General features: G+C 45.3%; 6 protein-coding genes and 3 long non-coding RNA genes across 9 annotated transcripts; 5 read left to right on the top strand and 4 right to left on the bottom strand.

Annotated features, from left to right (window-relative positions):
* Nucleotides 1-11,163: 11,163 nt before the first annotated feature.
* LOC128730179 (uncharacterized) lies at nt 11,164-17,625 on the bottom strand. The gene is made up of 7 exons (XM_053823211.1): nt 17,325-17,625; nt 15,958-17,252; nt 15,103-15,894; nt 14,565-14,992; nt 14,196-14,474; nt 13,335-13,997; nt 11,164-12,895 (listed from the first exon to the last, which is right to left on the bottom strand). Exons 1-7 carry the CDS (start codon nt 17,623-17,625, stop codon nt 12,787-12,789), a joined length of 3,867 nt encoding a protein of 1,288 aa, XP_053679186.1. The 3' UTR covers nt 11,164-12,786.
* Nucleotides 17,626-18,613: 988 nt separating this feature from the next.
* On the top strand, nt 18,614-21,654 carry LOC128722075 (possible lysine-specific histone demethylase 1). The gene has a single exon (XM_053815894.1). The coding sequence runs from the start codon at nt 18,614-18,616 to the stop codon at nt 21,239-21,241; it is 2,628 nt and encodes an 875-aa protein (XP_053671869.1). The 3' UTR covers nt 21,242-21,654.
* A 96-nt stretch (nt 21,655-21,750) lies between these two features.
* On the bottom strand, nt 21,751-27,669 carry LOC128722054 (sarcolemmal membrane-associated protein). The gene is made up of 9 exons (XM_053815873.1): nt 27,292-27,669; nt 27,061-27,216; nt 26,648-26,997; nt 26,263-26,575; nt 26,056-26,193; nt 25,855-25,989; nt 25,639-25,756; nt 25,078-25,568; nt 21,751-25,001 (listed from the first exon to the last, which is right to left on the bottom strand). Exons 1-9 carry the CDS (start codon nt 27,667-27,669, stop codon nt 23,889-23,891), a joined length of 3,192 nt encoding a protein of 1,063 aa, XP_053671848.1. The 3' UTR covers nt 21,751-23,888.
* A 16,510-nt stretch (nt 27,670-44,179) lies between these two features.
* On the top strand, nt 44,180-44,782 carry LOC128721151 (uncharacterized). Its single transcript, XR_008410774.1, has 3 exons — nt 44,180-44,240; nt 44,467-44,514; nt 44,702-44,782. It is a non-coding gene; the product is annotated as an uncharacterized LOC128721151 (long non-coding RNA).
* Nucleotides 44,783-45,037: 255 nt separating this feature from the next.
* On the top strand, nt 45,038-46,162 carry LOC128720981 (uncharacterized). The gene is made up of 5 exons (XR_008410769.1): nt 45,038-45,065; nt 45,254-45,343; nt 45,570-45,617; nt 45,805-45,894; nt 46,121-46,162. It is a non-coding gene; the product is annotated as an uncharacterized LOC128720981 (long non-coding RNA).
* A 206-nt stretch (nt 46,163-46,368) lies between these two features.
* LOC128720980 (uncharacterized) lies at nt 46,369-47,856 on the top strand. Its single transcript, XR_008410768.1, has 6 exons — nt 46,369-46,446; nt 46,673-46,720; nt 46,908-46,997; nt 47,224-47,271; nt 47,465-47,524; nt 47,712-47,856. It is a non-coding gene; the product is annotated as an uncharacterized LOC128720980 (long non-coding RNA).
* A 37-nt stretch (nt 47,857-47,893) lies between these two features.
* LOC128730180 (ATPase WRNIP1-like) lies at nt 47,894-49,818 on the bottom strand. Its single transcript, XM_053823212.1, has 2 exons — nt 48,779-49,818; nt 47,894-48,718 (listed from the first exon to the last, which is right to left on the bottom strand). The coding sequence occupies exons 1-2, from the start codon at nt 49,816-49,818 to the stop codon at nt 48,022-48,024; spliced, it is 1,737 nt and encodes a 578-aa protein (XP_053679187.1). The 3' UTR covers nt 47,894-48,021.
* Nucleotides 49,819-51,315: 1,497 nt separating this feature from the next.
* LOC128730181 (uncharacterized) lies at nt 51,316-52,170 on the top strand. The gene is made up of 2 exons (XM_053823213.1): nt 51,316-51,525; nt 51,589-52,170. The coding sequence occupies exons 1-2, from the start codon at nt 51,316-51,318 to the stop codon at nt 52,168-52,170; spliced, it is 792 nt and encodes a 263-aa protein (XP_053679188.1).
* A 6,659-nt stretch (nt 52,171-58,829) lies between these two features.
* LOC128730727 (uncharacterized) lies at nt 58,830-93,651 on the bottom strand. Its single transcript, XM_053823805.1, has 6 exons — nt 93,526-93,651; nt 87,210-87,345; nt 70,280-70,422; nt 63,739-64,063; nt 61,933-62,047; nt 58,830-60,341 (listed from the first exon to the last, which is right to left on the bottom strand). Exons 1-6 carry the CDS (start codon nt 93,593-93,595, stop codon nt 60,174-60,176), a joined length of 957 nt encoding a protein of 318 aa, XP_053679780.1. The 5' UTR covers nt 93,596-93,651; the 3' UTR covers nt 58,830-60,173.
* Nucleotides 93,652-117,056: the final 23,405 nt, after the last annotated feature.

Below are 117,056 nucleotides of genomic sequence, written 5' to 3' on the forward strand. Positions count from 1 at the left end.
CGTGAAAATGAAGAGTTTTTTGAGCGGTAGTAAAATATAAGCTCAACTGGGGAGAAACCTGCAGCTAGCCATTTGGCAATTGTGCTCCGAGTGAAGGCTTAAAAAGTAGACTTTAAAGGACCTTTTAATACGAGGAACAAGGAACATCGACATCTGTAAACTTCATGCAGCTACTTGAAGCAATAGTAAGTGAATCATTTTCGAATAGTACCTAAAATATGACCGTCTATTTTACTGGCGACCCATTAAAAGTTGAACCTTAAAGGGTAATTATGAAGCATACAAAAGTACCTCACTTTTCGATTCAACCTCCACCCGGTCCACCCGCTTAGTGAAAGCGCCAAATGGCAATTGCCTCAAAGTAAAGGACTCGCTTGAAAGGCGTGGAACGAAAGAAAACGCGCGCTTTCCTCGCGATTTCACCGGAGATGAGCGCACCGAGCGGGCACGCAGATGTCGAAGGACGTTAGAAAGAGGAGGAGGATGAAGAAAAAGAAGGAGCCGGGAAAATCATCTTTCCAGAAAATATAACGAACCATCGGGTGAGAGATGGCGGTAAGTGTGATAGAAAGAAAGGACCAAGCACCGGCTGATGAGATAGAACAAGCCCTCCGGAAAAAGGGCTGGAACACAGGAGAACCTCAAATGCAACGAAAGGGGGGAAACGAGAGAAAAAGAAAGAAAGAGAGAGAGAGAAAGAGAGAGAGAGAGAGAGAGAGAGAGAGAGAGAGAGAGAGAGAGGGAGAAGCAGAATAAAACGAACCCAACAGAACAGAAGCAACGAGCAAACGACGATAAAATTAAAACGCAAAGTACACAACTTTTTCTCATTCTCATTCTCCCGGGCGGATTTCAGCGTCAATGTTTTTTTCGTCCTCTTTTTTAGTGTTTGTTTTCACCGAGCATCGCCCCCCATCTTGGTTCGCGAAATGACGAGGTTCCATGGGGGTGTACGAGGCAAAGCTGCGTTACTGCGTGCTCTCGCGCCTTGCGAACCCTACTCGGTGAGAAGGCGACGTACCGGCCGGAACAACCCTCATTGGCGACCCCCAGCACTGGGAAAACTCGTGGACCCAAGGGGGTAAAAGGAACACGCGGGAAGGAACGGCAAGAGCACCGCCTTTCCGCCAATTTGGCGCGAACGCGAAATTCCTGCTTAATTCTTATCAGTTTCCGCGGGCGATGTAGAGAAAAGAAAATTCAACCCACTCACCACCCCGGCCATGGCTTGGTTCGCCAGTTCCGATGGTTCGATGCTACCAGGGAATGGAAAGAAAGGACCAGAAACAAGAGGAGTGTTTGCTTAATGTGCGCCGTGTTGGCGGCATCCGTACGAGCGAACGAATGCCTCTCCTTCTCATCTCGCGCTCGACGCTTCGTCCTTCGAAGGTAGCCATGTTTTTAACCCTCTGAGCATGCCATTTTCCCCACGACTCGTTGGTGGCCCCCTGGTTTTTTAGGTAATCTCCTGCACGAGCCTTGAGAGTGGGGGTGCCATCGCCACAAGGACACGGGACGCCCATCCGTCGGGACTGACCAGCTGTGAGAGAACAGCACGGACCAACCGAGCACGGCAGAGCGAAAAGCCTCGTCGATAGCGTCCCGAAGTATAAAGCGCGCGCGTTTCACTTTCACCGGCCGAAAGGATGCCCGAAACGGCAGAGACAGACGTCCTGCTGAAGCCGCGAGCGGAGTAGCGATTTTCACGCGCGACGACTCCCCAGCACGATGGTCTTCGGGAAAAGTTTTCATTTTACGGCACCACGGTCGGTCGGTGGGCGAGCGATTCGCACTTAAATGAAGTGCGCCCTGGGAAGGAAGTGCTTTCGGGCGGAAACTCTTACTTTCCATCCGTCGCCGTCAGCATACCACCACCACCATTGCCATCTACGTTAACGCAAACTAATAATGGCCTTCGAAGCGCTGGTCGCTTGCGGAGGCTCCTTTTTTTCTTTTGCCTAAAGCGTTTTTTCCCTTTCCGACGCGGCTCGACAGGACGGCCGAACTAAACGCTTGGTGCTGGCGCTTGGTGGTAGACGGATAATAAAAAGGATGATTTTAAGCGCACGCGAAAGCTGCAAAGCGAAACGCCAAATTCATCAACCCGTGGGCGGAACCGGATGTGTGCTTCCGGGCGGAATAAGACAGATATCGCGTGATGGAGGAGCCTAAAAGTCGGCACGTATAGTAAACCGCATTTACGACGCTGACATGTACTCAAACTAATCAGTAACGGGTGTAGAGACCAGAATGAATCTTCTTACAAGGATCTTAATCCATGATCCAGATGACATTTTGAAGTTAATTTTCACAAACAAATTATATGACACATCTTTAATGACATCTTCCACGTGCTTATCAAGCGCAATTGCTGCAAACGGATCGGTTACATCCATTCCCATCGCCTTCTGCAAATTAGAATTCATAATTCCCTTGCACATAAATCATCGGAGCAGATATCATTTGGCCAGAGCGCCACTTTTCCTCCCCCTTTCGGTGGAAAATCTTCCAAACGCGCAAAGAAAAGAATTATTCAAAAGTTAATTACAATCAATTAAAACAAGTGGCAATAAACATTCCAACATTAATTAAAGACATTTCCATCTGCAGTATTTTTACTTCGGGTGAATGTTGGTTGGTCGTTTTTTTTTGCGTTCTTTTTTTCACTAGGTTTTTTTAAGCCATCAGTTGACTTTGCCAAGCGAGGGATAAGGTTTTTTTGCGCTTCACCCAGAGCGCCTGCCTACTTTGATTGTCATTCTGTTCGGTGTTTTCGGTGTTATTATTTTCCCCTTCTTGGCCGACTAATTCCCCCTTTTCCAGGGTTTCCGGGGGTTTTCTTTTTAATTTTGTTCTTTCCTCCTTTGTTCGGCACTGAGTGTTTCATTTTTTTTCGTGTGCTCCTCCCGGGTTCGTTCTGCTTCCACACACCACCCGCGCCAAGCTTGGCCCTAGAATCCTTCCAAACAAACTACCGTCATTAAAAATGAACGTAAATTTATGCTATCTTAGCGGCGACTCTTCGACCTTCCCCGGGAGCTGGAGCGGCTCGGCAAATACTCAAAACTTTCCTTTAAAATGCAAATTTCATTCCACCGCCACTGCGCGGTTCGGCCGACCGGTGGCCAAAAAATCCTGTTGCCGGATTGGAGTTTTTTTCTTCTCTCCTTCAGCTGGCCGAACGGCACACTCAAGAAGATAACGGGGAGTAAAGCGAGAGCCAGCGAACACACACACACACAAAAAAACCCACTCGCCGAAGAGTCCTAAAAGCGAATGGGTGGATGGGTGAGTGGGAGGAATACGGAGCAAACAACGGAGTGGGACTGGTACGCACTTCCTGGTGGTGAGAGCAGGAAAGAAAACCGCTCACGGATCAGGAAAGGACTCGCAAAACGCAAAACAAGCAACCCGGGGGTGGCAAAAGAAACAACCGCGTGGGCGGATTGGTGAGGGAGTGGGTGGGGGAGGGAGAAAGGCGAAGGGAAAAAAAGCTGAAGGGAAAGAAAGAAATGCGTGGGGGTTAAAAAACAGTACAAGGCGTAAAGTACAAAAAATCAACCCCCTCACGGTTAAATATTCTGGAAATTATTTTTCACGTCCCCGTCGCGCGTCCTTCCGGCCACCTCGCCTCCGATATCGCGGCTACAGCATCTTCCCTTGCCCGGGTCTTTTTCCTTTCACCATCTCGCTGCTCCAATTTTCCGCTTGCCCCACTGCTCCAGGAGCTGGTTTGCCATTTAATCGCCGACACACGCACCAACACAAGGGCAACACTTTTCCGAAACGAACGCAGTGTCCTCTTACCGTTCCCGCACCGTTTCCCTAAGCATCGTTTGTTTCTGTGTCCTTATATTTTTTCTACCATCGCTGCTTTTTCCCCCCAATCTCTGCTGGTTCCACGCTCCCCGCGGGCGCGTCAGCATTTGGCGGCTACGGTTTTAATGTCCCCTCGGCCGGCAAGCGGGAGCCGAAGATTTTTAAGTGAGAGTGCTCAACCGAAGCCATCGCACCCGAAGGGGGTGGCGTTATGCGGGACACGGATCGGATGGGTGGGAGGGCCCCTGGGGGAGGGAATGGGCCTAAAAATGAAAGCCTAAAAATGGCTGAAAGGCTTCGCCGCTTCGTTCGTTGTTTCGTTGCCACAGGAGAATAACGGGTGGACGGGATGGTGCGGACCGGAGGGCAGGGAAAATCTACCCCTAATTTATCAGCCACCCCTTGGTGGATCCGGGCGGCATGCGGGGACGGTACTGGCCGCGCACTCACACACTGCAACCGGCTTGCGGGCGGCTCGCCGAGAGATAGCAATTTGGTATTAAAATGAAATGAAAATCGCTCCCTTTCGGTGGGGCTTTTTCTTGCTCTTTTGTCTGTCTCACTCTCTCTCTCTCTCTCTGTCTTTTTATTTATCTCACTTACTCTCAAACACACACCGACTCATTTCACTTTATCTTCCTCTCTGTCTTTCGCATACATTTCCTCGTTCATCAACGGTCAGAAAGGATGCTTAGAGGCTTTGAGGAAGCGCAAGGCATCAGCGAAAGACACGGAAGAAGTGTTGCCTTCAATGAGTTCCCCATTCAAAGGACCAAAAGCCACCTGAGCGTATCTTTCACGGCTAATGGTTAAATTTGGACCCGCTCGGAAGGCCGTAAAGAGATTTGCATGACGGATTGTGTGCCACGGGCGCAGGCGGGCAATTTAATTAATCATTTGACTTGCGGAAAATAATCGCCTACCGTACATAAATTAACCAGGAACAAGTGCGCAAGTAGAGTTTGTATTCTAAACAACAGGGACTAAAAAGAATTATAGTATTCATATGTTTTGTTTATTTTGCATAAAATAACTTATCAGCATCTTCTCGTTTCTTTCGCTGCAATCAACAGAAGCTGTTCAATGTTTCAATTCAATTTTACGGTTTTTATCATTAAATTTTATTTTTTCTTCGCAAAAATGAGTGTTAAGGGTGATCATTGTTCTATATTTTTTATAATTCACATGATCATTGTAAAAAATGATGTTTTCTCAACATTATTGAGTGGATTTTGTCATAAAAATAAATTTTTGGAAGACAAAACTTATATATTTGAAGCTTCTTTATGTACTTGAGATACCTTGCTGTATGAAAAAAGAATCCCTGATTCTTTCAAGCCTCTACCGAAGAGGCAGCATCTACTATCTTTACCTCAAATGTGGCGTGAAATTAAACACTGACCTCCATTGGCCACCTTGCCCGTAGCCCAAGAGACGACCGATCGGTTAAACCAATCCACATCGAAACAAGCAGTCCATTTTATTATTTCGCGCGATCGAAACCGACCGCGATTCGGACACCGGGACCCACGTTCCGTTGGTGGACATTTTTTAACCACTTGGACCCTGTCCCCCCATAGAGTAGCAAGGACCAAAAGGCTGGAAAACAGCCGCGTTAACCACGGGGCTGCGGCGGCGAAGCCATTTAATGAATCGCGAATGGCAAATGTGCCGTAACGGCAAGCAGGGGGCGGCTGGACTGAGGGGCTGTAATAAATTTGAAGATTTTTCATCAGTCGCCGGAAGCGCCCCGGCTGGTGCCCTTTGATTGCGGAGGCCCCCGAAATGAAGCCCTACGCGAGAGGCCTTTCTCCCTTTGACGCGTGGTGCGGTGCCGTGGAATCGGAAAAGATTCGCGATGGCGGAGCCTTTGGCATTAGCAGAGATGACATAAATTATTGAATCCTCCTGCGCCACCAGGACTCCTCCCAGCGAGAGAAGGAAGCAGAAGGACTGAAACACACACACGCGTGGACGCAATTGCCGAGGGTTTCGTTATCACTGTGACCATGTCGTTTACTTTCATTTCTTCGCAAAAGTTGCGCGACCAGCTGACTGGTAAGGGGAAAGAAAAGGTCAACCCCGTTCCGGTGCGTGAGCGACCAGGCAGACGCTAGGGGACGAAGGATGCTTTGCGTAATTTTATAATTTTTTAATCCCAAAGTAAATAAAACCGTGGGGGTTGAGGAGGGTTGAAAAAATGGGATTTTTATTCATTCGCTGAGTTTCGGACCGAAGATTTCCCTTTCATGGCCCACTCGGATGGTTGGTGCGTGCAAGGGAAAAGGATAAATACATAATGCGACAACGTCAGTGGACGCTAGTAGGCGTATGTACGCGAGTAGCCCGAAGGAGAAGGACTCTAAGAAAACGAACCGAATAAAATGGAAGCTGGATCCACCCCGGATTGAGGTGAATGTGTTTCTGAATTCGGTTCAATTTACTGCGTAGTATTTACGCTAAGATTTGCCCTCGTTCACCATTGTCATTGTCCTGTTTTCCTCAACGCAGCGCCCTAAAACGTTTGGTAATTCGTTCGTCCACCTGCCAGAGATATACTTGGACTTGCGGTGTACCGCGGCTCCTAAAAGCGCTGAATCGGTGCGCTTTTAATGGTTATGAATCCATTTTTAAAAGGATGTTTTTATTACTTAAATTTTCCGGACCCTTCGCATTGCTCGTGCTACTTCGGATGCGATGCACACTTTCCCGCTAATGACTTTTGTTATGTCGTTTTCGGAGGAGGACTACAAAAAACCTTTCGCCGAACTCCTTCCCTCGGCGCAAGTAGTTCCTGAGATCATCTGCTTCGACCGAGGGTGGTGGGAGAAATTACTCCCAAACGCAAGAATCCACAACTTCGAACTGCACGGGAAGGGCGAGTTAAAACGATAATGGAACCGAAACGACACCGGCCCGCCAGCTGAGACCCGGGTGGATGGCTTTCGGTACATCGCCTCTTGGTGAAGGACTAATTTTTGGCTAAATTTTCCTATCGCAGCCGGTCATATGATGCCGCTTTTAATGTTCCATCTGCTTTTATGTTCGCATTTGTCTCGTTTTTTTTGTTTCGGTGCGATGCTCTTTTCCGTGGCGTTTCATTTTTTTGTCTTCTCCTTTCTTCACAAGGCGTAAGCTCGTCCAGCGTTTTCTGGTGACAAAGAAATGATAAGCAAAGAAGAAAAAATCGACAAACAAATAATGCCATCATTATTATCCTGGCTCGGGAGTGAATTGCTGACCGTTGCCGGTCAGAGGATAATGCCCGTGAAGAACTCAAAGCGACCCGGAAGTTGCATTTCAGCACACCCGCAGGTGCAGATAGCTACGCCCTCTCTCCGAGCTTCAAATCCCCACTCGGCAAATACTGCCGTTTTGGGAAAATATTTACTTAGTTGAATTAAACTCACCGTGCCGAGTGGTGCGTTAGATTTTGGATGGAATGATGAATCAATTCCTCTGGGGAAATTAGACTGACCTGCCGAGGCAGGATCCTGCCGAGTTGCCATAGAAACAAACGATTAATGGGTGTGCATTTGAATAAAGACCCCAACTTCCTTCTAGATATGGTTTTTTTTATTAGAAAGCACCCTAACAAAATGTTAATCGATACTGCAACTGACATCAATTTGAAATGTTACATTAGATCCACTTTGAAAAACTGCTGCCAGCCAATAGGAAGTTCAGAATCTCGCTGACCCAAAAGACACCAGTCATAAGGGCCAAGAGGACCCGTTGCTCCTGGCAGCAATCGAAGGACCATGGCGTTCAATGGGGATAGAATGGTGGAAGATAGGAAAAGAAGAAAAAAAAGATAAAAACGGTTTTTCAAGATTTATTCCTCCCTCTCCTCCCTGCTTCACCATCTCACTCCCATACACACTCCGGTTCGGTGAGAGGATAATTTGCATTTAAGATTTTTGATTTGTTTATTTCATTATTATCTCGAGAGCCGCTAGACGCTCAGGCAGGTGCATTGGGTGTCCTTTGCTGGCGATAGGAGTGCGGGGGAATGTTTTTCTTTGCTGAAGGAGCTGGGCATCGAAAGTCGAAAAGATAAGCTGAGCAAATTAACGGTTCTTTTTTTCGTATCGTGACTTTCCTCTCGCTTGTGCGCGTTCAGTCTTTTGGTGAAAAAATAGCGATGGCAGAACCTTGCAAACCGCGATCAAGGAATACGTGGGCACATCGGTATTGTTGGGCTCTTAACAGCGCGATTGGAATGGTTCACCAAGCCAGGCAGCTAACTCGGAACGAATTTTCGAAGCATTTCACTGATTGGGCAGCGCCTTGTCATGGCCCCACCCAAGGGATGGTAGTTGCACCCTCGGTCAACCCCCAGTTGGTGGCGACTCGGACCGGTGATGGAGACATTTTAATTTTTGATTACAATCAAAACAGCGACCGTGAAATCATGCGTTACGAGTGGTGAAGAAATCGCGATCGACCGCATTCGAGCCTGAGTGTGGCATGGAATTATTCAAATCACGGAGATGATGCTGCCGCTGCCCAGAGAATTAAGTGATCGACAAACAGCGCAGATGGTCGCATTCGGGGAGGAAATTGTTCGGTTTCCGCCGCAGGAAAGTTTTTCTAGAACAGAAGAATATGCTGCACCAGAAAAAAGAAAGCCCACGTGACGCCGCTAGATATAGTGCCTCATAGCTGATCGATACTCTTGAAACTTGAATTGATTAACAATCTTTATTTCATTATGATATTACGATGAATATCTGAAAGAAAAAAATGTTCCTACCAACTCCCTACTGAATCCTCTGGCTACTTTAAAACTCACGATCCTAAGAGTGCTTTACAAAATGTCCGGCTAAGACCACCTGCCCATGAAAAACGAACTATTTGCTGTGCCAATCCTCGTAAGAACCCTCCTAACGGCACAAACGATTAGTCCTGCCCACCCTACGAGCCACCAACTAAGTGTAACCCCAAAGCCTCGACCCGCCGGGAAACAATGACCCAACAAATAGCTTAATTTGTCCTGCGCACGGCCCTTCACTAGGGGCGTTGCACGTTCCCGTCCCAGGAAGGACAGGAGTATCCTTCTACTTTGCATATCAATCACGGCGTATTTCCCGCGAAACCCGGTAAACAATGCGCTTCACGCTTCGAAACACTTCAATGAAGAAACTCAACTCCTGGAGCTGATTTCTCGAAACTCAAACTTTTCCGTCCGCCCTTTGCCATGCTCCGATGATTAGGAAGGGGACGACCGCTGCTGCTGGGGTGGCTCGCGTTCATTACAGGCCACGTGGAAGGAAAAGTTTAAAGCTTGTCGTCCGCACTTTGCTGTACTGCCGAAAACCGAAACCGTCACGAGCAGAATCTTTAGCTGAAGGAGCAGTAACAGAAGGACGTGGATGGTAGGACGAAAAAAAACGAATCAAATGATCTTTGCATGCGCGCGCCATACTCACGGCCAATGCCGTTTCCGCTCGGATGCACCCATCAAAACTTCCCACTTGCTGACCCCAGTGCGGCAGCCTAACCTCGTTTTCTTTACCGTCGTTGACAGCACCGAATTTAGGCGCTCCATACCTTCTACCGTTTGGATCGCAGCAACCCACCGAACTAAGGCACCGATCCCAGCAACCATTGCTAGGCGCCTCCATCGATGACGGAAAAACATGGCGGACGGGAGAGCTCTGCCGCATTTTCTTTTCCTCACAAATGCACCCTCGTACGCCTCTTGCCGGTACGGCTACCGGTGTAAATAAATTTGTTGTTTACCGAAATCAATTCAAACAGAAATTTTTCGACGGCCAAGGCAAAACTTTTGCACCCGAAGCTCTTTTAATTTTCTTCGCCCTCCACCCCAACCACGCGTGGTTGCTGTGGAGGTTCGGGTCCGACGGATGAGTCCACTTTCCAACGCACCGGGGCGAGTTTCATTTTTTCCACTGTTTTCTTTCTGCCAGCCTCCCCTGTTATCACGCCGGCGTGAGAAGAAAACCCGCCACAAAAAATGGACGCGAAAGCAATCTTCGGTGCTGCTAGCCAGTCTCGGTAGGCAGGCCCGGTACCGAGATCTGACGATGGATCCGGGCGATCCTAGGCTGTGTCGTTGTTGCCCAGTGGCCAGTGGCAACAGTGGAAAACTTTTCCATTTTCCACCCGCCATTTTCACAAACAGCACGCCCGTCGCCGACCGGTGGTCGATCCGCTTCAACGGGGCCAATCATTGCTACGCGCGCGTTCAACACACATTTCGGGGTGGTAGCTACCGAGTATGTGTCTGTGTGTTTACGTCCTTTTTCGCGAGGCCAATGTTTCGTGCGTTGTTTTCTTTGCCCGTTTGCTTTCGTTTAATTTCTCCTTCAACTTTCCATTTTCCGTGTGCTTTTTTCTTTGTCCTGCTTGCCTTCTTTTGCGCCTTCGGTTCGCTCGGATGCTGTTCGACTGGTCCAGCTCGCGGGCACCGTCAATCTTGCGCTTGAAGATCACTTTACTCATTCATTCATTCGCTTTATCTCTCGCTTCAGTTCATAAATCAAATATTTTGATAAGAACTCATTAATTTCTGCCAGTGCAAACTTTCAAGTTTGCTCCTTCAATTACCAACTCTTGATGGTGCTGTGCTAGAGTAGCCGTCGCTGTTCTATTCGGACAGGAAAAGCTTTTCTTTCCCGCATATGGCGGTAGAAAAGTTGAGGTTTTTTTTCGTCGTTGCATTGTTATTGTGAAAGATGCAGTGATGGACTTGTAAAAAAAACATGCTAGAACCTCGTACTTACTTATTCAGCGCTACAACCGGTCTTGAGGTTAGTCATTTTATCATATCACTTATCCTGGATTAGTATATTAGTAGCACGTAATAGTAACATTTCGTAGTAGCGATAAGCGAACTTCGACTTCGAATATCTGCTGAACACGAATGTCGAATGTATTGAGCTTGCATTTTTTTTACTCATTTCTACATTCCTCCGCACGTGATCCATCTGGACGGAGTTAGCTCCATCTTAAGATGTCCCTAGATGCCAACTACTGCTCACAAACAGTTTAATTGCAGCTATAAACTGAACCAACATGCTACCTTCATCATGACTATACTCATGCAGTCCATAACTACCATTTTACTGGAGGTACATTGGTTCCCTACCGAATTTTGCATTGAAGTCTTCCAAAGTGATACACGTGTCATGTTTGGGGTAGTGGTCAATGATATTTGCGAGGTGGAAGTAAAGTATCTCTTTCTTTCACGCGCTTTCTCATTCATTTCTTTCGCATACAAAACACAATCAATTGAAAAACAACACATTAATCTTCTGTTTACTACATATTTTATTTTTTCCTATTTCAGTCTTAAAAAAATATATCTACCAACATTCGATTCGCATAACTTTTGTTCGCTTTTTTACTATTATCACTTTTACTATCCCAACAAAACATCGGATAGGAAAGGAAACCATAAATCAAAAAGGATACTACCGTAATGGAGTAATTTTCGAAAAAATAAACATTTTAAAACATAATTTAAATAAGAAAACAAGCAAAATCGTCTGCACTAGCGCCGCTTGACTATGTACACACACTATAAGCTCTGTGGTGTGAAGACGATCCGTACTGATAAATAAACGCAATAGTGTAGGGAATAAACTAAACCAAACAGTACAGAAAGTGGATTTTTGTGATCCTAGAAGGCTTGGAGAAGTAGTGATGGAATCCCAGCCCATGAACACATCGTGGTCAAAACGCAATGAGCACAATAGGCGGAAAAAAGAGTAGGAAATCAAAATTATAAATAAAAATCTCTCCCACACACGCTGTGATTCGTGATTTTCCGAGCATTTGGTGGAAAATGCACTCGCACATGTACACACGACTATGCACACGCATTCAGTTGCAGGGTGAGTACGGAACCAGTGTGGTCGGCCGTTCAATATATATTACAAAACATGAATGGCATTCAACAATTCGATTTTTAAAACGACTACTTCGGCTCGTGTGCAATAAATAATTCGATAGCACGATACGCGCTTCTGCTAGGGCTCCTTCAAAGCAGAGGTATGATCGATAAGTTTGTTTGATAACGATATGATCGATAAGTTTGTGACGATCGTTCGAAAGATGGTCTAAATTACAAGTTAAGAACATGATTCATCCGATGAAATGCAAGAAAGGCATTCGATAGGTTAGTGGCATTTTGTACTCTTTCTGTTTCTACGAAGATTGTTCCACCAAATTTCTCCAGGTGCATGGGAGAGCAATCAACTTCGTTGGAAGCCGGTTACAAAGATGGAACCGATCACAGTTCTGGCGGTTGATTCCGGATCGATTTTTGGCTTGCTTCTCGAGAGCGAACTCATTTGATGAACTCACTTGATGAACTTTTTCGTTTTGGTGTCAGATTCAGCTTACTAGCATCACTAAACTAAACTTCTAAGCTTACTACGGCACGCGTATGGGTTTCGATAACGATTCACGGTCCGGTCCAGAACCATATAATGCAGGGTCGTCTATTCGCGATCGTACTTATCGCGTATTACTTTTCGTACGGCGGTTGGATCCTTGTCTTATGTTTTTTGTTCCACGCACTTTTGAACGCTTATTGATCTTCTGACTTGCACTTGCACAGGAGCTCAGCTTCGGCACGGTGTAAACCACACAGCGATTTGACGATGGCGACAACAAAAACAGTACGGAATATCGAATGGCACAACTGGTGTTAACTTACCCAAAGAACGAGCTGCCCAACACACGTGGTCCAGTCCTCGAATCCGTGATCCAACTTGATCCTGCCGACGTCACACTAAACGCCGATAACGAAGATAAAACTTGCGCACTCTTAAAAAAGGTAAAAAGATTGCGTGGTCCTACGAATCAGTCCGGGGCAACGGTGATCCGTTAAATTGACCATAGTTAGCATGGACGAAGGAAGAAAAGCTAAAACATGGCACACATTTAACGAATCCGCATACAGACCGACAAGTGACAACGCGGGAAAGACAGGATTTATGGTGTCCGATGGCTGGTGCCGAAGTGTTCGAACTTGCAGTCCCGATCGACGCACTGGCCTCCTAGCTCGTACGGGCAGATGATACCGGTAGGAATGTTTTGTGCACTGAAAAGTAGAAATGAACCAAAAGACAAAAGTGCGAGGAGGGAAAACGGCGCACGAAATGCAACGGGATGAATACGATGGTTATATGAGAAAGGAACGTGATGAAAATAGACAGGAATAATCATGGTAATGCGATCATAGACATTCACGATCAAATCGTGAATAAGCCAATCACATGGTTCGGAGGAAAAGATAAGGATAGAAAGGAAACCCAACCCAAACCAAATTCTCATCGAATTTGCCAACGGATGATTTGCAGAACAGTCGCATATGATCGAATGTCCAGTCATAGTGTGAAATGGAATACAAACATGGAAAATAAGGTCGGAAGGATGGAAAAAGGAAAAGGAAGGAAAGGGAAAGGAAGATGATAATTTCATTTTAACGAAACTGTGCAGTTGGTTCGGTAAGAATATTCCTGGATCGAACATCAACTTACCCTTGCTTCAGTGCCACCAGTGGTGACGAGTACTTTCCAAAGCGAAAAACTTCACCAGCTTCCGATACAGCATCGCTTTTCACGAGCATGATGTCACCAAGATCTGCTGTAGGGTTTGTGGGAGCTGAAGGGATGGTCTGTTCCTGCAGCAGTATCACATTCTGCTGCACCAGCGAAGCTATCTGCACCTTCTCTTCGATCGGTTCATGATCCTCTGCCTTAAGAATCTCAATCGATTCCGTATCCATCACGTTAATCGCCTGTTTCGACACAACTTTACCAGTTTCCGCAGTTGGCATATCGCTCTCTAACGTATCTAACGATGGCTGGTCTTCCTCAGGATTGTCTATTATCGCACTATCTGCGGAAACCGGTTTGGGTTGAGAGTCGAAACATTCGCCCGGAGATTGCTCCTCATCCATCTTGTTAACTGGCTCGCTCTCAATACATGAAACATCTTCCGACTGGTCATCTAGAGCTCTCTGCTCATCGTTTTCCCTCCAGGTTTCTTCGCAGGTTTGCAGCTTTCGTTTCTGGTTCGCTACCATTTCGTTTTTGAATTCCTCAAGCGTAGGTTTTCGGATGTTTTTCAGTTTCTGCGTTTCTGCTATCAAAACACGCAACTGCTGCTGCACTATATCTCCCTGCGATGACGATGGCAATCTGTAAGGGCGTAAGCGTATCGAAGCATCAAAAGTCTACCCCTCCGATAGTCCCAGACAATAAGTTTAAGGCGTGCAGATAAGCCGTATCGGCTGACGCAGAAACATAACGATCATGCAACAAGATAGACAAATTTCACATGGTCGGCCAGCTAGTCGGAATTGAGGCTAGAGCAAAACCCGTTGGTTATTCACTTACTGATACGAGTTCCCCACGATGGCATATCCGATTTGGCAACACATTCGTTTGAGATCGCTTGAGCGCTTTCGGCTGGTCAAAATTTTTCTACGCATCCTCTCCAAGCTCGTGAATGTTTCGACAGAACGATGGCGCTGACGCTCGCGGACTCGTTCGAGGATGTTCAGCTTTTCTCGCAACAGATCGATTCGATTGTCGATCTGATACAGATCCCGTCGTTCTTGCTGTGCCTCCCGGATGGTAGCATTTTGTTTCTCGAGTTCATTCAAGAATACACCGCTAGTATTTAGGGCAAACGATCATTAAAAAAATCAATAGAAAAACAATTGTATAAAATCGTTGTCTTGCGGTTGGAGACTCAACCATTACCTGTGTTTTTCAAAGTGCTTTTCGATAGTAGCCAGCAATCGATTGCGAGATGCCTCAGATAAGTTCGGTATACTACTTCGTAATTGGTGCAGTTTTCTCTCCACCGGGTCCTGGCTGAGGCCAGTTTCCCCTGTTGCCGTAACACTGCTGGGAAATTGCTTTCGACGGCCAGGGCTCTTGCCAGATTTTGAATCGCTTCGCGGTACTGAACTCGCTTCATCGTTGACCGTAGGGCTTACGTTAGGTGGCACATCACCACCCATAGGAACTGCAACCTTTTGAATGCCGGCATCGGCTGTAGGTACAGGCGGTAGGTACATCGCAACGCGCTGACTTTGTCGTGATAGCTTGTGCTGTTCCAGCTGTGCCATTCGGGCGACCAACCGCGAGTACTCCATCTGGGCCGATTTTGGTAGATGTTTCACAGCCTGTAAATCGACGAATATGTTAAACGCAATAGAGACGAATAAGATTCAAAATTCTTAAATGACTCCAACGTGCCGAATGATAATATGGTAACAAAAAGTCATCATCTCACCGTCGAAGTTTCCACATTCATAGTGATCGCTGTGGACTGAATTTTCTTAGCCAGGCTCTTCACTGCCAACGGCTTTTGGGAAACGGGAACCCTTATGCTATCGGTGCCATGTTCTGGATGTGAATTCTTTTCAGCACTGGCTAGATTTGTGGAAGAAGTTGTGCTTTTACTGCGTACACTTTTTAAAAATCTCTCCAGCTGCTCCTCAAACTGCACATTGGACGGAGGCGTAGTGGTCGACTCATTGGCTTGGTCGGCTTTGCTGGGCGATAGCGCATCGAAATCGACATCCGAATCCGAATCGGATTCGCCTAGCTGAATCACAAGCTTTGGTACAGGCCGCGAAACGAACGTATCCACCGGTATCAGTTCTTTTGGTGATTCCGTCCGTACCGGCAACAATGTGGGAGAAGACGACGCGAAGTTGTGGTTAAGATTAATCAATTTGTTCGGGTTATTGACAAGCTTTTGTGTTCGAACCACGGAAGCTGACACTTTAGATGGGTCCGATTGTTGTTCGAGTACCTGACTATTGATGATTTTTGGTTTCTTAACAGTGACATCCGTTGTCAAGGCGCTGCTGTTCGAAAGTGACTTTTTTCGTCGCTTTCTTTGCACCTTACGGTCCACCAGAGTTATTAAATTGGGATTCACCGCTTGAGCGGAGTTGAGAGTCTTGACCGGTTCCCCTTCTAAAGATGGTAACTTGTTCAATTGCATTTGTTGCTCTTCTACAGGATCGACATGCGCAGAAATGGGTTCTTCCAATGCGGCGGTTTGAACATCTTCTATCTCATCACCCGTTTTGGATGGATTTTTATTCTGCTGCTGTACCAGTCCATCAATTCCAAGCACCGGTGCTTTATCTAAACTGCTAGATAAGTTTTTCTTATTTTGTTTTTGCCGCATTTTGGTCAGCAAGAGATGCCGTAAAGCATCAGCCTCCGCTTCCTCCATGGAGTCAGGAGGGCTTTCAGTGACCATTTTGTCTCGTCGCTGGAACAAAGACGAATCACAGGAATCAGGATCGCCGAGTAGCATGCTCGTTTCCAGCTCACTCCGCGCTCCTGCCGGAGACGGTTGACTGCTATCTTCGCTGCTGACCAGCTCCATATCGATGGGTTGCTGCGAATCTTCCGTTGTACCTTGTATGACTTCTGGCGCTCCCAATGGACTTTCTACAGGGCTGATCTCCATATCGTGTCCACCGTCATCAGTATCCTCCAGCTCGATATGGTCGCACTGAGGTTCGATAATCTCTACATCGGAATCAATGTCGTCCGAGCAACGACCATTGCTATATACGTCATTTTCAAACACAGGAACCACTTCTCGGACCGGTGACAGTGCAATATCGTCACTTGGTGAGTATGGTTGTTCTAATTCCTTGCGCTTCTGTCGCGTGGCGTGCTTTTTTAGCATAGCTGTCTTAAGTGCAAATATACGAAGCTGATTTTCCTCCGCCGACATTCCGTCCGACGTATTCCCATCGTCTATATCCATAGACGGTGGAGGCGGCGGCGACGGTATCTGGAAGTCCGAAATGATCTCATTGAGTCCCGTTTCGCGTACGATTGGTTTTGTGCTCAATGCTAACAAACGCAATTGCAATTCTTCATCTTCCTCTTCTTCTCCGTGCTCACTTGAAGACAATTCGACAACTATACTCGGCACATCGGTGGCTTTGGTGGGACTAGTCTGGCCTTGCGAAAGAACTGATGATTCTTTCACCCGTATAGGCGATTGTTGAATGAAAAGTTTTTTCTTTAGTGGATTTTTTCCACTCTGCGACCGCCGTTGACTCTTCCCGCTTTCAATTCCGCAAGCGATCTTTAAAATCTCCCGATCGACAACCGCTTCTGGTTCGGAATCGGATGAAATCGTACGACGCGGTTCCTCGGGCGATCGGCTGACATATTTCCGCCGTTTGCGTCGTTTATGCGCGGATCGCTTCGATTGCTTTTCCTTCACTTTTTCGACGTGCCGTTTGCTAATGGATCGTCCGTGTCTAGCAACGTGCCGTTGGTCCACTTCGTTCGTTATTACCGCCGTAGTTTGATGCGATTTGTGACTTCGATACGGTTGCTTATGGGGATAGTAACAATAAAAATTCTCCTTGCCATTCATCACATCCTCTACATCTAGATAGTCTGCAATAAAGCAACAAGTTGAATTAGTTTCCAAAACATCGTAGTTGTAAAATCCTTTTCAACCATACTTACCGTACTTGTGCCGACAAGCGGCTTTTTGCATCAACCCAAACTTTTTGTCCATCGCTTCCAACGCGGCCATTCGCTCGCGGATATTCGACTCTTCCTCTGAGCTGATGTCCTCGAGCACAAGCTTGTGTTTTGGTGCAAACGCTATCTCTTCTTCATCCTCGTCCTGTATCTCGCCCTCCTCATGATCTTCGTCTAATACCTCATTCTCGCTGCCGCTGCTGACCAGAATCAGACCATCTGGAAGGTCACCGCCGCTCTTCGGCGATGACTGTTGCTTCTCGAGGTCAGTGTGCTCCTCCATCATGCACAGGAAACGCATGCACCCCAACACTGACGACGACGTAATCAGGACTGGAGGGCATCCGGTTGTGAAATGGTAAGTCTAATCTAAATTTATTAAACACTATGTTTACGTTACGCTATAGCGTGCAATGTTTTGCTACACAAACGCTGAAACTTATTCCGTAAAACTTGTTATCTTCGTAACTAGCTGTTCATTTTACGAAATCTACGCCAAGTTTTCACTGCACACGAAAAATGAGGTTAGTTCATACATGGTAGCAAGAAATGTCGAATCAATGTTTGACATCTTGCTCCTAAACAGTTTCAATGAAAAAACAGAACCCATGAATTCTTACGAGCATTATATAGACTTAATACAAACATTTAAAAGACTTGATTTATGAATTAAATTAAATTGAATGGAAAATAATAGAAGCTAGGTGTGCCTGGGCATACCGAGTAACAAAATCACTTTTTAGCTAAGAACGTTTCGGAGATAAAACCGCATATTTTTTAATAAATAAACTACTCGTCATTATTGTAAAATATGAATTATAGAACCTCAAGGATAGGAATAGGGTAAGAATATCATATTTATCTGAGATAATAATTCACAACTGACAATCCGACAAGAATGTCAGAAATATGCGCTGAGCTTACCTCGCCAATTACATCGTCTAAACGGATCCGTCGAATCGAATCGTATCGAATTTTCCCAAACAAATCGGCTTCTGTGTGTGTGCATCTGTCAAATACGTAAAGAAAGCAGGAAAGGACCGTTTTTGCTCCTCAAACAAATTCTTCGCTCAATGACCCTTTGGTGACCTGCTGCTGGACGCTGCCGCTTGTTTTGTTGTTACTTAAGCGGCGCAACTCCTCCACGGAAAGCCTGAAGTGTCCGATAATTCGGCCAGCTTATCCGTAAAAGAGAATGGTGCCATAAGGAGACTGCAGGTGAGGAAGCGCTCTGAAGTCGAAACGCGGCGAACGGTGGGCGCCAAAGCAGCATGAACGGATCATCGACGGAACCGGCAGTGGCGGCCCGGTCACGGGAGGACGGCCCCGCAACGATGGAAACGGTCGAAACGGTAACGCTGATAAGCGACGATTCGGACGTCGAGATGACGGACGTCTCCATGAAGCGACCGGTAAATCCGACGGAATCTGATGAAGGAAGACGCACGAGCCGCCGCAAAAAGGTGAAGGTCGGGTACGGTGATAATGGGGCGAAAGTGACCGGTACGACACCGGGAGGCGGTGGTGGCAGCGAAGCAGGAGTGGACGAAAAAAGTACACAGCCCTCCGGCGAGCGTAAAGGTGAAGCAACGCCCGGCTCGAAGACGAAGCGTCGTGACACAGAGGAAAAACCGGCTGGAACGGTGCCAGACACAAACCCGTATCAGGAACTCATGACGGGGCTGGAAGGGGCCGCCTTCCAGTCGCGACTGCCCGTGGAGAAAATGACAGCCGCTGAGGCGGTCTGCTTCCCAGAGATCATCAAGCACGGGCTGGTGGCGCAACGGGTGTTCTTGAACGTGCGCAATCGCATCCTGCAGATGTGGATCGAGGATCCGACGGTACAGCTGACCGTAGAGAACGCTCTCAAGAAGATGGAATCGCCGTTTGACAGTGATCCGGCGCTGGTGCGCAAAATACACGCGTTCCTCGAGCGGCACGGGTTCGTCAACTTCGGGATTTTCAAGCGGTTGAAGCCACTGCCGACAAAGAAGCACGCTAAGGTGATCGTGATTGGAGCGGGCATTTCAGGTTTGGCCGCAGCCCAGCAGCTTCAACAGTTTGGCTTCGACGTGATCGTGCTGGAGGCACGTGATCGCGTCGGCGGACGCATCGCTACCTTCCGCAAGAACGCGTACACGGCTGACCTGGGGGCGATGGTGGTGACCGGCATCTGGGGCAACCCGCTCACCATCCTCAGCAAGCAGACCGGCATGGAAATGTGTCCGATTAAGAGTACCTGTCCGCTGTACGGCGCCGGCGGCAAGCCGGTGCCCAAACATAAGGACGACATGGTGGAACGTGAATTCAACCGGTTGCTCGAGGCCACCAGTTATCTGTCCCACCAGCTCGACTTTAATTACGCCGGCAACCATCCGGTCTCGCTTGGACAGGCTCTCGAGTGGATTATCAAGCTGCAGGAGAAGCACGTCAAGGAGAAACAGGTACAACATCTAGCGGGAATCATTACGCTGCAGGAGCAGCTTCTCGAGAACCAGAACAAACTTGAGGAGATGCTCACCCGCATAGAGGAGCTGAAGGCGAGAGCGCAACAACTAGTTGATTCGAAGCCCCCGAAACCAGCCCCATCGACAAAGGAGACCCCCGCGGGGCACGAGACCAGCTCCGGAGGGGATGCGACGGCAACGAAGTACTTCGAGCAGGAGTTCCAGCTGCGTGTGACAATGCGCGAGGAGCAACATGCGTGGAAGGAAGTGGAGCGACTCCGGGCCAGCCAGGCTGAGATCGAGGCGAAGGTGCGCGATCTGGAGATCGAGCAAGTATCCGAGGTGTACCTGTCGTCAAAGGATCGTCAGATACTAGACTGGCACTTTGCAAATCTGGAGTTTGCGAACGCGACCCCGCTCAGCAACCTGTCACTGAAACACTGGGATCAGGACGACGATTTTGAGTTCATTGGTAGCCACACGACGGTCAAGAACGGTTACTCATGCGTGCCGATCGCGCTCACCGACAACCTAGATGTGCGAGTGAACACAGCCGTCACGTGCATCCGGTATCGGCCGGGCGGTGTCGAGGTGACCGCCGATCTCAAGTCGAACAACTCGTCCGTGTGCTACCGGGCCGATCTGGTGCTGTGCACGCTCACCCTTGGAGTGCTGAAGGTGGCCATCGCGGAGGAGTCGAAGCAGCTTAACACGGTGCGCTTTGATCCACCCCTGCCTGAGTGGAAGCAGTCCGCCATCCGGCGCCTCGGGTTCGGTAACCTCAACAAGGTTGTGCTTTGCTTCGACCGCATCTTTTGGGATCCGAACACAAACCTCTTCGGGCACGTTGGTAGTACAACGGCAAGCCGGGGAGAGCTGTTTCTTTTTTGGAACATCTCGCAATCACCGGTTCTGCTCGCGCTAGTCGCCGGACAGTCGGCCGCCATCATGGAGAACGTGTCTGACGATGTGATCGTCGGACGGTGCATCGCCGTGCTGAAAGGCATCTTTGGCAACTCAGCCGTACCGCAACCGAAGGAAACTGTCGTCACCCGGTGGCGAGCGGATCCATGGGCTCGCGGTTCCTACAGCTTCGTGTCGGTCGGATCGTCCGGCAGCGATTACGATCTCCTTGCCGCTCCAGTTACTCCGAAAGCTCCGGACGGAGACGCTCCCACTGGATCGACCACCAAGCAGCAATCGCAGCAACAAACACAGCAGCATCGCCATGACAACAACGGAGGAAATGATGACGACGGCGACGACAGCGACAGCAATCCGATTGACATTCCGCGACTATTTTTCGCTGGGGAGCACACTATACGCAATTACCCGGCCACGGTGCACGGGGCATTGCTGAGCGGACTACGGGAAGCCGGTCGCATCGCCGACTACTTCCTGGGCTTTCCTAATACCTACCCCGAAGCGCCGAAGGAGGAATCGAAGAAGTAAACCCACAAGGTGTGTCCCTGATATTTCTCTTTCTCGTCGAGTTATATCGCAAACGCACACACACAAGTAGCATGATGCGAGGAATGGATGGATCAAACAAATGTTACTTTCTCCGCACAACATCACCATGCCAGGTCCCATTGCAAAACTGCCGCGATGCCCCCTCCCTTCCCAGTTCATGTAGAATCATTTTTTCTCCTGCCACACCATTGCATTATGTGCGGCGAACCTATGTTGTTCACGTCCTCCTAGTGGTGTTATCCCTTTGTGCTCTGCACCCGGCAACGTATCCTTTACGAATGGTAGCAATCACTTATTGTGTGTTTTGTGTGCGCGCGTTGTTCAGCACCCCGGTGTACTTCGGTATTACTACATTCATTATTTCCGTCTGCCATGTTCAATATTGTAGATAATTAATTACAAAAAATAAACTTAATGCAAAACCCTTACAGAAACCTAGAGATAATTTCGACAGCATGAAAGAAAGTAAGTCACTTTTTTCTGTGTATTATAGTTTTTGTCGCTTTTTCCTCTTTTTTATTACTTAATTTGTTCTTCGTCGTCAGTTTTTGTTGCATTTTTTTCTCCTTCCTTGCCTCAACTGTAGTTTATTTTCGAGTTCCGATGGTTCCGCAGACTTGCGACTAACTTCCGTTTTCGTACCATTTATAATACATATTAACTCAAGCGTTCGAAAATGCCAACCATATGCGTATTGCCTCCTTGCGAAAGATTCCATCCGAAATCCCTCCTGCGCGTTATTGTGTGATCTATGTATATCTCTATATGTATATATTTTTCCTACTCCACTATATCCTAGTGCAATCGTACTCATTTTTCCTCCGAAGCTAAGATGCTCGAACCTTCTCTGATCAGTTCTCGATCTACACTATGCACGCTTTGACTGTTTCATTCGGAATTTCTTTGAACAATTGTACAACACCGTACGCGACTGTTCAGTATGCTTCGATCATGACTCTTCTAATCAAATACATTTCGATATCGTTTCTACTCAATGCTTCCAATCATGTTTCCAGCGCTAACGTTCATATTTGCTTACCGTATACAGGCTCGCCAGTTTTCATTCTCAATTGCAGTACGCGAACGATCAACATGCATGTCCTTCGAGTGCTTTCTTCGCTTGTTTTTACTATCTCTTTTGTACTCTGCATTCTCAATGGCCACACAGCGGGAAAAAACAAACGTCTCGTATTTTCGTTCCTCACTTGTTCGTGAACCTGAATGCGAAAAATGGTAGCTGATCCTCGTTTGCAAAAAGTTTTATCCTGGACACCATAGCTGGCGATCTGATGTTCTCTTAGGACTATTAGTAGTGGCCTTTAAATATACTGTTAGGTCTATATAGATTCTTATAAAAGCTAGCCTAGCCGGTCGGTCGTGCATTAGAGAAGACAAAAAGATATTCTATTCTCAGATAAAGAAGAAGCCGTACGGAAACCTTCCTCCATCAACTCACACTTGTATCAGCAAATCCTTTTAGTCACGATTTACCATTTTTTATCGAATACACCATGAACATGGAAGGTAAATTTGGCTTTGAAAAGCTCACATACAACAGGAATAACGTAAAAAAAGCCCTCAAGCATCAAGCAAGTGACGTTACTTAGCGCATTCTAGTTCGTTAACACCATACTTTAGCCATCCATCTAAGACGTTCTTCGTTCGGGTAATCAGTAACACACTGTAATCACGCATGCAACCGAAAGCAACACTGTACTCACCTTCGCGTCAACATCCAGGTTGCCATCATATTGCTCATATCGTGTCACTGGTACAACGGATTCGGACTCCTTTCGATGAACGTGACGGCTACGCGATTCTCCCTTATGTATAATGCTACTGATATTCTATCGCACTACGGGCCTCCTCTGGGCAGTTCTTATTATTGATTCCCGCTTCTGCTAACGGCATCTCGCCATATTACTGATTAATAAATACACTCCTGACTATCATCAATGTACAGGGGAAGGTATGTGGATGAGATTTTGCCAACGAATCTATTCCAAACTGCAGCATTTAACTTCGAATGAATTGGAGATGAACACACGGAGGGAAGTTGGTCGATTTATCAGCTACTTTTCAAAATCGTTTCCATTTGTCTGATTTTCTTTCTGCTATCGAGTATTTATTTTTCTCCTTCTTCATCTACCTGGTTCTACGTTCCTCTCCTGTTCATTAAAGCTACGCGCCTTGCGATGATGCCTATAGCATTAACCGATTTTTGCACAGATTGTTGTGTTTCTGTGCTGCAAATGGATGCAAAGCACATTCGGCGAACACCAAAGCCGAACTGATACAAGGAAGCAAGTAATAATAAATAATATCTATTAATAACAAAAAATTAGTAAAACAATGCGCCTTTCGTGCGGCATAAGATAACGAGATAATTTTTTGTCTCCTTTCGCTTGGCTTTCTATCAGACGGGTTGCACATCAACTAAACGAATACACAAAATATAACAGTATTAAACAAGTTTTCTAATATGCTTCCTTCCATCTTGTCCTACGATTACGTCAGGGCTTACGTGGCAAGATAGTGCGAAGCCGCACCAATCAAGATACCACCGAAAACGAGCCTGTAGTTCTATATACCAAGCCTATGGCCGGTTCAAACGCTGTCGTTTCGATTACGTCCGATTTAGCAACAGATAGCCAAAGATGGCGACAATAGGTGCGATGTACGCCATCAATTGCAGGGCAGACCAGTGCCGGGATTGGCTCAGCTCATGGTTCATCCGCTGCAACTGCTGATTCAGCCGAACGTTTTCCTCGCTTAAATGCGAATATTTCTCCTTGAAGGCAACCAGTTCTTCTTCGCGCTGCACATCCGGATGGTTGATTAACTCCAGCTCGTAATCGATCGTGATCGTATCCGAGAAAGGCTTAGTATCGCCGCCATGGGCATCACCGGAACCTTTCAATTGCGGCCCAGTGCCTCTAATAGCGTAGTCGTGTGTGCTGCTCTCGCTATCCATTAGCTTCGTATTGTCATTCTCTTCGGGGGACTTCAATGTCTCCATCGGTGGCACATTGTAGAACGCGGTAGTGGCATCGATGGTTTCGGTTTTTTCGTCATCGTCCTCTTCCAGGTCGTCGAGGTTGGAGCAGATCGAAGCATCACCCCCGTCGCTCATGTCTGCTGCGCTCTGCTCAACCGTCGTTAGAGGTAGAACTGGTACTGACATTCTTGGGGAAACCGGTGCAGTCTCAGCCGCATCGGTTTGCGTTTCCACATCGATCATCGGCACCGAGTGTATTGTCACCGGGGACGGCATTTCCGCTACCGGCGCGTTTTGCGTCACAACCAGCAAAGTTCGCGGTATCATCAGCAACTCCTGTCCTACCTCTTGAGCAGCCTCCTCGCCCTTTGAGGACGATACCATAGACAACGAGGACTTCTCCATTGGCTCCTCTTTTTCGATATCGACTTCATCACCATCCTGCCGAGTAATTTCTTTGCTGACTACCACCGAAACGGAAGCAGCAGAGTCCTGTTGTTCTGCTACAGTGGCGGCCGCCGCCATTGCGCTAATCTTTTCGTTTTCGATATTTTTCTGCTTCATCAGTTCTTCTTCCATACGCTCCATTTCATGCTGACAGTGGTTGTTCAACATACGCAGTTCTTCAACTTCTTCCCTCAGAGCTGAAAGATTCTCTGTTAGGTTATCGCACACCTGTTGCTTCTGATCGAGGTCATCCTGCTTTGGTCGGCTCTCCAGTTCCGCCTTGAAAGCCAACAGCTGTAAGGATTGAACATGCATCAGTTGACCATACTAAACTCGTTCGTCAGCGGTGCTGTTTAATACACAAACTTACCTCCGTCTCCAGCTCGTCGTACTTGGCCTTTTGAATGATTTGTTCCGATTGCTTCTGAGCTATCGTGCGTTCCACTTGTCTCAACAGCGTCATGCAGTCATTCTTGATTACACGGATGTTACGTTTCAGCACGTTTTGATTGATTTGATCTGCCGGTCCATTGGCAGGCACTGCTGCGCTGCATACAAGATGCTCTTGCTTCTCCAGCTCAGATCCAACACGTGCCTGGTCCGATTGAATAGAATGCGTAATATCACTGTTGTCTCCAATACCATTGCTGCCGGCGGTCGTGGTTGTGCTATTCACATCGTTCTGATTGCCATCGCACTCTGCTTGGAGTGTTGGCGGTCCGTTTTCATCCACGTGCTCTGCAGATACGTCGCACAGACCGTCTTCTATCTTTACTCCGGCGGCCGATGCCGATGTTACATGCGTTGTCCCCGTTACTGTACATGGATCTGTTACATCGCTATCCATATCGTTTGATTCGCCTGCGTCTGTAAATTGATATTGTTTAATGAATTGGCAGATTGAAGAAAACTGATGAAGTAAAATACCTACCGTTTTCTGTCTGTGCGCCATTTCCAAACAGCAACGTGAAATTTTTCTCAAGCGTATTAATGCGTCGTTGAAGTTTTGTCAATCCTTCTGTGTAATCATTGTTTGTAATCTCGTTTTCCTGCAACGAAAAAAATGATAACGTTTGTATTAAAATACAAACCAACCAATTGAACGATCGAATATAAGATTTCGATGATAAAAAAAAACTTTACTTACAGTATCGTTACAAATTGCCTTAATTATATCTTCAGATCCTTCTAATTTTTTAATATCCGAGTTCTTTAACCAGTTTGACATAGCTGATCTATTCACTTGCGCCTGCTGCTGCTGTTCGTCATCCGATGAAGCAATCTGCAAAAAAAAATCGGTAGCAATTAGCGTAAAGTTCAAAAAATAATTGTCATAGTTGCAACTTGCCGCATAAACGTCAACGAAATGGTCCAGCTTATGCGTAAGACTCGTGATTTCGGACTCTTTAGCCTTAAGCTGTTCCTCGCTGGAAGCAACCTTTTCATCGTACTGGCTCTTCAGTGCGTCCATGCAGACGGTTATTTCCTGCCACATGAAAATTTAAAGTTTACACTCCGATTTCAAACCTACACAACGCATATTCTTCGCGCCTACCTGCAGCTGATGCTTGGTTTTGTTGAGCTGCTCGCGCAGCAGCGAGCACTCATCTTCGCTGGTGCATAGTGCTTTCCCGAGCGAAATCTGCTTGTGAACGGCCTCGTGGCGCTCCTGGTGCAGTTTGTACATAGCCTCTTTGGCCGCTTTCTGATATTCCTCCTTCTCATCCACAAGCTTCAGCAGCTCCTCCCGCAGCTTATCCTCAGCGATGTTTTTCTGGCAGAACTGCAACTTTTTCTCCAGCATGTCGATCCGGCTTAGCAACCGATCCTCGTCGATCATCGCCTGCCACCCAAGAAAGGAATTTTGCCTAAAAGGATAGCAACCGTTTACGAGGATTGTTCAAAGGTGTACTGTACCTGACTCGGCGCTTAATACTCACTTTGTGGATTCGACCATTTTCTGCAGACTGATCAGCTTCGTTTCGAGAATCTGTTCCCGCTGGTTTGCCTCCTGAATGTACTGGTTCAAACGATACAGATCGACCGGTGGGATGATGGCGCTCTGACCGCCGATTCCCACCTTCTGGCTTGCCTTCGTTTCACGGCCATCCGGCAGGAAGAGCTTAAGCGTGGCCGTAATGCAACCGTGTGTTTCGCGGCGCGTGTTCTCCATGACGTCCACTCCGAACTGCACAATATCCCCCGAGCTGATCTCGTACGGTTCCGATTCTGTACATGTTTGGCTGAGGCGAAGATTGTTGATGAACGTACCATTGCTGCTGGCCGTATCCTACGGGAAATGAAACAAATGTGGCTTAAACAACTCGCGGAGCCAAAATTATAACTGCCGTACCTTGATGAAGAAACGGCCATCCTTATACCACAGCACGGCATGATTCCGCGACAGCACCTTGCAGTCGAAGATTGCATTGTTCTCCGAAACGCGAATCCTCGCAACCGATCGGCCTACCTTTGCTTGGGCCCCAGGCTCAAGATAAAGTGTTCGATTCTGCAATAGTTGAGTGAGAGGTGATTTTTTGCCTATCATAAACGAAACAAAAACAGACTAAGCTTTCTTACTTACATTAAAGGGATGCGAGTTCGGCCGACAAATGAGCAGCGCCCTGGCAACCTGGGGCTGTCCATTGTTGTTTATGCTGTTCGTGGTGTTGTTGTTGATATTATTGCTCACGTTTAGTGCCGCGCAAGTGTTGCTGATGCTATTGTTGTTGATGAGAGTATTGGTGTTATTGTTATTGTTCGTCTGATTGTTGTTCCCAAGCTGTTGTTGCTGCTGCTGTAATTGTTGCTGTTGCTGCTGCTGTTGTTGCACCTGTGATGCAACGTCGCGATTCAGTGTTGATGTGGTCGTCGTCACGCTGTTCACTAGAGGAGTTTGCATTCTTACTCCTGGCGCTTTCAGGAATGGTAAATATTCATCTCTGTTATTTAGAAAAACCATGACCTGAGGATGGTAACACACAATGAAAAAAGGATAATTTCTCGATTAGTTACGTTGATTTGAAGCAAAAGAAATATGTCACGAAGGTTTTTTTTCATCCTTTTTATGTGGATTCGTTAATCCTGATTTAAGTATCATCATTACTATTCGTGCAAAATATTATAAAATGGGAGGATAGCTACGTTTTATACCAATAAAGCATATTATACGTGATGTAGTGAATCATAGCAAAACAATTAAAATTGTAGACAAACTCTCAACGAGCTAAAAGAATGAGATATCCTAAGGAATTTAAATATATGACCAACCAACCAACATCTTTGCATAAGAATAACAATAAAAAATCGAGGGTCTACATACAAATATAACTCATTAGTCGGAAGAACAGTTCTCCCCACTCAATCTGAAAATAACGGAACCATGGCGTTTTTCGTAGAATGAACGAATAATGAACATATAGATTCTAACGTGTAATGTGCGTCGAATACGAATATGAAATGTTCCACGCACTACCGCCGTTCGAGAGTGCCGTTACTGGAAACCGCGCCCTAATCATTGGCGGTCTAGGTTCTTTAGTAACATCTTGCATTTGATCGATCGAGCTCAAACACTGTAAAAATTAGTTGTTCGTACTCTTCTTCGAGCATACATGACTAAACACGATCCATTTCATCGACTCTTTGGTAATGTCCCATGGAACGATGCACCCAACAAGAAAACTTAAAGTTGATTGCTTTTTGATTAATATTTTTCACACACATTCCAGCACTACAGTCACCGTTTTCCAAGAAGCAAAACAGAGATACACCAAAGCCACAAACAATTGTCGGATTATACCGTAATAAAATGGTATAGTACGGCCCATCAAACGGCAAACAATCAAAGATGCGTGGCACAGATTGCCCCAAAGAAGAAACTTTGTTTCGCATAGGAGTATATCTTTAAACGGTTCCGGAAGATCACCCGACGCTACTAAAAATTGGCTGATTTCAATTCGATGTCATACATTTTTTTTATCACGCGCTAGAGGTTGGGGAAAAGAGATGAACAATATACCGATATGAAATATTATTCATGCATATTGCTACTTCCCTAACACACACCGGGTTTTTTTATCGTTGTCCTCAGCCCATACACTCAGATAAATTCCGCTCCAAGGAGCATACACTACCACGAAATAAACGACCAAAGCTAAAACCAATGACTTCAACAAGACAAACCAGAAATACGAGCTTCTTATTGAATGCGTCAAAATTTCCACTACTTTTCGCCATCCCAAATGCCCAATGATGGTGTAACAGGGAAATTATCGAACCAATACGCCGCATCTAAGTTCTCACCCGACGCAACAAGGATGAATTGTAGCAACCGATCCAATTTTGGGAGGCATCGAACAACAGCCGCGTTTAACGACGCATTCTAAAGACCATTCAGCATGTTTCATAAACGAACGAACACAACACACCTAATGAGCGGGTTGATTTGGAAAAGCAAGGCAGATTAATTCCGTACTGCGTACTTACGTTCCAAAACAGTGTTATCAGGGGAACCAATTAAAAACGTTACGGTGAACGATTTTCTTCTTACGAATTGTGAAGAACACATCATACTAGGGAGCAGTAATTACAACTAAGCCTGGAAATACACAACCACTGGCCATGCATTCGAAACATGTGCGTTTAGATTTAGAATAATTTAACAACCACCGCAAACGCTCTATGCAGGCAGCACTAGTACCTCGTAGTGGTTCGCCAAAATTCTTTGGCATCATGCGCGTATGCCGCATTAACGGTGGACTCAGTCACATGTTGTGCCAGAGGGCGACAAGAGCACACACGGAGACTTACAAGAGACATATTCTACAGCATACTGCAGTGTCATAATTTTATGACTTTTCGGAGAACCCCAAAAACGCCTTAGTTGAGGTTAACGTACGCGCCTTCATCGCTCCTACCGCGTGTTGTTTCCTCGTTAAACTTCTCCATGCAGGGTCGTTCAAAAACAAACTCTATAGTCAGCTGAGAATGCTTATGTCGTTTGGTATTAGCCCAAATCACAAGCAAACCGACCGCCAATGCTGCTCTAAATGGGTTTTTAGTTAACCAAATAAAGCACAACACTGCAAACGGTCGCCACTTCCAGTAACCGACATTTCGCTCGTCAACTCAAAACAGTAGCACGGAATCGATAACGTCAACCCGACGAGTGCGCTCTTTATTAGCTTACCGCCGTTACTAGTGGATTTTGTTGCCTTCATCAGAATTCATCTTGACACGGTTCGAGAAGCAGACAAACACACCTCGAAACCCCACAATACAGAACGATACATAAATAGAGGACAAGGATCCTGAGAAAAAAGAAATACAAATTCGAAATTCGATATGCTGGAGCTGTATCGTGTGAGATGTGACAAAATAAAAGTTCCAAAGAGTGATAGTAGCCAGGCTTTTCAAGGAGAACTTCCGCAAATGGGCTGAGAGAAGAGTTGCAAGGCGTACCATAGTGCCAAGTCAACAACATTTCTCAACATGTTCCAGGTGCTCTGGAGCTACACGCGCCGCATCTTTTGCTATTATTAGCCACACCACGGGCTGTTTGAGTGCGATGCAAAACTCGTAATCGTAAATTTTTTTGATTGATAAATCCGCACCACAACGCTCGAAACGGAAAAACGGATCCATTAAGAGCTCAGCCGAACGAAAGACGCGCCGTATTCACTCTCTAGTGGCAAGCAAATACGATTCCCTCCATCGGAAAACACACAACTCGGTTACCCGGTTAAGAAACGTTGCGAGGTGGTAGAGAGTTTGCTTGTTAAAGCGATGGAAGGACGAACCAAGAGACTGCTGGCCGACTGACGGACGGACGGGACTGAATATGGCCATGAACAGCTGAGCGCGTCATGCGTCGTATTTGCGCTCTGGTGTGCTGTTCGCGCGTTATGTGGCGGCCACAGTCGTTGAGTTTACAGCATACTAGTGCCCAAAGAAAAACTGGACCACGTCTGCATTACACGCCCCGGTTTGGTAGACCAAACGCCCTGCTTTATTGCCTCGACACCGTAGCGAACTGTGGTTTTATGTCAGACAAGCACTGTAAAATCTGCTCTGATCTTCATCGGTTCATTTTGACAACATCGATCATTTCGATGATGAACCAAGACGTGGCCCAACATCAGCAAAAACGGAAATACGGGATTATGCGATCAAGCGCGTGGAAAGATGTAAATACTAACGCCAGCACAGCAGTATTATGTCATCTTTGATTTCTTAAAATAATTTCGGAGCAAACCAAGACACGAAGGCAACTTAAAGAGAACCGCACGGTGGCAATTAAGGATGCACACCTCAGCTGGATATATGGAACGATCGTTCGATCAATAAATACGATACAAATTGCAATTCAAAATCATACGTTAAAATGTTCGTGCTTTCATTTGTTTCCCATGCCATGTAATAATTCCAACTTTGCAATAAACACTGCTTGCTTTGTACTGGTCGTGACACACTCCACCATCAGACCATAATAACTACGACAGCACCCACCTGCGGGCGAAGGAAATCCCTTCCTTCATCAAGTATTCTTTTTCTATTATCGTCTGTTCTGCCACTTACGTGTTTAATTATATGGAGATGAGCAGAAAACGCAACGTCTCTAAACAGCGCACACCCTGGTTAGCGAGTGTGTGTGTGTAACTGAAGGGTTTTTTTCTTTATCAACTGCAGTTGCGCATCTCCTCGCATTCCACCGTCGAACACGAAACACTTCGCTCAGCGCGCACGTTTCTAGGCGCGATATCGCGGCTTTCGAGCGTCGGGAATAGAATGGAACATTGTCGGGAACGGTTGTCTACTGACCGAGGAAAGGGGAAACAAGACAAGAAAACACACACCGGCCAAAAGAAATCCCCACCCAACGATGCCCTTTCTTCGTCTGCATGCAAACGCACGATCGAGGTACTCGATATGCCGACTCATCAGTTTGTCGCGAGGGCAAATATCGTTCGGTGCAATGAAGTGGCAGGTGCAGGAGCCTTATTTTATTTGCAAACCATACAAAACTTTGTCGTTTTTCGAGTTTGAAACGAAAAAAACCTACGAAAAATCTCATTTTTAGTAGCAAATACCAGGAAACCCAATATGAAACAACAACATAGGCTTCATCGAGTGAGAGAGAAATTGAAATATTGCCCCAAGAATGCTTAGATCAATTTATGCAAATTGTACGATTACAACTGTGGCCAATTACTGCCGATTGCGCAGCTCCATCGACCGACGTCTCGGCGGAAAAGTGCAACACCGTGCGGTGCTGCGCAAGACTGCAACTGCACCACGAGTCTGGCTCGTGAATCATGACACTAGCTGTTTGCCTGCCCTTTCGCGAGCTCTATTCCGGCTCCATTCGAGCGTGACACAGCGGTAGTAGACCCGTACTTGGTTGCAGCGTTGTTCCGCGTCTTCTACGTTCTGGTATTTGATTATTAGTGCTCATCGGAGATGGATTCGGAGCTGGAAGATGGAGAAAAAAAGGCCAACCAAGGGCCACGTATTCGGCGGTTGATCAATCCTGCTGCTGCACGCATAATCACGAACCACGACGAGTTGATGGCGGAGAGACGCGAGATCAGGAGATACTCTGCTAGAGCCATTTAGACCATTTTTCTAAATAAAGTTGCTACTTCGCTACCGCAACACGTCCCGCAACGAGAGAACCTTTAACAACGGCTTGATTTACTAACGATCATTAAATCGTACGATCGCGCGATCGCCGAACGGCGCAAGGGGAGCGAGATATAACACAATCAGCTTGTTGCTGGTGTGTGCGTTTTTTCTCCCTTTCCCTTCCTTGTTACAGCTGCAATCGCACTAATGAATCTAGCAAATACCAGACACAGCTGTGCTTTGGATTCACGCGAGCGCGGTTGCTTGGTAAATCCATGTTTGCCGATGGAGCGAAGTTTGCAGACATGGCGTCACCTTGGGGAGCAGATGAATTCTCACAAGCAAAAAGTCCTCCGGCTGACCAATTTTGTAATCGCATGAATGTGATCTAAATCAATGACATACGCACTGCACCAGGGAGAGAAAAATTAAGAGCAAAAGCCAAGTATGGATGCCATCCAGCAACATTCGCCTTCCAAGGATGTTAAAACAACGAAGAGCTTCTTTACTCAGCTATCGGTAGCAGCAATAAATTAGTTAGTTTACAGCAGCGACAAAGGCAGGCAGTGCGAGAGAAAGGTTGATGGGTTTGGATAAAAACAAGTAACAAAAAGTAAATAGCGTTTTCCATTCGGATAATCAAGGGGTTTTTTTATCTTAAAATGAATTATGCTTTTTGTTTAGTTCCACACAACTTCCATTCATCTTCCGCCTGTCCCCATTAAGATGATTTTCCACGATTTGTGTTTACGGCAAGCTCACAAGATAAGAAAGATGGAAATCGCAAACCGAGCCCCAGGGGACAAATCAACCCACCCTCTCCATACTTCACCTTAACAGTGCTAGTTTTCAGAGCATGAAAAATTTGGAAACAAATTGTCGTTCGAAGGAATGCCCGTCAAATGGATCCAACTCCAGCCCCGGGGGGGGTGGTCACTTTCACTCGGTGTTTTCAACTCTCCACGAAACCGAAGACCGCAACCGGCGATCTTGAGGCTGGTTTTGAGCATCGTGAGGTTTTTTGTTCACTCGGAAGCCGGTTGTTGGCTCGCCAATGAAACGTTCAGCCGAATAATAATGCAACGCAAGCCCCCATCGACCGGCAAAACAACTGCATCCATCTCTTAGACCCACCCCAAAAGCCCCGTGTGCCTAATTTAATCCACAATTAACATCGTTCGCTTCGGATAATTCTTTTTTTTTTCGATAGGAAGAAGAAGCGATCGGCGTAAAATGAGAGAGGAAGTAAAGAAAAAAACGAATCCAATCCCAATTCATTAGACACACCCCAAACAACACGACCACGCACAATCACTGGGTACTCTGCTACCGGTATCGCTTCGGGCGTATCTTTTCCCTCGATTTTCCCCCAGCTGGGGCCGGGAAAGCGGGCCAAAACTTTCCTTCCAACAGTGACATCATCGCCGCTGGAAGTAATTACACACTCGCGCACCCGGTCGGCTTCGAGACGAACTAGCATGGCCGGGGAAGATTTCTGATTCTTCCCAAGCACCAATCAAAGTTCCTTACCCTCGCGATCGTTTGGAAATAACCCAACCTTTCGACGCGGCGCGTAAGAACCGGTGGATCACGGGAAGAAGCTTCCGAGAGCGAATGGTCGAAAAATCCTACAGAAAATGCTCGTGGAAATTCGACCACTGGCGTCAATGTCAGGAAAAACGGGAAAATGAAATAGTGCCCAAGCACGAGTCGACGCCGCTGCGGGTAATTTGGCTTTTTGTTGTTGAAAAACTCGGTAATGGAAGCGGATAATTTTAGGCACGGTGGTCCTTCGTCCACCCATCACTTCACACGTACAGGAAGCCGCAGCAGCTGTCTACCGGGCAAGCGAGACGGTGAAACCTGGCGGTTGCTGACGCCGGTGTCTAGGACTTGGTGTGGCCATCGTCGCCGCTGCTCTGCGATAAATTTAGAATCCGTACGATTTTGCCTTCCTGTTGCCGCGGATTGGCCACGTGTGTGCGTGTGCGAGAGAACGCCCGTTTGTGCGAGACGAAACCCCCCTCCTCTATGCTCTGGTATGCCTACGATGGTATTTATTTTTTTTATTTTCCCATTTACTGAACTCTCTCTGCTCAGTCCTGTGCTCTACACTTCGTGCGTCTGTTTTTCTTCCGTCTCGTAAATTTTAGGAGGTAAACGATTTTCAATTGCCCCAACTCGATTCTCGGTTTTTCTATCCCAACCACGCTGCCGAACGCGGAAAGCCGTCACACACGTGCTCAATATTTGCTTCCCTTTCCGATAGTTTCATCTGACCCTGCTTTTTTATGGTACAACTATTTTCAGCGTTCGTCAAGCAAACTTGTTCCTTCTTTCACGATCGGATCCCCCTACAACATAAGCTGACTAATTGTGAGCCTTGGCCGCGAGGAACTCCATGCACTAGTAATACTCCTTCCTGCACTAGCACGTGCGGTTTTGTACTGCAGATGCAGAAGCGCCAAGCACTTTACATCTATTCACAGCGCAACCTGATAACGTTATCCCGTCGAGTGGGAGCTTTCTGGGATTGCGTTGGCGCATGATCTTCAAATGCGGTTCATAATACGACTCGTAACGGTCAAGAGCAGTAAGCGAGCAAACTATAGCAGACCAGCAAATAACGTATGGCATGTGCCGTTGCTACCATTTCTCAACCCAAACTGAGGCAAACGATAAGGCAAACGCAGGGAAAACAACGTGACATTAATTGATGCATAATTATACACAAACCAGGCGGTGATAAAACAAACGCCTCGAGCCATGAGGCACATCAGGAAGGCGGCCTTTCCGCTCGTAATAATAACGCATGAGGCGTTGCTTACTGTTAGGGATTTTACAACAGCCAACGCTCTTCATCCCACACACAAATTACAGGTGTTTTCGGTTTCAAATTAATCACACCTTCTTCGGGCCATTACATTGAGCGTGCGCGTGTTACATATACAGCTTCGAGTAGAGATAAATATGGCTGAGATGAACTGGTGTTCTATGAACCTCGGGAACTCGAGCTGCCAGCGTTAAGAGAGAAATTATGCACGAACAACAGCTGCTGCTTTTGCTGCTCAAACGCGATTGATAATGATAGTAATGTTTCGTATAATTGCTACCCACTCATCGCTTCCGAGTGATGCCATTCCAATTAACCATCCATTAAAGTAATGATTTTAGTGACTAATGCGAATCATTTCAAAATCGATCCCTTCCGCTGAACAGAGAAAGCAAACCATTAGCGATCGAAGCTTGGAACTGTTTAGTTCGCAATGGACGAAAAAGGTGCATTGTTCCAATTAGCAGCCAATATTTTAAACATCAATTCAAAATGACATTAAAATTTACATATGCAATAAGCACTAACAAATATTTTGCACAATTAAAAAAATGCAACTACTAATTTGCGAAGGAATCAAATGATTTGAAATAACTGCTTTATTCATAGCCAAATTGAGCACCTATAAATTATATTTACACTACTATATATATATATATATATATATATATATATATATATATATATATATATATATATATATATATATATATATATATATATATATATATATATATATATATCTATATATATATATATATATATATATATATATATATATATATATATATATATATATATATATATATATATATATATATATATATATATATATATATTCATACTGATATTGATTTAGCAATAGCTACTGTCAATCATCCGTAGTATAGAATTCAGAAAAAAAGATTAACTGAATTTATCAATCAAATGCGTCACCTTCGAACGAAAAACCTTCATTCTAAACAGCAAATTATGGATGCATAAAAACCCACCACCATTTCCGGATGGCACCCCGCCAGAAAAATTGCACATTTATTTTTCAACAATCCAAAAATAAAAAACTGCACCGATTCGAAACCGATCGAAATGCGGCCGTATGTCTGATTTCCATCTTCATCATGGCTACCAAAGCCGTATACGTTTAGAGGAATTTTGCTGCTGGAATCATTTCCTTTTCATATATGCATCTTCTCCACATTCGTCAAGAGGAAGGAAAACGATGGTATATTTCGCAATTGAGTGATTTATGTGGAACACATTCCGAAATGAGAACGAGGTGAAATGAGAAAAAGGTTGAAAGCTGATTTCAGACCATTTGAATGAAGGATCGCTGTTTTCAGCAAGTCGATGTGACCTGTTGAATTCTACCATTTGAAATACGATGAGCATGGTTAAACCGGACGCAATACGAAATTGAATTTATATCACTAGCGCGAATAAAGACCCACGTTGCACAAATTTTATAATAGACAAAAAGCAGATCGAATGAAAGAGAGACAGCCGAACTTGCTGTTGCTCGATCATAATGTTTCGTGCAACGTTCAAATGCGGGTTCAGCTTTAAATCTCAAAAGCTAATAAACTATAAAATTAAAGGTACAATTGCCCTACTACAATCAATTCGTATTATTCTGAATTGAATGATATATAGTTCCGATTTCTCTCCTATCCACCAATTTGCCAATTGACACTGACAAAGTTCCCCAAGAAGTTGTACAAAAAAGCAAGATGCTTAAATGAGTTTTGCAGGCAGAGCTGAGCTGGCATGAAGGTGACCCAGTGTACAGTGTTATTATGCCAGTCGGCTAGCGTACGTGTCCGGAAAGTCAACCGATTATACTCTTCCACACGCAAAAAAGACGACCCCACCGGGTTTGCGTAACCGAAAGTTTGTCAGGTCGAACACGTGCGGTCGATGTGAAGAGAGTAAGGGATCATCCGACGGCTGTTCATCATCTGAAACTCCCATAACGGATTCTGGCGTGAATGGGAATGATGATGTAGGCATACGAAATAATACATCATTTTTTTCAGTTATGTTATAAAATGTGAGAAAAATCTTTACCAGTCGAATTATGTCGGAATGCTAAAACCGTTTAGTGTTTAGCATAATTATTAAATTCGAAACAAACAACATGGAGTCTGTAAGTTATTCTATTCAAGTCGAGACAATGTAATAATACAAACACCACTACAAGAAGCAAGTATTAGCTTCGATTTTGAAGTAAAAATACCCCGCGTTTCATGATCATGTCACCGTTTGATGCATGCTAGCGTCTTCGTCGCAACCCTTTTAGTGAAATACCCAAACAAGCGTAACAGATCGGGCGTAGGTTCGACATTTTAATTCCCGAGGTCAATTAGTTCAATTGCATGCATGAACGCATCATTCGGGTCGCGACTTCTTTGCCCCACCAAAATCAATTGCTCTGATCACAAAATTATGTCTCCGAACGTCTGGTTGAGTATGTTCCAGTAAGAAATGTGTTAGAAATGAATCGAGCATGTCGAAAATTGTCAAAATAAGTTTAAATCGTTGGAATTTAAACATTAATGACCGGTTACCATATTTATATATACTTTTTTAAGCTACTATTTCCATTAACAGGTTGCATTTTTCAACGCGACATGCAGTCAAGTAATCAATATTGCAGGTTTGCCCACGCCTAATTTGATTTTATACGTCGTGGTATGGGAGCATGGCTTCGCCAACGGCCAAGACCTTGTCCCGGGAGGGTGTTGGAAGTGTCCGTGTTGGGTTTAGTTGGACAATACTGAACGACGGAACGCATTTGCAACTCCGACGATTAAGTATTTGATGGTCATTAACATGCAAAAATAGAACTCCTATATTTGGTTATCCGTCCTACTCGTTCTACCAGCGTTAACGCACGCAAATATAACATTTATGTCATAATAAACAGGCGAACGAGGATGAACTAATCATGCCATAATAAAACACACAAAACCATACGTGCCTACCGAGCCTAACGAGTTAAAACAAACATATTTATGCCACCATGTTCCACCGCTTGGTTAAAACAATTGATCAAAAACAGCTTCCTCGCGCTCCACATGCAATTTGGGTACAATTTTAAGAAAGATTCGAAACAGGTGAAGGCGACAAAAAGAAAAACCTTTCGCGGAAAATTTTGAGCGAAATGAAAGCAGAAAATTGTATCCGCTCGAAGCCGGATGGGGTAGGCTTTTCTAATTTTCATGCATACTTTCGGCCAGGAGTTTGGACAAATTTTGACGCCATCCCGTGTCTTTAATTGTGAACGATTTTCAATCAAGCGACGCTAGAGAGTGAAGCGAAGGGTTGGGGATTATGAATGACGTAAATTTTTTGCACACTAACATCAACAAAATCAAATCGGCGGGTATCTTTTCATCACGATTTCTCTACAAAATGTTAAACAAGAATCAAGTTGCTTATTTCTGCCTTAATTTTTAGATACAAGGTAGTGATTTTAATTGCAATTTATTATATAGCAATGTGGACAATTTATAAAAAGCATTTAATTATACATCTCGAGACGAATGTCCTGCCCAAGAAGCAGTACAATCGATGAATAAATAAATAGGCAACAACTAACAGAAGGCAATACTAATTTAACGTAAAAAATGAGTCATCTAAACAAACAGGACAACCAGCATAAATGACTCGCACTTGAGCATGGGTTTATCGTAATCTGCCTTCTAAAATCAATCAAATGCCACACGATGGATCGAACTCAAATCAGCGTCCATAAAAGACACCGTTCGTTATCGTTTCATTACATAAACAGCCAGCGGAAACTACACGCGCTGCACGCCTGGTGTTTCAAAAGCACGCAAGGCGGATCATTTTAGAGTTTTAAAATAGTCGGGATGGTGAAACGCACAAGCAGAATAGAGAAAATAAAACGCTATACTCGAGTAGCGACTGGCCACGCAAAATTTTGGCTGACGTATATCGAAACCCCAGCGTGCGAGTTCGAGTCATATAGAGAGAACATTTGCTTGCCTCAACGTGATAATTTACAAACCATTGCTCTACGCACGTTGCTTGTTTATAAATTGGGGGCTAGTTTTCTGCCCTTGTGTTTAGTGAGTGCATCAACATTGCAAAGAACATTACGATTGTTTACCAGGTCATTTTTTATCATTCTGTTCAATTGAAAATCGGGATAACGATCGGGATTTCAATTTAACTTAACAGTTATCCTAAATATCAGAACGGGGAATGCCCAAAAGTCGTGAGTCAACGACCACGCTGTCTTTCTGCATGAGCTAATGTATGGGGCCAAAAGATAACGCGTGACAGAAAGCAAACGTCATCATTAAAATAGTTTCGAATGCATCGAGCAACACCATTTGCAGTCGTAGAAAGATGACTGCCACACGCCGGCTCCGTCTGGCTGATGGAGGAAGACAAATTACCCGCGATGACTATCAATCGGGAAGGTTCAGTTCATTTTTTGTTTGCTTTGCGAGAGTACATATATTTATAGCACCAGACTAATCAATTTTTGCTGATAAGGGCACATACGCAGAGGTATGCGAGAGGCAAAAAAGATACAGTAACGCATCCAAATACGGCAAGATAGATGATGCGAAACATAACAAACATTTACACCGAACAAATGCGGCCAGCGTTTGATCCCAAATTTTTTAAATACGGTCAGAAATTTGAATAGTAAAAAAATATACAAGAGGCGCAAAGAAGACTGTTGATTGAATTATTGTCCGCCCGGTATAAAATCAGCCAGTGTAAAATCCAAATGTCTTCCCCTTTGTTGGCCTTCTGCCCACTCCCTTATTGACCTACTTCGAATCGCGTCACAGATAAGACGAAGGATTTTTGTACATCCGGTCGATATTCGAATGTGGCTCCCGATTGCTCACCTGAACTGATCACTGCGAGGGGCCGTAATGATGATCGGTGGTAGGTGGAAACTTGAGTAGCTCGGACAAATTGGGAATTTCGTAATCCTGGCTAAGACCACGTGCTCCAAAACAAAGCTTCGATCGTTGAATGCAGGACGTGTCTTACGTGCAGGACGTTGCTGGAAAGGATGTCGATTGGTTCATTCCAGCAGAAGCTACACAACGAAGCAGTCGCCTATCTCCCTGTTTGTATCGATACACACGCTTATTGGATCCGTTCGGTGTTAAGAGAACTTTAAATAGTATTTCCACTATTTTTTCTTAATCCGCAACACTACGCGTTGTCATTCGTTACACATTTGCTATCGCTTGTTTCATCACTTCGATCGATCGAACATTGGTCGCATTTGCTTAGGGGCTGTGTTTAAACATCGATATTTTTTTTTCACCACACGTTACTACGGCAACCGTGCTTGCGAATAGGTAGGTTGATTTCCAAGTATCCGTGTTCTAGTCTCGTGAACACCCGTAATGACGTCGATTGACTCTGGAAACTGTGGAAAACACCCTGCAGACAGTGGGATGAGGCAGGTGAATAGTGATTATTTAATCAGCCAATGGGGAAAGATAAAGCAACTGCAGGACGATAAAAATCTCGCTGCTAGGTGATGAATGTGGGTTGAAATTTTAATACGCAACCAGCCAGAAGGCGAGTGCTGGATCAAGTGCGTGAGCGACACAACGTGCAAGAGATACAAAACGGAGTGATGCATACTTAACAGGCATCAGGCATAAATACCCAATGGTTGACAGTCCTTGCAAGGAGTACCGAGAACGGTAGATTTTATGCCAGACCTTCCGAGCAAAAATTAGCTCGTTACATAGAAAAAAATCCATAACACATGTAATTTCAAAACATGAAATATTCATAAAAACATATTTGAACAAAAATGGTAAAAATCACATCTTTTACTATCAACCGTCCATGTTAGGGGGTTATTAGTAGACGAATATATGCACCGAATATTGCAACGGCAAACACAACTGCACAACTGTGTCACACTTCCACCCTTCCTCGGAAGCAGAGCTTCTCGTGCCGTGTGCAAATTCTCACTTCCTGTGCAAACCTGCCCCTCCCTATCTCGTCCACGCTGCCTCCTCGACAGAACTTAACCACCTCCATGTCGACACGACGTTTCCGTTTTCCGGTTTGTCACACGTACACACACTCTCACATACACAAAACGACACGGAGCTTCGGAGAGGGAAGCATTTCTGCTGCAAGAAGGCCAAGAAACTGCCCCTACACCTCGTCACCACCGCCCACTGCAGTCACTTCTTTATCCAGTGCCAGCCTGGTCACCGTGAACGCGGGGCGTGGAACGGTACAAGGTTTGTGTGGGGCTTACTATTAGAATACGCCATCACGAATCGAGCGATGCACCGCACACACTGAACAGGGCCACTAAAACTCTCCCTATTCGGGCCCTAGATGCGCCACTTTGCTGCTCCTCGACATTTGTCATGTTTTCGTTAGACGTTAGTCGATGTTGCTAAATTTTAGCGTAGTAAAAAGGAAACACTCACACTCGATAACGCACTTGTGCGGAAAGGAAAAAAAATAATAACGCGAATCAAGAAGCGAAAGGATTCGAGAATTGGAGCACGTGTAGATCCCTCACGAGCAGAAGAACATATATTCTTCTTTCGCCTGTCCTAGGTAATTCACCATCACTGTGGTTTCACTGGTAGCTTGGATCGACATTACACTTAACAGCTACCCTAACTGGTGCTGCTTTGCCCGTGTCAGAAGATGGAGGATTTTTTGGTCCTCCACCCCGTACGGGCATACTCCGACCTTGCAAGCCTCTTTTCCACGCGAACGAGGTAGTGTGATCAAATTCAATGATGAAATTGATTACGCCCGAAAGGTGGTACGACCCGTATGCAGCTCGATTGGCAAGCCAGAGTGGCCTGTTTCGTTCGTAACCCAGCTGAACGGACGAATACGACCACCACACCACCGTATTGAGCAAGGTACCGTTTTGCTGCCTCGATGTGCTTGGCTCCGGTTCTTCGCCGAAAAAGATGGTTTTCGATGTACGCACAGTTTCAACGTTTTCACAGACGGGCGTGTTCGTATATCCGCGTTTCGACAGTTTTCTGTATACCACAAAGTCGTCTCACTACCGTTTTTTCGGGTTCAGCCAACAGCCTAGCATAAAAAGCGAAAGGTGAAAGAGATTTCGGTCGCGCATGAAAACAACAAAAAAATAGATGTACTGAATGGTACGGTTCACACAACGATGCAAGTATGAACGTCATCTTGACATTCCATATAGAGGTACAGCATAAGCTGTTCAAGATATCGAAAAACTCATGGAATTCGTAATGTAGAATATGAAAAAAGATCTTATCGTTAAAAAATAATTATTAATAATATAAGTTCGTATTGTATCCTATTTTAAGCAATTTAATGTCGTCTTTATACCATTTGAAGGATATCATAATTTCTGCGGGCACTTTGCTTAATGTTCGTTCAACATGTTTAGAAAACAATAATACATATAATAGATTAATATTCTTTCTCTTAACATGTAATCAGAATAAGATTGTTTGTTTCATTTTCAAATGCAAGCAAAATACAATGTATCCTATTTCTACTGCTTTAGTATTAAAAGTGTAACTATTTATTTTAATTATTCTTATGTGTTTATGTGAGAACAGAACAAGCTAGAATAAACGTATCTATATTGTATTATTCAGAATAATTTCATTTAAATACAACAAAATGACAACAAAGCAATTGTTAAACATAAATAGAACAAAATTTCAGTGTATAATGCATATTTGCTTTTATACAACGCACTAGTGAATATAAAAAGAATTAATAATGTTGAAAACATCGCGCTTTATTCGCTGCATTTGTCATTATTTCATAAAATGTCAAAACGACAGAAATTGGGTTTCATCGTCAATATGGTGGGCAGCAATCGTTCTTTCTTTTGCTACCGTTGCCGGGGACAGTCGATTTTCTAAGAAACATGGAGAAAAGTAAACTTTTTCTTTCCGATATGGAAAGCGTTACTAATTTCCTAGCTCTGCTACCTGTTCGCGAGAAAACCCAACCAAAAAGATAGCAATCTTAAATTTAGTATAGTTGTGATAAACATCTGCAGACTTTTCGTGGTGCCATTTACGATCCGCATGGGACGCTGCTGTAAGGTATGTAATATTTCCCATTTTAGTCTATAGATGTAGTCTTACGTTTTTGATTGAGCCTACTCCGAGTTAACACATCTCAAAGAGCAATATGCCGTTCCGCAATTAAGGACTAATTTCGATTGAAGCGACAATCGAATATTTGCTGTACCTTAATTATTTCGAAAAGCTAGGTTATGTCCAAACCTAGTCAATACCACGTGTTTTTTGTGCTACAACTAATGTTGAACTCCTATGTAATTCACGCTCTTTTTTATTGTTAGTTGGCTGGTGCCGATAGTTTGGAAGTAAAGTAATCTTCGCTTTAGATTATCGTTTATCGTTAACTTTCAAAGTATGCTCGACGTTTTCGAAACCTATGATGAAACTTTTTGTAATACGTGAGATATAATGATCGTTCGACCATTTTATCATGCTGCCTGAAAATCAATTTTCACGAAATATTATCTGCTCTTTTTAAACATTGGTTGCTTTACGTACGTTCTTTTGTTATATTTTAGATATAGAGCACTGCCGAACGATGTAGACCGAAGAGTGATCCAACAAATCCTTGAAGGTATTGTTAAGTTCTGCAAATCTTCCATACTTTTTTAGTTCTGAGTTAGTTTCGGACCCTATTAATTCATTTCGTTTCAAATTTGTTTAGTTGATCAGTTTTCAAATGAATACCTTATGATCCATGACAGAATGAATCAATTTTCATTATTTCCCAACTAACATTAAATTCTGTTGTCTTTTGATTTTTTGATGAAAATGTTCTTAGATTTTAAATGAGCATTAATTGTGATTAAATAATCATGCACCACTAACTGAAAAAATTTTCTATACATGCTCAATTTCAATCACGTATGAGGCATAGAAGATATAATGCTCTTTTTCTTCTGTTTCTTCCAGATGTTCCAAGCTGACAGTAATAAACGATTCAGCTGTATATTTGAAATTATAGTGAACATCATTATGGAATATTCACCAGCTATGAATAACGTAAGTTTCAAACATTTTACTACATATTATTGTACTCAACGCCTCGAAGTACGAGATGGAGATATTCTTGATGAACAAACAAACAACCCTTTAATTAAATGAAACAATTTTGATTAATTTTCCATGTACCACACTGACAAAAATAGTTTTTACCTAATTATCTCTTTCTTTACCATTTCTCAATTCAATTGGCTAATCAAAGCAATGTTGTACTATGTTATTTCAGATATGTGGTCCTAGATTTGCCGCATGTGAGAACGTACGTAGATAAAAGGTAAGAATAAATGAAGAATAAATTACATAGTTTGTCTTTTTTGATGAAAATGTTCTTAGATTTTAAATGAGCATTAATTGTGATTCAATAATCATGCACCACTAACTGAAAAAATTTTCTATACATGCTCAATTTCAATCACGTATGAGGCATAGAAGATATAATGCTCTTTTTCTTTTTCTTCCAGATGTTACAAGCTGGCAGTAATAAACGATTCAGCTGTACATTTGAAATTATAGTGAACATCATTATGGAATATTCACCAGCTATGAATAACGTAAGTTTCAAACATTTTACTACATATTATTGTACTCAACGCCTCGAAGTACGAGATGGAGATATTCTTGATGAACAAACAAACAACCCTTTAATTAAATGAAACAATTTTGATTAATTTTCCATGTACCACACTGACAAAAATAGTTTTTACCTAATTATCTCTTTCTTTACCATTTCTCAATTCAATTGGCTAATCAAAGCAATGTTGTACTATGTTATTTCAGATATGTGGTCCTAGATATGCCGCATGTGAGAACGTACGTAGATAAAAGGTAAGAATAAATGAAGAATAAATTACATCGTCTTATCTTTTTTGATGAAAATGTTCTTAGATTTTAAATGAGCATTAATTGTGATTCAATAATCATGCACCACTAACTGAAAAAATTTTCTATACATGCTCAATTTCAATCACGTATGAGGCATAGAAGATATAATGCTCTTTTTCTTTTTCTTCCAGATGTTACAAGCTGGCAGTAATAAACGATTCAGCTGTACATTTGAAATTATAGTGAACATCATTATGGAATATTCACCAGCTATGAATAACGTAAGTTTCAAACATTTTACTACATATTATTGTACTCAACGCCTCGAAGTACGAGATGGAGATATTCTTGATGAACAAACAAACAACCCTTTAATTAAATGAAACAATTTTGATTAATTTTCCATGTACCACACTGACAAAAATAGTTTTTACCTAATTATCTCTTTCTTTACCATTTCTCAATTCAATTGGCTAATCAAAGCAATGTTGTACTATGTTATTTCAGATATGTGGTCCTAGATTTGCCGCATGTGAGAACGTACGTAGATAAAAGGTAAGAATAAATGAAGAATAAATTACATAGTTTGTCTTTTTTGATGAAAATGTTCTTAGATTTTAAATGAGCATTAATTGTGATTCAATAATCATGCACCACTAACTGAAAACATTTTCTATACATGCTCAATTTCAATCACGTATGAGGCATAGAAGATATAATGCTCTTTTTCTTTTTCTTCCAGATGTTACAAGCTGGCAGTAATAAACGATTCAGCTGTACATTTGAAATTATAGTGAACATCATTATGGAATATTCACCAGTTATGAATAACGTAAGTTTCAAACATTTTACTACATATTATTGTACTCAACGCCTCGAAGTACGAGATGGAGATATTCTTGATGAACAAACAAACAACCCTTTAATTAAATGAAACAATTTTGATTAATTTTCCATGTACCACACTGACAAAAATAGTTTTTACCTAATTATCTCTTTCTTTACCATTTCTCAATTCAATTGGCTAATCAAAGCAATGTTGTACTATGTTATTTCAGATATGTGGTCCTAGATATGCCGCATGTGAGAACGTACGTAGATAAAAGGTAAGAATAAATGAAGAATAAATTACATCGTCTTATCTTTTTTGATGAAAATGTTCTTAGATTTTAAATGAGCATTAATTGTGATTCAATAATCATGTACCACTAACTGAAAAATTTTTCTTTACATGCTCAATTTCAATCACGTATGAGGCATAGAAGATATAATGCTCTTTTTCTTTTTCTTCCAGATGTTACAAGCTGGCAGTAATAAACGATTCAGCTGTACATTTGAAATTATAGTGAACATCATTATGGAATATTCACCAGCTATGAATAACGTAAGTTTCAAACATTTTACTACATATTATTGTACTCAACGCCTCGAAGTACGAGATGGAGATATTCTTGATGAACAAACAAACAACCCTTTAATTAAATGAAACAATTTTGATTAATTTTCCATGTACCACACTGACAAAAATAGTTTTTACCTAATTATCTCTTTCTTTACCATTTCTCAATTCAATTGGCTAATCAAAGCAATGTTGTACTATGTTATTTCAGATATGTGGTCCTAGATTTGCCGCATGTGAGAACGTACGTAGATAAAAGGTAAGAATAAATGAAGAATAAATTACATAGTTTGTCTTTTTTGATGAAAATGTTCTTAGATTTTAAATGAGCATTAATTGTGATTCAATAATCATGCACCACTAACTGAAAACATTTTCTATACATGCTCAATTTCAATCACGTATGAGGCATAGAAGATATAATGTTCTTTTTCTTTTTCTTCCAGATGTTACAAGCTGGCAGTAATAAACGATTCAGCTGTACATTTGAAATTATAGTGAACATCATTATGGAATATTCACCAGCTATGAATAACGTAAGTTTCAAACATTTTACTACATATTATTGTACTCAACGCCTCGAAGTACGAGATGGAGATATTCTTGATGAACAAACAAACAACCCTTTAATTAAATGAAACAATTTTGATTAATTTTCCATGTACCACACTGACAAAAATAGTTTTTACCTAATTATCTCTTTCTTTACCATTTCTCAATTCAATTGGCTAATCAAAGCAATGTTGTACTATGTTATTTCAGATATGTGGTCCTAGATTTGCCGCATGTGAGAACGTACGTAGATAAAAGGTAAGAATAAATGAAGAATAAATTACATCGTCTTATCTTTTTTGATGAAAATGTTCTTAGATTTTAAATGAGCATTAATTGTGATTCAATAATCATGCACCACTAACTGAAAAAATCCTCTATCAGTAATTAATTCAGACACTCGTTAGGCTGAAAATCTTAAAACTTTTTGTTTTGATGTTTTTTTTTGCAGGTATTCAAGACGGCTGCAATGCATCATTAACTAGGCAACTCTGGATAGCTGAGATAATTGGTAAGACATAATAATGAAATAAATTTACTGTAAATGGATTTTGTGATGAACATTTTCTTTTACTTAAAATGATCACTATGATTGTATATTCATGTACCACTAGCTGAATGTTACCGTAACGTTCATTTATATTGTATTCAAATATTTGTTCAACTGAGTAATAAGTTTTGTGTCTTTGTTCTTCTAGATGTGAATCTCTTCCAGTTGTAAATCGGTACACGCTGCATTCACGGTTTGAGCAAAGGTGTTTTGTTGATTTTTCTGAGATAACATTCGTAATCCTGTTAAAACATATAAAACGTTACATTGCCATTTTTAACAGAAAAAATATTTATTGCAATAAAAATGATCTTTATAAAAATGGTTTTTGATTATTTTTGCAATAGCAAGATGGCACGGTATGTGCGTAGGCTTGGCCCCAAAAAGCATGAAAGAAGCAATACTTAACAATCGAAAGCAAAATAAAGAAACAATATTGCGATTTACTCGTACGTCACTTATTCAGAGAAATATCGCTCATCTTCCATCCCCTCCGGCATGTAAGTAAGCCCGGACTCGTCCTTGTGTAGCAAATTATATCCGGTGCCATAGTTCAGATCCTGCATGAGTTTTGTGGGTGCGTTGCGTAGATGCAATGGCACTCCTGGCATCGGTCCTTTCCACTGGTCAATGGAAGCGCGGCACCGCTTGTATGCATCGTACACCTCACGGCTCTTGGGTGCCCGAGCCAGATAGACGGCACAGTGTGCAATTATACAGTCTGCCTCTGGCATTCCGACTGACTGCACGGCCGCGAGTGTTGCGGTGGCCACCTGTAGGGCGTTTGTGTCCGCGATACCGATATCCTCGCTCGCCATGCGTATCATCCTGCGACAGATGTACCGGGGATCCTCGCCGGACGCCATCATTCGTGTGGCCCAATATAAGGCAGCGTTATCGTCTGAGGCCCGAATGGATTTATGCAGCGCAGAGATGATGTCATAATGTTGATCTCCCTTCCGATCGTAAAGAAGATGGGATTTCTTTATGCCCTCCCGTACGTCCTCCAGCGATATCACCTTTGGTACCAATGCGTCCTCTGCGAGCAGGGCGGCGGATGCTCGAAGCGCTAGTTGCAAACTGTTCAGTCCGATCCGTGCATCTCCGTCACAGGTTTCGGCGAGCCAGCGCATGGTGTCATCCTGTATTATCAGCCTACGTGGGAGAAAAAAAATTATCATTTCAAATGCATCGCTGAAATTATCTAGAGCTTACCGAGGAATAAACGACAATTTGCTAAAGTCTGGCAAATCGTTCGTATTGTTGTTGTCTGTGACCTTCACGGTAGAATACTCTGGCAGTGCCCGCTCCAAGATCCGCATCATGCCCTCGACGGAGTGTTTCTCCAGCACGATTACCCGGCACCGACTTAGCAGAGCAGAGTTGAGACTGAAGGAGGGATTTTCCGTTGTGGCACCGATCAACGTGATCGTGCCGGCTTCAACGTGCGGCAAAAATATGTCCTGTTGCAGTTTATTGAAGCGGTGTATCTCGTCCATAAAGAGGATCGTTCGACGCTTGAATTTTGCCTCGTTCTTTGCTACTTTGACTGCTTCCTTTACCTCTGACACCCCAGCCATCGTGGCGGAGAGCTTCACGAAGCGAAAGGTTCCCTCGTTTTGTTTGCAACGTTTGGCGATTATGTTCGCCAACGTTGTTTTACCGCAGCCGGGTGGACCCCACAAGATCATGCTCGGTATGGTGCCCGTCTCGAACAGCGTGCGGAGAATCGTGTTCCGTCCGATAATCTGCTCTTGCCCGACGAAATCCTCGATCTCAGATGGACGGACTCGTTCTGCAAGTGGCACGGTTGAGTCCACCACATGCGTCGGTATTGTTGCCTCGTGGCGTTTTGGCTGGGACGAAGTTTTGGCCACCTGTTTCGATTCCTTTTCAACCTTTTCCTCCTCATCTGTATCCAGGTTGCTGATTATTTCTGGTCGTGGTTGAGCCGTTGGACTGGACGTTACAATTTGGGAACCTTCTATACGTGATCGCTTGGGGGCCGGACTGGGATCGAAAATACTAAAGTGCCGCTTTTGATCCTTGTTTTGATTGGAAGAGAGAGGACGTGATGTGCTGACAGCTTCCGATACGAGAATTGGGCTGTCCGAACGTGAACTGCTACGCGAAAGGCATTCTTCCGCGTGTTCCTCGATCTGATCGATCGAGAACCATTTGTCGCAAATCGGACAAGCTACCCTCGGAGAGCTGGTTGATGGTTGGGCGGCATCGTAAGCGCTAGTGTTTGCCATTATGCACAAAACTGAAGCTCAAGCAGTTCTGCACAGTTAAATATCCAAAGAGTACCATGTAACACGGATGTTGCACGGTTCCTGCCCCGAACAACTAGCTGAAATTTAAGTTCAATTGCGCGGGAAATACAACGACGTTTTGCGGGTAAATGGATTCAAATAAAACACAAGAAGGCACAATCGAATGAAACGGGTTAAACAATTATAGATCTACTGAATGTCATTGGTGGATGAAAAACTGCAAAACTGGAGATGATAACAGTGAAATACTTCGGACTAAACAAGTTTTGTCTAGAAAATAAAATGCTGCACACAGAATACCCTTTCTGATAGCGTTTGCGAAAAACTAAATGTCAACATAGATGACAGTGAGAAGCCGAGTGTAACTGAATGCTGTTATACGATTTTTTTTTGCAGATGCATAATCAAAATAGAGAGTCGTCAGAGAGTGCTGAGTGATAAATTTTTTAAACGAAGAAGTTCAAATAAATTTATTTAAAACAAATAAGCTTCACACAGTTCCCTTTTTCGTATATTTAAGATGTGCATAAACTACTGTTATACGCTCCTATGATTCATCCTTCCAATGGGAGGCTAGATCATAGCGACAAACACTTTGACAGTTGGCAGAGAAATGTGGCCCTTAAACAGATATTAACAATTTAACGATCAACATTTTAAATCCCTTTAAAGAAGAATGTTTTCTTAATTCTTCGCTACGCTACGCCTATTTACGACTCTGATAATGAAAATGTTGTACGTATGTACATTTTCCCTTTTCTTTTTTCTCACAATTTTGAACAACTGGACTAACATCAATTCCCTTATCTTTTTTCTCTTATACCTCACAATTTTGAACAAATGGACCAACATCAAGCAGCGAAACACGCACTTGTTCCTTTACACACAACAATAATTTGTTGGTTCTCCTATCAAGTAGTAATGTAGAAAAAAACAACACATAAAGACATGCTGCTCTTACTTTCGAAGAGTTGCTAAGGAATGCAAATCCCATACCTCTACGATTTATTCGACTGATTGTCTACAAACATCTTAATAGGGGAAAGGATTCATATCATAGTGCCAAAACCACCCCTATCGCAGAAACATACCACCCCCACCGCATGGGAAGGGGTCCTTGTTGTCGTTGGTTGTCACTTGCCGAAACACGCAAAGTATTCAAAAACAGCAGTAGAATGGGGAACTATCTATTCATCACCTAGCACGCGAGCGTTCAGTTGGCCCTTTCGAATGCTCAATTTGCCCTTTCAACGCCTGCAAAGACCTGGGAGGGCCAACCAGAAACAGGGTGACCCAAGCGTGCAAACACGCCGAAAAATAGCGCAAGGGGAATGTCAAGTTTATCATTTTGCGATGATGGCAAATTGGGAACGAACCGGAGCCCTGGACGGTGCTATCGATCCAACAATACGACCGGTTCCACTGGCCGTGGTGCATCAACCCATGGCGTTAAACGTACGGCGGTCGTGCACCGGAATGGACGCCTATCCGATCACGAGCGAGGATCCGGATGTGCGCCAAAAGTTCGCGGAAAACATCTTTCAAATATTGCGCCCATTGTCTGTCACAGAGATGCCCCGGACAGGTTCCGACCAGGGCGATGACGAGTCGTCCGAGTGTAGTGCGCTTTCCGATCCGTTCTCGGATCTGGACGAATCGTACATTCTTCTGGATCAGCGGAAAAAGGTCTGTAAAGCGGAGAGCGGTGACTGAAGGGATGTCCTGACGGGTCATGTTTACCTTGCGCAGAAGCCCGGAATCGACGAGGACGACGAGCTGCTGCTGATGAATCAGTTCACACCCGAGTTCCGATGTGCCTACGACGACCTGAAGGCCGAGAATCGCCTCCATCCACCGGAGGCTCGATCGGAAACGTCCGTCGGACCGGGACCGGCCGGGAGTTGTGGCTCCTGTCCGGATCTCCATTCCGGTGGTGACTTCAGCCCCAAGTTCCGAGCGTTCATCGATGAGATGCTGCGCAAGTGTGACCTGCAGTACCACCAGGAGGAGAAGAAGCGCCGGGAGCAGCTGCAACAGAACCAACAGCGCAAAAAGGGCCGCGTACGGACGGTGGTTTCGGAGGAATCGGTATGCGGTCTAGAGACAAACTCGCTGTCCGGCATCTGGCGCATGTTGGACGCGATGTCAGAGAACGAACGCGAGATCCTACCAACGACGGGCCCAAACTACGATTTGTACTACGATCGGCGCTTCGATTGGATGACCCGAGACGAGATCCCGTGGGATCAGATCGAGGCGTCCAAGAAAAAGTGCGAACAGTGGCTGAAGCTGCCGTGCCAAGTGAAAGAGGACACCTCCAAGCCCAAGTAGAGAAAGGCGAGAGATTTCGCCAGCTAAAGCATCCTGACGAATGATCTTTTTGTATACTCTTTTAGATCAATAAACAGACCCAATCCCGGCAGCAATGATAGTACTTGTCTGGTAATGGGAGACCACCACTTGCTCCCTCTCGGGCTAACGCATTACATCCGCGTCGGAACCACCAACCAGCAGTATAGCCACTCGATACTACGATGCCCCGGGTGTACGCATAGATTTTCCAATAGTTCTCCGATGCAAAGTACACATCCGCCACGTGTCGAAGGCCAGCAGAGTACATGAGCCGCCCAATCCATTTGGCACGCTGTTTGCATCCGATCGAAACCAGGAAGGCACTTCCCCGGGGGCCGAGTGTTTTTCTGTGCCAACTTCCTCTCAACAAGCCGCCCGGTTGTTCCCTGGGCGGCCATTTTGCACGGCACAGCGCCGCCTGCAGCAGCGGGTTAGTGCAAATAATTGCGAAATCGTAATACGCGCATCGAGTGCGAGCCCGTGTAGCGCAACTCGCCGAATGCACGGTGAAAATTGAATATTATCCATTCGGCAAACAGCCCGGAAAACACTCCTCAATTATGAGCGCCCGACCGCAACGGAAGCGGCCTTTTTGGACCCGCACCAGGGAACAACTTTTCTCTCTTTCTCTCTCACACACACAAACACTCGCTCCCTCGAGGGTTCAACTTTTCCATTTCTCGAAATCCGCCGCCCGAGAAGTGACCGACACCGGCCGTGAATAAATGATGGCCTCGGTTGGTTAATTTTAATTTTCATTACCATTCCGCGAACGGGTGCCCGTTGCTGAAAGCGTTTCTTAATCGCCCTGTCTGTAGCGCGGGCGGCTGGAGGGAAACCGGACAGGCTCGAAGGCTTTCCTGTGCCAAGCTTTCCACAGCTGCCGGCTGGGAGCCACGGGCAGAGCATCTCCTACAGAGGGTGATGAATGCCGGTGACGGAAGGATGAATGGGCCGCTGTTGCAGGTGATCCGTACCGGAAGGTGTCGATGTGCAAAAAGGTATCCTCCACCCACCGCGGGCTTTGGAGGGCAAACTGAAAAATAACAACATAATAATTAATTTATAGCCCTGCAAACCTGTGGGAGGTTGGACCTTTTTTCTACGCCCGTCCATATCGTAAGCTGTGTGTGTTTTGTGTTTTTTTTATTCTTTTCCGAATGACCAGAAAACCGGACGTAGCTCCATTTTTTCCTTTACCCATGCTTTCCAGCTCATGCGGGTAAAATTGGAAGTGTACAATTTAATTCGCTCATTTTTCCACTACCCCAGCAGGTGGTGGGCTCCCTTCCATTGCTTTCCTGCGAAAAAAAGATTAAAAAGTGGAAAAGAGGACAGCACGCCAACGGGTTGGTGGGAGGTGGGAGGTGGGGGGTGGGGGGATATTTATTTACCGCCGGCTGCTCATGATGAGCCCCGGTTGCTAAGATGGGGTGAAGGAAACAGAGAAGGATAGATTCACAGAGAGGATGAAATGTTTGTGCGAGCTTTTTCGAGCCAATTTCCTCCGCACTGCCTTCTAGAGCCGGGTTATTTCTTTTGGAGGAGGTCACTTTGGCGTGTCGAAGGACCAACGCTCGATGCAAAGGTGAGGAAAAACTCACGGATAAATCACAGCGTGTTTTCTGGCACGTCCTTTTCAGCAAGAAAGGAAGAGAAAGCGGCGAACAAAAAGACGTGGAACAGTGATGGACGATTTTTTGGCGCATTTACTTCTATGGTCAGTTATAGATAAATTATATAGAAACTTAAATAACATATCATAAGGAACTGTATCAAATGCACCAACGTGTTTGTAGATTTATCTTAAACAGGCTAAAGTTCAATAATCCGTTTCTCTTCTGAGGGAAAACTTTCCAAAAGTTCATGACTGTAACGGTTCTTTTTGGTTCAAATTTTCACCGCTCTTATATCACAGGGAAGCCGCTTGATCAGCCCCACCTGTCGATCCTTAAAACAGGACCAAACAAAAAATAGGGTGGAATAAAATAAAAGGGGACATCGTTTACACTTTTAATTACCTTGTCAAACAATGCGCACCGTCTTTTTACAGTGTTTTTTTGTGTGTGCTTTTGCCCTTTCCGTCGTGTTCCACAGCTGGGGGTGCGAAGCAATTCCCTTTATGATAGGGATAATTATATTTCCGAATCCGTTTGACAAGATAAAGAACGAATGGGGTGGGATTCCGGTGTTGGCTAATAAGGACGAACCGGGGTGGGATTGCTTTGATGTACGGCAAATTTCTTGGACGGTTTGTTTTCATACCGATAAATGTGCGTCCTTTTTGCTCTGTCCCATAGCACACTCGATCAAAGTCATTTGCACTTGGTGACGAAAGGGGTTTTTAGTAACAGCTGCTCTTCGTCAAGGATTTTAATCCCGTTGACGCGTATTATTCGATTGTTTATTAGGTATTCATTTTTGTATTATCGTTTTTGTTTTTGCACCACATTTGATATTTAACGAGCGTTCCATTACTTTTTACTTCAAAAGAGTTGCGTTCCATGCGCGCCTCTTGAAAGGTAAAAACCGCATTTTCTGCGAAATACTTTCCAAGACATCATATAAAACCTGCCCCAGTGCAAGTGAAAATGCTTCCACGTGCTATTCGATGCTACGTATGCATTCGGTTTCCTATTTTAAAATACTTTTCCCATAGCCAACTGCGAGCTAAAAGAGGCACAAAGAGGACAGACAGAGGCACAAGGAGGACAGACAGAGACACCTAATTTTCGCTACAGCACTCCCTCTCAGATGGTGCGGGGGTCGCTGAAAATAAAGCGGGCTTCCCGTAGTCACCGGAATTCCGGCATGTATTCTCTCCAATATCCGGCTGCCTTTTCAATTTATATGCATTTTATTTTTATCGCGGTGCATCGTGGGTGATTTTTTTTATCAAACAACTGCCCGACAGAGCCAAAGCGGGAGTGTTTCATCATCTGCAAGCGGTATCGGGATCGGGATGGTAGTTTTGCGTTCGTTATTTAGACATTTTTTGTTGCTGTTGTTTGCCTGCTTGCACTTTCCATTGGCCCGTTCGGTTCGACGTTGCACCGACAACTTCACCGGACGTGCCCTTTCGGTGCACGAGAAGATGCCCTCAATCGGTATGTGGCTGGGGCCGATGGAGTGCGTTTTTTTCCTTTTTCTCTTTATTAAATCAAACCGACCGGCGTGAGTGGTTTCGTGACTCGAAATTGCGAGCCGTTGGTATGGACGGTTGAGGTACGCCGAATGAATGCAGCTCCTGGCCAATTGAGCAAGTGGCCGCTGATAAAATTTTTCATCCATACTCACCATCTAGTTATGGCTCACACGGTACTACAATTAGATGAAATTTCAGCACATTGTGAAAGAGGGGTTTCACTTCCAATTTACTCTACCCCACTCATCCGAAACGACCCCAGAGCGTGCTTTTAAAACCGTTCGCATCTGGCGAACTTGTCACATTACACCCCGAAAGCATCGTGGCATCATGTCGGGGTAACGATTTCGAAACCGCAACGGTGGCTTTCCCGCTTGAGGTTTGCTCGCGACTTTAAGCAGTCACCGCACGTCCGCCCCGAAACCCGAAAAGCGACACCGAAACGTTGTCGAAGCCGGGCCAGTGATGGAAGGCGGCAGTCACGGCACATTTTCCGCGTCACTGCCGGATAAATAAATGAGGAATGTATTTGGCCCGGAAGGCTCGGATGCTGTGAAAGTAAAATAAACGTCCACACGTACACCGATGTGCGATGTGCGCCCGCAAAAACGTGGGAGGATTCGGAAAGAGTTAAAACAATCCAAACCCCGGATCGACGATGTACAAGCGCAAATTTAGCAACCTGGTCTAAGTACACATTGGAGCTGTGTGCTTTTTTTTGCTCGTGTCTTTTCGAAAGGGGACGCTCAAATCACAAGAGCTTAGAAAAGACACACCGTCAGCGTTCGGTGCGCTCGGGATGTCTGTTCGCACGAACTGGCAGCATTCGTGCAGGGAGCGTGGGTGTATTTCTTTCCACATTTTCTTTATTTCTTCCGCCGGATCCGACTCTCTCGGGCGTTTGTTTAGTTTACACTTGGCTCGCTGTCACCAATTTGTTGGTTCTATTTGCACAAAAGCGAAAGTTGTGGGTGGCCAAAACATTTTACCCCACAGGCGCTGCATCATCCGTCCCCTTTGATTTCACCAGCTAAGTTTCGCAACGCCCCCCAAAAGCAAACAAGGCGAGTTAGTCTGTTTGTCTTTTCTGTTATTCAACCACTCTGCTGCGTTGGAGTGCGTCCTGAAAGGCGTTTCTAAGACCAGTCCCTTGAGCTCTTCATCGTGTGTCATTCGGGTAAGCTGATACCTTCGTTTCACCAATCACTTTGACCGGGACTGACCCAAAACTCGGCGCTTGAACACTTTCCCTGGACACTCCGGAAGGAAGGTGGATGAAAAAAAAGTTTTGAAAAACAATTAACAAAACCGTTTAGCCGGGTTCCGGGGTTTGGGTTGCACTCCGCGCCCCCAAACGTCCGCAAGATTGCTTGCGAATTAGTTTGCCCACGGTTGTGGTGGGGTAAACTTTTTTCCTATTTCCAAACCCCAGAGCTTGAGCATTCTAATCGAATTAAATCACTTTGATCCATCTCTCGGGCACCTTTCCCAAGGCCCGAACCTACAGCTGGAGTAAAGTGGCTAACGCTTCATAAATAACCCGAAATAAAAAACCATGGCTGGGGAATGAAACAGGAACGTCACCTCGATGGAGGCGCCTGGTGCGGTGTGGTGATGGAAATGGAAAACTTTTCATCGTAACCGCAACGTGGCACGAATGGAGAGGACGGCGTGGCAGAATGTTTCCAACGAGTTGCATTATGTTGCAATCACATCCACAAGCTGTGTGTGTGTGAGTGTGGGATAGTTTTTGTTTGTCAGTTGGCTCGTTTGTTTCGTTTGTTCCATTTGTTTGCACGGTTTGTTTTAGAACTGTTGCATTGTACGCGTGGAAGCGCTCATATTGTTTCTCTCGATGTCTCTTTGATCCCCACTCTCGACCACCACACACCGGGCCCGATGGGTAATTTATTTCTCAGTATCACGCTCTCTCCCTCTCTGCGTTTTTTTCTGTGCATCCTCCAAACGTAGCGCTGGGTAGGTTAATAAATAAAAAAACAACACAATTTCACTCGGCGTGGTTGGAACTTTTTCTACACTTCATACTGAGCCCATTCGTTTGTGGCTGTAATAAATTGCGTTTTCACCCTCTCTTGGCCACTTTTCCATGGTTGCGGGTTAAAAAATGTGGCATTTTTGCTGAACTAAATGTGTAGGAATGCATTTTGTTAATTATTCGCCTACAAATGTCAGAGGTTGCTTCCCGTTGATGGGCTTTATTGAAAGGTCTGACGATATGATTTCAAACAAGCATTGCAAGTAAAGCCATTAGGATAATTGTTTTCTTTTTCAGTTCTATGCTTCATTCAACGAGCAAAGTAATCAATTCATTTGTTTAATTAATGCGTACATAACAGTACCCATTGTGCATCCATTATGGTTACATCCGGTTGGACATTTGTAACATTTCACTCCACACGCGTACATGCCACTCAAATGCGTTCCGATGGAAATTGCATCTAGCCACAACTTTATTTACTTTTCAATTGAATTTGAAGCACCCAATTTTGTTTCTTTTTCGGTGGTAAGGTGCTTCAAAAATATGCAAACCAACCAACAGTATAGCAGTCCGGACCTGCATCAATAACACTACAACAATATTGGCTTCGGTTGCCACTGAAGTAGGCAATAAAAAATACCGAGAAAAATAACTAAAAACGAAATCTAAACGAGCTCAAAGAGGCTCAGACTGAACCGTAGTCTGTTAGAACAAGCCTTATCATATTTTGTGAGCACGTTTTTCACCTCAGCTTATTTTGCAGTTCTGACTATTAATCATTCCAACTACATCGTTGGACGAATAAAAAAACTGAACACGTAAAGCTGGCAAAAAGGCTGCAATTCATTGCTGCTGACGCTATGCAAATCGTACCCGATGAACCGCGGCTAGAATGGAAAACAATCCATGCGTTATGAGCAAAATATTGGGTGTTTGTTTCGGTTTTTCTCACTCAACTACAGCAACGGTGTCGCTCGAAACGCATCGAAACTGCACCGGTGCTGCATGCTCGCTTGCTTTCATGTTTGTCATTATTTTAAATTGATTTACGGGGGGAGGCTTGTTGATATAATTACGCCATAATTGAACGGCACCCGAACAGGAGTCCGTTTGCCGGTTAAAATGCTGATTCAATTCCATGCCGAGTGGCGATCCGCCGGGTGTAAAGCCCAAACGATGTTAAAGAGGGCATATTTTATGCTGCTCTTATTTTGTTGGCAAATCCATCCCCATCCCAGGTTCCTCCTGTTTGGCCTCACCGTTTGACGGGTTTTTAATTTATGGGCGCATCCCATTATCACCCACAGGGTACATTGCAGTGGCGCAAATTAAGGATGCGCATTTGCATTTCTAATCACGAGGCAATCGGGCGACGGATGTAATCGATACTACCGGACGGAGAGTGGATATCAATTAGTTAGCGTATTAAAATGCCATCATGCTGGAAATAAAACAAGGGCCGGATGCTGCTCGCGTACTTCTCCGTTTCTCGGTTTTGATAGTGTACAATTTTTGATACCTTTATTCAATGTCGTTCTTTTCATTCACCGTTGCTTCTTTATTGTAGCGCATGTGCTTCGTATCGCTCTTTTCCTTTGTTAATAATTTTAGTAAATTTTCACTAATCCACTACAAACAGCTCCCACTCACACGTACGATTCCTAGCTTCTATACACTCATGCACGCGTCCGCCGGTTGACCGGCCACCATCTTACCGCCCTAATACATCCACACCCACCCCCTTTCATCCTTCCACTCTTTCAACCCTTCTTCCCAGGGATTCAATACTATTTGAAGGTAAGAAGTAACAAATTGGTTCGCCAGCTCACGCTAAGCTAAGAGTGGTTTAGTAAGAGTAAAGCAGCGACTTTGCAGATAGCGTTCGATGGCAATTCGTTCGGTGTTTAAATATTTGCTACCAATAAATAGTGTTAAATGGTCATGCGAAGGAAAAGCAAACAAGGGAAAACAAACCCGATTGCAGATGGGGACGCAAGACAAGCGGAAGAGTTAATGTTGGTCTCCCTCCTGCGAAAGATCGATCGATTTGAGCTCAATGGTTTCGCTTTTTGAATTTCTTTTTTTTTCCACCTTTCGCGTGGATTAATCCTATCCATTTCTTTCTATTTTGTTCGTAACGCACATTACCCTTCTTAAGATTATATTCGCTTTGTCGTGTTAGTGAAGGCATTATTTTAAGGAATAATCAATTGCAACAATAGTTAATAGGTCCTCTCTTTAATGCTCTCTATTTTTTGTTGTTTTTTTTTCATCTCTAGTTATGCATTCCTTACTTTATCGTCTTCCCAAAACGAAAAGGAAAAGCATACCACTCACTCCACAACCGAAACAAACCAAAATGAGAACGAGCGAGCCGTGGAAATGGGATGCATTTTCTTTAGGTCGAGCCGCTGTGCCATCGGGACGTTTTGGGAGGATTGTAATTTTTCCTATTTTCTCACCACACCATTCCCACCTGGCTGTACAATTTGCGCTATTTTTGGTTTTTTTCTACACACCTCACCTGCAGCTCCACGTGTGCTCAATCGCTTGTAACAAATAGTGTGGCGCGCCTTTTTTTTAGCGCCAGGGATGTACACCACTTGCTCCATTTCATTTTGCATTTTGTCCGCAACGTTCATCTCGACTTTCGCGCTAAACGGGTCCTTCCGCTCGATTGGCCGCCATTTTTTTGTTTGTTTGTTTGCGACACGTGTTCATCCAAGCTCTAGCTGCATTGTTCCACCCGCAAACCGGTGAATTCCGATGTAGCTGTTAATGGGGCGCGTCTTCCGTCAGCGCGATTCTGTAACCGGGTGATCGGGACCCGGTGGGCGATTAAATAAACCGCCCCGTCCAGTGCCTGGCCAGAAGGGTGTTCGCGACCGCAAGCCCTACGAGAACCGTGGCCGGTGAGCCCCACCGTACCGTGCCCGGTCGGATTGCGCTCGAGCTGAAGTAATCCCGGCATTTGCCACTTTCCGGCGTGTAATCGACGCAGTGCATCTGTTTCCGGTGGAGTGCATTTAGAGAGCGAGAGCGAGAGAAAAAGAGATAGAAATAGGGAGAAAAAGAAACGGAAAGTTAGACGAGCGATGGAAAATGGGTTTTCTATGCCCGGTAGGTGTTGAAGAAGGGATCACCATTGCGGAGTGGTAGGGTTGAAACATGGTGTGTTGCTTAAAAATTTGGCCACCCTCACGAAAGTGTCCCGGTGTGGCTGGCAACCCGTTCTCCCCGAAAAACACGGCACATCGAAATGGTGCATGTTTATTTGGTTGAGCCACCGCGCGTTTTGCACTCCCTGGAAAACGGCCAGCCACATTCGTTTCCCGGTATTGCGATAGTTTTCATTGTCACCAGTAAACGACGGGGGCAGCATAAATCATGGCGCCCAGCCTTCCCTATCCGGTGGAGCAGAGGTCCTTGCATGAGCCCGACCCATAGCTGGGTGGTGCAATATGCATGAACCGGCTGGCAGGAGCAGTATTTATGCGACCGTATGGAGGAAATGGTAACAAACGAAACGAAAAAAAAAGAAAACGAACACCCCTCGACCGGTTCGTTGTTAGGCAGCATTTTACGGGCTGGTTTTACATGCGCTTCACCCACCCCATGTGGTGAAGTGTTTGAATTTAGTGGGTCCTTTTCACGCACAATCGAGTGCGGTGGAATGGTTCGCGTTCGTGTTCAACGGGTGGAGCTGTATGTTTTATGCATCCGCACTGGAGTTGATGGAGCGTTGTTGATGAGCGGCTCCGTGTGATGAGGCTTGTTGTAAGCTAAAAAAGTTGTTGAACACAGCCCGCTGGATACGAGTGGCGTAGGTTTGGGTGGCTTAAATGATGCGCTCCGTGTCAAACGGGAACTGAGGGGACTATTGATACAAATTGGTTTAATCGGAACGATGGGGTGGGATTAGGTGTCGTGTTTGCTATTTTGCTTACGGTTTTGTTTCGAGCGGAAGAGGTTAGTTTTATAGTGGCTCTTGGTTAAACATGCTCGACAATGGCAGCTTTTATGGCAGGTTGCCACAAACGGAGATGTCACAAACCGTAACTCATCAAACCAACGGTTCATCGCAGTAAGCTGGTGACGGTTTTTATTGCCTTTAATTTATGACACCTCATCAACCGTATCACCTCACCATCATCGCAGCAATCCTGCCTGACTGAGCTAGGACATCTTCAGTCTGCCTTCCTTCAGGCTTCACCAAGAAAAGCCACTACACGCCCGATTGCGCCCGACGCCGTTACGATGGCTTTGTTAATCGAACAATTACCAGTCCCTAATTAGCTCCCACTTTGTCACACGGTTCCGCCTCAGGACGATTTGGGTCGTAAACATGCTTCAGTCCTTTGCTCCAGCTCTTTCCTCTCCGCATGGCGACAGAACTAGTCCTCCGAACGATTGATGTTTGCCGTGTCACACCAAACAGACAGACCAATAAACCGACACAACCCCGGGGGCCGGGTCGGGAAAATCCAACTGGCCTTAAACACCGTCGCAACCCGGCCGCCCAAAGTCAACACCAACAGGCAGCAGCCATCCTGTTCTCGCTCCGCCCTTTGGGCTTCTTCCGGTCGAACACACTTACCCGCATCAGCGTGTTGGACATCTTGTCGAGGAATTTGCGCGTGAAAAGCGCCGTCTCGTCGCCGCAGGCATGCCGCACCGTAAACTCCGAACACTGCATGTACTTCTGGAAGGCACTGTCGGGAAGGGAGAAAACCGGTTAGTCGGGTTAGGGAGGCCCTTTAACCGGATGGCTCGGTGGAAGACGAATGGAGAATCCGACTCTGGGATTCGGACGACTTAGCGCGCCAACCGCCCTTACGGAGATGAAGATAAATACAGTAGACACACGGGATCGAGCGTGGGCCGGCAACGCGCTAGTGTAGCGTGTAATCGGTGTGAAATTGACGGGAAATGCTTTCGATGCAATTGACGGAAAAGCGCCACGATGCACTCGGCAGGACATGACAGCTGGTAGCTCCGTGCTTTAAGCTATCACCAGTCACTCGAAGCGAAGCCTTTAAAGGTTTTAATGGGCTACCGAATCGACGCACAATTGTCTTGAGTTTGTAACCGTTTCGATTCCACGCAGTTTCACTGCCATTGATGGGTGATCTCGTCCGTCTCCGCTCGACACAGCAACGTATGAGATGACCAAATTCCATTATCGATCCGATGGTCATTTGATGATTTTCCAATTCCTCGCTTCGGCCGAGTAATGGGCCACAAAATTCGGCAAAGGACATGAAACTCGAGGGCGACATTCGGCGTTGCGATGCGATTGTAAATGAATCGTCGTTTATCGCGGGACCGATACTTAGCCGGAAGGTCAGCGGTACCTAATTTGTGGCCTGTTCTCGGCCGCACGACTGGCAGAAGACGAGAGAAAACAAAAAAAAACAAACCACCATAAAAGAAAAAAAACATCCCCACCCGCCACCATAAGACTGGAGCCGTTTGGCCAGATGTCCGGTGGCAGACGAAATTGAATGGTCATTGGTTGCCATTCTGCTTGCTCAGCATGGGTAGTGGGAGGCAGTCCTTCCTTGGTGGTGTTGGGAAAATTTGTGCGATCGCCTGATCCCTCGGATGGGTTTCGAAAAAAGTGCCATGTCACTGGCAAACCGACACGCGGTCGAAACGAGCCGGTTCCTGGCGCCTCGTCCTCGAAGGGCTGTCATTTTCGTGTGAAACAATAAACATGATTGGCTTTGCCGGGTGGATGGGAATAGGAAAGGGAGAGGGAGGAGGGTGATGGGCGAACCCAAAGACCCCCGACAGGCTGCTAATGGTAGTTAGTATCCGTATGAAATGGCAATCGTTTTCGCCGGCCATTATTTGATGCGCTTTTGTCAGGAAGTAACGAGAAACCGAATTGCCCGGTGTCTATAGTTGCTGGTTGGGAGCTGCAACGGAAGTGCTTTCAATTTTTGTCTTACTTCCTGTCCAAAAGCTGCCCTGGTCGATTGTTGATTTCTTTGGCCAGCAAGCACGATGATTGTCCAGTTTTTAACTGATTGGAAACGAGCACGACAACGGATTGGCTGCAAACCACCAGATAGCAGATGAACGTGACGTGTGGAGGTTCCTTTTCTCGGAAGATAAAACCATCACAGATGGGGCTTTTTTGTGGCATACTCCCATGCGAGAAAAATTGATAGCACCATCACCGAGCATCCAAGAAGCAGTAATAGGCTCGAGATTAAAAAGGCATTAAACACAATTCCAGGATTCACCGTTTGGGACGCGTAATCTTTTCGAGGGAACTTTTTGGAAGACCCACACATGCTCTAACCTGTTTTGGGAAGCCCAAATTTTGTGTGGACTTCAGCTGTTACGAGGAACGTCAAGACCTCTCTTACGTACGCCGAATTCCCGCCCGACTCACCAGCAAACTGTTTGAAGCCGCTCCTCTTCGGCGTCCTCGATGGACTTGGTGCTGTTGGGATGGCTCCTGGCCGGATGGTCGTGTTGCTGTCGGCGATGGTGATGCTGGTGCTGACTCGTGTCACCGGCGTGGTATTGGCCGCTGCTGAGGACAGCCGCCGGATGTGTGGCCATTGTCGGGCCGCCGTACAGCTGGTAGGACGTCGTCGTCGTCGTCGTGGTTGCCACTGTCTGGCCGATTTTCGCCATCGTGCTCTGGTACCGGGTCGCGCAGACCTCATAGTCCTTTTTCACGTGCCGCATGCATGGTGCATGTCTAAGAAAGTCTGTAGCAGTGGAGTGTAGAAACGGTGCCGCAGCAAAAACCGCATCCCGGAACATGTCGGAACGGAATGCAAGGCGAACATGAGGATCCAAGCATGGCATGAAACAGAGACCGGAGAAGCAATAGATAATGTTAGTTTTTTTTGCTTGCCCGAGAGGATGTCACCTAAGAGTGACCTTTCTTGGCAACATAAAAAAATACCTCTAGAACCGTTGTCGCAGGGGCATGTCCTGTCGTTGACATTCGCAGGCCTCTATGCGACAATCCGGGTACTACGAGAAGCATGACGAAGATGCAACAACCTACAAACAAGCGTAATGGAAATGCCAAAAAGCTAGAACGTAACATGAGGATAGCGAATGATGTGGATGCACAAAAAAGTCCTCTAAACAATCTCAACTTCATAAACAGCAACCGGGTATTGACTCTAAACAATACTGTGGCATTTGATAGACGACGTTATCGCCGGAGGCTTGCTTTTGCAGAACCGGTTCTGCTTTACGATCGGAAAAGACAGACATACCTCAAACACGCAACTAGCACCCCGGTAAACACATCAATAAGGGACCAACCGAAGGAGCTGACCGCAATGGTCTTGGTTTGCGGATAATGAAGTCGCTTCCGTTAGTCAGATGACCAGCTACATGATTGTCATGTCGTGTCTGACCGTAGTCTCGAATGACTCGATTATCGCCATCGGAGAACGGAACACAGCGGATTTAGTGACATCATTAAGCGTGTTAAACATGATATGATGGTCGTCCTAGTGATCTACATTTCTCGGAGAACGATTTGCATCAGCAGAATGTTGATAAGGTTTGATGTTTGATGGCTCAAGATAGTGTCGTTTCATGCACACAATGATCATGAAAGCTTTAAATGATGTTTACTTAAAAGCATGCTAAATGAAACATGTAAACAAGCTTTTGCCAAAGCATAGGTATTATAGCTTCTTATAACGTGAAACAAAACACACAAGTACGGCTATAAAAGAATAAATTCCATACACTCGGTGTCTTGAGCAGGTTAAACAACAACATACTCGAGCTTGTTCAGCTTTACGAGCCGGCGCTCATCAGCTAGAACTGTAACCCAAGCCAACCATTATCCTTTAAGTAGCGAGTCTCTGTTCCCCTGTTCCAACTAACAAGAAAAGAAGTCGCTGAAGCAGCACAATTCGAGCGTACCCGCATTCCCGCTGATCCTCAGTGCGGTTTTAAACAGGGCCCGAAGCATGTACTCTGCTAGGTATTTGGCTTAAGCCCCGAGCTGAAACCTCGGCGGCACAATCGCTACTAATTAACAGCCGACAAGAAGTCGCTGGCTCTACCGCAGGCGAACCATGAATTATCCACTCGCTGGAAACACATCCTTGCTTAAGCAGGAATTTTCGCTTTTTTTATGTGCTCTCGTTTTGTTTGGCCTCGACAAACATTTTTCCAAAACCAAACCAAATTTCGGTTCCACTCGCAAACGCAGCTCCTAATTAAACGGATAATCCCTCCGGCGTGCGAACGCCGGAACGGAGTTCGTGGTACGATTTGTCACATTGACCTAAACGGAAGCGGTTTGCTCGCTTCCGCAATGCGCAAGGATAACACATTATCGTCGGTAATGCTACGTCAGTGTGTGAAAATGGTTTTTTGTGTACCACGCTCTTATTATCAGGCCATGCTTTTTTGCTATGGTGTTTTTTTCATCTCCTTACAGCCAAAGATCATTAGCTGTCGTCTCGGCGAATCGTTAGCACGTGGTACGCATGAGGTGAATCTGGTCTGGTGAAATTAGTAACAACCAAACAACCCTCCCCCCACCGTTTAGCCGCTTTCCAAAGAGCAACTTGCTCATTCGACTTGACTGCTAATTGACGATTTGCTAAACCACCTTTTCCACTGATTTTCCAGGGAAAACGAGGGAGTACCGTGAGGTAGGGAGTGAACAGCACAAAAACTTTTTCTCTTGACGTGCCCAATCACGAGCCAAATGAGATGGAAATGGTAAAGTTTCCCGTGGCTGCCAAGCATCGCCGGAACGGAAGCAGCCAGCTCCGATCAAGTTAAGACACCATGACAGACGGGCCAGGACCTTGTGTGGCTGGGAAGGCGAACGGGAACTAAGAAATTAAAACACGGACAGATTGGTTTCTTTCCAGTGAATGGGAATTTAGCGCCAGCTATTAGTTGGCGATCGGTGCTGGGCGAGTGCCTTTTCAAAGGTGAGTAAAGTTTCATTTTTTCTTTTGCGTTTGCGTCGACCACGTGCTGGTTTTAAGGGCAAGTTTTTATTGTGCAAGTTGCTTTGTGCCACCTGGAGCATGATTTGGGTTTATTTTTACTTTCATACTTTTCCTTGGGAAAACTTTCGAGTCAATACGAATGAATTATTATAACCTGCTGCGATTGAAGGCCATCGATAGGCGCTTTGATCACGTAAACAAACGCATTAATCTTGAGTGTTGAGCCCATTACTCACACACGCACACACATAAGAACATGGAAAAGCCTGAAGAAAGGAGCAAAAAATCTTCATATTGACATTGTTTAGAAGTTTGCACAGAGGTCACTTCTCCACATATGACATATCCTTCGCAAACGTCAAATGACTGGACTTTTAAGTAGATAGTGAACATTCTCAGAGGATGGTTCGACTAGACAATCAAATAATTCAATCAAGCAAGTTAATTTCGACTGAAGCTAAATTAACTCCAGCTATTCTCCTCCACTGTACACACCGCACGCGAACGCCTGAGGGCAGAGATTAGTTCAGTGTTCAGCAGCAGTACCTGCAGGTATGCCACGAACGGGAATGCTAGCGCATTCCAACTCCGTGACGCTTCGTACCGAGCTATAGCGAATCTTTATCTACCACGTCAGCCCTGCTAGATAACAAAGCGCACCGTATCGGCGTACGTGATCCGCTGCATTAGGATTTGGCCGAATTTTCGCCTCCCAGGACAACGGTGCCCCTGGACAACGATCAGTTACGGTGGGCGAGTAATGTCCGAAAACGGCGACCTCGCAGGACGACAGAAGAATTCCATCATCACGCTGTGGTCGGAGTTGGCCGGCTGTGGCAAAACTCCACTCCGGCCGGCCGTGATTCGTGATGTGCTCCGGAAATAGAACGAAAGGGCACCCTGGCGGACGCACGTCCGAAAGACGCGCCTGGAACCGGCTCGATGACGCCGACCAGCATTGATTCTCCGTACGTGGCCGATGGCGGTAAACTGACAGTTTGAAATATTGGTATCATATTATTGGTTCGATGCATATAAATCCAGTTTAAAGGTGCCGGGCGTAAATCGGATTGGATGCGGCTGGCTACTTAGCCTTAGTGGCAGGAGTGGAATACGAAAAAGCTGCTCCTCGTTTGGTTGCCCTTCGTACCTAGGGGTGCCAAGGCTGGTAGATACCTGCACGACTCGAGCACATCGGTCATCGTTAGAGCTGCATCGTCTCCCGGGCGAGAGATGGCAGCTCTCTCTCGCTCACACGTGCCGCATTCATTTTGAAGTCATCGCCGTTTTGATGCATGAGCGGACGTGTGATATTGGGTACGTGACACTGCTCCAAATGGAGGATATCATCAGTCAGGGGAAAATTGATAAGATTTCCTGCCACCGTCCGTTTCCCGCTGCAACCAAGGCCAGCGGCGGGGAGCCTTTGTTGTTCAACTTTTTCCCGTTGCATCCCGTTAGCCGAACGGACCGTTCCGTTTCTCGATGCGGCGCTTTTGTATCGTTCAACTGAGCGCTCGGCACGTCCACCGGATGGGGTGCTGTCCTTTGAAGGAGCCCGGGCGTCGAGCGTCTGCATCCTTTCAGCCATGGTTATTGTGCTTTTAGCTGCCATTGTCCCCGGTGCCTGGTGACTGGTGACAGCCTTCGTGACGGACTGACCGACTGCGATACCGGTACGTTTCCTGTCACCCAGCTGCTTTCCAGCTTCACCCAAACGCCATTACGCAAAGGAGCTGGTCGGTGACGATCATTCCTTGATCCTTACGGATTCGAGTGGTACCGGCTCGTCGTATGGGCGCTGCGCAAAGGAGGCTTATCGATGAGATATAGCGTTCGTTTGATGTTACACCTTACCATCAGTGACGTTATTCGGCGATATCCACGTACGTCGTATAGAGGTATAATGTTTTCTTCACTATTACGACAAGCGTCCGAACAGGGAACGTTAAAATTAAAAAGCTACACAAAATTCAATTCTTGAGTAGTAATTAGCGATAGACCATGCACCATAGTAGATATTGAAAAAGACCATGCGCCTCCATCAAACGTAAGCTGATAAGATCTTTTGTGGTAATCGGGAATCAGTACATATTTTTACTACCAGGTGTCAACCGTCTTCATATAGGCTTATGTATCGGTTTATAGCTATTAGCTTAGGAGGTCAACATAATTGTCAAATATGACACCATAATTTGCATGCTAATATGTGACACCATAATTTGGACCAATGGAGGCGCATGGTCATTTTCAAACCGAACGCATTGACACAAAATCAGTCGGCAAAAAATACAAAAAATAGATCCTTGACTTTAGCACAACTTTGCCTATTTCAATAAAAACGTTTTGCGTACCATCCTGTTGAGATTGTTGATCATAAAACACAATTTAAAACTCATTATAAAATTCGACGTCCACCATTCACTCGTCATAAATAGCACGTGGATGCAACTTCGGTAGCTCGCTTTGGCTTTGTCACCTGAGCCATTGGCTCGCCGTTCATGTAGTGTCATGACCAACTCCTAGGGCGATCATAAATTCGTTTCTGGCTCCGCTCCACTTGCAGCGTTATCCAGAAGGAAGAAAAACACCGAACAAAACGCCATGTACAAAGGCAAAGGTAACTCATTTACCCGCGGCCACATTACGTTCCCACGCTGTGCTGTGCGAAAACGTCGGCTAAACGGATCCTGATGATCCTTCTTCAAGGAGTGGCTGACTCGGGAGCACCGAGCTCGAGCTCTCGCATTTCGCTGCCAACACTTTCGCCGCCAATTTGTTGATGAAGGAAAAGTTTTCTCGTTAAGCCAAACAGACACACGGTCTCAGCCCGGAAGCCCACCCGGTGCACACGTACACGGACCTGTCCACACGCACCGACGAAGGAGCACAGGAGCGTACCGACAGGGGTTGGCATAGATCGAGAAAGAAAAATAGTTCTGCGGTTGCAAGCGCACAGCGCGCCATTGGTAGCCAACGAAGGCAATTTGCCTCTCGCTCGATCACCCGCCGCGATTGGTTCGGCAATAGCGATGATGATGATGGCGCTGCCGCGGGTAAGTGGTCATGGTAGTTGCGTTTAAGCCACTTGAATATGAAAACAGCTCAATTACAGCTAATTAAGGCACAATAGCTAAGCAAGCCAGCCACAGCTCGACCGTACACTTGTGAGGCATAATCCTCGTGGCTAATGGCTGGCGCTAAAAGAAATGCGAGGCGAATACAACGAAAAAGCTGAGGGTTGTACCTAACCGTTTCCATTTCGTTTCACTCTGTTTTTCGATTATCACATCAAGCAGAAGCAAGACAATACGATGAATGAAAGGAAATAAGGAGGAAATGGAACAGTCTCATCCGGAGCATAATCAGCGTGATTTCCTCCAACCAATTGCCGCTACAGGGAGGTGAGGATGTTGTAGGAAGCTGTTAACGACCTTCTCGCCATCGATGGGTAACTGATATCTGGTGACCATAGCGAAGAGTATTATCATCGTTTTTTTCTCTGCTGCCTTACCTGTGCCATTACACGAGATGATGTGTTAATTTTATTGAAGAGGAAGCTTGTGCTACCGCATTGTTTGTCTCATTTCAGTCTGCCGAGAATGGGTGTGTCAACAATGGTGGAGTTTAGCACACCGACATTTATATTGATCATCTATGCGTGTACAGGTATGAATGAAATCTAATTGTCAACAATAAATGGCGTAAGCATTGACTACGAAGCGTGTTCCATGCAGCTACATCAACGCTCAACAATCACTATAACTAGGCATTGTTTGCCAGGCCATATGTCCAGAGAAGGACGACACACCCACAACAATGGCGTCTCCACCGCGTGCACGTGCTGACGCAGACTATCGCAAATACTACACAATGATGAGACAATATGAACGCATGGATATGAGGGACGGAGTACAGGCGAACAAAAAAAGAGCAACGGAGATGAAACACATTGATATAATTATTACAATACGTACGTGCCTTCCTGATAAGGTCCTTCCTCGCAGAGCTCGTGTATCACTTCATTAGTGCCGTGGTAGAGTTTGTTGAAGTGTTCTCTCTGATGAATATTCATGCAGCGTCTGGTGTAGCTCCGTATACAGTGCAGACCGGTGTGTAGATCGCTGTTTCGAGTTGTGAGAGAGCAAGAAAATAGATTAAAAACATGACTATCGCCAGGTATGCAGGGTATTGTGTATAAGGATCATTTGAGGATAGAGATGAAACAAATTATACAAAATATATATATGCGTTTACATTTATCTTAATAATAGGAAGCCTTGAAAATAACCATTATATGCTACCACAAATAACTCTTTAACATTCATCACTTTGACTGGGAGCATTTCGTCTATGGCTATCTTTAATCAAAACAGAAAAAGGACAAATCATAGCAGGCTATTGTGGCTCTTCCCCAGCTGTACGTGTAACAACCCATTTACGATCGATACAATCAACGATTTGTTTTTACGAACGAAACTGTTCTCCCATGATATGGCGCCGAAAAAACAAACCCCCAAACGCTCTAATGAGGCGCCAGATTTTTGGCACCATCAGCTCCCTGGAATAGGTCGAACGAGCGGCTAAACGCTTTTTATTCCTACCCTACATCGAATAGCGTTCGTGGCATATAAAGTTCGGTCCCATACACCGTTTGGGAGTGTGCGAGCGTGGTCCCATTTCAGCCGCCACCAAGACGGTTACCATGGCAACGGGATGCTGTCAGCGTGTCGCCATGGACTTGCAGCCAGAAGGACGACGCGCCTACTGTAGGCAGACAGCGAGTCGCGGCGCTTGATTGAATTGATTTACTGTATAATGAGCGGCCGGCTAGCCATGGTGGCGCCATCGAGCGGGTCTGGCGCCAGTCTCCGTGGAAGCTGCAATGGAAAGAAAACGACGTTTTGTCGTCGACGATGCCAGCAATGGTGCGCGATGGTTTGCAAGACGAAGGATACGCAAGCGAAGCGTAAGTGCCCCGATATGGCCGATGGCGAGAGCGTAGGATTATGGTGTTTGATGTTTGTGGGTTAAGATATCAACGCTGGTGAGTGGAAAGAATGTTGTCCGTTATCCTGTGGTGATACCGAACGTAATTCTGAAAAGTTGGTTGCGGATCAGCCCTCGAGTTCAACTCCAGTGCTATCGTCGACACTGAACGATCAGTCTCGAGACTGCCGCAAAAACCTGCAAAGCTTTAAGCAGTACTTAAAGGCCTTAAAGCAAGACTTTGCCAACCATAGTCTCAAAATAGAGAGAGCACTAAACCTCTCTACAGAAAAAATGGCTTATGAATTTCCAATGGAACGGGCGATCAAATGTATCCCCGAATATCGCGGTGTCGCCGCCGAGCTTGATGGTTTTCTTCACCAGGCGGACTGTTTTGCGTCCCAAATACCTGAGGGTGAGCCTGAAGAACCACTAATACAGGTGGTTATGATGAAATTAAAAGGGCCTGCTGCCTCTTATTTTTCACGAGTGTACAGTGAATCGTGGGACGAAGTTAGAAGGAAGATAAATAAGTATTTTGGGGAACAAGTGAGGTTGGAAGAAATTTTTCACCAAGTGGAAACACTACAACAAAACCACCGTGAAAAATTTACTTCGTACAAGGAAAGAGTTTTGAAAATAAAAGACCACATCGATAACTACGATGAAAGTCTCAATGAGCAATCATATGCATATAGGAACCTCAGAATTCATTTTTTGGCTGGGCTTCGGGATCGTAGCCTGATAAATATTGCTAGAAGCAATAAAAATCTTCCTTTAGAACAGTTGCTTGACATGCTTGAGGAAGAATGTGCAATGGCCGAGCAAATATCTCAGATAGAAAAGCGGCTACCGAAGCAACCGCCCATGTTCACAAATCATTCGAATAGCAATAGCTATCGTAATAGATCGAACAATAGGTTCTTCAATAGCAGCAATGAGAGATGGCAAAGCCACTACCAACACTCAAACCCACCACCATGGCATAACTATTCAGTACCGAATCAGCAAAATTATAGTGGGTCATATTTGAATCCGCATGTTTCGCAATATACACCCGACTCATTTTCGCAATTTCAGCCAAATAACATTTCGCACTCCTTTTTGCCCGCACACAATTCTACAACGAATGTGATGCACGAAAAACCATTGCATTTGCAAAACCCTATGGAGTATCAGACACATAAACGACCCTTTCAAAATAATTATAACCGGACTGCAATTAATAAAAATCATCCAAAAAACTAGATGTAGGGGGTCTGATAAATAGCCACCTTGCCAGTCCCCCGAAAATTAAACCAATTTTTTTAAATCATCAACAAGAATTCCTTACGAAACCAAATCAAACAAACGGTAATAATATACCCAAGAAAACTAGTATCGAGCACAACGAAGTTCTTAAGATCAATTGCGCGAATAATAACATTTTTTTTGTACGGGTCTCCACAACAACCGTTCGGAGCGAGATTTTGGACTATGTACTCGACTCAGGTGCCGGCTACAACCTATTAAGCTGGGAGTTAGCAGTACGACTAGGAGAAGAACTAATTGATAAACAGGATAGAATAAAACTTTCTGGTTTCAACGGAACTCAATCCGAAACAGAAGGTTCAATCCTGGCAAAATTGCATATTGGCGAGTCAATTTATGATGTTAAATTCTTCATCATAAAAAAACTTCTCGTACCAGGCATCTTAGGAGCTCCGTTTTTAAAAAAATACATGATCACTATAAGCGAAAATTTTGAAACTATTACTTTAAAAAAATCAAACGCAAAAGATGACAATTGTGATAAGGCTAACGGGATCATTCTAAGCCAAGCAAATATGGCAAACATAATCGAAAAGGAAACGCAATCGATAGCTGCATCTACGTTCCCAAAAGAACCAATCGAACACAAATTAGCAAGTTTTTCAAAACTAGACGAAAAAAACCTAGACTATGATATTTTGGAAATGAAGCAGAAAAGCCACGTGTACGGAGAAAACCGCTTAAACATGCTTTCAAAAAAAATTGATCTTAGCCACGTCACTGAAAACGAACGTAACGATTTGTTGAAAATTCTCGATAAACATAGTGAACAATTTTTTTTAGACGGTGATAAACTGACGGTCACCGGGGCTACATGTCACGAAATTGAAACCTCCACCAACATTCCTATAAATAAAAGACAATATAGATTCCCAGCAGCTATCACTTCTCAAATAAAAGAACAAATTGAAGAAATGCTTGCTCAAGGAATAATTAAACCTAGCAACAGCCCCTGGAATGCCCCCGTTCTATGTGTGCCAAAAAAACCGGACGAAAACGGACAAGTTCGCTACAGGATTGTAGTCGACTACAGAGCTTTGAACACGATAACTAAATCTTTTGTATTTCCAATTCCCTTAATTGATGACATTTTAAGTAATCTAGGAGACAGTCAATTCTTTTCAACAATAGATTTAAAATCAGGATTTTATCAAGTGCCAATTCATCCTAGAGATGCTCAAAAAACTGCATTCTCTACACCGACTGGTCATTACGAATTTACACGAATGCCGATGGGCCTTAAAAATAGTCCATCGACTTTCCAAAAACTTATGAATTCTGTTCTGTACGAGCTTGGAGACATTAGAGCCGTTGTCTACCTGGATGACATTATAATTTCAGGGAGAACAGTAGAAGAACATAATGAAAATCTTTTGAAAGTTCTGAATGGTCTTAGAGCTCATAACTTAAAATTGGAACCGGAAAAATGCAAATTGCTTAAGAAAGAAATTCAATATTTGGGACATGTTATAAACAAGCAGGGAATAAAACCAACCAGGGCCGCAATAAAAGCAATTGCAGACATGAAGCACCCTCGAACCGTAAAAGAAGTTCGATCATTCTTAGGCACAATCAACTTTTACGCAAAATTTATACCAAATGTGTCTGATAGGCGGGAACCTCTTAATGCATTGCTAAGGAAGAACGCCACATTCATGTGGTCTCCCGAATGTGACATCGCATTCCAGGATTTAAAAAACTGCCTTGTATCAGAACCTTTGCTAGTAAGACCCGACTACAAAAACACCTTTGTTATAACAACCGATGCGAGTAACTACGCCATTGGAGCTGTGTTATCAAACGAAAACAATATCGAAATGCCCATAGCATATGCAAGTAGATCTCTGGCGCCAGCTGAAAAGCGATATCATGCAATTGAGAAAGAACTACTCGCAATCGTATGGGCGACCGATTATTTTAAGCAATATATTTTTGGCCAAAAATTTATAATCTATACGGATCATAGGCCATTAGTATCCATATGGAGATTAAAAGAAACATCTTCAACTCTAACACGATTAAGATTAAGATTACAAGGATTGGATTGCGAAATTCGTTACAAAAAAGGAAAGGAAAACATTGTAGCGGATTTCTTATCCCGTTTACCGGATTACATAGAGACTAAAGAAGAAAATAAACAAGTAATAGGAGTTGTTACTCGGGGCCAAAATAGAAAGCAAGAACTAGACACGGTTAGCTCCGAACAAAACAACCAATACAAATTTGGTGAGAAAAATAATTTGCAAATACCAACGACCCAAACGCACTGGGAAGATTTATTAAAGATAAACGTTGACATTAAACCAACGGAAGCTGAAATACAAAGAAAATGCCAAAGAGCGGAAAAAAAGAAAATAGACAGAACTCGATTAGAAAAATATAATCCCAATTCCGAAAAGACGGAATTGAACTCTAGCGAAATAAAACAAATTTTAAAAGAGTTCCATGACTCTCCTCTAGGTGGACATGTCGGAGCAAGAAGAATGAGAAAAAGAATTGGAGAGCTATTCTTTTGGAAAAAAATGAGAACAGATATAGATAATTATGTAAAGACATGTGATTCATGCCAGAAAAACAAAATTCGAAAAACAAATAAGATCCCAATGAAAATAACCTCAACTTCCAACGCTCCTTTAGAAAAAATGTTTATAGACGTTGTCGTCCTACCGGAATCAGATACGGGAAACAAATATGGACTAGCAGTACAGGACGACATCTCAAGATATTTAATCGTATTGCCCATGAAAAACCAGGAAGCTTCGACAGTAGCAAAAACCTTTGTCGAGGGGGTAGTCTGTAAATTTGGATCCCCGCTGGAATTAGTTACCGATCAAGGCACAAATTTTATGAGTCAAGTTATGAAAAATATATGTAAACTCCTCAAAATTAAGAAAATAAACACATCCGCGTACCATCCACAAGCTAACCTAGTAGAAAGAGCAAACAGAGAACTTAAAATTTACTTACGCCAGTTCATTGGGCAAAACTCTGCAAATTGGGACCAATTATTACCATTTTTTACGTTTCAATATAATACTACAATAAATTCATCGACTGGATTCACACCATATGAACTGATGTTCGGACGAAAAGCTAGATTACCGACATCTATTTACAACCCAAACACAGGAAATAATTTTTATGGTGAATATTGTGAGCAATTGAAAACAAAATTAAAACAGGTACATCTTCTGGCCAAACAAAATTTGATCATGTCGAAAGAAAAACGTAAAACTATTTATGATCAGGACACTAATCAATGGCAACCAATGTGGGGCGAACTTGTACTAGTCAAGAATACCCCTACGGGAACTGGCCAAAAATTGCAAAATGCTTGGAGAGGTCCTTATGAAGTAGTTGAAATACCAAGCGAGCAGACATGCGTCATTAAAAACGGAAGGAAATTAGAAAAAATTCATGTCAACCGATTAATACGGTACCATGAACGACAGAACTAAATTTAAAAAAAAAAAAAATAATAATAATAATAAAAGGAAAAAAAAATAAATGAATATATAAATAAATACAACGAAATTTTTACTTGGACAATTTGTAGCAATTCTAACTCATATTTTTTTTTTAGAATAACCATTTTACCACCAGAAAAAGGCACATCAAAGTTTCAAAAAAAAAAAAATGATTTTTGCATGGCTTATAGTTAGCAACATCTGGATATTAGGGTTCGGCCAAGCAGAACTTACCCCTGAGAAAACATGGCAGTACTCACTACACGGAACGGAAGTGATACTAGAAGAAATGGGTGAGATTCTAATATCCGAGGGTATGTATAACTTTGAGCTTCATTTAAATATTTCCGGAGTCGATGAGAACATTGAAGAACTGGAAAGAATTTTCCAACATACCACCTTGTTATGCGAAACCCCAGAAAATTCATCCGAGGACATTCCTTGCAATTATAATTTGAAACAGTTAAAAAACAGTTTTGACCACCTCAAACAAAGACAAAAGCTTATCAAATCCTTTTTTGGAAAACAAATTTCAAAACGCTCATGGAAATTTTGGAATGACATGGATGAAAACGATAGAATACGGGTAGATTTAAATATGGATAAAATCCGCCATAACGAGGAGGAAATTAGAAATACTATTCAGTTCCAGACATCGGCTCTAGGGAAAATATACTCTTTTGTAAATCAGACAAGTACTCAAGTGGACGAAACAGCTTCGTCACTGGTAACCAAATTTAATTTATTACGCATAACAGTCGAGAACTATAGAAACCTCACAAATGGTTTGAAAGCTCAACTCTGGAAAAACAAGCGCCTATTTTATTTAATAACATCCGTTAACCAACTATTGGCTAAAATACAAAAAGACCAAAATATCTTTCTAAACGCGATACAAAAAAAGGAAAAATTTCAAACCATTTTCGATGTACTGGGTACCGATTTTGAAGATAAATTGATTAACAAGAGTTATGATATGATCCCTAGTTATTTAGCAATTCCCGAAGATCCTTTGCTCATTAAATTGATTGATTTTGAAATAACGCTTAAACAAAATTATGAGTTACAATTTTTATTCAAAATCCCATTAGTTTATCGCCAAACATACACCATGAAAAAAATTACAGTAGCACCACACCTGAATGGGTCAACAGTTACAATGATTGAAATGATCAAAAATATAATATTTATAGAAAAAAACTCGTTTTGGGGCTATGTCAGTGATAGCTTGGTTATACAAAAATGTACCCAATTGCAAAAGTTCAAAATTTGTAGTTTATCAACTCCTCGAGAAAATTTAAAAACCCTGGAACTTTGCGCTACAAACGTGTTGTTTCACAATAACTCGTTGAACTGCCCAATGAGATATATCAAAATCAGTCACGACATTTGGTTCGCAACAGGCGAAAATAACACATGGAAATTTTTAACGCCTATAAATACAGCGCTAAATATCACACGAGGACATAACTCATCGACACTTTTTGTAATTGGTACAGGACAAATAAAAATTGAACCTAATATGACTGTGGAGACAGACAATGTTAAAATAACGTATAACGAAAACGTCACGGAAAACAAGATATATTCAAAACATGTTACGAAAATATCCTTACCAGTTATGAAACAAACTTTAGATTCAATACAACAAATACCTTTACTAGAAAATTCATTTCCTATTTATTCCATGCAAGATAAAGAAAAACTTTTTTACTTAGGTGTCGAAATAAACGCCCTAAATCACCATCCAACAGTATTAGAAAATCTGGCATATATACCTTACAAATACCCATGGTGGTTTTCCACAACGTCGGTACTAATTAGTTTGGGCATAATAGGAACGTTGGCGGGCTGTCTAAGAGGAAAAATGTCCTGCTGTTCTCGTCAATACACCGTCGCACAAGACGAAAAAGGAGTCAAAAGGCATTCGCTAACACAAGAAATAAACATGATAGAACTACCAGCACAATGCACCGCCAACAGCAATATAGAAATTGAAAATCAATTAACAGAAGCTTTGAAACCAACAGTTCGCTCCTATAAGGGTAGAAGAATAAGACAAATAGTAATTTAAAAAAAAAAAAAAAAAAAAAAGTAATAGGAGGATTTAGCGTAAACTAGTCGTTAAACGATAGAAGGTAATACTTTACACCATGGCTTGAAGGATTAACCACCCGAACCGACCACTTGGCGTTACGGAGGATATCAACGAAGTAAAGATTGACTTACGCTACGTATATGATTGACGAAGTAGAGAATGAGCGGGCGCTATGGCATTGAGAGACGGCGTAAAGACGGGTCGACAGCACAAGCATAAAAATTGAGGACATATGACAATTGGGAGACACAGAGCAATAATGGAGAAGATGGGAGTCCACACAGGCACGATGGATACGTCAACGGAGGACACCGAATGGTTTGACCGGAAAAAAAGAGGTATCCACGAGTGATACAAGACCAAACCAAATTTATTCCCTGCCACCCATCGTCTAGCTAAAGATCAAAGTCACAAAACTGAATGGGGCATAGTCAGCCACTCCTGATAAACGATCCGAGAATGGACTGAATGACAAGAAAATCGCCAAGATGCTACTATTGTTTTGTCTTTGACATGTACCACTGTTTACTCTTTAGCGTTGGCTAAAGACGTGAATTCAGTTCCCAAGAGCTCCCAAGGTAAAAACACGCTCCCCGTTCTTTAACAGAATAGATAGTCTCGATTGCCCACATCACCATCACCACATCATTCGAGTCAACTCGCAGATCTGACGGGCCAAATAAAGATGCCCTCTTTCTCACCGGCCGTACCATTTCGGGGCTGAGGACTGGCGTGCGCGAGATTCAACAAGCAATGGTGTAAAGATACAAAAAAAAAAAAAAATAAGTGTAAGGGGGTGAAGCGGTCACACCGCATTGTAGTCATAATCTGAGCCGTAAGCATTAGCAGAAGTGTCGTCTATCGATCGCGCGGCCATCGTCGCCTCGTAGTCATAATCTGAGCCGTAAGCATTAGCAGAAGTGTCGTCTATCGATCGTGCGATCACACTGCACCGTAGGTTAAAATTATTATACCTTTGTAAGCAAGATCGTTAGCAAGTGTCTCGGGCCAAGTAGGTATCGAGGGATCCCGAACACATGTCTACGATCAGTTAGTATCGGGAAGCGTATGAATAAACGACACAGGTGAAGTTAACAAGTGGTTTTATATTGTCACCGCACTCGACAACTTCTCGACGACTTCTCGGACAACTCCCTCTTCTACACCAGGCCTGACGACGCTCCTGGCCAGACGCTGCTTTCTACACGAGCATACAATTGATTTTGGGCTTACCAGCACAATGGAACGGGTTTGATTTCACTTAAACTGAAGCTCAAATACCCCTTTTAAAAAATTGTGAGACAATTCAATTCAATGACAGTTGATGCACTAATATGGGAATAATGTTAGCGTATTATAAATTCACTTATAATTGACAGCAATCCAACTCATAACTGTGTACATACTGTAAATCAAATTACAGCATATGGGAACGTTTTCACACCTCAATACAACAAAACAGCTATTATAGATGGGAAAAACAAACAAAACTCATTTGAAAGCGTCATAAATAACGAAACGCTTTTAGATGTCGCGCATTGTGGGCGAGAATGGGCGCGAACTTATGCTGTTTAATCACATTCCATCACGCTAATGCTGGAAGCATTCTAATGCACTCATTCATCTTGATCACAGCGTGTCACCCGGAGCTGTCGGCGGGTTTAAATCCACGCACCACATCAAAACCCATCACCACCAGCTGCAAATTACACTTCGCATGTAACGGGCCAGCCCGATGTGTGTAAACAATTATTGATTTACACGCAGCTAATTATGTCGTTTCGTGCGTGGTGCTGAAAATGCCCAGCCCGATGCCAGCTCTCACCTTCCTCACCACGCACCATTTAACGTTCATGATCTGATAACGAGCCATAAAAATGAGCATATCCTCAAACCCGCGACCCGGATGTGAGCCGCACGTGTCCTCCCCATCCGCTTCCGGCTCGATGGGTGTATCGTCATTCGGTTGATTTTTTTATTATTTTTTATGTTTCTGCTCTAAAGAACCCGACAGGAGGTTCGAATGGAAGAATCGGACCGAAATGGCACGGTCCCGGAAGCGTTGGGAAAGGTGAATGAGGTTAGTCGGCAATAAATAGGGGGTCGGGTGAGCGAGTGCTGCGAAATGATGGTGTAATTTGTCTCAACATATCTTCCCTTGACGCGCTCCGTACGGACGTGCGGACGGGTGGCAACCCCCGGTACGCGTTACATATTTCGTACATTTTCGGCATGGTAATCATTTTGCGGGCAACCCTTTTCTGCCTCCCGGGCCAGCCCATCCGACCCACCACCCCCTTGGATCGTCGTTATCGGACGGTGGCACAACAAACATCAGCATTCATATACTCTCCGTTTTACGGCGCCTGGCGCACCATTCTCCTCTAATTGCCGGCCCATTTCCGGATCCGATTTTGGCTGCTTCCACCATCGCTGCTGGCTTCCGTCGAGATGCCGCCACCACCGGTAAATTACTTCTTCCCTCTCGCTCACGAACCGCCCCGAAATTGAGTTAATTTCATTAGGAAAATTTCATAAATTGAATCACCCCCTCGGTTTTCATTTATTTTGATACATTGCCACCGGGCACCGAGCCACTGTGCTGTGGTTCCGGGTGTGCTTCGGGGGGAAGCTTTTGCTGTGGGTTTGCGCGCGTTGTTTTTCTGCACGCCTCCCACGACACGTGCTGCCGGTGTTTGGGTCGTTTTTATTTGACACAAAACTTTGAACTCACGCAACCCACACCCCTTTCCTTTGGGTGCGAGTGCGAGTGCGGGTCAAGAAGGGGTTTGTTTCGGCGAGTCCAGGCAAAACTAGACAGCGTGGATGTGAGAAAAGGCGAGAGAAAGGAGCGTGCGAGTAAGCTGGGAACGAAAAATAAAACAAAAAAGCCCACAAACCCACCGGCTGTCATTATTCATTCCGCACATCGCACATGTGTGCGTCCGCAGGGGAATGTCAGCCAAGCTGCGGCCAGGCTGGTGTTCTTTGGGAGTGAACCTCGCTGGAGCCTACCGTCTAGAGCTGCGGCCAAATTATGTCGTCAGTGCCGGTGTGAAGACAAACTCTTCGCGTGACAGATGTGTGGGTGTGTGTCTGTGTGCGAGTTGTGGAAATGCGTGTGTTGGATTTCACTTTGCTGCCGAACCGGATTCGTGAATTTCCTCGCTGTTCGTCCCAAAAGGACACTGCCACCGGCACTGGTCGGGAATGAAGCCTCCCTCGGCCAAACACGAGAGATAATTCCGTCGGTAGACTCCACCTGCTGAGCCTCTGGTAAGGGTAGTGCGGTCCAAAAGGCACATTTGCCCCCTCTTTTTTTTCTGCTTCCTTGCTAGCCATTGCTTCTGACCCGGAAAAAAGACGACTCATAACGACTCACATACATTCCGTTCAGACGCGTTCTCTTTGCGATGGTGCAAACCGAACCCGAAACGAGCAGCTTTCGTCATAAATTTTAATTACGTACCACATGTGAGTGGATGTGGGGTTGTGGGAGCGAACCATCCTCTCGGATGGATGAAAGAAGGGTAGGATATAGTTTTAGCATCTCCAAATATCCCACTTCCAGGTCCGGAAAGTGTGTTTCACATTCGTAATTTGTTTTACCCGCCGTTTTATCCGCAGCACGTATTTGGGATGATCACCGGCGCGAATGGGGACGGTTTAAGTTACGCCAGGTATGGTTCTGGCGGGCGTTTGATGCATTGTTTAGCTTTAGCTCGTCACACAATGTATGCGCATGTCGATTTTAAGACAGCTTTCCTCACGAAAACCCATTCAAAAAATACACCACAAAAGCCGTCTTGCTAGGACTACCGTTCAGAATTTAAAATTACACCCCTCTTCTTCGCAAAGAACCTTGAAAAGAGATAAACCGTTTTGGGAGCTCCGGCAGTACGTTTACTTTCCCTTTCAACACGGTCTTTGTCTACATCCTGGCCTACTGGGGCTGCGAATAAAGGCTCGTTATAAATAACACACATTGTATGGCGCACTCAACGCCTACTGCGACCGGGTCGGAATGCATTGTGGGACGGATGCACCAGGAAGGCAGGTACAGCCATTAGTATCAAGGACTCCATTTGTGTCCTACCGCTAGTTACCTGTCATTAAAACCGAAACAATGCCGGACGGAAACCAGTTGCTGCCAGGGCTTTCAGCTGCCGTACCATGAGCTACTTGCTAGTATTTGTTTGCCGTACGTGTGGGGTTTGATTTGCAGAAGAATCGGAGGACTGCAAAAGTTTAGCTCCAGAAGAACATAATTAGATGTGTTCATCAAGCTGCACTGCACAGCTGGCTTGCATTTTGGGTGAGTTTAAGTTGTTTCGAGATTGCGATGACGAAAAGTTTGTCATGAATTATGATAAATATAATTACTAAATTGCACACCCCAGTGAGAGCGAAATAAGTTTGTTGCAGTTTTGCTACTACTCATGCGCCTGATATATCAGATGGAACAACGTAAGGCATGTCCTGAACGGACGACTAAATCATTTCACCGTGTTCTGTAGGCTGTTGCTCTTGACCTCAGCAGAAAATATTCAAATCAATTCTGCTGCCGTGTTTATCGGCAAGAGAACCGACATAACATTCCGGTACGCTTTCACCCGAAATTGTAACGAATGTACCGGGTTGAGCATGCAGCACGCTTACCTATCTGCAATCTCATTCCATTTTAAGCCAACCTCACTCTACGCCCGAGCTTTCAAATTGTCGATAGTGCTAGCTATTCGGGTGTGTAATTGAGTGTTTGTTTGTGGGCTTGTGTTCAGTTTCACGCCCCTTTTCACACCCCTTCCAGACAGCCTTGTCTCTTCCGGACGAGGGAGCCCGTCTTCGTTGCTTGGTCTCGTTCCCTCTCGCTTAGAAAAGTTGTGAAAAGGGGTTGTGAAAGATTAATCCTTCGTTTTTCTTTGCAATCCTTTGCGATGACCTCTCGCATACATCACAACCTTCCTGGGCACCGTATGGTCAGCAGGTTCGGACCGACGTGTGACATGAATGAATCCGATAAACGGATGCCAGGGTCCCAGGGCCGAAGTAAAAGCGCTTTCCCTACACATCTGCCTTGCTGACACCGTTCGGATAGAGAAGGCTTTTGAGGAAGTCTACAAGATTCACTCATCCATTCCCACCCGGGATCACTGTGTAAACCGGGGCCATCCCAGACAGGACCAGAAAATCCAGACCAGCAGATACTCCCGAGAGCGGCTTTCAAGAGCTCCAACTTTATCAGGAACCCTTTCTCCATTTCCGGTCACTTTGCTGCGATAACAACTGTATCCTTTCTCAGTCGCATGGTGGTCGTCGAGGAACGCCGGAAGGATCGCAGGGAGTGGTCAGTGCTATTTGCTTAAGTCGATTTTCTCCCTCTGCATAATCGTCATTCGAGAGCGCCCGAATGTAGGCAACTCGTGGTACGTCACAGGATCGCAACGCGAGTCCTGGAGTCTCCGGTGACATGGTACGAAGGGCGGGCTTTTGGTATTTGCTAAGTACATCTGTTTGTTGCCACTGTTTGGGGGAAGGATTTGCTCGAACTTTCCACCCATGCTGTCACGGGATTTCCACCAGGGCAGTTCGTTCATCGATGGCCCCGTAGGGTGGTTCACCGACACGTCACGCTATAAACCCGGCGGTGGGTCGAAGGAATCGTGACTTACCAACAACAGCCCTTTGCAAAGCCCCCCTGAAGATAAAACATGCGCCCATTTCGTTCGTTTCAGTGAGTGGAAGGTGGTTTGCTAGTTCATTTATATTTCATCTGATTTGATATGTGAACTTTTTGGCAGATGACTAAGCCATAGCGTGCGTAAAAGTGTGTTCCATCGCCCACCACGGACGGTTAGTCGAGGGCTCGCTCCACTAGGGACCCTCTCGGTGGACAGATGCAAGCTTGTCGTGTCATACCGTCCAACCGGATTGCGAGTATTCCTTCGTCTATGTCGTCTTCCCGGTTGGCTTCCTTCTGCGCAGAACGCCGGTCCAACAGCGCCGAAGTAATGTTTATTTATGTTGAAATACATGTTTTATTTGTGCCGAGCAAATAGCAATAGTTTTGTTGCAGCTCGTACGGACGTCGTTCACCTTCACGGGTACCACCGCGAAATGAAGCCTAGACACGACGCTAGGCCGTTGTCCATCGCAGGGCTGTACTGCTTTGCTCCGTCAGGACGACTCATCGTAAGTCATTCGAAAGGAAATTGCGCTACGTTTGCCTTGCTGCCCTACGATTGAATTGAATTTCAAGCCGCTTGAGCTCGAGCTCTGGAGCCGAAGCTACCTGCATCAAAGATGTCCCCATCGTGTGTGCTGCCTCGGTTCGATGCACTGGTGTGCGAGAGCTCGTGCTTTAGGATGTATGAATTATTTCCAATATCCTACCTCCGGGTGGAGGTATGCTTTTCTTATTGAATTTTTAGTTCACCGATACGAGCCTCGTTCCGTGAAATGGGATTCTTTTCCCAGGCAGAATTCTTTAATTTCGTCTCTGTTTTCCTCCCCCGGGTCCTTCACGATAAGCATCCTGGCGCGTACTCTTCCAGCACGTTGTTGTTGGAAAATACTACGATCGAGAGAGGCATCTGGGTGATGAAACCTCTCGTTGACCGGTTGAGGACAAATGGAGTGGCAAAACTAATGGAATGATCTCTTCCACTTATACAAGACTAAGCCATGCATCAGGCCTACTTCGGAGGTAGCCGGAATGAATGTCGAACATGAATTCTAAGAACAAACTGTAATTGATCAAATGCCCCACACCAGTTGCAATGATTGATATTTGATATTTATCCGGTATCTGGCAATATTTAGCACATCTTGGATGTGTACTGGCAGGTATGGAGTGCTAGTTGTCATAAACGATTGGAACGTGCATGCTACGCTCGGATTGAGTATTAGTTTATAACGTTATGCTAAATTTTCAATAATGTAATAGACACTACATTCAAAACCCGTATAAAATTTTCTAATCTAGTAACCACAGCAAATGCAATTCATCGGACAGTTAAGAATCGAGCAACTATTCCCAACCTGGTCTTGTGGCTATGACGATTTTTGTGCCTTAAGATTGACGGAAGTCATTGTCGTAGTTCCATTCTAGAGCATTTCCAGTTGGGCGGGTTACCGCTTATCGTGAGTTGACACGCAAATGCCACCGTCAGAATCACTTCACGTATGGCAACGCGCGTTCTACCAAGTGCATTCGCATCCGAATGTGAATGGGCTCCAAAGGGATGTGTGTGTGTGTTTTTTTGTTGTTGTTATGACCCTGCGAAAGCTCTCTTCCCGCTTTCCTTGCGCCCTCAAAACACCCTGGAACACGAGGAGTCCACCGGAAATGTGTTAAAACGTTAAATTAGAAAAGTTTCCTACTTCTAATTATTCGCCCGGTTCGAGACTCGCATATTATCACGACACCGGCGTACGGCCCCGGATAGTTGTGTGAATGAGCTCGACGACAAACCGAAATAGTTTGACGCTTTTCTGCCCGTCCGCTCAGTTTTCCGGTTTCCGGTGAGTCGTTTTGTGTGGCCCCTTCCGGTCGCCGGTCCGGGCGGTGGATTCGGTTTCGTACTAAACCGAACCGACCCGATCGTTTTGTTGTTCTGGCGGTTGTTTTGGGGTTTTGGCCCGCTGGTCGTTCGGGAGTCACTTTCGCAGAACTTTCGCAGCTACTTCCGGCAGGCTGTGGCGTGGTTTCTAGCGCAAGAGGCAACATCGGTGGCAGCATGTGGTCCTGCCACAACTTCAGCTGCATCCGACCGGAGCGTTCTGCGGTTTTGGGCCAGCGCCACACCCCGGATAAAGGACGACCGACCGCTCACCAGAGTGCCTCTATTAGCGATGAGAATTGTGGTGTGGGTTCATAATTCGCCTGCTGGTGAATCGAGGGGATAATAATCCGGCACTGGCCCAGGGCTTTGACCGTGAAAAGCTGCACAAGGCGCTTGCCCTGTAGGTTACAACTGGACGGTGCATACGGAGAATTCACCTGCGGTGCCACATTCGCATATGCTGGCCGTCGGGGAGTTCCTTGTTATCTGCCGTGGCGCCAAAGGAGCAGAGGAATCATTTTCGCACCTTACACGTACACGCATACGAAGCAAACTTTTCGTAATAGCTCCCCTATGAGGAGTTGTATCGGGCTTCGTGGAAGCAATTGAAATAAACTTTAACCCTTTGCTCGGAGATAACCTCGATACTGATCATTTTGATAGTAGAACCGTCAACCAAGAAACGTCATAAAAGACTATTATCAAGAAAACTGTGTGCATCCAATCTTGAGCATATATGTATTTCTCCTGTACATATTTCTAGATCGAGCTTTTGAATATGCAACATCATGCGCACGATTACGTAGGCGATAGCGAAGTTATTGAACTAGAAATAAAAAAAAATCTTTTTCAAGCACACTCCCTGATAAACAGTTGGCTATTTATTTCAGGCCACCAAGCATGGCTTTTGAATCGTTTCCACACCACTTGCGAGATAAGTCCAAATAATCCCCGCTTTAAAGTCAATTTATCAGCCCACCTCGGTCGGCAATGAAGCGTAAAAGTGATTACACCCGAGCGTAGGGCCATTCCCTTCCCAGTGACGAGATGCCAGCACCGATCGGATCGGATCGCAGCACAGGTTAACGAGACAAGATGCACCGGCGGCCAGCGTTCGTTTGCCGATTGTCCATCAAGCGAGGACGTCCATGCGGAACGAGAGAGAAAAAGAGAGCAATAGGAAATGCCGTGTCCTCTGGCCGGCTTACAACTAAAGTAAACGAAAAGTGACCGATGAAATCGATACTTGCTCCCGAAAATCTCCACCAGCACGGCACGTGCACAAGCGGGACGTGATTACGGTCGCCGGTTAAAATTGACCAAACCGACACGACCGTCACGAAGCCACCCCTAAAGGACGAACGTTTTGTCTTCCCATCCCACGGGGTGGACCAAAACGAGCTGCTAGATTCAATGAATATATTTTGCGGAAGATGATGCACACCCGGAAACCCAGAGTCCGGGGGTTTGAGTTGGCTACTCACGGGCAAAGTTTATCCAGCTCCTCCTTCTTGGTAACGAACGACAGCTCCGATGTAGTGGACAGAACTTGCAGGGGTCTCGTGCACTGTACCAGCTCCTCCTGCCCACAGTCCTCGGTTATGACCTGCCGCACGAGCGCTGAAAGAGAAAAAAGGGGAGTCGAAATGAGGCAGGTCAGTGGCAGGTGACTGGTTGAAAGAAGACGGAAACGTATCTCTTCAAACGCTGCACCGATGCACCGATGATCGAGACACGCAAGGATGAGTGCATTTTTTTTTGTTCTCACGAGCTACCCGTGTGAGCGATTAGGACAATTTCAATCATGATACGGCGGTGGAACGATGCGCCCGGTCGAGTCCTTCGGTCTCGTGTCCCTAATCCGGTTCCGGTTGGTTGCAAAACTGATGACCCCGTCAAGAAACGCCCTCCTGTGTGGGTCGGTGCATCGGGAGTTTGCACGGTGTGGCATGGGCTGTAGCGCTTTTTGCGCTTCATCGAGCAGTTCTGTGGTGGCCGTTTCATGCGATGACCGAAATCCCTGGACTGGGAATCGTGCCCCGGACGCTGGTCGAATCATGAGCAGAACTCCCGGTGGCGATTCCGATCGACCGTTAACATTGATAGGTTAATCGGCTGGTGGCTTAGTAAGCGAATTCGGTTCCACCATTTTTGCGGGCACCCGGACGCTCGGAGGACCTGCAAGGGATTAGGACGTCGACCGAGTGACCGGTGTGTATGTGTGTGACATAGGAGATATTAATCTCCCACAGCACGGATATCCCGAGGGACACGTGCATTCCTTTACCGGTTTCGAATATCGAGAGCATTTAAACGCCTTGTCGGTAAGTGAGTAAAGAGTTAAAAAGCTGTTTAATGAAAAGCTTACAAAGCTTATCCATGGAAAAAAGCTCTCGGTATAGTTTTGCGTAAATTGCATAACTTTACTGACATAACTTCTCCCACCGCCAGCCGGTCTGTGACCGATTGCAAGCCAACAGAAGTGGCTAGACGTGCTAGACAATTTACTACGCCGCACTCAACGTTCACTAATCTCTTCCATTATTTAGCCTAACGCCATTTCAATCAATCTGCCCGTCTAACTCCACGCAAGAAGTACGTCTCAATTAAGTCCATCTCGGGCATGCGGGCTTGCCAGTAGTTAGCCGACAATTCAACGGGAAGATATCTATGCTCCCATCCGATCCAGGACGACGCCACCCTTATGCTACCATGCCAGCAAAGCCTTTACACCGTACAACCCAAAGCTCCCGGTGCCGTTAAGGGCTATAATAATTATCGTCCGAAATTCCAAGAACCCTCGTCCGTGCGTGATTCATCGCCCAGTGCCCGGACGGACGTAATTGATTTCGAACTAAAATTTAATGCGCCCGGGATTAGAGCCACCAGTGCCGGAGAGTTCGGGACGATGCGTGCCACCACTAATGGTGGTGTGGAAGGTCTGCACCATTGCGCGGGATGATATTTAAATGCGATTATCCCAGCCGGAAACAAAGTTTCGATCCATTTTAGATTGCCCCTCGCGTGAATTAGCCGATTGCGATCGGGACGTTTATTCCCTTTTGTCGAGGTGGGCCGACCACAAAGGGTTTAGGTGCGAAAAAATGAACAGTGCTTTTATGGGGATATACGTTATCTAGATACTGGTGCAGTTTTCAATTTATTTATATGGATTTCATCAATGCCAGCACTGCAGGTAGCATTTTATGTCGAGTAAATTTGGGCTAAAATATCTCTTCTGGCATCACGGAAACACCGTTCTGCTGAACGTGAACCCGGCAGAGCTCTGTGATTGCAAAATGAGGATTTTATTCGAATTTTAATTTTCCATATAAACGGCAGAAGGCAACACATAATCACGTAAAATGTATGCATTTTATATGCAAGTGTCTGCAACTCGTGAAACCTGACAGTTCCAGGGAAATCATCTAATGGCATCCACTCCCAGAATAACCACGCAACACGTTAGAAAAAAGCGGCCCCAAAAAGGGCACGCTGATTTGATCGTGAAATTTTATCATAAAAATAATTCAACCCTTTCAGGCTGGTCCTTAAGCCATCCTGTCGTGAAAACCATAGCGTTTTAATCGACCTACGATGCTCCGTTTTGCAGCAGCTGCATTCAACTGGTGTCTCATTATCCTGTGACCCGTACGTACTTAGTGAACAGCACGAACGGTACTTGGCGCTCTTGGACGTCCTTGTGCGACCGTATGTCAAACCGTACCACCCGATTCGATTCCGGACTCTCTCTCGCGGAAACCAGCCCGGAAGCTTTCCACAGCCACGCCCCGGCCAGTGTCGGTGATGGGAAATAAATTAATTCATTTAATTATGTATTCATTTTTCGTACACCCGGTGGCCCGTGCCGAACCCGTGGCTTTAGGTTTCCGGTTCGATCGAGGTCCGCCCTCACTAAGCGTCCGCATCCGGAGTATTTAGCGTGTCCCTCGATCGTGTCGGTAAGCCGTCCGTTGTTGTCACGGTACGACTAATTACCGGAAGATTATGAACTCCAATCCGGTTGGCAACACACAACCGGCCACAACCAACGGGACGGGTTGGGTCGTGTTTGGAGTGAAAATTTCCACGAGGGTCAGGGAAAACTCTGTGCTCATAGAGCACGCATTTTCCATCTCGAACCCACGCGGCGAGTGATTTTAATTACGGCCCACCCTGAGGCTACAGGGAAACTGCTTAGCACATAAAATTTGTCGGTTCGACTGCAACGTGCACGTGGTTTCGTTGTTACCGAGGGTTGATCCGCGCATAAGTAGCCGGTGGGGACGAGCCGTCCCAAAAGCGCCGCTGATAGCGGACCCTAAAATAAACGCCAATACGTTACGCTGGCTTCGTGAATAATTGGGAAATGCATCGGTCAAGTTGGCACTCGGTTTGGTGTTAATCCGCTGGGCGGCAAACTGACATACCGTGGTGCAATCGGTGCACTTACAAATATGCTCCGTTGCGTTCCGGTTGTTCCTGGAAGCTCAAAAACTAGCCAAAAACGATGATTATGACGTAACTGATGGTGGATTTACTTTTGCCCGACATAAATTCATCGCTCATCGATGTTGTTCGAGGGTTAGATAAATCAAGAGTTACTTGTTGTCCAAAATTGTAAGAGCTTCTATCGAGCTTTGTTAAGGATCGGTGAAATTGTATTGATATTAAATACCATACGCATGGTGAACATATATACTAGCTCGGAACCAATCGACTGTTCAATTGCCCAACATTTTGCTCTCCAAAGGCGAGCCTAAAACAAAAACAAAAAGAAACACAATAACCCTCACAATTTATGCACCAGCCAACAAAGTGAGCAATCAAAATCAACCTGATGAACGTCCGAGTCAACACGCTTTCTAAACAAAAACAACCCACAAATGAAGTACCACAACCCGAATACCTTTTTTCCTCTTTTCGAACATTCTATTAACTACTTTAGCCATCTACCTTTTTTTCTCTATTTCACATCCCCTCCTTTCGCCGATCATCAACGGACGCACATTTGAGGTTGGCAAATTATCCAGACAGTCTCCTCTAGTTTTTTTATTTGGTTTTGCTCCACCCACCCCATGTTTGGCTTGTAGTTAAATTAAGCTAGCGAGTGCCCGTGATCGATTCACTGCAACTTCCTCTTTATTTGTCCGCCCGCGTGGGAGAAACGGTACGATCCGTCCTGCCGGTTGAGCTCGGGTGAATTTTAATTAAATGTGCAGCAGAGTGCAGCGTGGCGTTCCGATCTTGTTTTTTCTCTCATTTCCACCGTTTCGCTTCACTTGTATCCGTTTTCCTCCTGCGTATTGTTGCTGCCGTTGATGTTCGTTCGCTCCGGTGCTTTTATGCTTCACCGGTTGTGCTGGTGGAACGGTGGGAAAACTGGCAGGAAATATTGCAATCACAACTGCACTATATTTGGACCCGCTTTGCCAGCACACGCTCACGTAGCGAAACGGACCCCGAACTGGGTGGTTTCGGATTGCGCATCTGTCTTCCAGCCACCTATCCGGTTCGGGGTGAATAAGGGTGGCCCTCGCGTTAGCCATAATTGTCCGCAACTATTCGCCGGCTACATCCCTTCATCCCTTTGCTCCGACCGTGGTCTTCTGGTGCCCGCTTTCAACCTCCGTGTCTCGGCCATCGCTGGGTTCGGGGTCTTTTGTTTTAAAATTTTATTTGATTATTTAACAACAGATGAAATCGTTAATGAATAACGAGCTCCGACGCCGGGGAGAGCACGCACGCACCAGGTGCCGTGCGGTTTGCGGAGCCGAGGTAAAAGGGCAAAAGGGAAATTATCGAAAGGAGCGGCTGACCCGGGGACAATGTGCCAGCGAGCGGCGGTTTATGAGCCAGTGGGGGCCGGTTCTCTCAATCCACTGGTCAGGCAACATTCGCCATCGTCGGTTGTTTTCGCCGGTTCCGGGAGCTGACGGTGATGGCCGATGGTGTGGGGGTGAAATTATTTTACGTGCACAAGGTGCATCCGAAACTCGGCACGCGGGATCGTGCTCGCCGGGTTTAATGTGTTTCACGGGTGCCTGCGCGACACGGTTTCGAGTAGAGGGTCGGTTAAAGCCACAAGACGACAAAAAAAGGATATCACAAGGGCAAATGATGCGAAGCTTGTTGAGCGCCATTTTCACGGACGCTGTGGACGATTTTTTTGGGACCGGGAACGATGGAAACGAAATAAAGATGGAATGAAGCGCCATTATACTTGATTGAAAAGGGACTGATATAATTAAAACACGTGACAAAACTTGTCAATTTTCCATAGCCATACGGGGGGTTTTATGACAAGTATAAACGCCATTTTTAGTCAAATTTGTCACAACAAATTTTGAGAGCGCTTCTCATTCAACCGTTCTACGCTCAACCCGGTTCGAGAACTACTGCGTTTACTTTAATTTGAACACTATTCGAGCGGTTTTGCGATTCACACGGCACACGGCTTTATATCAAGCGACCGAGCGACGGATAAAGCTCGTGGTTCCAACCGAAAACCCGCGTCCTTTCACGTCCCGCTGGCGCGCATAAATTGAAAAACAGAACATTGTGGCAATCGCCCTCGCGCGTGTAAGTATGATTGCTTTATGCAGCTTCAACGAGCGCCCCACAAAAGAGGGGAGCCACCCAAAGGCTCCCGGTGGGAAACGGTTTTAATTGATTTCGTTAACAAGATCCCCCGAACGGGTGCGTGTGCCGATGTGTCCTGTGGCCACAGCCCTAAATGGGAGCCCTGGGCTGTCCACCGTCATCCGATTAGCGCAGGCTGCCCGCATTGGCCGCCGCGTTCGCTGCACAAGTTCGTTAGGCGTCGACCTCAGTATATTAGCTTCGGTGTTGCGGTTCCCTTCGGCTGCAGTGGGCTCGCGTGGGTGAGCTGGTCTCCTCGTCCAACCGCTTTCGGCGAGTTCGATTTGCGACGCTCTCAAAAACAGCCACCATAGCACGGAGCTTTGCAGACCTGCACACGGTGTATGTGTACTTTCCAGACTTGTTTTTTTCTCCTTTGCCACCAACCAACTCGGAGCCCCGGTACCGGGCCGAAAACGAGTCCCAAAATCCCCGGGACATGTAAATAAATGTAATTTGCCGAAATCGGCCCCCCGGGAGGTGAGATAAGCGTGATGCGGAACCCGGAACTCGCCGCCTCGGGATGCTGATGCACTTTCCGTACCGACGGCATGTTCAATGCACGGATAATGGTGCGCGTGGTGGTGTGATCGTTCAAAGGACAGTAAATAGGAGCAGTTTTTTTTTGCTGTTGTTGCGAGAAAAATGAGTATGTTAAAGGAAAACTCGGGTGGATCATATGGACCACATATTTCAGCTAGCGTTTTCATTTCTTGCTCCAATTCTTTGTACGAACGGTCGCAAGCTTAGTGATGCTAACTAGATCGGGTAGTCAAAAGAATTTTCAAGCATTATCCCTAAGGACAGATTGGGGAATACCGAAGGATTCATCATGCTTTGTTAGCGTCGTGCGTGTTTTTTCATTGCAGTTGCAATGCTTTGCATGCATCATTGATGTGTAATTTCTAAATGGTATTGTCTCGTTCTACTTCAACACTCTACGCCGCACTGATCAAAGCTCAATCTTTCCCGTACATTCTGATTCCAATCTGTGTGATTAATAGTGCAACGGACGGATCATCATCACCTGCTCGAGCTGGGAGTTGCAAGGAAAAGGATTTTTGTGAATTCAAAAATCCCTTGGCTCGCCCCGGGACAAGTCACCGGAGAAACGGATCACAAATAACGCGCCACGTGTATTCGCACCACGGTACTTACCTGCCATAGTGACAAGCGCTAGATGAAAGACACTGCCGTTGCTAATATTCACGCTCCGCCTAATCCTCATCCTGTAGCGCCGTGTGCCGTGTGATGAGTCCTTCGTGTCCTTCGGGCCAAATGGGGCCTCTGTCAGGCTCGCACCGTACGTGATATCGAGAGTGGAGGATTCGGTTTCGTCCCAAGTTTGCTTACCTCTTTTTCTTCTTCTCACGTCAGCGAGAAAGAGAGAGAGAGTGGGAAATGTCCTTTTTTGCTTGTTCGTAAATGCTTCAAATTTAATTCTCGCTTTCTTCTGCTTAGTTAGCGTTTCCGGTCAACTTTGGTGACCCTGCCTGTTTGGGTGGAAATATCAACCGCTTTTACCACTGTAAGTGACCCTGTAAAGGAGTGCTGTGTGGGTGTGTTACATATGCTCCACGGTGTCTTTATTCGTCCTTATGTTCCTCGGATGACCAAGAATGCAGCTACAAAAAAAGCAAACTCCCTCAAGCCGGAGAACTTTTCGTGGCGTCTACTTGCGTCGAGGTCGTTTTTTTTTCTCTTCTCTAGGTCGTCTCCGTTTGCTTTGGGGGTTTTGTCGCCAGGATTCTCGAGGGCCTCTGGATCGTTTTTTCGTTCTCTTTCTCTTTCTCTCTCTCTCTATCTGCTCCTTCTCGCCGCACGCCTTTGCGGTTAGCCTCGACTGGCGCCACTTGGGTGGCTCGGGTGTGGAGGTTTATTTTTCCGACGATTTACTCCGCCTTTCGTGGAAAATGCTCGGCTCCCTCCCAGCGGCAATGGAAGGCGTGAGAGGTGTTTTTCGGTCGGAAGAATATTCGGGGTATTTGCTTTGAAGCCGGGTCTCCCACGCGGTAGTGTGAGGGCGATCGAGAAGTAGTAGTAGGAGAGCAAAAACCTACGCAAGCACTGCCGCGGGATGTTTATTGTTTGCTGCCGTCTGTAACCTGTTGAGCGGAGGAGGGAGAAAAAAGTGTTAGGAAAAAAATATGACCTAGTCGGAATTTTGGGTTGATTTATTCGGCGTGACGACGCAGAGGGAGTTTACCCTCAACCGGCCGTTCTAGGTGGGCTCCATTTTATGTTATTATTTTAAATAATTTTGTAACGATTTAAGATCAAACGATATAGAGAAAAAGAGAAAGTGAGTCCCTTCTTTAAATGACCTTTTGGCGCGATGCGAAAGAGTGCAGTAAAATGAAAATTCTTTTACGTCCGGAAATTCTCGTCCTTCCGGACAACTCTTTCGGTGCTGCTCATTGCCAAACCGACAGATGGAAGATAATTGAAACGAAAAAGTTTGTGCGCTTTGATGTTGAAGCCGGCCCAATTGGAGCCTCCGGAAACGCCTCGCGTTTCTACGGCTGAAAGTGAAATCGACTAAAACTCCAACAAACGATGACACTTGTAATAAACGAGCTCATAAACAGCGGGGGCTTCATTTGCGTGCTATTTTTTTTCAATGAGTTTTTCCTTTTCATCTTACTTCAACTTTCGTTTCCACAAATTTAGTGCGAAACAATTTCTTTTTCTCTTTCTTCCGGGACAACTTGGAACATCTTCAATTTATGCCCCTCCTTGCGTTTCATATGACTTGTTAGGAAACGTTTTCTTTTTCGCTTCCTCCAGCTACATCACGAGCCGCAAAAACTTTGACCCACAACACCGACTGTCGTGGCAAAAGTTTTCTTATAAATTTCGCGAATGAAATAACATAAATCATCACACACCCGTTCGCAGCGGCGATGGTTCGCTTCTTCGGGTCAGCTACCTCACGGAGACCTTTTTTGGCCTACCTTAGTAGGGGTGGGAGAAAAACTTCACAAAGGATTTTTTCTCCCCCCCCCCCCCCCCTATGCTCTGGGGTGAGAAATTGGAACACAAGCTTTTTTAATCAAAAGCGCCCACACGCACATACTACAGGGTGAAGTCACAATTAAGTGCCTCATAGACTACAAGCGAACTAAGTTCACAAAATTTAGTTGAAACGTTTAGGGCACAACGTTTTGAGGTTGTATTCGTAAGCAAAGTATGCTTTATTGATTAGATGACCCGAAAAGGCGCCCAAGATACGTCGATTGAATTCGTACAAATTGATAACGCGCCATCGGGAAAGTTTGTTTCTGTTTTAGTACGGATGGTGATAGTATTCATACAACGGAGAGAATTACATTGCTTATGGTGAGCAACTTATCATTAATTTCACAACGCAAACACATTCCTACGAGATGGACGACCTTTGCACCGTACTCCATTATCACGTACGCTTAATTCGCCAGAGTTTCAACATTAATCACGAGCTTGACCGTTTGTTCATAGGTCTGATCGTGGTCATCGCAAACAATTACATCTAGGACGTATCCGTGTCGGACGGTAACAACCACTCGGGCTCAAACCAGTAACAAGCCGCCACAACGACCCTGTTTCCACCACGATCACACGAGCCTTCGGAATGGCGATCGCGTGATGCCTCGGAAAGCCCCCCGAAATTGCTATCAAAAACGTGTGGATTCTCTCGATTTTTCTCAAACGTTAGCGCGGCTTGGGTGAACTTTGCTGCCTGGGAATGGTGATGGCATTTAGCATGTGGTCTGATTCCAAGCCGGAACCCGTCGACTTGAGGTCGAATGGGCGAAGCGTACAGGAACGATAAGACAACGAACAGAAAACCCTCACAGTCGAGGGGTTTTCGGTTGGCCCGTAATGAGTGGTTGTCAAAAATAAAACCAAACTATTATGCTTAAATGACAACATTTAAGAAAAACTTTACCCTTCCATTATGGGCCAGAAAGTCGTCGGGGTGTTACTACGTTCCTCGAAGCCACAGGAGCACCATTCCGGGGCTTGTGTCCGCTTCCAGAAGCTCGAGGAAGGTTTTGAAACTCGAGGGAAGCTCGTTCAACGAAACTTTTCCAGTTAATGAAGGGAATCGAGCGAAGTTTCCGTTCCCATTCCTTGCAAGCACCATCGAGGACGGTCGTACTGTCCAAACCCTTGACTATCCGGCCGTCCACTGGATTTACGGAGCTCGGCCCTTGCTTTCATTAAAGCTCGCTCCGCTTTCCCGTTTGATATATCCGTTTAGTCAATACGGCCATCCGAGACGCATCGGGAGCCACGTCGATAGCTATTGTGCCGCTCCCGTGTGCTTATCCCGCACGGAAAACTATTGAAGATCCAAACAACTATCCGATAGCACCGTTTAGCGGACGAAGCGAGAGCTGCTAGAAAACAATGGCGGAAACTTTCGACGACTTCTTTTTGACGGCTACCCTACGGCCCATGGAGAATCTTCCATGTCTCCGCGGACTAGCGTCGAGGTAGGGACGGAGTGATAAACAGTGTACTGATTTAATTTTATTCATAATAAATTGAAAACTTGAAAATAAACCATGCGAACTCTACGTGCGCGAAAGAAACAGTAGAGTAGGACCAGAAAGAAAAACAGAGGCAATGCTTTCTAGAATTTTCCCGTTTTTTTCATTATTCAATCGTGAAAGCGATCAAAGCCTTAACGAAGAAATAACTTCCATCATTATCGCGGGTATGGTGATGGCTGATTATTATGATTGAGCATGTAGTAAGCTAGTTAAAAAAATAGAATAATTAGAAATAAAAATAGTATACCCTTCTGCCCGCAAACAAGAATAAAAATGCAAATTGTAAACTCGAATGGAACCACCAACCTCAGCATGCTATGAAACAGCTTAGTGATGACTAACCCTTGGGTTATTGAAATACACAGCAGGCGGTTGCGAGCTTAAACCGGAAACGGGTCCATGAAACGTATACCTTTGTGCTTATGTAGCAGAAATCGGCACTTCTCTTCAGCTGAGTCGCACGAGCAGAAAACAGCTGACTTTTTGTTCCCGAGTGATGTTCCGCGGGACTGGAATTTTTGTTCTTACGCTTTTCATTGCCGGATCTCTACTATCGTCAGAGGAAACGATGCAGTTTTGTGATGAGTATTTACCGAAGACGTTGAATAAAAAAGTAGGATCCCACCATGCTCACTGAGAAGCTGGAAGAGCTACCGTTTTTGCTGTTCATTTTGACATTCTTTGAATATTATCCGAACACTCGGCAGCTTGCAGTGAAGAAGCAGTGACCTACGCGTTACCTTCCACCGATAAAAGACTATTCAGTTAATTTTCTCATCCACCTGTTCACAGGAGTGGCGTTCGCCAGTTTTGAGAGAAATGCACAAAGTGAAAACGGATCTTCTTTGAAAAATACCCCAAGTTTGCTATCAGTATGCTTTGACGCGGGGAAAGTTTCCACAAGAGCCAGTTTTCTTTGGTCGCCATGTTCCACCGTTTAATCGCAGCTCCTTTGAAACGTTTTATTATATTTCAATTCTACTACTCAATGTGCCCACAGACACATACATCAATTAATTCCTCGCTTTTATGAGTGAACTCTAGAAACAAAAAAAGATTGAATAACTCTACTCCCCCATCTCGGTACTATTCGTGCGGCAGAAAACTTTTCATTGCACCACATAAGTTGGAAGCTCTCTGCGAGCTTAAATTGGCCATCGCGATCTGCGGGTTCGTTGTCTCGGCGGAGTCGCATATGGACTAGCAAATAAGAGGTGAGTGTCCTGACAATTCCCACCGGAACGATAGCTGCGTCCCGGGAGCTTCCTTCGCGGATCGTAAACTTCCAATGTTTCGTGGTAGTTTTCGGAAGAGTTATTCCACAGCGACCCGCTGGACGTCGCGCGATGGAGAAGCTCTACTTTTTAAGCGCACGGTAAACATCCATGTAACGGGAGAGAATTATGGAGTGCTTAGCGACATTGACACGTTGCTTGGTTAGGGAAGAACCGCATCCGCTTCGATCCGGAAAATTTCGATTTTCGTTTCCATCCACCGCCGCGAGTCATTGTTCTCTAAACAGATCGTACAAAGGTCTTGTAAAGGCAGAGTAAGGTCGTTATTTTTCAGTATGGAACATTCCAGACAGCATTTTTGCAAGAAACAGTAATTACTCTTCACGAATGCAAAGGTTGATTATCCTAAATTAGTGCACCAAATTTCGAGGCCAGCGACAAATATCAATCCAAGCAAACCTGTCAAAAGTGTCAGATGACAAGCTGCAGGATTAATGGAAATGGAGATAATCATCATTCTTTTGCAAACCCAAGGTAAAACAATAAGCTGCAAGCTTGAACCGTGCCCAACCTCCGATGGAAGTTGCCCTATTATATCCCTTAGCATATCGTTCTCCTTTAGGTTCAAGTTTCTTCCTACTCAACGGCCGTCTTTTATCGGTTTAACAACTTCTCCAACGGTTTTAAATTGTGTTTTTACTTCCCACCCAATTATTGCTGCTGCGGGTTCGTTCGTCGGTATTTCTTTGCCCTCAAACCGCAATGGAAACTGTGTAACTCATTTGCTAATTTTGCTTCACAATTCCACAGCTGGCCTTTGCACGGCAGAAAAAGGTACATTCCGCGAGATGATTATGGAGGTTTCGGGCGCAAAGGACAAGTTGTTTTTTTTTCTTCTCCCGCTTCTTGGAAGGAGGATGTTCAATTTTCTTTACGATTCTTTTTTCATTTTATTCCTTCCACACGCACCATCCCACTTGCCCAACGGGTCAACAGATCCTATGGTTTCTATTGCCCGAATGAAAAAAAGAACCGAAAAGGGATCCCGAGCTCAAATTCGACTCGCTACCCTTGCTCTCAGGACAGCGTCACGGAGCGCTAACTGAGCAAGTGATACTTTCCACCAGTTTAGCAGATGGCAATTGAACGACGCAAAGGATCCGCAAACGTACGTACAAGTGCAAAAAAAAACAAAAGGAACGGACCGTTTTATGAGATAAAGAGAAGAAAAGCGCAAACAAAGTTATAATTTAATTCCCGCACTGGTCAAGCTCCCTTCGGGCTCCACTTGGGCACGTGGAATATTTCTTCGGTCATCCATTACGGGATTGGCCCGGATTATGCCATCACCGTCGATTGCGATCGCCACGAACCGTTGTCTGCGGTGAGCATCTTCGCGCGATTTACAATTCATCAGCCAGCACCCGGACGGAACCGGGCTGTAATGGCGGATTAAATCGGGGTTTCTTCGGAGTGCGATTTCCCTTTTCGCCAAGCAGCAACTTTTGAATTTCTGCTACCAAAAATTAGTTCTCGAACCGCCGGGTGCAGTGCTACTGAAAGGAGTGGAACGAAAAGAAACGCGTATAATCATTTTACAATTCCTTTTTTTCGATCCTCGGTTCGCTGCATCGTCATTCATTTCCAATTCTCGTCCTCCGTCGCCGACGCCGCCGTGCCAGAGCATGATTATAATTTAATAATATTATTTTAATGCTAGTTTTAATTTTCAATTTTCTTTCCCCGCGTTACGGCGTTCTGTGTCATTTTTTCTCTGAATTCTCAAAGAAAAGAAACAGCTGTGCCCATAGGAATTCCGTAGGACGAAGGTTCCGAATAGGAGAAAAAAGCACTACCAACTGATCGTCTTGTTTCTATGGTGGTGAAACGAAACCAAACCACTTGGCTTATGACGATGAGCAGGGTAGAAAGAAAATGAAAAAATAAAAAAAGTACTTGTCGAGATTTTAGAAAAAAAAACTTCGAATCAAACTATGCAGCTTCCACGAGCCAGTGGGTGGGAGCGAACGAAGAAGTGCTGAATCGCTCGGGCGGAGTCCGTATATTCTTAACACTTTTTTTGCCCCAGAAGCTGAAGTTAAGCTGGGAAGTAAAACCAGCTCGTTGCCAGCCAGTACCGTCGGTGGGACTAATTAAGGGAAAAGTATTGTAATAAAAATTTTCCATCTGCGTGGAGCCATTTCGCACGTCCCGGTAGAGATGGTGTTTACGTCCAGCCTTCTCAGAGCGTAACGATAAAAAAGTGGATGCATAAGATTCTTTCTTGCCAAGGAATGCATAACGCTAGTAAACCTCGCGTAAGCCACGCCACCATACCGATAAAACCATCTGTGAGATTTAATTAGTGTTAAGTGTAAGCCAAGAAAATGCACCACCAGCGCAGCATATGCAATGAAACGCATTTTAAGTCATTTAAATTTCCTGCCAGGCTGACATAACAAGAATAATGTTTCAAGACCTTTTCTGGTTGATTGAAAACTGATTTGAAGGACGAAATTGAACAGAGCTGTTGGAAATTATCCAAAGACTGTATACAGCTATTTGTTACCTGATTGAACTGAAACGATTCATTCAAAACATAACAGAAGCCATCCTCAATGGAAAATGTAGCCATATTTGAAAGCTTTTTGCGGATTTTGTTCAACTTCAACAGTATAACCAATTGATATACATGTTCCAGGTATGACCACACTCAGCAGTTGCCTGCCATTTAAATTCTAGTTATGCAACGCTAGTTTGATTTTGATGAAACTTTGAAGATCGTCGCTCGCGTACAAAACGTATTTCAGAAGCGCAACCGAATTGTGTACTCTGCTACTGGAACAATCCGTAGAACCAACGCCAAGGACGATATCAAACACGTGCACCCCTATGAAAACATGGTGCGATTTATGCATGAAATATGAGCAAAACAGCTTTTTCTCGTCGGTTTTGCGAAATTAATTTCACCCATCACATCGCATCGAGAGGGTGATGCTGTGCCACCACTGTTTCTGTCTGGCTTTCGACTGCCGTGCGCGTCCATATGCTTTCGAAGCGGCCGGGTATGCGGACAGGGTGTGAAAAATGAGAACTGTTCAATTAAACATCGCCCATCGATCGTTCCCGAGGGCCAACCTAGAAACCATTGATCCGATGCAGTTCGTAGTGGGTGGCAATGAAACAGCACAGCGGTTTGTAATTGGCCTGGAGACAAGGTTAAACACGCTGTAAAGTGGCTCGTCAAATTGGCAGCAAGTGTGCACCGTTCGGAAAAGGGTGGGTGAATGACATTAACATTTTCCCCGAGCCAACTTTTAGCTTCCTGGCGGGTTTGCCGAAATCGCCATGCCAAATGGGCCTCGCACGCTGCCAAACCCGTGAGATCTGAGGTTTCTTGTTATTTCATGTCGCTCTTTCCAACAATTCGACCCCAGTTGCGTGTTGCGTAGAGGATAAAAGGATTTTACGCATGCCTGTGGGGGAGTGACGTGCGGCGAGATGCGTTGGCGAATGAAGCAATTAATATTCATTCTGATAAATGAATTCGTAAACGAGGCGTCCAGGGCTTTTTTGTGCCTCCACTTCACGCTCATTTGCGTGTAAATGCTGGCGCAGGGGATCGCGCGCCTCACCTCGAAGCCTCAATCTGAACCACGCACCATCACCCACGGTGAATCGGAAAATGAAACAGACTGCCATTATGACGCTGATGAGTAATGCTTTACGGGAAAGGGAGCATCAAAGCCCCCTGAGAGGAGGCATCCTTTTTTTTTTCATTTCCTCACCCAATTTCAGTTGAAAATGCTACTCGTATCGAAAAGCCAACGTCACACTGAAGTGCGTACAGCTTTCACTAACGAGATCGGAGAACAATAATCGAGCAATATCATTTTAAATCCCCATACAGAGTGCATTCGATTGGGACGATGTATCAAGTTACGATTGGCTTTGAAAATGAGAATTCTTTCTCGCTCCAGCCCTGTTTAAATTGCCTTGTAATTGATGCTACCTCGTGAGGCATCCTTTCGGGGGCAATTAAGGGAGCTTTTTTTTGTGTGCACTTCGATGAAGGGTTTATGATTCAAATAAAACTCATTCGCAATTGACATCTTGCCAGCGCGTGGCAGAATTTCTTTTTCCCAGAACCACCACAATGGGACATGTGAAGCTACTCGTCGGGATTCAATATTAATTACCCTGAACCGTCTCGATCGGTTAATATTGTGCGCTCGCAAGTCACGTTCACATCATGCTTAATGTGGTTGCGCACATGTGTGCACACGCTGGAGGTCGATTTCGCTAAGTTTTCCGAACATCAATTTAACCCTTCATTTCAGCATCCCTTAGAAAGCACACAAACCGCAGCTCTTCGAACAAAATTCCGACTGACTAGCGGTGCAGCGGATGCACTCGACTCTGTGGTTTTCAGCTGCTGCTGCTGCTGCTGCCTGGCAGAGTGAGAAGCTTTTTTTATGCCCTATTCACTGCCCAACCCCCAGTGAAGCGTTCCGAAAGAGCGGATCCTTTTCGGGGCAATTGAATCCAATATTCCCAATATGTTTCCCAGATACCAGCTTCGTGAACCGACGGAAAATGGGGGTGGATTTTTCACCACCAACCAACTCAATTCACCAGTCCATTTACGAGGAGGTGGCGCTCACGTCGGTCAGCACTCCGGGCACGCTTCGTATTCCACATTTGACGCCCTTTTAGCTCCCTCACTACGAAACCCCGCGACGTGCCGTGGATGATCCGCTGATCTGTGGACCTGATCCAATCATTTCCCTCTACGATGTAAAATGGTGGGAAGTGTTTGTTTGGTGAAGAAAACGGAAAGGAAAAAAGACGACACCATGAAACGAGGGCTGGACCCGCTCGCCCTAAGCGTGATTCGTGTGGCCGTGGCACAGCTGTGCTGAAAGAGATTTTTCGGAACGCCCGGCCGTAGTTTGGACTGTTTGCAGTGCAATTGACGCTGGCACTGGCATCGGAGTTAAATGCAAAAATCGGCTCCAGACGGGCAAAGAAACAAAGCAATCGGAACGAACTGCTCGCGGAAGGTGATGCCCGTTTTTGTGGGCCACCGTAACCATGGAGATACGGGGGCACATAAAAGGCTCATTGAATGCGAAGCTGATGCATATGGAGATTGGAAAATCATGCTCGAAGGTGCTCTAAGGTGATGCAGCATTCGTGATGGTGGGGTTTTTCTTTTTAATATTATTTAGTCAGCCATCTGCGGAACGTCAGTTCAGCTGCACACGACACCATGGCAGATGATGATGGCGAGCGAAAAAGGCATTCCTGTCCGTCATGCACCACCGTGATGATGCATCGCGGAAATGTAGGCACTTAAAAAAACGAAAAATAAGCAAAAACTACCATGCCCGGCCGGAAGGCCGGCGGCATCGGAGCTCGTTCGTGCGGACCTAGCACATGGCCAGCTTTTAGATAATTCATTTTGCTTTCATTGCTATTGGGCGTCTTTCCGTTCCGGGATGCGTGCTCGCGTGCACTATTAGCAGGCGGTTGGTAAACTTGACACCGGACGGAAAGACGTACGCCGCGATTCAATTAAAACGCACATCCTCCCGCTAGCGGCACGGAAATCCGGCCCGGAAAAATGGACCACCAGGCCCGGTCTGTGTCAATAGCACCACACGAACTAGAATTCGAAAATTGGAAGCTAAACAATCCGGTGGCAACAGCACGGAAAAAAACATAAAAACGACCGAGACCTTCCATCCGAATGCAAATCCGTGAGGCCGCCGCAACGAAGAAGAAGGGTTTAATTAAATGCAAACCGAACGGTGTGATTCGATTCGCGCGAAAGGACGCGCAGTTTCACCAATGCCAGAGCCAATGGTGAGGTGAAACCGTTTGAAGATACCGTCCCCGTAAGCGACTGTGGCACGACCGTTCCCACGTTCGAGACAAATCTTCCGTTAATTGATCGACAGTCGTCGCCACGGCAGGATGTACTCGCGTCGGGAAGTCGCCCAACTTTCGTGACGATCCGCTCGTCCGCGAAAACTTTTGCTAGCTTTTGATGGCTCGGCAATCGGAAGAAATTTTCCGATTGATGCTCTTACCAACGGCACCTCGAGATGGGGACGATCTAGAGTCGAGTGGACGAGAAAGAAAGAGAAAAGAGCGAAGAGCACCATCATGACCGGTCATTATATGAAGTACCGTTCTAGCGGGTACCTTGGCTAGTGGCTGGTCGGAGACAGGTGCGGATGTTTCAGTAATTAGCAAAATTAAGGTGAAATCATTAAAGACCACAATTGAAGCGAGCAAGGTGACGAAAACACTTTGTGCATTTAAAGAGTTGAGTTTTTTTCGTGGCGTGATAGGAACGTGGTTCAGAAAAAGGAAACGACGATCTAGAATGCTGATCAGAATTCTAAATTGAATCCATTTACCATCCATCCAATCCATTTAATTGAATTGTTTTTCAAGCATTTTGAAAAAAAACCTTAAGCATGAATCACTTCAACTTGATGCTCATAACACTCCAAACAGATTCCAAATGGTTGTATCCTGGTGGATTGTACAATAAAGCAAATTAATCAAAATTGTTTCTAAATAAAATATATTAGCTTATTCCTCGATTACGTTATTATCTTCAATCTAACGTAGCAATCAACGCCATCTTCAAGCAGTTCACGGCCAACCTGATTTGTAAGTAACTGATTGCTGAGCATCGTCTGCATGATGCAAGTGCACCAACAAATATGGTCCCTTCTCATGGTCAGGCTTGTTTTTTGCATTCGTTTCTTTTCGCACTCATAAACGCACCAACAAATACGGTGGTACCCCATACCTTCAACAAGTCACTCGAAACTGGTTATTTCTGGTGCAATTGCAACCACCGGTCCACCGATCATAATGCCACCCATAGGAACGGGGCGTCCGAGTAAGTCAGTGATCGCGTAAGCCCAACGCAAGGCCACCGGGAACGCATTTAGTTGTACGTACCTGCCGCGAACCGGTCCCGTATCGGTGCGCTGGATAAAATATCAACCTCCAGCCGTCGACACGATCGATAGCTAAACGACGCGGGAACTAATTTTCCTTCCACCCTTTCGGACTCGAAACCGGGCGAACCTTCTTAAGGTGCAGCACTAGCTTTGGACCAGTCGACCAGGAACTCCACCACGGGGGCAATTCACCTGCCCTGGGCTCACGTGCACGCTCAAACGGATAATCACTTCCTGCTCCGGGGCTTCTCCCTTGCGGGCGACCGATCTCGCGCCACCAATAGCCACTCTGAGGTTCGCTTCCTGCGGTTAATGTCCTCACATGCGAAACGGGAATCTACACTCGGATTGAATGCTTCCGGGGCTGCCAAGCGACCGCCTAATTACGTTTCGGGGGTGAGAGAAAGTCGTTGTCGAGGCACCGATTTATGGCGGTCTAATGGTCGAATCGTCCAATTAAGGAGCTCGTCGGTTCTGGTTGCCTTCTTCTCGCTCGATTTCCGTGCGGCACGAATCACACTCGAGAACACTGCCAAACTCGACGAACGGTGGGAACGATCGTCGAATCTCCGCACAGGGCTATGAACTTTCTTTGTCCCACCAACTCAAGTCCAACTGTCTCAATTTTATTCAGCTTTTATTTGCCGGTTGAATTCAAATTCCCTGGAAGCACGCGGACCGACCATCGAGCACGTGCTCGTGCGTACACTTTCCCGCCAAAGCTGCGTCCTTCGCCACCTTGCTATCGACGACGTACCACGACCGATCGAGCAACCGAAACGGGCTCTGCTGTTTTCCAACTCCACAGCCACTCGCGCGAGAGCTCTGAAAACGACTAACCCCAGCTAGGCGGCCGATCTACGCCGGAACCGACACGCGCTGGCTGGGCCACCCTTCGGAACCGCCCGCGTGCTCCCCAGCTTCCAGGCCCTGTGTCTTATCACTCGGGCTCCAACGCTCGGGTGGGATTGTTTTGGTTGCTTTCGAGCGGGCTTCGGGCTTATGTCACGAACGAATCCGACCGAAAGGATCTGTACGTTCGGCGTATTTCGTCCTTTTTGCGGGCATCGGGCATCCTGTCGGCATTGGGTCGCGTGCCGCCGATGATTGCCCGCGGAAAATCCGGCTCCAACGGCCGGGAGGCGGTTAAGCCCACCGGGTCGGATGGTTGGCTCTGAAATTGTCACACTGTTGTTCCGGTAGCGCCCCCGGGAAGAGGATTTCGCTGTCAATTTCGCTCATCGTCAGATTTGTGCCACTCTACCCGCTGGTGAAGCGGGATGCAGAGAGAGAGAGAGAGAAAGAGAAAGATAGAGTGTGTGTGAGTGTGGGAAGTGGGTTGCGAAACGGGGACATTGATTACCCATGTAGCTGCCATTTGCCAGCCGGAAGGAGGTCGGTGAAGTTGCGCTTTTCCGCCGTTTCGGGATGCACCGTGAAGGTTAACACCGGTGAAGGTTTCAGGTCTTTATTGCATCTCAAAGGAATGCTCACAAAAACCGGGACCTTTTTTTTAGGTGCAGCAAATGCGCGGATTAAGGTTACTGCAATTACGGGTGGTTATCGTTTCAATCGTTTTGAGATTTATATTCTTTTTTCTGCAATTTCATTTGACGCGGGGAGGTTTTGAAGGTAAATTATTTCGTGATGCGATAGCATGTTCGGAAATTGAATGAATAAAATCAGACTCTGTTCCAATCCATTAGGGGGTGTGGCTCGTAATATTTTAAGATTACAAAATTGCAAGACTAACAAAAAGGTTTATAAACATGTATTTAGTAAACTACTTAGAAAATTTATGTTAGGTTTTAATACATCTGTTTATGTACAATCGAAGGTAGTCTCGAACATTCATCATGGAATGCATCATGATCATGGCCTTAGCCATGGACAATCAGAGAAGCACCGTTCTTTAAAATTATCACGCCATGCTTTCCGCGTCACACCATTTCCGCACAGTTTCTACTCCCGAACAATCTGTGTTTGCTATGAAAATCTTCCACATTCGTCTCTTCTGCATTGACCAACATGCTGCTGTAATCTACCTTCGCTCAGCTGGGGCTCCGTCTTGAATTTATTTTTGATTATTTCCCTATCAGCCCAGGAAGCGCCGGACCTACACACATAGTCAAAACAACGAGCCATGCCTTCTTGCGGCTTCCGTCGGTGTCGGCTTCTTTTGACAACGGAGAATCCGCTCGCAGATTAGCGCGCAGATTATTAATCGTCGGATTTTGATTAAAATTGATTAAACCACCGGCGCTTAATCGTGTGACCGTGTTTAATGCTGAGCGCGGTTGCAAACACGGTATCAGGCCACAGTGTTCTGTTTTTCGTACCAAATCGCACAGAAACTCACATTTTATAGCCCCTTTTTTACGTCACCGTCCGTGGAGATGCTTTGCGCTTTGAAAGACGCAAAGTGTCACTGATCCGTCCGAGGTGAAGTTGCTCGAACAAGGATTTACGTGTCACTAAGCCGGCTTATTTGATGGTCAGATATCTGCGAGAAGCAAAACGATGGCTCTCACCTGCCTGGGCAGTCAGTTTCTTCCTGGTGAACTGGTGTCAAAGACGGCAGAGCGAATATTGGCCCTTCCATACGATGACTCAAAACCGAGCGACCACCCTCGGGGAACGAGACTCAAAAACGAGCCCATAAATTGAGTTACACCCAGAGCTTGGGGGTGTTTCATCCTGAAAAAGTCGGCTTGAATTGCCCTAATGGCGTTACGGTTTTCATTCGGGCGTCTCATGCCCGTGCCCTGTGGGGCGTCAGTCTCTTCGCGAGATGTTCTTTCCAGCAATGAACCGATTTGAATCGACGGGGAAGTTAGTCAGACATCTTAATTGACTTACGACCGTTGATTTGTTTGTCTATTTGTGGCACCGGGAAGCTGACTCGATTGAGAACATCACGGTACAAAGAATCTAAGCTCTTGAATCCGACCTCAACAGGCCCAAAGTGGTAAATTAATCGCAGCGTCTCGGTGAGACGCACATTAATAAGCGTGTCTAGTTAATTCATTTTGGGGAAATATGATTAGAAAAATAGATTCAACTCGTTGGGCTCACATTGGCGTGATTGGACTGTTGCTTCAAAGGCAATGAAAAAAGGAAAAATGAACCCATGAAGATTTTTATTTAAGTTCTACAAAATCCATGAAATTTCTACGTTATCCACGACGATATTTTTTTCATTTTTATGAAATATGTTCAATCATACGTAACATTCGTATACAGTTATATTTTCAATACTTTATTGCATTTGACTATTTCACAGCACGAATCACACTCAATGATTAGATAACAACATGACAGAACGAAAACGGAAGCCACAATCTTAATTTGTGAGCCCATGTTCAACGTCGCAACAATTCTAAGCATACTCTGCGCTGTGAATGCGATGATCATTAATTTAATCTAATTAATACAACTGGCGACGTCTTCCGGCAATGAGCATTCAAAATAAAGCGCAAGATCCGCAAACCGCTGACAGCCGCCATACCACGTACATTGCCATTCACGTCATCAACTGCTGCAGCACGCACAGCCTACTTTGTCTGCGCTATTTCGTTAAGCCCCGCATGCTAGCACGGTATGCACCTTCTACACAATCGTCCCGCAACAAGCGATGCAATTGCATAAAACAACTCCCACTTTCGCGGTTGTTGCCCGTGTTGCCGTTGCACCCGACGCACTACCGCCCTAGCGACAACGAAGAGATGGAACGAAGATAGGAAAAAACAGCCCACACACGCCCGGTAATGTTTCGATCATTATGAACACCACCGAGGCACCGGCGAAAACATGCATCCATCCCGGGAAGGCTTTTGTGAGTGGGCTTTTCATCCTACCTGGCACGTGGCTGACGCGGTGCTGCAGCGCGTAGATGCAAGGTGCGGAATGAAAAAAAAAACAAGTGTTAAAGAGCCCGCAGCAGGACCGACGGAGGCCACCGGCGGGTTGGGAAATAGTCTGGGGATCGGTCCGACGGGAAACGAACTCGCTGAAACTTCGTTATACAATTTTAATAAATTTTATTTCGTTTCTTATTCATATGCATTAAATTTATGTTTGCGTCCTCCATCGCGCCGGCCGCCGGGGCTATCAGCATATCACCGAGCTCCGATCAGGAGCACGCAAAACAGCCAGGACGATGGTTGGACGTGCATGTGCTCCTGTGCTCGGTTGGCAGCGATAGTGTTTGTCGAACTTTTCGGTGGTCATGATTTTTAATACGCTTTAATTAACTCTGCTCTTATTTCATTCGCCAACCGGTACCACCACCCGGTGTGTCCTTGATGTCCTTCCTCCCAGCTTCATTCAGCATGGAAAGCGGGTTAATGGTCGCCCGGATAAATTATGCCCGCCAACCCGTCACACAGAAGAGGTCACTTTTTCGTAAAATGCAATTTATTTCAATCGACCCGTGGTGCTTTCGAGAATCCCGATCTGAGCTGGCTCACCTCGAGTTGTCGGTCACATGTACCGGCTTAGATGGGTCGAGTTTCTGAAGCTCATTCCGAGCGCCCGATCCATATTCATGAACGGTATGCTCACGCGCCCGAACGGGCACAATTGATGAAGACCAAACGGTGGCGTCCTACGCGCCACATGCTCGCGGTGTTTGAGACGCATTTTGCGCGAGAGCAATATGGTAATGCAGCGCTGCACCAGTGACACAATTTCGCAGACAATGGCACCATCGGTTGAGTATGCCGTTTGACGATGTAAAGCGAGGGCGTCAATGATTTGAATTATAATTCGCATAGGTTTAGCGCGTGGTATTTACCGCCTCTAGCGTGGCTGCATCTATCGCTCATATTAATGGGTTAAATTAACAACCGCTGACTGGGTTCGATTGCAGTAAAGTAGAGTCATGATCGAACCATCGCCCCCTCCGCTAATATAATTGATCTCTAGCATGCGCTGCCATTGTACACGTCTCTAACAATCCACGTTCAGCATCCTGAGAGTCGATTCCGATCGGTCTAGGCATTAATTAACAGCGTCAAAGCCAACCCGAGATGGTTGGTCGCACCTTCCGAGTGATACGAACCGAAAGACAAACTGTCCATCAAATGCTTCGTGCTAGTCTTCTCTTAAACCCTTCCGAGCCGGGCCTCATCTTCGTTTTCCCCCGCGGTACGGTAGTTGGGTTAGTTTTTGATGTTAATTGAAAGCAATTGAATTTTAAATTACTCATAAGTGTAACCCTGATGCACAGCGGCGGGCTGGCAGGCTGTTGCGTCACCGTTTGCGCGACATTAGGAGGCGTCAATTATAATTGCCAGTTCCTCCGGAGAAGGAGTTTGCTCCGAGATGGAGATTGGAAGCGATAACCTGTAACCAGTTCCGACTTGTGTTTGTAATGTGGATTACGGTTTTGGGAGTGCGCTTTTGGAGGCTAAATGTGTGATGTAAAACTGAAAGTGTTGGTATAAAATTTAATACAAACAATGAACGTAAAATGCGATACATTATGCAACATGCGTAAGAATGTTTAGTAGGATTTACTAGTATGTTTAGTATTTTATTTATCTTATTCATAGTATGTATATAAATTTAGTATTCTACTATTTATCCGCCTTTACACACCTTTTAATGATTGATACTTTTTTCCAAGTAATAGTTGATGTTTATAGCATATAAATCTCCAGCTTCAATACTTTTGAAAGACAGTCATGAAATGCGAGTAAAAGGGTTTGGCCTCAAAATAATCGTTCCCATATTTCACTAACGTGCTCACTCATTGAATCTATTCATCTTATGAAGATTTAGAGCGCCTCTAGCAAAAAAAAACAATTAGGTCAAATTGAACGAAACTAAACGAGCGTTCACCCTCGGTTGGAAGAATAGATCAGTTCACCGCTCACCGCATTGAGGACGATTATCGAGGAGCGCACGTACGAGCGGTTGAACATTAAAAGTGCCCAAAAACAATCGGATAATTCCAGCCCTTTCTAACTAACGGTCCAACTCACATGGCAAGTAACTCGAGGGCTGAACGTTTCCTTCCATTTTCTTTTTGCTACCCTGCATCGCACCGCACGTCGTCCAGGCGTATCGTAAATTAATAACATAAACTCAGCACAAATGCGCATTATGGGCTCATTCAACGGCGCACATCCTTTCGGGATGGGGTCTAAAACCGCGTGAAACCGATGTTGAATTGCCGTCCGTGGTTGGCAGACAAACGCTGACCCCTTCACAGAAGCACTGTTTCGAGGTGGATGAGCAGACCGAACGGGGTAACGTTTTGTTCTGTAGCTCCCGTCGGAATTTCAGCACCGCTCAACCGGTCGCGCAGTGACGATGATGATGATTGGTGATGGTAGCCATTGTGCGGACTTTTCAACGCCATTGAAGAGCACGCGGGAATAGGATGCGCATGGACGTGGTTCGGAAGAGTGATGATGGATCAAACCGGACCGGGTGGGTCGCTGGCACCGCCAGTAATCTTCCCATGGATGGCATTCTGCCAGGGCATCGTCACACGTTTGTCCACTTCGTCCATATTACGCCACATCGAGGGACCGTGGCCAGCGTCACGAGCGACCCTGAACCGGTGCGGCCATCGCTTAAAATATTCGTTCCTCCTGCTAGGAATGGCCCATTTTGGGCCCATTGTGACGCAAAGATCGTGGAGCTCTTTTTTTTGCATTTCAGTTCTAATCGGACTGACGCGCACCCTTCTATAGTGGACAGGACATCCATCCTTCCGGCCGACGGGACACGCTTTGACAGCGGGATGCCATCCCATTTATCCTATGCATGGCGCCAAACGGGCGCCCGGAAAAGCTCCGAGAAAAGCCTCGGTGTGAGTATCCATCATTTCAACCGGGTTTTCATTGGTGGCGGCTTTGGCACAGTGGGTGACAGGCGGAGATATAATGGGACAAAATGACTACATACGCAATCACAATACATGTATATTTTAGCTGAAAACAAAGACTTTCTATAACAGAAGAAATTTATAGAAAAAGGGATCTGTACCTCTAGTTTCTTGGAAAAGCAACCCGTTTGTAAAACGCCACGTACACTGCAATGTATTTCCAGTTGAAGGGAAAATTTCCGTGAGTAGCTTTATAACAATCGAATATAAAATGTGAAGCAGTCTAATGCTTTCGTTTAGTGAAACTTACCACTTTGGATGCCACCAGTCGTCAAAAACTCCAAGGCGAAAGATAACCATTCAAGATTGCAGCGATGATTACGTACCGAAGATTATCGAAAACATACACACAGTGAAAATGTGTGTTTTCGCACCAGCTGTAGGAGGTTTCATTTATCTGCGGGTTATAGCATAGGCTTATACCGGTAAGACGGGATAAAGATAATATTAGTGGCTACCTGTTTGGTCAATGCTTACGGTCATATGGTTGTTGGGCTTTATCCAGCTCAGTTTATCAATCACCGAGAGTAAATGTTTTAGGTTTATTCCGTGCAATAATCTGCACCCTTCAATTTGACGGACGACCGACTGACGTTCAAATCAAAAACCAAATAATAGTTTTACTGTTTTATAGTCAAAATTACACATAATCTTACATTAGATCGCGCGTTTAATCCAAAATGGTTTGTTGCCACATGTCATGTTCCATACCATTACAAACACTGGCGTTGGTTCCACTGCGCCACAAACTAGCAGTAGTTGTACTTTGTGGCAAAAAAATGAGAAAACTGCTAGTCACTAAAATGTTTCCGCATGCAAAACGTTGTAGCCTTGTGCTTCACTTCCCTCCAATCGCATGGCAAAAGGCCAGAAAATGTATTGCCCACGGAAATACATATATATGCGGGGGTCTGAGCGCGAAGTTGGTCGTCATGGAGAGGAACTCCTTTTTCGCTATGCTAAACGCGAGGGCCAACAAAAAATGTCTTCCTCTATGGTGAGGCTTTTCGCGGCATCTTCACATCTCGAGCAGCCCGCAGGAGCCAACTACAAAGTTATGAATTCAATCAATTTTATTCGACTGGAAGACATGACTTCCAGTCCCGGGCACCAGCCGATTCCGCTTGAGCCGTTTCCGCTGCAACGGGCGTCAGGTTTGAACTTTAGATTTTATATTCCTCGTTCCCACCCATCGTCGGCGTTTGCTTGAGTCGTTCCTTCTCCCAGCATCCGCTAACGATCTCTGGATCGTTTGGCTTCGATCGGTTCCGGTTTCCAAACTCCCGGCTTCTCCCCGGCTGAAGTGTTGGCGTGGGTTAAAGGGTGAAATCTGAATAGCACGACGTCTTCGGTACACCGAGGAAATCGCCCGCGAACTCGAACCCTGTTATCATCGTTCATTCGCGAGATTTTTCCGTTTTTTTAGCTGTCTTTCGAGTCGAGTGAACATCCCGAGGACACGGTCTGTTCAGCCTGGAACGATACACAAACAACGTGCATCCCCTAGACGCTCGTCACGCCGGCTTGAGGTTAGCGAAGCCGGGTACCGGCAGGATCTTCGCAGGATAACCTCGTTCTCTAAAACCAAACTCTGTCCGAAACAACGCTCCCGATTCATCATATTTCCAATCCTTCGTTCCTTCCCAGCGCAACTTTGGCAGGAGCTAATAAATCATCAACATTTTTATTGAAAATTTATGCTGCTTTTCGAGTTTTTTGTGTGCTCTTTTCCTACCTCCGTTTGAGCCGTGTGTTGCAAAATTCGAATAAACTTTTTAAAGTTTTTTCTTTCTTTCTTACATTGCGAGGGTGGAAGTATTTGATTGGCAGTGTGTACTATTGGGATGTTGCAAAAAACACCTTATCTTCTTGGTGGAAGCTTACAAGGACGAATACTTTATAGCCTGTTTGTATTTCATTTATGAGATCCTGACTAATCACAAACCGACTGTGGAGTCTCTTAATTATCAGCAAATGATTAAAAACTATCAGTAGAACCGGATGCTAAATTATCTCTTCCGTTCAACTTTATCATGGAGGCCATAACCATCGAGAGTGCTCAAACAATTTGAAGAGCTGAAAGCTTATTAATCCATTATTCAGAAAAAAAACAGAACCATTGATTGCATATGTATCCATGGTAATAGGATATAAAAATGAAATCAAATCGTTTTCGACACGTTCTGTATGGCGTGTGGATGTAAAATAAATCCATGTTTGACAGGCTTCGAAAGCACTCGTCACCACAGAGTAACACCAGTGAACGGCCCCCGCTGGTAGCTTAGCATTGTCGAAACACTTACGGAACCGTTTCAGTTTCGATTAGCGCCAATCCCGGTACCCCGTGTGGTTTCCAACGTGCGACCTATTCACGATGCACCACCGCCGTCGAGTATTTACGGAAGCGTGACCTCCGGGAGCCACATCAACTGCATTCACGCCATGGTTTCAAGCGTTTTCCACGTTGTTCCAATACGCCAACCACGCCTCGTGGGAAGCAGAAGCACCCAACAGACAGAACCAGAGCCAGTGCGACGGATTTAACACCGCTAGCAAGCGAACGCAACCGCGGCTGACACATGATGGAAATCGAGCACCAACTGTGATCGTTTTTTTCCGGCCCTATCCAGCTCGTCCTGCTGTTGGAGCTCCTGTCCGAACTACCGGTATCAACGGGATAGAAGACGTTTTCGAGATTTACGTGGCCTGATGCGCCTAGTCCTATCGTGGCCGGTCAGAATGGCATCGAACCTCGCCGCGACCGGATGTAAACGCGTGAAGGACGACATCGACAACGCCGGCAACCGAATTCAATTCCGATGGCAACCTCCAGGGCCATGTGCGCCGGCAGCATAGCAGCATGGCAGCATGTGCACCAACCTCAGAGCAACATAAATTCTAAATAAATTTGTTGACAATCGAACATCTGTATTCGATGCCGCTGGCTGGCTGTGGTTGGAAGAAAAAAGGATGGCTCGGGGTGATGACTTTGGGGAAGAAGTCACCACACTCTGTCGATCCGATCGGTTGCGTTGTCGTAACGTGTCGAAAGGGTGGAACAAACCTCCCTTCATGGTGGGGCACATGGACTTCCCCAGAGTACTCCCCAGGACAGAGAATGTCAAAGCCAATGGTTCTCCTCGGCGAAGCTGACAGTAGAAGGGAAGATAAATTTATAGCCTCGGGCTATTTTGGCTTCAATCTAAACTTGTGCCCTGCTGCCCGACATCGTCCGGTTCCGAATGGCGTTGGTGTGCGTGTGCGGAAGTTTGAAGTTCAGGATGCCGGCCCAAACGACCGGTTCGAACTCACTGTTTTCATAAATTCTGCACCATTGTGGTGGGAATGACGATTTGAAATATAGCTCGTGTGATCGAATGGGCCACCCCGTTTCTGTCCTCCACATCCGCGACAGCCTTTTTCCGAAAAGCTGCGCAGGGCGATAATAAAAATGGTTATGACGATTCTCGTCGAACATTCAGAAAAACAAGTGCGTGAATGACACGTGAGGAGAAAATGGTTCGCGGAGGACATAAATATTATGAACCAAACGCAATATGGAAGTTCTGATGGCCAATAGCGATCGCTTTAATGGCAACATTTTCGTTCGAAAATGGCCACACACACGCACAGACGGGAACGATTCAATTTGTGCGCTCTATGCTGCTTATGTTCGTACTTCAGCCAGATTAGATAGCTATTTAAATCGGATCCGAAATGGACGCATTTATCGTTCACAATCAATCTGTTTTGTAGGTATGATCTGTGGGAATTCAGGTTGCTTCTTATGAAAAAGGGCTAGGTGGTAATGGTTTCCGTAATATTTCCCGTAATAAGAATTAACTGTCCTGCACAATTTTTTCGAAATTATAGCCTATCAAATATACGTTGCATATGTTTGCAAATAGTTTTTTATTTCTTGGCTACAAAACTTCATAAGCAATGAAAAACTATAAAGTTAAGTTTTTCTTCTATGACCTACCCAGCTGTGTCAGTTTTCTATACTATTCAACGGTCCACGAATATTTCCCCGTTCCGATTGGGCTCACGTTGATTGCGCGATTCAGCGGAAGGCTTTTTCTTTCCTCAAATCAATCAAATCAAATCGAGCGCAAGCAGCCACAGAATTCGACATGTGAAAACGAAAGGCACATACACCCACACAGACACACAGTATGGTGAAAAAAAAATATATATATATATCTATGTATATAGCAAATCAAAACAATCGACTTATACTTCCTCGCGCCAGCTGTGAATCGTTCAAACATTCAAACGAACGCGGCCGGGAAATTTACATTTTCCATTTGCACATCGTTACGTCTCGGTGCGCCGGCTGTCTGGAAGTTCATCCCGTGGGAGGTTGCTGTAGGATAGAAAAAAAAAGTTTGCTAGGTAAGCGAAGGTAAAAATAGGTGAAACAACATTTCGCGGCAGCTGATTTTTGGCTCGATGTTGCTCCACATATTGCCAGCATTTTTGGGGAATGCAGGGTTGCGTTTTGGTTCCCAAAATTCGCACCTCAACGAAATGAGCCAAGGAAGGTTGGAGATGCTGTTTATTTCCATGGAAGAGGTGGATTGATATTTCGGCAATGTGTTACCGTTTATGAGTCTATAAATGTGGGTGAAGAAGAAGAACACTTTTCCAACTGGAATATCGCCAGCAAAATATTGAACATTTTTGTTTAGAAAAATGACAGACCAACCGAAAAGCCTATTCAGCTCATAGTGTCCTAGGTCAGGTATTATATTTGCAGCTTTCTGATGTCAGTACCCGGCTGTGGACCTACATTCACAGATGGCAACGACGATAGTGCATATCTAGTCCTGACAAGACGCAGTAATGAAAATTTTTCCCTATTGCGTCACGAAAAACTATGCCAACTCGAGGGTTCCCATGTGTCCACGGTACAACCGACACAGTTTACAACGAAAATTTATGGCCTCAATGTGATGCGGTCAAAGAATGCCATGACTTTTTCTCTTTCGCTCACACTACCTTTCATTGCACTCACTCTTCAATCTCTAGA

Source organism: Anopheles nili, chromosome 2, assembly GCF_943737925.1.
Source record: "Anopheles nili chromosome 2, idAnoNiliSN_F5_01, whole genome shotgun sequence".
In the NCBI taxonomy this organism is placed as follows: Eukaryota; Metazoa; Arthropoda; class Insecta; order Diptera; family Culicidae; genus Anopheles; species Anopheles nili.

Coding starts and splice junctions, on each gene's coding strand:
- LOC128730179 (XM_053823211.1), bottom strand. CDS start 17,625: ATGGAGGAGCACACTGACCTCGAGAAGCAACAGTCATCGCCGAAGAGC. Junction 17,253..17,324: donor CGCTTGTCGGCACAAGTACG/GTAAGTATGGTT, acceptor GCTTTATTGCAG/ACTATCTAGATGTAGAGGAT. Junction 12,896..13,334: donor CTGGTGGCACTGAAGCAAGG/GTAAGTTGATGT, acceptor TCTACTTTTCAG/TGCACAAAACATTCCTACCG.
- LOC128722075 (XM_053815894.1), top strand. CDS start 18,614: ATGAACGGATCATCGACGGAACCGGCAGTGGCGGCCCGGTCACGGGAG.
- LOC128722054 (XM_053815873.1), bottom strand. CDS start 27,669: ATGGTTTTTCTAAATAACAGAGATGAATATTTACCATTCCTGAAAGCG. Junction 27,217..27,291: donor CGAACTCGCATCCCTTTAAT/GTAAGTAAGAAA, acceptor CAACTATTGCAG/AATCGAACACTTTATCTTGA. Junction 25,002..25,077: donor ACGACGAGCTGGAGACGGAG/GTAAGTTTGTGT, acceptor CAATCCTTACAG/CTGTTGGCTTTCAAGGCGGA.
- LOC128730180 (XM_053823212.1), bottom strand. CDS start 49,818: ATGGCAAACACTAGCGCTTACGATGCCGCCCAACCATCAACCAGCTCT. Junction 48,719..48,778: donor AAATTGTCGTTTATTCCTCG/GTAAGCTCTAGA, acceptor TCTCCCACGTAG/GCTGATAATACAGGATGACA.
- LOC128730181 (XM_053823213.1), top strand. CDS start 51,316: ATGGACGCCTATCCGATCACGAGCGAGGATCCGGATGTGCGCCAAAAG. Junction 51,526..51,588: donor TTCTGGATCAGCGGAAAAAG/GTCTGTAAAGCG, acceptor TACCTTGCGCAG/AAGCCCGGAATCGACGAGGA.
- LOC128730727 (XM_053823805.1), bottom strand. CDS start 93,595: ATGAGGATTAGGCGGAGCGTGAATATTAGCAACGGCAGTGTCTTTCAT. Junction 87,346..93,525: donor AGCGCTTGTCACTATGGCAG/GTAAGTACCGTG, acceptor TTTCTCTTTCAG/CGCTCGTGCGGCAGGTCATA. Junction 62,048..63,738: donor CGGCTTCAAACAGTTTGCTG/GTGAGTCGGGCG, acceptor CCTTCCCGACAG/TGCCTTCCAGAAGTACATGC.